The 113696-nt window shown below is 45.4% G+C and overlaps 2 protein-coding genes across 2 annotated transcripts; both read right to left on the bottom strand.

Moving 5' to 3' along the window:
* Window positions 1-4187: 4187 nt before the first annotated feature.
* LOC137562021 (extracellular calcium-sensing receptor-like) lies at window positions 4188-31292 on the bottom strand. Its single transcript, XM_068273364.1, has 6 exons — window positions 31026-31292; window positions 26525-27334; window positions 26259-26444; window positions 11787-11910; window positions 10824-11710; window positions 4188-4295 (listed from the first exon to the last, which is right to left on the bottom strand). Exons 1-6 carry the CDS (start codon window positions 31290-31292, stop codon window positions 4188-4190), a joined length of 2382 nt encoding a protein of 793 aa, XP_068129465.1.
* Window positions 31293-44745: 13453 nt separating this feature from the next.
* On the bottom strand, window positions 44746-79674 carry LOC137562022 (extracellular calcium-sensing receptor-like). The gene is made up of 6 exons (XM_068273365.1): window positions 79642-79674; window positions 77793-78084; window positions 66768-67595; window positions 63482-63709; window positions 47580-47703; window positions 44746-45656 (listed from the first exon to the last, which is right to left on the bottom strand). Coding segments are annotated over exons 1-6 (2385 nt in total). The 5' UTR covers window positions 79644-79674.
* Window positions 79675-113696: the final 34022 nt, after the last annotated feature.

Consider the following 113696-nt stretch of genomic DNA (forward strand, 5'->3'; position numbering starts at 1 on the left):
ATATGAGACGACAAATACCAAAATTGAGGACAAAGTATGCAAGATACAAGACGAGATAAAGGCAAGAAAATTAAAAAAGTTCTTTAGGGACAAAGATGATTTCGACAGATGAAGAATATTCAATTGGGGCCCTCAACCTTTCATGAAGAATCCTAAGAGCAAGGGCTACTGGACCACGGACTCGGGTTCGGATAGTGATAACGAGCAACCCACTAATGAGAAGGAAGAATATTCCTAAAAAGAGACCGCAGAAAAAACAACACCCCAAAGATCCGGCAAATGGGGGTAACAAGGAGGAAAACAGCCGGGACGGTGATGTATCAAGAAAAGGAGCATCCGGCCCTTTAGACGAAGGGTTAGACGAGGACGAGGACGTAGGCACAGAAATAAAATCAAAAAGTGTGCATTGGCAAGGGAAGGGGGATCAGAAACCCAACAGCAAGAAACGGAAGGGGATGTGAATGTAGACAATTTGCAGGTTATGAACATTTTGGGGATGGAGATACCTCCGGCATGCCTCTCACTTCTATCCAAGGGCCTGAACTTCTGTCCAACAAGAAGTTTTGATATAGTGGCTTTCACAATAGACCTGTATAAATCCATGAGGAAAATCGTGATATGTCAGAGGTTTAACAAGGAGCCCAATTGTTTCAACACTGCCGAGAATAAAACCCCAGTGACAGGAGGTCAAGGTACTGGTGAGCAGAGGTGCTTGCCTGAAGCCACCAGTGGACCCAAGGAGGGGTTTTCTCAAATTTTACTTTCAGTACAATCTCCTCAAATGACACAGGGGAATGACGCTGGTGCCTTGGGCTTCAGCCCGCTGGTCCAGTGGGACCCCACGGATGAGGAGCTTTGGGCAGAGGGGGGTCATCAGGCATGGACAGAATTTGTGGAAGCAGAGGTCCTAACCTTGGGCAGCAATAGTGACTTTAGAGCCTGCAAATCTATACAGCCATTCCCGGTCTCCCCAGGATCAAGCATAGATCATTTTTTTTGATAGGGTGATGAAAGACATAAAGGCTGAGATATACCAAACTATGGTGCCCAACTTGGACGGCGAGGAAAAGAAAGCCCTAAAATGGCTAAAGCAGAACAAGGAGTTGGTGATAAGGGGAGCGGACAAGGGTGGTAACTTGGTTATCATGTCACCCACCCAGTACCAAAATGAAGCCGAGAGGCAACTGGGTGACAGATCCACCTATTGTCCGCTCCAGGTAGACCCAACCCTTAAATACCAAACAAACCTACGTTCTCTGCTTCGCAGAGGCGTAGAGAGGGGCTTCCTTCTACAAAAATTAGCCCGTGATCTGCTTCCTTCTCACCCTCGCCGTCCGGTGTGGTACCATATACCCAAAATGCACAAGTCCGTGACGTCCCATAGTTTCTGGCTGTGGGTCTCTCACAGAGAGGCTGTCCAGGTACCTCGACCATCTCCTGCGCCCCCTCCTTAAGGGGGTGCCCTCATATTTGAGGGATACGTTGGAGGTTCTGCAAATGGTGGAGCGTGCCACGTGGGTCCCCGGTGACAGACTGGCCACCATTGATGTGGTCAGTCTGTACAGCCGTATCCCCCAGGATCTGGGGATTGAAGCTGTCAAACATTTTTTGAAACGTACTGACAGAGATGAGGAATATATGGACTTCGTCTGTGAATGTTTGGATTTTGTATTAAGGCATAATGCCTTTATGTTTGATGGACAATGGTACCATCAGATAGCGGGTACGGCCATGGGGACCCCCGTGGCATGCTCCTTTGCTAACCTCTTTCTGGGGGCGTGGGAGGAGTCTGCTGTGCTCTCGGACAAGAATCCATTCCGTCGGCACATCTGACAATGGTCGAGGTACGTGGACGATGTCCTGGTGGTGTGGTCAGGTACGGACATACAATTTGAGGGCTTTCTGTGCTACATTAACAACAACACAATTAATATGGAGTTCACCGCCGAAATGAGTGATGTAGCGGTGACTTTCCTCGATCTAAGAATTATGGTTAAGAACAATGTTTTGTGTTGCGAAGGATACAGAAAGCCAACGGCAACGAATTTCCTCCTTCACGCTAAAAGTTTTCATCCCCAGCACGTTGTTAAGGCCATTCCATATGGCCAATATTTGAGACTGCGGAGAAATAATGCCGATGATAAAGAATTTGAAATGCAGGCAGCTGATTTAACTAAACGTCTGTCCAGTAGGGGTTATGAGGCCACATTGTTGGAGGAGGCATATCATAGGGCTAAATGTCAGTCCAGACAGAGCCTTCTGACACCCAAACAAAGGTCAAGACCGTTGCAGGACCGGATAACCTTTACTTTTGATTATACACCCATAGCCAATCTAGTCAGGAAAGCCATTTTTACTAATTGGCCCTTGATAGAGAGAGAGGATACTTTAAGGCAGGCCTTGGGTGGTCCCCCGAGGGTGGCATTTAGGAGGGCACCCACGCTTGGGGATATGCTCACTAACAGTGAGTTCATCTCCCCCAGGAAAGGAAACTGGCTGGATAGAGGCATACCAAAAGGAAATCACCGATGTGGGCATTGTAAGTTCTGCCCCCGTATGATTCCCCAGAAACACATACAGGTAGGAAAAGAATGTCTAGTGGTTAACACCTTAATCACTTGCCAAACTAAGTATGTTGTATATGTCCTCTTCTGCCCCTGTGAACGGTTTTATATAGGGCAAACCACTCGTCCCTTAAAGGAACGAGTGGGAGAACATGTGGGGTCGGTGAAGAGTGGGAAAGGTTGCGCCCGCTTTATTGCTCATATGAGAGATGAACATGAAGGAGATGTGAAGGGATTAAAATTTGCAGGTTTAGAGAGGATAGATAAGGAGAGGCGGGGTGGGGATAGAGAAAGGAAGTTGTTGAGAAGAGAAACCTGGCTAATTTTACAGACTGAAGCCCTGGGTCCTGAAAGGCCTCAATAATAAGGTCGAACTTTCCAGTATGTTAGACCCATGATCTATGATGTGTATCTAAGTAAATGAATATATGTGCATTTGGGGGACTGAAGGTACATGATGAATATAACCGCTGGTTGTCCCTTTAAGTGATGAAGTCCTCTCCCCTTTTCCCCTCCCCCCTCCCTTTCCCCCCCCCCCTTAATCCTCCCCCACCCCTCCCCTACCCCTCCCCCTCCCCTCCCCCCCTTCCTTCCCTATCGTTTTTGTTGCGGGTTCCATATGGGATCAGTGAATGATCTAGGAACTATGTAACAGCTTATGAATATATAGAATGAATATATAATGTTTCTGCTCCTCAGCCCCAGTATCCAATTTTAATGTTGAAACACTTCTTCACACTAACACAGTTTCTTCACTTAATTGTAATTCACCAGTGGATGAGCTTGTGATGTTTGATTGATGGCCACTTAAAATTATAGGCCTGATGATAGATGGACAGCCACGGATATACCTGACGAGCGTCCCATATGCTTTATTGAGTACGACGCACCCTGCCGGCGATTTCGGAACCGGCATGTGGTCCCCTGTAACACCAAGGTGAAATATATCCGGGTGTGAAGGATGGATCAAGTTGTTTGCGCTGCACGTGACGCGTGTTTATGCGACCAATGGGCCGCATGACACGCTTCTCGCCGGTCCAGTGATTGGATAGTGCGAGACGTGTCAGACATGACGCACGTCGATGCGGCAAGTTGGAACGCATGAAATGGTATCCGCTGGCCACCATCTACACCATGACGCATCACGGGCTCCCCCATTGGAGGAATTTTTGAGCTCCAATCGACGCCGGCGTTGTGACGCCACAGGGGAGGCGGATCCTCCCATATGTAAACTGTGGCCATGCGTCGCCGGCGCATAGTGGAGCGCAGCGTGACCAAGCGTCCAGGAGGACGCGAAACGGCCGTCGCTAGGCCCATCTCACTCCCACACTCCCACCTCCATTACTGACGGACTACATACGGGAATACAGATAAGTCTGCCAATTACGAAATACGCACAAAACATGTAACACAGATGAATTATGTTATGCACCATACTGTATCTGCACTGGTCTTTGCTCATACGCAATAAATGTACAAGTCTGGACAGATGATGCACGCTCTCTGCCCTTCATTTTATATAGCTAGTGCTACAATGCCATGCCTCTAAGCTGTAACACACCTGCTATAGCTGTGTCTTGTCTTGATGGTCAGAATGGAAGGTTAGTGTTACAACCACTCCTACTACCCCCAGAAAAGGGGGATGAGTAGCGCAGGGGCGTAACTAGAGAGGACCAGCCCCTGTGATTGCAGGGGGCCCAGAACTGTACTGGGCCGACTACTAACCCTCCCTTCCTCCAGGGGACTATACTCCAGATCAGGAATTTTGTGGCTACACTTGTTATGGGTGTGAAAATCATGATGGCCACATTGGTCTTATGATGACATGGGCCCCCAGGCCAAGAAGGGCACAAAGGGGAGGTGTACAGATTGCGGAATTATCTCCGAGGTCAGCGCACAAGATGTGCGCTGACACTGCGAAAGTCCTCCACAAGCGTATAAAACGACAGAACCCAGCTTTGGTGCAATGCACCTGTAGAGAGAAAGTGAGCACAGAGACAGAATGTATGTGTGTCCACCAATCTAGTCGCCACCCAGTGACGGTGAACACACAACAGCGGAAACCAAGTGGGAAGCAAGAATCGCGATTGAAAATAGCGACACAAGACCAAGCAAGACAGAGCACAAGTGTAGCAAGAAAGACACAGTAAATAACAATAATCAGAACGCCAAGGAAAATAACAAACGCACTCGCTAAGCGGGGTCGCCGCGCGAAAAGCGCAACATCGACAAAGCATGCTAATGGCGCGGTCTCCGCACGAAAAGTGCAACAGAGACAAAGCACGCCAACCCTAACTAACCAATGAAACACGAAAATGAATAGAGAACGCGAACGCTTGATAAACGGTTGCCTCACCAAGCCTACAGCAAGACAGAAGGAACCACCGCCACTACTGCTAGGGCGAATGCGATCCCAACAGACAGTACGATTTCCTGATGACCGCTGCTGGCGACAAGACAATCGCAACAGATAGACAGTACAAGGCAAAACAAGGCAAAACAGATAATACAATCTGACTACGCTAGAAGGAATGCCTAGTGCACTCCCAAGGAATTACTCTAAGATAATCTTAGCAAACGATTAGCAAAGGCTGCCACTCCAGGTAAGTAAGCAGAAACAAAGCAGTATGACCAGCAGGGAATTCTGGGAAGAAATGGTATTTATACTGCAAGCCATCAAAGGAAGCAGCTAAGCAATTTGCATGACAAGTGTATGCAAATTCCTCCCCAGAACAGCAGCTCTGCAACTTGCAGAGTGAAGACAGGTCTCTGTTCCAGTGACCTGCAGCACTCAGACCTAAAAAATGGTCAAACAGCTGTCTGCCAGTGCAGACAGCAGCGCAGATCATTACAGGAGGCAAGGGAAGTGGTGTGAACATTCGTGGCCCCATCAAAGTTTTTTGCTGGAGGACTCCATGAAAACAAAAACAAAAACCAAAAACACTCACCATTTGAGAATCTCCTTTATGGAGAGGCTCATTTGATTTCTTGACTTTTTTTTTTAACCTAGGAGCACCCAGGGGCTCAGTTAGCTTTGAAACTTCTCTTCAGGATAATGGTTTAGCTGTGTACTCACTGTACTTGCTGGTGCAGAGATAAGAGTAAGGGCGGCTGAGAGGCTGGCTTTGTGGGTGAGGAGACACACACAACCGGAAGGAGCATATTAGCATATACCCTCTGACGAAGGGTGGTACCGAAACAGCGCGCTGTCAGGGTATATCCCCATTATGGAGTCTTTGTATTAATCTGCATTTTCTTATAGCTTCATGGCTTATGCCGCTTCCATGCTGAGTGCTGTTTAGCTTTAGGCCCGGTTCACATCGCTGTCCGGATTCGCCTGATCGGATCCAGACCGTATACTGTACAAACGGAACGGACGTTCCGCATAGCAATGCAAAGTCTATGCGGCCGTTCACACACGTCCGTTCCGTACGGAACGGAGCCGGATCGGATCCAGACTCCGGACACTTTTCCAACATGCTCTATTTTTGGGTCCGGATCATCCGGCCGACGCACCCGGACCGGAGCCTGACTGCACCATCCATGCATAGAAACCAATGGGAAACGGAAAACACAGAACACACTGGCTATAAAAACCTGACGTTCTACCCCACTTCCTATGCTTTTTCTAGCGGCCATTTTGGATGGGGACACATGGGCCCAGCATTTCTGGCGTGGAGCAGCAGTGACTAACGTGCTGGAGCTGTTTGGCAGTATGTCGGACGTGGAGGTGAGGCCCTACACAGCGGAGGACCTGATTCTACAGGTGCAGCTTCTGCTGACCTCCCAGACCCCAACAATATTTATATAGTTTGTATCTCTTTTACTAAATGGAACCGGATCGCAGCCGTATCAATACGTATGCAAACGGACCGGATCCGGATCGGAACCGTATGGTTCTGATACGGATTGGATCCGGTCCGGTCATCTGGTCCGTTCTTTACAGAAACGCAAGTGTGAACGGGGCCTTATTATTGCTTTGTCTGCAACATATTTGTTCATTGCATAAGATGCATAGCCTTGTTTGTGCTGCACATTGACTCCATAAGAGTTTTATTGTAATTGTCACTTTCTGTGATGTTGTGCCCCATGTAACCAGTTGTTTAATAATCACTGTGATACTTTTTGTACTTAATACATACATTTTTGCATTGACTTTCTGCATGGTGTGCGAGTTATTTTTATCAATACTGAGGAGACACATCTCCCATGATGCAGTGTGGCAGAGTTCTGCTTATAGAAGAGGTGTAAGCTTGAAGGCAGGATGGAAACAGTTACTTTCAAACAATATAGCATACTTATACAGCATACTTTCTAATATCAGTTTACAATAGGCATTAACTGCTCACAGCCTCTAGTAACTTGCCTTCTTCTGGCTGTGATGTTGATGGAACCAGAATCCTCTTTATTCGCCGAAATATGCCATTGACGTAGCCGGAATTGGTTGTGGTACACATGGCAGTAGCAGGAGCACATGAGACAGGCAAAGCATTGAGAAATATACATTGATACAGGCCAGGGGAGCATGCAATTGTAGCAAAGGGGGGCAACAAGAACTCAGGAAAGAGGAGCAAGTACTGCCAAAGAGGGCTAGGAAGTTCAGAGTGGGCACCTGGTAAACGATGCTGTCCCAGACAGGCTGTCAGTGCTCGTCTGATTGGGAAGGGGGGGGGGGGGGGGGATCCTAGTGGCCCTCAATTTTTTTCTGGCAGTGTGAAGAAGGTCAAGCGGAGGGAGGGGTGCTCCAATCACCTTTTTCGCAGTGCTGCTAGGGCTTGATTCACAAAGCGGTGCTAACCTACTTAGCACGTCTAAAGTCTTAAGGCGCGCTAACCAGGGTGCTAAGTAGGTTAGCACCGGATTTCTCAATTGAGAAAACCAGTGCTAACCTACTTAGCACCCTGGTTAGCGCGCCTTAACACTTTAGACGTGCTAAGTAGGTTAGCACCGCTTTGTGAATCAAGCGCATTGTCTGCATAACAGCCAATGATGGAAGAGAAAAGGATGGACTCAATGGTAGCGGTTTAAAAACTGGTGCACAGGTTTGTTGAGTATTTTCTTGCTTGCTGGTGACTTAAAATGCATTTTATTTATATACTGTGGGTAAAATATCACTTAGGAAAACATTTTGAAGAAAAAATGTGAATTGGATCAGGCCCAATATATGTCCTCTTCTTTTTAAAACAGATTTTTAGCACTTTACAATTTAAAAAGTATCAAAAAGTAGGTGGAAAAGCGATATAAAAAAATTGTGAATATTCTTTAACCACCCTGGCATTCTATTAAGATCGCCAGGGTGGCTGCGTAGCAGTATTTTTTGATTTTTTTTTTAAAATCATGTAGCTAGCCTAGCGCCAGCTACATGATACCCCCCCCTGCCGAATCCCTCTCACCCTTCCGATCGCCGCCGGCGATCAAGCCCATCAGGAAATCCCGTTTTAAACGGGATTTCTTTTAGGGCTTCCCCGTCGCCATGGCGATAAACAGAATGACATCATCTGCGTCATCGACGTCGTGACGTCTGAGGGAGTCCCGATCCACCCCATAGTGCAGCCTGGTGGTGTTTGGCCAGGTTGCGTAAGGGGTCTGCGTATCGGCGGCGAGCGGCGGCTATCGCATAAGACACGCAGCTAGCAAAGTGCTAGCTGCGTGTATAAAAAAAAAATTGTGAAAATCGGCCCACCAGGGTCTGAGCAGTCCACCACGGCGGTAATAGACGAGCTGAGCTCGTCATTACCGCCGAGGTGGTTAATGACAAGGAAAATATTATCTAGGGAAAAACTCAGAGGAAAAAGTTACCGTATTTTTTGGACCATAAGACGCACTTTTTCTCCCCATAAAGTGTGGGGGGGGGGGGGGAAAGTAAGTGCGTCTTATAGTCCAAATGTAACATGGGGAGGGTCAGAAGTGCCCAGCTTTACCATGAAAACAGGTGCCGTCATCAGCAAACAATGCTGAACCTGGAGCTGGCATTGTAGGGGGCATAATTGCCTAACTACAGGAAAGGACATCTGCGGCGATTCAGCGCATCCCTGCGCTATGAGGAAGAGTGGGTGATTTTAAAATGCTTTCATTTGACTGGCCGATGGACTCTGGGGCAGGATGACAGCTCTGTCATTGGGCCAATCACTGTACAGTCACTGCACAGTGATTGGCCCAATGACAGAGCCATGGTCCTGCCTCCGAGACCATCACGTCCAGTAAAATAAAAGCATTTTAAAATCACCAGCTCTTCCTTACAGCGCGGGGATGCGCTGAATCGCCTGTCACGACCGCCACTTCTACTGTGAGAGAGGAGGCAGGGAAACGTGCAAAGGCTGCGGGCAGAGCACACAGGATTTATGACAACAGACTAAGTGATCCTCACAGCCGTCTCAGCTGAAGAGCGTCTGCTGCTTTGCAGGGAGACTGGATCACTATCTCCCCGGCTGGTCACAAGTATCAGAGGGCTGTTTGAAGCAGCCAAGGGCTTCAGGTCACTCACCCCTGTCACGCTACTTGCCTCTGCTTTATGTCTGGTCACGCTTCACTTCCCTTCCGATGTATATACAGAAGCACGTGACATCACTGACGCTGATTCCTAATAGCAGAACAGTGACGCTGCTTCTGTATATACATCGGAGGGCAGGGGAGTGGAGCGTGACCAGACATAAAGCAGAGACGAGCAGTGGGACAGAGGTGAGTGACATGCAGCTCCTCTGATGCTTGTGTCCCTGCCATAGAGAACGAGAGGGTTACGTTATGATCCAGGATCCCTGCAAAGTGACAGACACAATGCAGCTGGGTCAGCTCTGGATCTGCTCTATGCCCACAGCCTTTGAGCAGTGTTACATTTCCCTGCTTCCTCTCTCAATCTTGCAGGGGAATAGAAATGCCACAGAACTACTGCATGAGCCTGCTGCACATGCTCTATACTTTAAAGGCTCAGATGCAAAGTACAGTAACCTGTACAAACTTAATTTGGGCAGATCTTATCAGACCTCCAAGGCTCCAACTATACATGTATGTCATTAAAGAGAGTCTGAAGCGAGAATAAATCTCGCTTCAGACCTCAGAGTTAGCAGGGGCATGTGTGCCCCTGCTAAACCGCCGCTATCCTGCGGCTTAACGGGGGTCTCTGATCCCCCAAATCCCCTCCGTAATGCGGGGCAGCGCTTCCTGGTTGGGGCAGGGCTAACCGCCGCAGCCCTGCCCCACGCGCGTCTGTCAGCGCGTATCTCCGCCTCTCCCCCGCCCCTCTCAGTCTTCCTTCACTGAGAGGGGCGGAGGAGAGGCGGCGATGCGCCGCTGACAGACGCGACTGGAGGCAGGGCTGCAGCCGTTAGCCTTGCCTCCAGGAGCGACCAAGTCTGCGACCAAGTGTCGCAGTGGGGGGTTTGGGGGTCAAGGGACCCCCGTTTAGCGGCGCTATTGCGGCGGTTAAGCAGGGGCACACGTGCCCCTGCTAACTATGAGCTCTGAAGCGAGATTTATTCTCGCTTCAGAGTCTTTTTAAAGAGACAGCAGTTGCATTAGAAAAACTGCATTCATTTATTTATGACCACTTCACAAATATGCCTTGAATCAAAAAGGGTTTTTTTGAGTAAAGAAGTATGTTTTTTTTTTATCTCATCAATGCATCAGTAATTAAAACACATTTTTAAACTTAACCTACAATCATACATGTAAATCCTAAAAACCCAGTCAATGAGCTTAGAGATCTGCTGGCCCATCACACACACACACACACACACACACACACACACACACACACACACACACACACACACACACACACACACACACACACACACACACACACACACACACACACACACACACACACACACACACACACACACACACACACACACACACACACACACACACACACACACACACACACACACACACACACACACACACACACACACACACACACACACACACACACACACACACACACACACACACACACACACACACACACACACACACACACACACACACACACACACACACAGCTTGGGGGGAAAAGTTCTACAAGATGCCCCTGTACCATGGACACACCAGGTTCAGGTTTTTTTTTTTTCCTGGTTTTTCTCCTCTAATTCCAGGTGCGTCTTATGGTCCGGAGCGTCTTATAGTCCGAAAAATACGGTAATTAATAAGAGCCTACATGTCGCTAACTGGCATCTTGCCTATAAAATGCATAATACATATTACTACATGTCTCTGAATAAATGTCTACATTTTTGGATTTCATCCATGGTTGTTTTTCATCAGATGGTCTTTGATGTTGAGTTGTGGTCGAAACAATATAATGAAACATTTGGGCAGGAAGATGCAAACCACTACAGACCAGCTAGAAGATAAGATGGCAAAGATCTCTGTGGCCACAATGTACTTCCCCCGTGAGCTGAGAGAGGCCGGAATGTAGGCTATCCACACACTGAGGAAGGCCAACATACTGAAGGTGATAAACTTGGCCTCATTGAAACTGGCGGGCAATCTTCTGGCCAAGAAAGCCACAATGAAACTAATCGTGGCCAAGAGTCCGAGATATCCCAGCATGCCCCAGAATGCAAAATGAGAACCCTCATTACAAATTAATATGATCGCTTTAGATTGGGTGTAAGTATCATACTCTGGGAATGGAGGAGTCGAAGAAAGCCACATCACACAGATGAAAACTTGAATTAGTACACAAAGAACAATGACTGAGTAGGACACTCTTCCTCCTGCAAACCGTCTCAACTTGGTGCCAGGCTTAGTGGCTTTGAAGGCAATAATAACAGTAATAGTTTTAGCTAGAACACAAGAGATACACAAAGAAAAGGCCAAACCAAAAGCCACCTGGCGCAAAAGACAATTTTCTGAATGCGGGTAACCAATAAAGGCCAACGAGCAAAGGAAACAGAGACACAATGATATGAGTAGAAGACAACTGAGGGACCAGTTATTGGCTCGCACTAATGGTGTAGTCCTGTAATAGATGAAAGCTCCCAGAATTCCAAGCGGGACAATGGATGAGAAAATTGCAATGGTTGCCAAGTTAATGCCCATTGCTTCATTATAGGAAAGAAACTCTATTGTCCTCGGCACACATGCATCTTGTTGTAGATTAGGCCATGTATCCCAGGAGCAAGGGTAGCACTTAACAGCATCTGAAGAAAATAGTCACGGTAAGTAAAATATTGAGTACAGATTTAGAAACTTTAACAATGAATACCCCAAGAGCACCTGTTTCATTGGACATTTCACCCTGAGGACACGGCACACACTCGAAACAACAGATGGGTTTACCAGGAATGGTCACTTTTCTAAACCCAGAGGAACAACTGGAACTACAGTTTGATTGTGGAATCTTTAAAGAAAGAAATAGAACAAACATATGTGATGTGTCAAGCATAAATGTCCCAGATTATTTTGTTTAAAGGACCTCGATCGCGAGAAATTGTAAAATTGTATTTATGCCTTTATATGAAGCAAAGCCGGGACAAGGTCCCACAGCACCAAAGGCTAAGACACCAAAGTGCGCCCCTCCATCCCTCTCACCCCAGCCGTCACACACTGATTGCTATTACACTAAGAGGCCCCTCCCCCATCCCTCCCACCCCAGCCGTCACACACTGATTGCTGTTAGACTAAGAGGCGCCCCAGGGCCCCCAACACATAGTTACATAGTTACATAGTTATTTTGGTTGAAAAAAGACATACATCCATCGAGTTCAACCAGTACAAAGTACAACTCCAGCCCGTCCCCCACATACCCCTGTTGATCCAGAGGAAGGCGAAAAAACCCCCACCAGGCATGGTCCAATTAGCCCCAAATGGGAAAAATTCCTTCCTGACTCCAGATGGCAATCAGATAAAATCCCTGGATCAACATCATTAGGCATAACCTAGTAATTGTAGCCATGGATGTCTTTCAACGCAAGGAAAGCATCTAAGCCCCCTTTAAATGCAGGTATAGAGTTTGCCATAACGACTTCCTGTGGCAATGCATTCCACATCTTAACCACTCTTACTGTAAAGAACCCTTTCCTAAATAAATGGCTAAAACGTTTTTCCTCCATGCGCAGCTCATGTCCTCTAGTCCTTTGAGAAGGCCTAGGGACAAAAAGCTCATCCGCCAAGCTATTATATTGCCCTCTAATGTATTTATACATGTTAATTAGATCTCCTCTAAGGCGTCTTTTCTCTAGACTAAATAAACCCAGTTTATCTAACCTTTCTTGGTAAGCGAGACCTTCCATCCCACGTATCAATTTTGTAGCTCGTCTCTGCACCTGCTCTAAAACTGCAATATCTTTTTTGTAATGTGGTGCCCAGAACTGAATTCCATATTCCAGATGTGGCCTTACTAGAGAGTTAAACAGGGGCAATATTATGCTAGCATCTCGAGTTTTTATTTCCCTTTTAATGCATCCCAAAATTTTGTTCGCTTTAGCTGCAGCGGCTTGGCATTGAGTACGATTAAGTCCTAAGTCCTTCTCCAAGTTTGATGTTCCCAACTGTATCCCATTTATTTTGTATGGTGCTAGACCATTGGTATGACCAAAATGCATGACTTTACATTTGTCAACATTGAATTTCATCTGCCATGTATGTGCCCATATAGCCATCCTATCCAGATCCTGTTGCAATATGACACTATCTTCCTGAGAGTTGATGATTCTGCACAATTTTGTATCATCTGCAAAAATAGCAACATTGCTCACTACTGCATCTACTAGGTCATTAATAAATAAATTGAAGAGCACTGGACCCAATACAGACCCCTGTGGGACCCCACTGCTAACAGTCTCCCATTTTGAGTACGATCCATTGACCACAACTCTTTGTTTTCTGTCCATTAGCCAGTTCCCTATCCATGCACACAAACTCTTCCCCAGTCCTTGCATCCTCAACGTTTGCACCAGACTTCTGTGGGGAACAGTGTCGAAGGCCTTTGCAAAGTCCAAGTATATCACATCTACAGCATTCCCAATATCCATATTAGCATTCACTACCTCATAAAAGCTGAGCATGTTAGTCAAACAGGACCTGTCTTTAGTAAACCCATGTTGATGCTGAGAAATAAGATTATTTTCTACTATGAAGTCATGTATAGTATCTCTTAGTAACCCCTCAAATAGTTTGCATACAACTGATGTTAAGCTTACAGGTCTATAATTTCCTGGATCAGATTTTTTGCCCTTCTTAAATAATGGGAAAACGTGGGCTGTACGCCAATCCACTGGGACTCTGCTAGTTGCAAGAGAGTCACAAAAGATAAGATAAAGGGGCTTAGCTATAACTGAACTTAATTCTCTTAGGACCCGAGGATGCATGCCATCCGGGCCAGGTGCCTTGTCTATTTTTAATTTATTTAGTCTTGCCTTTACTTCTTCCTGCGTTAAGTATCTAATATTACAGTTAGAAGATTGAGACTCTTCTGCCTCTGTAATTTGCAACAGTGCTGTTTCCTTTGTGAAGACAGAAGCAAAGAAAGCATTTAATAACTCTGCCTTACCTTGGTCATCCACCATTGAGTTCCCACCCTCATCCTTTAGGATTCCTATACAGTCAACCTTTCTTTTTTTAGAGTTGATGTACTTGTAAAACTTTTTTGGGTTAGATTTGATATCCCTAGCGATTTGATTTTCAGCTTCGATCTTTGCCAGCCTAATTTCTTTTTTACAATTTTTATTGCACTCCTTATAATTGCTTAGTGCAGCCTCAGTCCCCTCCTGTTTTAGGACCTTATAGGCATTCTTCTTCCTCTTCATTTTATCCCTAACCTTTCTATTCATCCATAGAGGCCTTTTTTTATTCCTAGACATTTTGTTTCCATATGGGATATACATACTACAATATTGATTGAGAATACGTTTAAAAGCTTGCCATTTCCCTTCAGTGTCGTCCCCTTGTAGTACATTATCCCAGTTCACCAAACTTAGTGCCTGCCTAATTTGATTGAACTTTGCTTTTCTAAAATTCATAGTTTTAGTGGTCCCGCTGCCCCGTGGCCTATCAGTCACCAGATCAAACGTTATCATGTTGTGATCACTATTTCCCAAATATTCTTGAACCTGCACATTTGATACATTATCTGGTCTATTAGAAATGATCAGATCCAGTAACGCATTCCCCCTAGTTGGTTCCGTTACCATTTGAGTCAAGTAATTGTCCTGTAGTGCTGCCAGAAATCTGCTGCTTTTACCAGAATGAGTAGCCTCAATACCCCAGTCAATGTCTGGAAAGTTGAAGTCGCCCATAATTATGACCTCGTTTTTACTTGCAGCTTTTTCAATCTGCTGTAGTAATCGCAGTTCTGCAGCTTCATTAATAAGAGGTGGTCTGTAGCATACCCCAATAAGCAATTGGCAACTTTTATTTCCACCATGAATATTTACCCAAACGGACTCCACATCTTCGCAATCTTCCTCCATCTCATCGTTGAGGACAGCTGTAAAAGAATTCTTAACAAAGAGACAAACCCCTCCACCTTTTTTCCCTGTTCTATCCCTCCTAAACACATTGTATCCTTTTAAATTAGCTATCCAGTCATGGCTTTTATCCATCCATGTCTCGGTTATTCCCACAATGTCATAGCCTTTGTCATTCAGAATGAACTCTAGTTCGTCTATTTTATTTGCAAGGCTCCGAGCATTGGTTACCATGCACTTTATATTTATACCTTAATCTCTAGTTATCTGGCTTGCAGTCACTGCCATGTATCCCCTTTTGTATTTATCTCAGCTTCAAACACAATAGGGGAATGATAGCTGAGTGAGTTGTGCGCCCCTCTTACACTGTGCCCTGAGGCTGGAGCCTCTCTTGCCTCTGCCTCGGCCCGGTCCTGATATGAAGTACATTTCCTCCAGAATAAAATGCCCTATAAATGTATTTTCTCCTATGTTGTTGTCACTTACAGTCAATAAGCAGTAAAAATCTGACAGATCTCAGGCGCATGCACAACGTCACGGAGATGGCAGCCTAGGATCTGAGCTCCGGCCCACAGCTCTCTGAGAAGAGCCACTATCCGCATCCCTAAGCCTCAGAACCGCACGGCTCTAACCGGATCAGATGCTCTAAGACTCCCTCCACCTGATGGCCGCAAAGGGATCCCTCAAATCGCCGCAGACTCCGGGCACAATGGATCGCTTCCTCCGCCCCGCGCACACCCAAGATGGCGCCGATCAGCCAGACCACGCTGACAACACCCCACAGGCCAGTATAACGCCAGACACTGCACCGGTCACTGCAGCTTTCCTAGAATCTACACTAGACAGGCACTGTAAAGCCATGCATGACTCCCTACAGAATCTATTCTTATCTGCCATAAAAGACATGAAGGCAGACATAATAAGCCTGGGGGAACGCACTAGCGCCCTGCAGGACAAAGCCATCACTCTCTCTCAGAAGCAGTCAGCCATAGAGGATGAACAATCTATAATACAGTCAGACCTCAAAGCAATCCGCATTACACAGGAAGACTTTGAAAATAGGGAAAGGAGACAGAATCTGAGGGTGAAAGGGGTCTCCATGTCAGTCAAGCCTGACCAAATTAAGCCACACTTGCTGGAGCTATTCAAATCGATTCTACCTGACTTTACAGATGAGCTATGGCGCATGGACAGAGCCCACAGGTCCTTAGGGGAACGTCAGCCCCACAGCCAAAGGCCTAAAGACATCATAGTCCGGATGCACTACTATGAAGCTAAAGAAGCCCTGTTACAGGCATTACGCAAAGTTCCATCTCTTACTTTTAAAGGAGACGAAATCCATGTTTACAATGATCTATCCCTCATCACCCTGGCAAAGCGCAGGTCCCTGAAACCAGTTACACAACTTCTGCGTGATGCAGCTATCCCCTACAAGTGGGGTTTCCCTTTTCGTCTAACTGTTAACCGCCAAGGACTGACCTTTACCTTAACGGATATTGATGATGCTCCCCTCTTTCTGAAGCAAATGGGACTCAAACTCCCACCTCTACAACTCACCCAGAACCCCAGATCTCCCTCTACGTCTTCGCCCCCCAGGAAAGTATGCCATATCTCAGATTGGACTCGAGCCCCTGTTCGGAGCCTCACATACACCCAGATCCAAGATGATATGGAAACCTTACCTAGCTGAACTCTAAACTGCACTCCTTTATCTCCCTTACAGAGGGATCCCACACTTTTGATACTTACTTTGGAGGCCCTAACATGATGGTTTGGACTCACCATTACCTACACTACAACATCATCTCTGTTTCCGGTTTTTAACAATCTAGACAATGGGACTCTGGTCCCTGGACTGCTACCCCCCGGTACTTCCACATGCACCTCAGGAGGTCCCCTTATGGGCTTATCTGGCTCTTTTGGAGTCTGGTACCCCCAAAGGCTTCCTCGCCCAGGCAGCTCTTTTTGGTTGCCATTACCTACGGCCACTTACTTTATAGTGGCATAAGCTTCTTACCTCTATATCAACCAACATTTGTTTCTACTGATGTGTTTTTCTGTCCGATATGGAAGTATGTCTCATTAAGGTTTATAGCTTGTTTGTTTTATGTTTACTATGGGTCGCGATGGTCGGATCTTACCGCATACACCTCAAACGTGCTCCGCTTTACCACGGATTATGGTTAAACTGATCACGTTAAATGCGAAGGGCCTAAATATACCTCAGAAAAGACTTTCCCTATTAAAAGACCTCAAAAGGCTGGACATAGACATTGCTATGCTCCAGGAAACCCATCTCAGACGACAAGACCCTATTAGACTGGGAAACAAGCATTACTCTAAGGTATATTTGGCCTCCGCCTCGACTAAACGAGCAGGTGTTGCTATTTTGTTCAAATCAAATCTCCCCCTACAGATCACTAAATCTATATGCGATTCTGATGGCCACTACCTCATACTTACTGGATCCCTGGCGGGCAAACCCATCACCCTGGCCAATGTTTATATCCCAAACAAAGATCAAACCTCTTATTTATCCTCCTTTCTGGATAAACTCCAAAAATTAAAACACGGCACTTTAATCTTAGGGGGAGATTTCAATTTGGCATTCTCAGCTATCCACGATAGAAGCTATGTTAAAAATCCCTCCTCAAAAGGTACTCACGACCGTAACTCCCGTAAGTTCAGGGCGCTTATGAGAAAACATACTTTGCTTGATTTATGGAGAATCTCCAATCCCAAATCTATTGAATACACTTTTTTCTCCCCTCCTCATGCATCTCACTCTCGCTTAGACTATTTTTTCGCCAACCCCACCCTACTACCTCTATTGGACAAATCAGAAATTTTACCAATGGCTTGGTCCGACCACCAGAGTGTTGTCTTACACCTAAACTGGCTGCGTAGACCCCATAAGCCCTTAAACTGGAGACTCAATGAATCCCTCATACGGGATAAAACTTTTGCCAAAGAACTTAGTGAGGAGCTGCGGTCATTCTTCAACACAAATACTAATACTGTATCCTCTTATGGCACTCTATGGGAGGCCCATAAAGCATTTGTGCGGGGACTGTTCATTGCTGAAGGTTCCAGGAGAAAAAAACTCTCCTCTCAAAAATTTCTGTCCCTCCATGCCACCCTAGTTAAGGCTCAGTCAACTTATAAAAAATCACCTACGCAAGAACACTTTAGCATAGTACAAAATTTAAAGCAAGAAATCCGCTCCCTACAGACTCTCCAACTTGAGAAAAGCCTGAGGTGGTCGAGGCAACTCTTCTTCGAAAGGGGCAACAAACCCCACACCATACTAGCCTGAAAACTGAATCCTAAATCCGCCCAGCAACTGATCTATTCCATGAAAGATACAGAGGGCACAATACACTACGATCCTCAGAAAATTGCCCATATCTTCTCTGACTACTACTCACAATTATATAACTTACCAGCCCTATCTAAGAAGCCCACCTTCCTCCCTAAGTTAGACTCATTCCTCTCCAAACTCAATCTCCCAACCCTCACAGAGGCTCAATTAACCCTACTTAACTCCCCAATATCAGACACTGAGATTCTTGAGGTTCTTAAACTTCTCCCTTCCTCCAAAAGCCCTGGTCCAGACGGTCTCCCCTACTCATACTACAAGACATTTAAATCAGAACTAGTTCCACACCTAATCAAACTGGCAAACAAAATACTCCAAAGAGACTCTCCCCCCTCATCCATGCTAGCTTCCTTACTCACAGTAATACCCAAGGAAGGGAAGGACCCTCAACTCCCTCAAAGTTACCGACCTATTTCTCTCCTAAACTCAGACCTGAAAATTATAACAAAAGTCATGGCCAATCGTCTTAACCCTATTCTAACCACGCTTATTAATAATGACCAAGTAGGTTTTATCCTAGGACGCCAAGCTGGGGATAACACCAGGAAAGCAATAAATCTTATCTCACTTATGAGTCAGAGTGGCAGGCCTTCTCTGCTCCTGAGTTTGGATGCAGAGAAGGCCTTCGACAGACTATCCTGGCCCTATCTATTCCGAGTACTAGAACATCAAGGCTTCAAAGGGCCCTTCCTCTCTTTACTTAAGTATTTATACTCCACACCATCCACTTCCATTAAGCTTCCTTTTGCCCCTACACAACCCTTACGAATACAAAATGGCACTCGCCAGGGATGTCCCCTTTCCCCCTTATTGTTCGCCATAAGCATCGAACCTCTAGCCTCAGCTATTAGACTGAACCCGAATATACATGGGGTTCGACAAGGCAAACATGATCATAAGATATCTTTATTTGCGGATGATCCAAACTCAATCTCCCAACCCTCACAGAGGCTCAATTAACCCTACTTAACTCCCCAATATCAGACACTGAGATTCTTGAGGTTCTTAAACTTCTCCCTTCCTCCAAAAGCCCTGGTCCAGACGGTCTCCCCTACTCATACTACAAGACATTTAAATCAGAACTAGTTCCACACCTAATCAAACTGGCAAACAAAATACTCCAAGGAGACTCTCCCCCCTCATCCATGCTAGCTTCCTTACTCACAGTAATACCCAAGGAAGGGAAGGACCCTCAACTCCCTCAAAGTTACCGACCTATTTCTCTCCTAAACTCAGACCTGAAAATTATAACAAAAGTCATGGCCAATCGTCTTAACCCTATTCTAACCACGCTTATTAATAATGACCAAGTAGGTTTTATCCTAGGACGCCAAGCTGGGGATAACACCAGGAAAGCAATAAATCTTATCTCACTTATGAGTCAGAGTGGCAGGCCTTCTCTGCTCCTGAGTTTGGATGCAGAGAAGGCCTTCGACAGACTATCCTGGCCCTATCTATTCCGAGTACTAGAACATCAAGGCTTCAAAGCGCCCTTCCTCTCTTTACTTAAGTATTTATACTCCACACCATCCACTTCCATTAAGCTTCCTTTTGCCCCTACACAACCCTTACGAATACAAAATGGCACTCGCCAGGGATGTCCCCTTTCCCCCTTATTGTTCGCCATAAGCATCGAACCTCTAGCCTCAGCTATTAGACTGAACCCGAATATACATGGGGTTCGACAAGGCAAACATGATCATAAGATATCTTTATTTGCGGATGATGTCCTGCTCACAATCACACAACCCCTTATCTCTCTCCCGACATTGCACTCCACCATAAAAGAATATGAATCCCTCTCAGGTTTCAAATTAAACCAAGATAAGACAGAAGCTCTCCCTATCAAAATACCCCCCACCCTACTGTCCTCCCTTAAAGCTCACTACCCTTATAGATGGAAAATACACGCCCTCAAATACTTAGGAATAAACCTCACACCTACATATTCCACACTATATAAACAAAACTACCCTACACTCATCCAGACCATTCTTAAGGACCTACACAAGTGGACAGCATATAAAATTTCTTGGATGGGGAGAATATACTCTCTAAAAATAAACATCCTCCCACGCCTCTTATACCTATTCGAAACACTGCCAGTCCAAGTCCCTTCAACCCAACTCTCCAAACTACAAACTGAGTTTTTCAAATTCATCTGGAACCACAAACACCCGAGAGTCCACAAAAATATACTCCTTTCCCCACGAGAATCAGGAGGTTTGGCAGTCCCCCACCTGAAGCTTTACTATCAGGCCACCCACCTTAGACAACTTACCGAATGGACTAGCCCAAGAGTTTTTACTAAATGGGCCCTAATAGAGGCTACAAGCATCCTACCAACCACTTTAGCTTCACTTATCTGGTCACCAACTCCTCCAAAACTCCCCCCCACTACTACACTACCTACTATATCCTTCTCAGCTCGCATATGGAGGAACACTATGTCTACTGCCAAGCTTAGGTCCACTCCCTCCCCGCTATTCCCAATACTTGGATATCAGTCTTTTCCCCCTGGAATCTCAAAACAATTTATGGCCCGCTGGTTCAATCTGGGCTTTTTTAACCTTAGAGACTGGATTAATCCATTAACGGGTAAAATTTGGGATAGAACAACATTAGAAGAAAAGACCCAGTTCTCCCCTCAGATGTACCTAGAGTACTACCAGATCAAACACTTTCTCCAAAAAACCACCAAGGGGGCAAACGTAATCCCTTCCTGGACACATTTTGAGCGTGTATGTAACTTTAGAGGACACCAAAAAGGACTGATATCACAAATTTACTCTCTTCTTCATACTAAATCAAATTCCCTCACCCCCTCTCACCCTTACATGGCTAAATGGGAGTCCGCTCTCTCTACTTCTATCACGTTGGAGGACTGGACAGACATCTGGGAAAATGCTAAACATAGCTCCATCTGCACACAAATAAAAGAAAACATATACAAGATCCTCTTCCATTGGTATCTCACCCCAGATAGACTCTCCAGAATATACAATGGACCCTCTGATTTATGCTGGAGAGGATGTGGAAATAAAGGCACCCTAGCACATATATTCTGGTTCTGTCCTCTCATTGATACATTATGGAGAGACATCCAATCTCTGATTCAACATGTCACTGACACTTTTATCCCTCACGATCCCCTTTATATGCTACTGGGTAAAACCATACCTGGTGTCCCTACACATTCTATGCGTCTAATTACCCACATCCTGACAGCCACCAGACTCTCCATAGCAGCCGCATGGAAACAAATAGCCCCACCCACAACCTTAGAGATAAAAATTAAAATTACCTGGTATAAAACTATGGAGAAAATGACAGCCTCTCTGAGAGACTCCGAAGACAGATTCCATAAGATCTGGGACCCATGGACTTTTAACTCCTCAGATTACATACCCCCTTAAAATAAAAAAAAAAAAAAAAAAAGGGGACCCTGACCACCCACCCTTCCCTAAAATGAGCCGGTACCCTATTTACCCTGGGGTTTGCCAGGAAGCTGATAGGGGACCCAAACCTTGAGTCTCTAGCCATGCCTCCCCATACCCCACCCGAAGTCGATATGGATCCTGCCTTGGCAACACCACATAAACATGATATATAGGTTGCCCCAGACCACAGCACTGCCAGATGAAGATAACGATCTGTAAGATGAATGAAGCTTGAGCCCAGAGTCAGAAGTCTAGTTTTATAGGCAACTGTCCTGTGATGTCAATGGTGCAGCGTGTTTGCCACTTTTATTATCTAGCTGAGTAGAACATATGCTTAAATCTTTTTGGGATGCTAAAGGAGACGAATGGGCTTTGGAGTGAATGTGGTAGTTGAGGGAAAAACAAATCCCCATATCACCCCCTCTTTATCCAATACAAGGACTCTATACAACCCTCTCTATTAGGCCCTTCCTCCCCTCTATCTCTAAATAGAACTAACCTCATCTGAGGTAACTATCAAAACTGATATGCGGGATATCTGACCATCGTGACCCACTTGGACCTGTTGTCCATCAGTTCTTTATTTTCAATTGTTGCTATCTGCTGATTATTTAGCTGGTTGACCTTTAATAATAATTAAACTCCTCCCTCCCTTATCCCTATTACACTACCCCCCCCCTAATCCCTCCCCCCCCCCTCATACCCCTCCCTCCCTCCCCCCTCCCATATACAAGGCTGTCTACTTCTTTAAAGAAATAGGTGTATTATTAAAATCCATCTCAGAGAAGTAAACAAATCTACGAGCCACATGAAGACTGGCTGAAGAACTTTTCACCCTAAGACTCTTACATCACTGACTCTTAAATTTTATATGATTTGTAAGTTAACTTCCAATCTTCTAACGGTCTTTGTGTATTATCCAATCTGCTTAATAAAAATCAGTGTTACCAAAAAAAAATCTGACAGATCTGACAGACTTGTCCATTAGTCTAATTTGTTATTTCTTTTTTTTTTTTCTATATTATTTCCTGGAAAGGATCTACATAACGATACCAGACAACCTCTCTACTCGCTTGCACACTATTTTGGCAGCTGAACTTACCAACAGTTCCGGAAATGCTTTTGAAAATAAAAAAAATCCTGAGAATCCCCCAATAGGAGCTTGAATAGCTCAAAACCTCTGAGATCTGTCAGAATTTTACAACCTATTGCAAGTGACAGCAAGACTAAAGTCTTGTGCAAGACTTAGGGCCCTTTTCCACTACAGCGTTTGCGATTGCTTAATCGCAAAACCGCAAACCGCTAGTGATTTGTCAAATCGCTACAGTTTGCTTTTAGCATAGGAATCGCGGTAGGTCATTTCCACTACCGCGATTCGTTTTTGACCGGATCGCGATCGCGCGGCGGAGCGATTATTGCCGCGATTTTGCTATGCAGTGCATAGCATAGCAAAATCGCGGCCGCGAACGTCGGGGAATCGCCGGTAATTGCGATTCAGCAATCGCTAGCGTTCAGCGTGAACGCTAGCGATTGCTAGTGGAAAAGGGCCCTAAATGTACTTTTTATATATGCACATGCACATGCATTTTACATTTTACAATTGTTTGCAATAGTTGACCTTTAAGAGAACGTTGCACTCTCATACATATTGAACTTGAAGAGGTTCTGCAGTGAAATAAAGTAGAATGTTGTAAATTATTCAGGATAGCAACTTTTGTTAATGAATATGGTGTCAGCATCGAAAACACTCCTATATCTATAAATTGCTGTATTTTGGTAGGCGGCCCCGCCCTCTCAGTGCTGTCACAGCCTAGGCTATTTAGCTATGCAGTATTCTCATTACCAAAGCATTCTAGGAGACCAGGAATTATTTCTACTGGCTCGGAACACACGAACATTCTGCAGAGCTGCACCTGACGACAGTAAAAATGTCACCATCTGTGATAAATTTCAGAACTCCGCTCCTCTAATGTAATATAGTGGCTGGATAGTGTAATGGTTAAGGGCTCTGCCTCTGACACAGGAGACCTGGGTTTGAATCTTGGCTCTGCCTGTTCAGTAAGCCAGCACCTATTCAGTAGGAGACCTTGGGCAATACTCCCTAACACTGCTACTGCCTATAGAGTGCGTCCTAGTGGCTCCAGCTCTGGCGCTTTGAGTCTGCCAGGAAAAAAAGTGCGATATAAATGTTCTGTGTTTGTTTGATGAACTTAGCCTGACAGCCACCCGCATCATCCAGTCCCATGCACGCCTCCAGGACTTTTCAAGAGCTGCTCCAACACTATGGAACTCCTACCTATGCCCAATAGGGTTTCCCCCTTCTTCAACATCTTCAAGAAGGCCCTCAAAACTCACTTTTTCACTCCCGCCTACCGCCCCCACTGGTGCACTAAACCTGCAGCTGACTGCCTTTCTTGTCCCTACCTCTGTCTCTAGATTGTGTAAGCCTTTGGGCAGGGTCCTCCTCCCAATGTCTCCTACATGTTCATGCATCTCCATTATTTGTAAACCCATCCTATGGATCTGAGTGAACTCTTGAGTGAACTGGACTTGCCTAATCTCCATCCAGTGACTAAGCATTAACTTGTACTCATACTGTGCTGCGTGATCTGGTTTTCTTGTGTTCCTGTATTGTCATTTTGCTGTATGTCACCCCTTAATATTGTCTGTAACCTTAACTAATGTTCAGCGCTGCGTAATATGTTGGCACTTTATAAATACAATAAATAAATAAAATAAATACATTTAGTTAAAAAGCACAAGTGAGGAAGGATGCAGTTCATCTTAATGCTTTCACTGTTTTGTTGGCATGCTGAGATTATTTGGTGCCTAGAAAAACGGTACAGGACTTGAATTTGCATTCTGCTATTGCAATGGAGACAACTCATGCTTTAAAAACTGACATGTCTGAACGAATCCTATTGGCAACATTGAGTCAGTTGACATGTCTGATTATGTACTGATTTCTCCTTTGATCTTGCTTTTGTGTGTGTTGTGAACCAAGCCTAATGCTGGGAATACACGTTTCATTTTTGCCTTCGTTTAAACCTTCGTTTCGATTGTGCCTTTTGTCCTTTTCGATCCCAAAATAATCGATCTTACGGTTAATATCACCACCCACGGTTTCGGGTTTTTTTTCGATTCTGATGGTTTCGTTTTTCCAATGATCGAAGGCTGCAAAGAAACGAAACGTAGTACAGGGACGGACGACATAAACGAATATATAATCGATCTGAACAGCCATCAAGCCTACCAATGGCTCGATTAGATGGATAAAGAGAGATAATATCAAACATGTTCGATCACTAGTCGTTCGTTTTTGGGGTCTATTAATCGAAACTATAATGAGATTATGACTATTTTCACATACGTTTTTAACACTCGATTCGTTTACTGAACGAATCGAAGGCTAAAACGAAGGCAAAAACGAAACGTGTATTCCCAGCATAAGTACATGTTCAAACAATGTTGCATTCAGTTGCGTGGAGCAGTTAACGGGAGGTTGGCAAGGGTCCGTCAAATGCTTTACATATGCCTTCTGTGATTGCTTGGAGGTGTTAAGCTTTTTTCCCTTCAAACAAACGCCTGTTGATCACGTTGCAACTGTGTTTGTACAACGTTCACTTGGCGTTGCCATGCAAGTCCATTGCAAAGGGTCAAAAGCTTAATCAAGTTATAGACACTGCATGCAGCACTGTATTGTACTGTACTGTAAACTACTGCCACAGCTGCCAATCCAGTTGAAATTGCGAATGCTTACAGAGGAATGCAAGGGGTGGCAGAGGATCAGTGGCTATGCAGGTATAAACTGCTGGGGAATTGTGCCACAACCGCCAGAAAATCATCTCTGTGAACTGGTCCTGGGTACATCTCAGTTATAGTGATCAAGTGACTGACTTTCAAGCTTGCTGACAACAAAACCATAAGTTCCTCTGAGGAGGGCATGAATATATAGTTTGTCTTGGACCAGTGGCATAATTACAATTCATGCCCCCTCCGCAGCAAAATTGTAATGGGCTGAGCTCCCCCAATATTCACCCCCCTTCCCTTGTCTCTCCTTGGTGCCCCTCATGGCCTTAGCCTTGGGGCTCATCTTACAAGGGTCATAAAACAAGCATGGCCATCATGATCTTCATACTAATAACAAGTGTAGCCACAAAAACTCCTGATCTGAAGTATTGCCCCCTGTATGAGGAAGGGAAAGTTAGTAGTGGAGGTTCCCCACAGCTCTGTGCCCCCTGAAATCGCAGGAGGCTGCTCCCCTCTAGTTATGCCCCTGTCTTGGGCTTAGATGAAGCGATTTATTTCATTTTCAGTTCTGTCTGATGTCATCGTGATATGCAGTAAACATGGAAATAAACTGTAAAATATTTAAAAGACAATGCTCTGCAGATTGTGTTGTTATGTAGGGCAGCCACACCTGTGTACTATTGTTAACCCAGGAAATAGCATTGCTATTCACACTTAAAGGTTTCCCGTCTTTGGAGCTGGAGTCATAACTTCCTACTATACTCTGCTCTATGGAGCCCATCATGCTCATCTTCCAGTTCACAACATCGTAGAAGGCTGGAGGATCCCCATTGTCGTCAAAAAATATATGTCTCTTGTCTTTGGCCTGAAAATTCACACTTTTAATATAATGGAGAAGCTGTTGAAGAAAACAGAGAAATGGCTGATTTAAAATGATTAAAAGATTAAAACAAGTCAGAGTCAAGTACTATAACTTACTTGCCAAGGGTAAAATGACAGAGTGTCTGCACATCTATTATGGAATGGTCCCATCCCTGGTTTGCATTGAAACAAACTGTGGAAAGCCCATGCAAAGGTATAGACTGAGGTGTAGACGTTGAAGGCTATTCCAAGATCTACTTCAATTGAGGAGTTCTCCATGCCTTCTTGCCCAGTACATTTATTTACTGCCTTGTTACTCATTACATGATCTGAATTTTGTTGATTGTCCCACTTGCAAGAAAATATTTTCTCCCAATACTCCTTTAAAAAAGAGTCATTTAATGACAATAATGGTTGTAAGCTGTTGAGGTACTGTACAAACTCTGGCATCTGTCCACCATGGACTGCAAACCCAATGGTGCCCTCCAAGACTCGATGGTCAGAAAAAAGAGCAGAGGTTGACCAGGACTCGGTGGCAATCCATACTCTACTGGTCACATTCTGCCTCGTCAACTCTTCTACAACCGGCAGAAAATCAGAATTGGAAGACAACACCACCACAACTTTGGCTGAGGAATTTTTAATTACTTTGACAATGTGTGGAGCATTCCTATTAGACTGACCAGTCATAATTGTCTCAGTAAAGGCCACACAGGCACCTGCTCTGAGTATTTCCTGTCTGACCACCTGAAGACCCATCTGGCCATAGTCATTATCAGCAGCGATGAATCCCACCCACAACCAACCAAAGTAGAAAATCAACTGGGCAAGTCCTCGTGACTGGAATGCATCACTGGGTATGGTTCTGAAAAATGATGGAAACATTTTTCTGTTGCTGAGAGATGGGCTGGTTGAGAAGTAGCTTATCTGTGGACAAAGATAAAGATTTATGAGGCAGCCATTATTATTGAATATTCAAAATATTACATAGTTACATGGTTAGTTTAATTGTAAAAAGAGATTTGTCTATCGAGGGCAAACAAAAAATATTGTACAAACTAGCCTGAACCCTTACATATGCCAGTTGATACAGAAAAAGTCAAAGATCCCTTTATAAGGCTTGGACCAACTAAATGGGGAAACCATCCTTCCCTCCCGACTCCAGATGGCAATTAGATAAAATCCTAGGATCAACATCGTTGAGAATTATCTAGTAATTACTGGCATGGATGTCCTTCATTGCATTGAAAGCATCCAAGCTTCCTTTAAACGCAGATATCTGTACTTTTACTGTAAAGAACTTTTTTTATAATTAGATGGCAAAATGTTTTTCCTCCAAAAGCAGATCATGTCCGCTACTCCTTTGCACAAGCCTGGGGACAAAAATCGCATCTGCCAAGCTTGTAAATTGTCCTTTGATGCATTTATAGTTATACATGGTGTCTTTTCTCCAGACTAAATAAGCCCAGTTTATTTAAGCTCGTTACACACCAAAAGCGTGCAGGAGAACGGCTCCTGCACGCATTGCGGCGTGTCGTCGGGAAACTCCGGTGCGACGCTGAGTAGCGGCGGTGGTAGTTAATTACCCCGAAGGGGAAGCGCCGATTCCCGATGATAAAATGTGCCGGGACGTGTCGTACCGCAACGTATCGAAACGCAGCGTCGGGTGTGAAAGGTAAAAGGAAAGTCTATGGACTTTCCTTCTACCTTGGTTAACGCAAAGTATAGACTTTGCGTTAAAACGCCAGAAGTGGGCTCTGGTGTGAAAGAGCCCTTAACCTTTCTTGGTAAGCGCGACCATCCATCCCTCTGATCAATGCTGTGTCTTGTCTCTGCACTTTCTTTAAATCTCCAAGGTCCCACCTTAAAGGGACCCTGAGCAGTCAATAAAAATAAAATTGGTACTTACCTGGGGCTTCTTCCAACCCACCATAGGCCGCGAGGTCCCCTGGTGTCCTCCTGGCTCCTCTCCCGGTTACACTGGTGGCTCAGTTACTGGCAATTTTCGGGCTGAAGGTTGGTGGTATACTTCCTGGTTGGGGACACTCCACATCATCACGTCGGCCGCTGTGCATCATCATGCCAGATTTGGTTTCTATTGATTGTTGCAGCTCTTCCAGATTTTCAGTACAACATTCCAGCTATAAATACCTGAAATGTACATAAACCGTACATTTACATAGCAATTATAGGAAGGGTTTATTATGTGGGTTGCACAAGTTCAGGTTGTTGTGGTGTACCCGGCCTGGTAATAATCTATCTATATATATATATAATAGACTATGTGCCTCAACCTTCAAGCAAGAAGAAGAAGTAGCGCCCTGCCCCCAGGGCCGGTCCAAGCAAGAAGAAGGGGCTGGTCCAAGCAAGAAGAAGTAGCGCCCTGCCCCCAGGGGCGGTCCTAGGCTTTCCCCCGAAGCTGGAGGGGTCCGCCAAGCTGGAGGGGGTAGCGGGCAGGAAGGGGGTATTGGGCACAGCGGTGGGGAAGGGGGGTCTGACCCCTCCCTCACCTGGGTCCCCCATCTGCGCTCCCCCTCTAGCTTAAGTTTAGCAGCAGCCGCCGCTATTAGTGAGAGGCAGCGGGTGGGGATGGCTCACCTCTTCCGCGTTCCTGCGTGCGTTCCACTGTCGTCAATTCCTGCAATGCTGTCCACTTACAATACAGTGGGCGGCATTGCAGGAAGTGACGACAGTGGAACGCACGCTGGTACCCGGAAGAGGTGAGTCATTCCCGCCCGCTGCCTCTTACTAATAGCGGCGGCTGTTGCTGAACTTCAGCTAGAGGGGGAGCGCAGATGGGGGACCCAGGAGAGGGAGGGGGGGTCCGACCCCCCTCTCCGCCGCTGTGCCCAATACCCCCCTTCCTGCCCGCTACCCCCTTATGCGGTGTATGCTACGCCGTGGGTCGGCTAGTTGGTAATATTCTTTTTAGTTTAATTTTAAGAAGTAACATCATTTCTGTACATAACCTATCAGTACTTATTGGTGCCTATAAAAAATCTTAGTGTAGGCCACAATTGACCTATTCCCAAGATCAGGGGAGGCAAAGGGTGCTTGCCGGTAGCACCAAAATGTCCAAAAATGGCCCTGGCAAGCAGGTAAAGCATATCAAGCTGAAGAATCCTAGTGCTGGGGAAATGTAACAAACTTCTGGTGGAAAGAGAGAAGTATGGCTCATGATATACAAATATTACAATCTAGAACATTCATCAATGTGGTACAATCATTACAGCCATGAGTTTAATATACTTCTCAATGGTTGCCAACAAATACACATGATGGTTTATTTGAGCTCATTAAAAATCTATACATCACAAGCCAATGGTAGAGCAACATATAAGATTCATGGCTTGGAACATCACACTTGGAGAAGTACTTGGGATTGGAATACTGGGTGTATTCAATGCCAAGCAGCAGCAGCTAAAGCAAATACAGTTCTGGGATGCATAAAACTGTAAATCATGAATTGCAACTATACAACTCCCTATGTATAAATCGTTTGTGAGTCCATATCTGGAGCATGGGAAGCAGTTTTGTGCACCACACTATAGGAAGAACATTAACACACTAGAACAGGGTCAAAGACAGGTAACTCAATTAATATAATCTAAATCTAATTAAACGAATCAGAGAGATGAGACCTCTCACTTACCAAGAAAAGTTGGACACAGTAGGTTTATTTAGCTTGGAATAAAGAGGGCTAAGGGGTAACCTGATTAACATGTATAAATACATCAGAGGACAAAAAAAAACGCTTGACAAGTCCGCTTTTTGTCCATTTGGATGAGTTCCTTGCTTTGAAGGACATCGGCTATAATTACTAGTTAATTCCCAGAAGAGTTGATCCAAGAATTTTATCTGACTGCCACCTGTAGTCTGAAAGGATATTTTATCCCCCTTAAAGTGAATAGGAACCGCATTTAAAAAAATGAGACAGATACTTACTCAGGGAGAGGGAAGGTTTTGGGTCGTATAGAGCCTTCCCGCTCCTCTCCTGGTCCCCTCGTTCCGGTGCTGGCTCGCCCGGTAGCAGTATTTGACGAAATTAGTCAAATACTGCTTTACTCGACTGAAGGAGGCTTCAAAAGTCTTCAGGGAGCCCGAGTGCTCCTGAAGAAGGGCGGCCCTGTACTGCACCTGCACAAGCACGCTATCTTGCATGCTCATGCCTGTGCAGTATGGAGCCGCACGTCTTCGGGAGGACACGGTTCCCGAAGACTTCCAAATACCCTTTTAAGGGGGGATTGAAACGGGGGGGGGGGGGGGACCAGCACAGGATAGAGAGTACCGAGAGAGGAGACAGAAGGCTCTATATGACCCAGAACCTTCCCTCTCCTTAGGTAAGTATTTGCTTCATTTTTTTTGAAATGCGGTTCCCATTCACTTTAAAGATTAGTTGTCCCCAGCCTTGTAATGGTTATTTGCCTTCTCCTGGATCAACTGGGATATGTGAGGTTGCAGGAGAGAAAGGTACCTAATGTTTACTTTTTTTTCTGTTTGGACTTGATAAACAAATGTCTTTTATTAACCAAACCAACTACAGTATGTACAGGTAACTATGATGGTGCACAGATGAGACAAGTATTCCTTTACTTTTTTGTACAACACATCATTTTACCTGTGGATATCTATAAAGACCCAAGATCTGGGCCATGAGGATGGACCGTGTAGACCCAGAATCACCAACAATACCAGCAAAAGTTCCTTGTTTCCCACACCGATAATTTGGAACAGTTTCTTGTCCTCCAGACAACATCCACAGGGTTCCTTCTGCTGCTCGTCTCAGCACTGTACATGTGTCAAAGATCTGGAACCCGAGGGTGATATTGGGAAGAAGATCAGGACTATCATTAATCTCCTGGATGGCAAATATCATAGCTTGCATGCTCTGGTAATTTTGAAATTCCAGTCTAAACGTGTTAAAAATTAAAATAAGCAAAAGAAAAACACAAAATTTTTAGATAAATCCTTAATAATGATGAAAATTGCGCACATTATTTCTTATTTTGCTCGATCATCCATTTATACCCATACACTTTTTAAAGGATCTCTAAAGGTAAGTAAAAAAATATTTTAACTTATCTGGGGCTTCTTGCAGCCCCATGGAGCCATCATCGTTCCAGCAGTGGAAACCCCCTCAAAGCTGGCCGGATGCGGACAGTTGGAGGTCACTGCACATGCGCGGTCCCGAGTCATGTGCCCCCTGATCACGCTCCTGTTGCCGGGAGCTCACATTCGCAGTAGCAATTTATATGTACTGCACATGCGCAGAATGCTCCTGGCAATGGGGATGAGGAGAGCAGGTGCATGGCTGGTCAGCCTTTCGAGGGTCACGCTGGAGGGTGTTGGTAGGACGATTTAGGCACAGCATGACTCCAGGGGCTGCAGGAAGCCCCAGGTAGGGAGTCCCAGAGCGGTAAGGCAGTTCAAACTACTACTTTATGCCCTCTGATAAATGGGTGCATCCTTCAGATCAGATGTTTTTGTGGCTACGCTTGTTATGGGTGTGAAAATCATGTTGGCCAAACTTGTTTTATGACTCTTGCAAGATGGACCTCTAGGCTGTGAGGGTCGAAAGAGGTTGGCAAGTGAAAGGGTGTAAACATTGGGGGGCCCCATCAAAATTTTTCTGAGGGGCCCAATGATTTATAGTTACACCCTGATTCTCACTATGTTCTGATAAGACATAGAGAGGTTTAAAAACATTGGACATTTACTAATTTTTTTATTTTTTAAAGGAAAGAGTCCAGGTTTGCTGGTTTACTTGGGTTCTTCATTGTTCTCCTGACTATTAAGTCAATTCCTTGTTATGCTGTGATGGTTATATAATGTAGCCTGATACTTCAAGCACCATTCCATTTGTCTTCGTTAGAGAAATAGAACATAGAAGAAGAAGAAGTTGTTCTGGATTTTCTCTAGTATCTGTATATGACGTGCATTTAGCTTACTGTAAAAGTTAATGTAGTGTTTCCAGACCAGTTTACATATAAGTTCCTGAATGCTATCTGAAAATACACTGCATAATCAGAGGATACCTTTAGAGGCAAGTCTATTTTTTGTTCTACGCCTAGGCATATTACAAGGAAGTCCTTTAGTTTTATGAGGAAGTCCCAAACTTTAGTATTCAACAAAATAATAGACTATGCAAGCCTCCCTTCCTAGTGGTCCTTTAAAAAGATGGGTGACTTCAATGGCAAACAGGAAATATCCAGAGCTAAACTCACTTTACACTCTGATTACCTTACATTTTGCTCCAAACTCTGGAACTTCTAAAAGCGTAGATGTATTTTTCACTACGTGTAACCAACGATTGCCTAGTCTATATTGTCCAAGTGCACACGTTAAGGAATATGAATTTATGAGGTGCACTATGTGGACCCTGTGCAGGCAAACTCTGGACACAGTGGGCCCGCTCTGATTCACTTTTTCTCCTAAGTTTTTTTCAAGGTGATATTTTCACATCTTACCACACTGCGTGCAATCACCACTCTTTTATCAATGTTCTCATGTCTTCCTCTCTGGTCACATCTTCTCACTCACACTTACAAAACTTATCTCGATCTTCTCCCCTCCTCTGTAACACCCTCCCTCAACACATCTGCCACTCACCCACACTTAACCTTTTTAGGCATAACCTAAAAACTCACCTCTTCAGGCAAGCGTACTCTCTCTCTTAGGACACCCTGGCAGCTGACCACTATTTTACCATCTTATACACAGCTTCCATTAACCTATTATCCTATCCTTTAACGTTGTAGACTTTAAGGCTGTTTGGCCAGGGGTCTCCTTCCCTTTTGTCTCTTAATTCTGTGGAATGTGTGTACATACCTTCTGCCATTATGTAAAAAACTGTGATTGATTTATTCACTGCATAAGCTCTAAACCACCATTGTCCTTTACATTACTGTATTGTTTATACTGTATTGTTTATATGACCCCTTCATATTACAGAACTCCAGTGATATATGCCCTTCCCAAAATTCATAAAGACATTTCCCACCCCCTAAAAAGACCCATAATCAGTGGGATTGGATCTATCACCGCCAGGTTGGGAGAATTTCTAAATTGTTTTTTTACAACCTTTTGTAATTAATGTTCCCTCGTATTTGAAAGATTCGAGAGAACTTATTAAGATTTTTGAAAAGGAACTTTTCTGGTGACTGCTGATGTGACATCATTATATACTGTCATAGATCAGGAGAAAGGGTGTGCAGCGGTGAAATATTTTCTAGAAAATTCTGGCAGTTACAGTAGGCCACAAGTAGAATTCCTTATGGAATGTTTAAAATTTGCCATGAGCAGAAATTACTTCTGGTATCATAATCAATTTTTTGTACAGAGGATCGGTGTAGCAATGGGGGCTAAGTATGCCCCTAGTCTGGCGAATCTATACGTTGCCAAGTGGGAGGAGGAGTATATAGATACTAGCAAATATTCTGCATTGCGATTCTGGAAAAGGTACATTGATGATGTGGTCTTTGTGTGGGAGGGAGATGAAGCCTCTCTATTACTGTTTATAGATCACATTAATAACAACAATGAAAATTTGAAATTCACTTGTAATTGCAGTAGGGATCACGTGGAGTACCTTGATTTGATCATCCATAATAATAATGGCAGTGTTAAGACAATAAGACTCAAATGTTTTTTAAAACTACCGACCATAACAGTTACATCCCAAAAGGAAGTTGTCATCATGAGATGTGATTGAGGTCAGTCCCTAAAAGTGAACTCCTGAGGGTGTATAGAAACTGCACTAATCTGGAGGATTTTCCTAAAGAGGCTGATATACTAACCGCTAGATTTATCGAGAAAGGTTATACAAAAGAGGAGATTGACCAAATCTGAGTGGAAATAGAAAAGAAAGACAGGAGAGAAATTATTTATAAACAACCAATGGAGAGAGGTAGTGACCAGAGATTATCGATGATTACAGACTATAGTATACAACACAGGGAAATAAGAAATATTCTAAAAAGACATTGACATGTTTTAATGGCAGATCCGGAATTGGCAAACATTTTACCAGACAACCCCACTGTAACATATAGGAGGGCACCTAACCTGAAAGATATCATCACTAAAAGTGCAATAGACGTTCCGACACAAGCTTCAGGATGCCTGGGGAATTTTACTGGTTTCTATAAGTGTGGCAGCTGCTATGCGTGCAGACATTGTACTAAGGTGGCACGAAAAACCACCTCTTTTAAGAATAATAGATGTGGAGAAAAATTTGGGATTAAGTCCTTCCTGAACTGTGAATCCAAAATGGTGGTGTATCTCCTTGAGTGCCCTTGTGGCCTACAGTATGTGGGTTTGACCACGAGGGCACTCAGGGAGAGACTGTACGAACATGTAAACAATATTAGGAATGGATATATGGACCACTCTGTGTCTGCGCATTTTATGGAACAGCATAACTGTAACCCCAAAGGTCTTGTGTATTCTGCTATTGATCAAGTTACAAGGAATTGGAGGGGTAACAATCAAGATAGGGATCTAGCAAAGTTAGAGATGAACTGGATTATAAAATTAAACTGTTTGTATCCAACTGGTCTTAATATCAATTTTAACCTTAATTGTTTTTTAGCCAATTCTTGAAATGTATGTGAAAATCCGATATGAAATGTGGAAGGTAGGATCTATCTTATATTTCTTTTATTAATATTGTTTTTTTTTATAAATTATAAGTTATAATTCATTATTATATATGTGGTGTTGGATTATGGGACAGTGTGCAATAATATCTCTGCAATCTTTTTGTAAATGCAACAGATTATTGATTGCGAGCATGTACCTCACAGAACTCTAGGTGTAAATATGGTTACATGCAATTCTTTGGGATAGGGTGCAATAATAAATATGGACACTAGATGGCATGCAAGCCTTTGTTGAAAGCATGGACATTTGTTTTTTGTTGATTGCTGCTTATTCCAGAAGAAAAAATGATGTTTTTATTTTCATACTTATATTTACATTTATTTTATTTTATGGTAGGAAATTATTGATTATAATGTTTTTTATGTACAAGAGCAAAGTTATGATCATGGTTACCATGCTGCTGTCACCCGTATGATACTATGCATTAAGCGTCGGTCTACGTATAGCATGCAACTAGTGTTGGGCGAACAGTGTTCGCCACTGTTCGGGTTCTGCAGAACATCACCCTGTTCGGGTGATGTTCGAGTTCGGCCGAACACCTGATGGTGTTCGGCCTTTTTAGTTCGGGTTCAATGACCTCACGTCCTCTACGTGATGACGCATATGAGGGTACGCGTAACGCGTACCCTCGTATGCGTCATCACGTAGAGGACGTGAGGTCAGAGAAAGGGCGGAAGTACCACAAGGGTACTACCGCTGAACCGCCCGCTGCCCGGCCTCAACGCGTCACTCTCCTAGGCGGACTCCTCCTCCTCACTCACACCACTGCCAGCAGCCAGCCACCGGTACTAGTATTAACTTTCAACAAACTTTTGTTATAGGGAAGCGGGCAGAGGGGGGAGCGCTAGCGGAGGGGGGAATTTCCGCCCCCCCCCCGCGATCGGGGCATGCTCCCCCCTTATGCCTGCAACCCCATAGGGGGGCCGTATTGCGGCATGTTCGGGTCCCCATTGACTTCCATTGAGTTCGGGGTTCGGGCCGAACATGCCAAACATCTGGCCCATGTTCGGCCTGTTCGGCCCGAACCCGAACATCCAGGTGTTCGCCCAACACTACATGCAACGTCTTTTCCACATTGTTCACTGTCTGTATGTGTGTAACGCATATGCGCTCCAGTGACGCAACCGGATGGATTATGGCCGCCGACCGGAAGTGACTTCCAGTGTGTTCGAGCGCTCCGGGCGGTGACAGAAGCTAGACATTGGAAAGGGAACTATGCTCCTATTCCTATATATATGCCCCAGCCTGCTTGCTCTCGTATCCCCTGATGACGACGGAAGGCCGAAACTAGTCGGGATGAGAGCGGGCTGGGCATCACTGACCGTTTTTCTATGTTCTATAGTACCACAAGGGTGGGAAGCGAATAGTCCGGAGGGGGTCCTATACTGGCATAGGACCCTCCTGATGTAAGTGATTCTGTTATCTTCATTTGATGTGCCTTGTATGGAAGAATAAAAGTTTTATTCATATCCACTGAGAGATTCAAAATTCTCTATTTTGGTGCATTGAGTCACACAGGAGGAATGCAGATCTAAAAGTGCTATCTCTGGAGGTGGATTGAATTGGATTGCCTGTTTGCTTGAGACAACATAATTCCTGGCGCTGTGACATTGTATGACTGGCTATTGAAAGGTGAAGAGGATCTATCCTGGTCACTGCAGCGGAGGTGGTTGCCAAGGAGCGTTCTATCAGCAATCCTGTGGAGCACCTCTACCTCTAACTTTTTTGTACATATCTTCTGCCATTATGTTAAAATATGTGATTGATTTATTCACTGCATAAGCTCTAATCCACCATTGTCTGTTACATTACTGTATTGTTTATACTGTATTGTTATACCTTGTACTTTGTTGAACAGCACCACTGAAGATGCTGACGCTATATAAATCAATCATAATATTAAAATTATAATTTCATCAATACAATGTTTTTTTTACGAAAATAGTTTAGACAGTACTTTTTCACCTACTTTTTTAATTGCAAAGTGCTAAAAAGCTATTTTAAACAAGATAAAAAAATGACCTCCTATTAGACAAAAAGGGAATTGGATAAGGGCCAGTAACTCTTACGAGTGACAATTCTTTCTTCTGGAGGTTTTAGACTTGCCTAGTCAAACGAAGGTCAGTTTGGAAGGAGTACAGAGGGAAAACCTTTAGCTTACCTGGTTTGTGACATTTCCAAATGTCTTATTTACTGAGATAAAGGGGTGGTCATTTGGCTTCTGCAGCACTGAAATGTCCGCATTTACGATCCGAAATCAGCATTTTTGATCGGAACTCGAAAAATGGAAATCAGATTTCTGTGGTTATCCGATGTACGGCAACTCAGTAATTTTAGCCCACTCACAGAACATGGAAGCATTGGACCAATCAGAGAATGCAGATTTGTTCCCCGAAAATCAGATTAACCCAGTAATTTTGGACCAATCACAAGATTCTCATATTACTGAGTATACCTGAGTGTTGTCATTGGCCTAAAATTTCCATGGCATTCCGATTACCGCAGTAAAATTCCCCATTCTCTGATTGGTCCTACACTTCAGAGTCAATTTGGAAGTATTTGGCCAATCAGAGAATGCAATAAATGACAAAAAAGACTCCTCGAAAATCGGAGCTCGGAAAATTGGAAATCTGCTGAATCGGTAATCGGCATTGACAGGAATCAGATTTTCTGCAAAATCGGAAATTGGCATTCCCAACTATTCCTACTGAGATAACACTTTTTTGTTTATTGGATATGTTAGTCTGATTATCTGTCTACATTTTGAGCTTTCATAATCTATGGTATATCTGTTGTAGAACCACTTCCTTTAACACTGATTGCTAAGTTGTAGACATTCCTAACAGACTTACAGCTGGCATTTCAGGTCTTCTGGTTTGCTGTTAAAAGTGGTCTCAGTATAGATTCTGTCCACGTGAACTGGGAAGGTTCCTCCAATCACCAAGTCTCCAGGTTGACTGAGGTAACCATTAATAGACAAACTGGGCAGGAGGCAACCTCTCGTAGCTTCCAGACACGTACAAACACCCTCAAACAATAATTTCAATATACAAATCTCGCACACCAGTGAACCAATTTTTCTGTACCGTTGATTTGTGTTGTATCTAGGAGACATTTCTTTCTTCGTACTTGGTCATGAAAGACATGAGGTGTCTCATCATTAGTCTTTTTAAGAGCAGATAGTTCTGCAATCTATCAGTGGCCAACACAAAAGACCACCACCATTCTAAATTGCCATGAAACCAATTGTGTTTATCCATGAACTATTTCCATTAGTAAGATAGTACTGTAGATTTGATGTAAGAGATGCACCATAAAAAGTCAAAGTTAATTGGTTTATTGGTTTTGTCCATCTTTTTGGCAAAAATCAACAGGTACCAGAGAGGACTTTCTGGCGTCATGTATACACCACACACACCACACACACCTGCACACAGAAACCTCCACCAGTACTGATAGAGGCTCCGGTACAGAACATTTATACAGTGAAAAGATAATTGGACTTAAGAGAATTGAAAGCTGAATATGGCTGTAGGATGTAAATAATTTATATATTAATAAACATCTCTCCCTGGATGATATGATTATTCCCATCACATTTCTCCTGTGCTCTATGACAGCTGTCAGCTACATAACATAATTTAACAAACACACTGTTTAGTCTTATTAAATAAAAGTGTTATGCATCCTACCCAGTCCAGAATCAGATTCAAGATACTGGCCTCGATTCATCAACACTTTTAACAACAGTTTGGTAAAATACCGAATTTGTTAACTTCATTTCAGGATTCATCAAAGTTATCTACAGCTGTTAGCGAACATTCGTTAACGATTCGCTAAAACGGAAGAAAGTGCAATTCATGAAAAAGAAAGTGGGCGTGGTTTAGCGTTACATTTAGGATTAGTTATCTCCTTCACTGCTCTGTCGTTATTCCTGTCAGATCATTGCTGACAGAGAAGGTGGAGCCATTTGAAGTGGTTATGTATCAGCTGAGAGTGATTCAAAGGCGCAGAAGGGCAAGAATAAGGTCTGCAACCATATAAATTTGTAAGAGAATAGATTTATTTGCTATAACACGACATCTGCATTTCTCTTGAATCATCTTGTAAGAGAACACAGGCAGTGCCAGGGTTAACTAATTTTGCTAGCTGCACTATAATTTTTTAGAAAAGGCTCCTATCAAATTGTGGGATTGTCCCAACCACTTCCAGAATCCTGGTCCAGGTGTTAAGCCCTATTCAGAATGTTGCTACGTAGTGCTCAAAGGACTGCCTTTTACCCACAATTCCATGGGAATCTTATGGCCTTGTGTTAAATTACCGTTGTAAAATGGAAATATCGACACGTTACCGAATGTTTACCGAATTGTTATCGAATTCACACCGAATGCCGGAAAACCTTGATGAATACAACTAGAAATCGCTAAACTTCGAATTCGGTAATTTAACAAACTGGAAAAAGTTATCTCAAAGACAATGATGAATCGAGGCCACTGTGTCTGACCTACAAATCTGTCCACAAAACCTGTCCAACCTACATTTCCGATCTTACTCAGAGGTACACACCTAGCCGCTCACTCCGCTCTTCCAATGAACTTCGCCTAACCGCCCCCCGCATCACCCAGTCCCATGCACGCCTCCAGGACTTCTCAAGAGCTGCTCCAACACTATGGAACTCCCTACCTCCACCCATTAGGGCAGCCTCCTCCTTCAACATCTTCAAGAAAGCCCTCAAAACTCACCATTTCACTCTGGCCTACTACCCCTCACAAGTGCTCTAAACCCACAGCTGAACTCTGGTCCCCTACCTTCCGTGTCCTTACCTCTCCCTCTAGATTGTAAGCCTTTTGGCAGGGTCCTCCTCCTTTTGTGTCCAACCTGATCATGCACCTACATTACTGTGCACCCATGCTATGCATCTGAGTGAACCTAACTTGCCTAATCTCCATGTTCCCATCCAGTGACTGACTAAGCATTACCTTGTACTCATACTGTGCTGCATGATCTGATCTTCTTGTATTCAGGTATTGTCATTTTGCTGTATGACACCCCTAAATATTGTATGTATCCCTATTTATTGTCCAGCGCTGCGTAATATGTTGGCACTTTATAAGTACAATAAATAAATAAATAAATAAATAAAATAAATGCAGAACAAAAGCTAGCCTTGTTAAAACAGAAAGCATTTGTGATAATTCAGGTTAGAGTGAGCTCTGAGGTGTCCCACAATGCATCACTGCTGAATATGCAAATCCTCACTTTGTTGTCCCTCTAAGCTTGCCACACCTCCAGAACCCCTGGAATGCAATGATGTGTCATCTTGTTAATATTACAGAGCCAAACTAATGCAACATGCATACAGACATGTTTAGGATTAGATTATTCTCATCTGTGTATGACATGGATTAATGTGGCTCTATGAAGTAGGACTTGCAACACCCAGAGTTACAGACTACCCAGCAAGCTCAGGGTGAACCAGAACTTCCAGGAGTGTGTGAGAGACTACAAAGGACCAAAACGCCTCCTTACTAAAATCCTATGCAAAACAGATGTTTGCCTTCTTAAAACATAGCATTTTAGTAAGAAGGCTTTTTGGTCTCTTTCAGCCTCCCTGTACACTCCTGGGAGTTCTGGTTCACCCTGAGCTTGCTGGGTAATCTGTAACTCTAAATAAAAGTATATGAACAAATTTCCACACTTTTATACCTCTCCTTCACACACGTTTCTTTCTATGCTACTGAGTTTGGTGCAAGTGGCAGGCCATAGTATTAATATCGGTAATTTGATTTGGCCGGCTGGATAGTGTACTGGTTAAGGGGTCTGTCTTTCAGGGCCGGTTCTCTCATGAAGCAAGGTGAAACATTTGCATCAAGCACAGAGATTTCAGGGGCAGTATTTTTGTACTGTGTGTACCTTCCTGAGGAGGAATGGAGTGGCTGAGGGTGAGCAGGTAGTCTCAGACTCACAGACAGCCAGTGTGTTATTGTGTTCAGCTGCAGCACAACACGTGAGAACATTAAATGAAGCAGAGTAATTTGTCGGGTGCTGTGTGATCATTCCAAATCAGGAAGGGGGGAAGGGCACCCTCACAAGTTTGCAGCAAAAAGTCTACAACCAGCCCTGCTGCCTTTGCCTATAGCCAGTGGCGTACCTAGGGAATTTGACACCCGGTGCTGATTACTTACAGGCACCTCTCCCTCCCCCCCCCAACCAATTTTTTTGATGGGAGAGCTGAGGGGTTGGTCCACCAAAGATGAAAGCGGCTGGGCACATCCAATAAAAAGACCGTTATTCAAAAATAGATTAAAAATGGATACATGCACGAGGGCAGCAGTCAGCTAAGGAGAGAGAGGGTCAAGCATGTAATAGAACGTCAACAAAGGTGTCAGCTGAGGAAGCGCCCCTTTGTAGGGTGCGAAACGGCTGTTGACGTTCTATTACATGCTTGACCCTCTCTCTCCTTAGCTGACTGCTGCCCTCGTGCATCTATCCATTTTTAATCTATTTTTGAATAAAGGTCTTTTTATTGGATGTGCCCAGCCGCTTTCATCTTTGGTGGATTAACTTTATGGAACTGCTGTTTGGGCTTTGAGCACTCCGGAGTGACCTGACTGGCGGCCCTGTGCACCTCCTCCTCTATTTGTGAGCTGAGGGGTTGGGGCCAAGCGTGTCGCTGCAAATTTTTGGGGAAAAGGAGTCATCAGGATGTGGACAAAGTTAACTGTTATTAAACTCTGTACTCCATACAGTGCTCTAGAAGATGTCAGTGCTATATAAATACACAATAATAAGGTAAGACATTAGACTATGATTATGGTACAATTAGATTGTGAGCTTCTCTGAGAGAGTAAGAAAAGGGGGACATACAAAAGAGGGTGATGCATGGGGGGGGGGGGGGGGGGTGTAAAGAGGTAGAGGCACAGGACAGAGAACCTGGTGGGAGAGGAGAAATGGCAGGGAGACCTCTCACCAGGACTGCAGACATCATCAGTGCTGTTTGGCAGGGACATGTTGTTAAAAGACGCCACTAAAATCTGAAAAGAGGAAAGGGTCATGGGGGAAGACAGCAGGGTGGGAGGGGGAGCTGGTAAAAGAGATAAGATTACCTGCAATCAAGCTAATCTAAATTGCCTGGAGCTTGCTTCTCTGCTCACCACAGAAGTCGGCTGTCAGCACTTATATCACTGGCTTCTGCAACAGCAGACTGCCCTGCCTTATTAATTTATTACTCTGATCAGGATAAATAATAGTCCAGGGCACTCTGGTATTACCGCAGCCAGTACACATGGCTACTAATGACAGGCAACCTCTGAAGCACTAAACACATCCTGCCACCTCTCCCTGCTAACGTCCCCGCTGCAGCACAGCAATCATTCTCTCTACTCACCCTGCTGCTCTGCACATTCACTCACTGCAGGCTGTGTGTAGAGAGCAACGGGACACATTGCCCATGGGACAGGAAGGGGGAGGGGTGCTACATCTAGTGCAGGAAGTAGTACAGTCCCTGCACTGCCTGCTGTTATTTTCCCAAATGTTGCCCAAACTATGAGAAAAGGTCCCAGGTGGAGGAACACAGTGACTGAGCACCATAGTGGCACCCCTAGCCATGGCTACACCCGGTGCTATGAGCCTATAGCCATATTTAGTGTAATGGTTAAAGGGAACCTGAAGTGAGAAGGATATGGAGGCTGACATATTTATACATATTACACACCCATATTATAATTTTCTGTAACCTTATTTATTGTACAGTCCTGCGTAATATGCTGGCACTATATAAATCCAATAAATAATAATATTGCTAATAATAATACACAGTGCCTGGCTGTCCTGCTGATCCTCTGCCACCAATACATTTAGCCATAGACCCTGCACAAGCAAGAAGATCAGGTGTTTTTGACAAAAAATTGACAAGATTAGCTGCATGCTTATGTCAGGAGTGTTTTTTAGACGCTACTGACCCCAGTAAAATCAGCAGGAAAGCCAGGGAACTGGTATTATTTATAAGGAAATACATATGGTAGCCTCCATATCCTTCTCACTTCAGGTTCCCTTTAAGAACATCACCTTTGACGAAGGAAACCAGGTTTTGAATTCTGGCTGGAGTTAGCACCTAACCAGTAAGGTATTTTTAGACAAGGCTTACTACGACTCCAGGGTGGCCTACTTGAATGCGTCTTTAGTGGCTGCAGCTCTCAAACACTTTGAGTCCGGTCGGAGAAAAGCACTATACAAATGTTATTATTTCATTTAATTTTATTTATTTTTCTGTGTATTTAACATGTGCTGTCTTTTAGCCACATCTCTTATATCCCACTTCTTTGTGGCAGCACACAGTTTGCTCTGCATATTCTTGTCTTCATAGTTTAACCCTCTTTTTTTAGCTTCAGTTGTTGAGTATTTACCCTTGCTGTTAACATCCTACCATGAGCGTCCGCACATAGGGGTCCCCCCCCCCCCGGCCGTCCCTACTTCCTGTAATGTAATGGGCAGAGTGCCAGCAGCCAGCGCCAGACCTCCGATCAGCCAGTGAGTGCGGGCGCTAGGACCACTGGACACCGCACTGATCACGTCCGCATAAGCAAGGTGTCCACGAGGGTACCGTGTGCCCGCTCTTACTAGTTGCCGGCTGATTCTGATGTCTGATACTGGCTGCTGGGATGACTGATGGTGAGTGGGGGTCCCTGTCACTAAACATGGGGGGGCACCTATCACTACCTACACTGGGGGGCACCTGTCACTACCTGAACTCGGGGGGGGGGCACTTGTCACTACCTAAACTAGGGGGCACCTCTCACTACCTAAACTAGGGGTTTCCTCTCACTACCTAAACTAGGGGGCACCTGTCACTACCTAAACTGGGAGCACCTGTCATCAGCTAAGCTAGGGAGATACCTGTCACTAAACATGGGGGGTCCCTGTCACTACACATGGGGGTCTTTGCCACTACCTAAACTGGGGGCACCTGTATCGGAGGCGCTCACAATCCCTACCATAGTGCTAGTCTAATGTCCCACCATTGCTAAGTTCATGTAAATTTGGCTCCACCCATGACCACACCCACTTTCTGGTCCATGGTCAGGCCCATTTTTTGGAGCGGAGCGCATACCTTTACCCCCATTTTTCACCGCGCTGCACAACTTCCCCCCATTTTTTGTTACGCCGCGCTACATGCGCCGCATGGCTTTCCCCCCCTTCCTTGGAACATTTTCTGCAGACAGCCCTTGTCCACACAGCACATCGAATAGTGATGGATGGAGTTCTATATTTACAGGTAAGGTATAGTTATATTTGGAATATTTCTTGTTAAAATAATAAAAGTTGCTTTGGGTAATACTTTCAATGCCCAACTTAATTTGAATAGTTAGTGTGATCTTCCAAAAAAGTGTTCCAATACTTCTTGAGATGCTAATAAAGAAAATAAAGTTCTCCTAATTCTATTGTATCTCAAGGTGGCTCCATTCTAAACATCTCTCCAACTAACATGCAGGCATTACATGGAATTCAGATGTTTGGCTGCTGATACATTATAAATGTTATTTTTATTTAATTTTCCATCTAAGGACTCTTTGTAAAAAATGTTATTTTAACTTTCGTTCAAAGTTAAAAATAATAAAGTTTTGGTAGTCTGGTTACCAGGCCCATGTAAGTTTCATGAACCATATTAATGAAATAACCTATTTCCGATTTCTGTCTTTTGCCATGAGATGTTCTTTGGAATTAATCTCTGGTCGGAACAAGATGATAAAACATTTAGGTGCAAACATGCAGATCACTAAAGCCCAGCTTGAGGACTGGATTGCAAAGATCTCCATGGCCACAGTGTATTTTCCTTTGGAGCTGAGGGAGGCTGGAATGTAGGATATCCAGACACTGAGGAAGGCCAACATGCTGAAGGTGATGAACTTGGCTTCGTTGAAGCTGTCAGGAAGTCTTCTGGCCAAGAATGCAACTACAAAACTGATAGAGGCCAAGACACTTAGATATCCTAGCATGCTCCAAAAGGCTATGGGTGAGTTCTCATTGCATTCAACAACCACAATTCCAGGTTGAGTTTCAATGTTATTTTGAGGGAAAGGTGGTGCAGTGACCATCCAGGCAAGGCACAAGAGAAACTGAAGAAGAGAAGAGATGATAATGATCATATAAGAAATGTGAGGACTGGTCCATCTTCTTAGACTGCTGCCTGGCTTGGTGGCCATGAAAGCAAAAACCACCATGATGGTTTTGGCCAAGATACAAGAGACACAAAGAGCAAAGACCATGCCAAAGGCAGCCTGTCGCAACAGACATTTCTCTGACTCAGGGTAACCAATAAATGTCAAAGAACAGAGAAAGCAAAATGACAAAGACACCAGCAAGATGCAACTCACTAAGTAGTTGTTAGCTCTGACAATTGGCGTAGTCTTGTAACGTAGGAAAAGTTTGAAGATGGAAACTGGGATCATAGAAGAGGAAATGCTGGTAGCCACCAGAGTCATGCCCAAGGGCTCAGTGTACGAAAGATACTCAATGGGCTTTGTAAGGCACTGATCTTTTTCTGCATTGGGCCACATATCCCATGGACACCTGGAGCAATCAATGGCATCTGAAACACAAATAGGGATAGTAAAAATGATTGTCTTGCCAAAACAACTCAGATTTTACAAACTTGAAGCTAATGAGTTTTCAGGTCATGGTTTATCATCTAAAGGAAAATAAGAAAGTGTTCTAGTGAAACTGTCTTATTTGCCTCTCATAATTTACAATCTAGTTAAATGCTGAATTGTAATAGTCATTAATAGCCCCCATGACTCTGGGGGCATGGCCATGGGATGGGGAACCTAGCTATGGAAAGCTGAGTAGGTGGTTATTGGAATTATAGTAGTTTGTGGAAAGAAGTGCGACCCTTGGATTATACAGAGAGAGTGCATGCAGGGGCATAGGTCGTGTGGCCCTTCTTAGTATAGGGGTTAGGTGGTTTGCGACTTTGCAAATTTGTTTTCCCTGGGCATGGGCTTCAAGTTCATGTTTACACTGACAGTTTTGCAAGCATCTGGAGAACCATCTATAGTGGCTTTCAATGGTTATGAGTCAGCTATACCAGGCATTGAACTTCTCTTATAAGAATAAAATCATAGTTCAATGCATGATTGTGGCTTAGAAAGCAAAAACTTAGGGTAATTGCCAAAAACCAGATGCTGCAAGTGGTGTTCTTTTAAATGTCCTCAACTGTGCCTCACCCTAACCATGCACATGTCCACAAACCTTATGGTACAGCACAACAGTTTACCACCGTCCAAAGCTTTCAATGAGACTGAGCCCCAAAGGATAAGCCTAACAAGTAGTGATAGAAACGCTATATTGGTAGAGGTCTCCCCACCTTAATCAATTGGCTTTCTTTTGTCTGACATAATAGCCACCACATGAAATTAGACCACACTGGCTTGTTCAGGGTATAGATGAAAGAGGGATCAAGGTAGCAGTTTTCAATGGATATTTTTCACTGGAGTAGAACGCCAGCGGCAGATGGATAGACATTTTTAAGAAAAGTTATTCTTTAAAACTAATAATTTTAACGATCTGCTAGTGTATGAGGGCACTAGCAGACAACAAACAATACTATATTCACAAACAGTGAAAGTAGGAGGTGATACTGTCACTGGTACAGAGAAGAATGGTCAACAGGCAGGGTCGTTAACGGATCTGACAGACAAGGTACAAAATCATAAGGCAAATCAGAATGTTTATTCAGGCAGAGGTCAGCAACAGATCAGATAGGCAAAGGTATAGAATCATTAGGCAGAAGAATAGTAAGTAATCAGGCTGAGGTCGGCAGCAGATCAGATAGGCAAAGGTACAGAATCATTAGGCAGAAGAATAGTAAGTAATCAGGCTGAGGTCGGCAGCAGATCAGATAGGCAAAGGTACAGAATCATTAGGCAGAAGAATAGTAAGTAATCAGGCTGAGGTCGGCAGCAGATCAGATAGGCAAAGGTACAGAATCATTAGGCAGAAGAATAGTAAGAGGCAAGGCAGAGGTCAATAATATAATCACAATAATATGTTATTCCTGAGCTAAGTGTGAATCCCCGGGGTCCTGCCGGTTCAAGCACACACGGATCTAACTAAGGTCTGAAGCCTCCACTGCGAAGTGTTAGCTACGACAGACAATTTGGGACTGACAACGCAGGGCTTAAGAAGCCCGAGATGACAGGGAAGCCACGGCCCCAAACGCCCCGCAATCAGGAGCTGGAATGCAGTCCGGCTTGTCAGCTGACCGGCTGTCAGCTGACACGCTTCCTGAGACCATAAGAGGTGTGACGCGCACAGCGAGCGTGTCCACCCTCTATCTGCCGCTGCGATGAGCTGCTGACGTCATCGCTGATGGTGCTCCCAGGCGACCCGGAGGTCGCTGTTGCTGTGTTGATCGCCGCGGCAGAGGTAAGCTCTGCACGCCTGACAATAATAATCTTATTTTCACTCTGTTTTACATTACTGCTTCACATCCCAATCTTTGTTCGCTACATACCTGTTTCATTAGAAATCTCGCCTTGTGGACAAGGGACACATTCAAAGCAGCAGATGGGTTCCCCTTTGCGGGGCGACTTCCTGTATCCTGGTGGACAGCTTTCACTGCAGATGGAGGAAGGGACCTGGGAGACCAGTTACACCGTATCAGAGGAAAGTTGTTTAATGTGTGTAAATACGGTAACTTTAAAGGGAAGAAAGAATATAAGGCACAAAAATAATTTACATTGTTTTTTGAAAATCAGTTCAAATTTGTAGGGAGTTATAGAACTCTAGGACATTTCAGGGTATTGATTGGTAATATTTGCAATTTTCACTTTTAAATCATTTCATAATTGGGAGTTCTATCCTGGCTTTATTCTACACAAAATTATCCACCATAGCGCATAGCTATAACTTTTTGAAAAAGTGGGACAGGGGTCTGAATATGTTCCCAGAACTTGAGCAATGGTGCAATTTCTATGAAATATTATCATAATCAGTGCTGCTCATCCAGCACCCCGGATATCTGACTACTTTTCAGCTATCCGTTTCGGATTCAGATACCGGATTTTCACCGAAATCCGGATAGCTATCTGCAGATAGTTGGCTGGCAATGCGGATGTCCGCGGATATCCGTAGAAATCTGACTATTGAGATACTGTATGCCGTCCAGGACGTCATTGAGCCAATCAGAGGGTTCCCAGCAGAAGCCCTAGCAATCAATCACAGAGGGGAACAATGGCCAACCCCACCTGACCTCATTGAGCCAATCAGAGGGCTCTCAGCCTAAGCCCTGGCACCCAATCACAGAAAGGAACACTGGCCAGCCCCCCTGTGGGTGCAATGATAAGAAATATCATCCTGTGTGACTGCTCAGTCACTGAGAGACATGCTGGCTGCAGTGCTGCTGGCCTAACAGTGATAAACCTAAAGCTGTTCAGTGATTAACCCCTTCAATATCACTACACTCTTGTTGTAATGTTAATGAGCTTGATTTCATTGTGTGACAGTCAGAGTGTGTGCTGTGCTGCAGGGCTGCTGCAGCTGCTATGTGTCTGTGTGTGTGCTGTGCACAGACCAGGCCAGCTGCTGCCTGCTGGCCAGCTATTAGCCTTAGCTAGCTACAGTATAGGTTAGGTTAGGGATTAGGGAATAGGATTACTGTGTTATTGTGTAGTTAGTACTGTAGTACTGCAGTCAGTGCTAGTAGTTGTTAGAGTAGTAGTACTACTGTGTTAGCTTACTACAGAACTGCTGTGCTGCTGAGCAGTGCCAGTGTGACAGTTAGTGTCTTCTCCTCTGCTGTCTGACTGTCACTCGGCATGTGGCACTTGGCACGTGGCACTTGCCACGTGCAAAGTGCGAAGTGCCACGTGCCAATTGAAAAGTGCCATGTGCAAAGCGCAAAGCGCCACGTGCAAAGTGCAAAGTGCAAAGTGCCACGTGCAAAGTGCAAAGTGCCACGTGCAAAGTGCCATGTGCAAAGTGCCACGTTCAAAGTGCAAAGTGCAATGTGCAAAGTGCAAAGTGCCACTTGCAAAGTGCAAAGTGCTACGTGCTACGTGCAAAGTGCCACGTGCCAAATGCCACGTGCCAAGTGCAAAGTGCCATGTGCCAAGTGCAAAGTGCCACGTGCCAAGTGCCACATGCCAAGTGCCACTGCCAAGTCCGGCATTCTCCTGGCAGACGTTACACCTGCTGCTGCTGCATTTCCCTGCTCCTGCTGCCTGTGCTGCTCACACTACCAGGCCAGGGTGCCACAGGCCACTGCTGCTGTGCTGATACCACCTATATTTAACCCAAAACACAATTGCTGCGTAATTTTTTGGATGTGTCTTGGATGAAAACTGCCATGTCCCAGTTGTGCGGTTGGACTTTGGACACAATGTGGGCTGCACGACCGCTGTCTGGAACCTAGTCATGATGTTAATTGCCAGCCATTTTTCTTTGGGGGGGGGGGGGGGATTTTAAGTCCCCACATCATCAATTAGTGTTTCCCTTTAAAAAATAATGATGCTACATGCCTCATTTACCCTAAAAAACTTTGTAAAAGCAATTTGAAGGCCACTTCTGGTTTTTCTATCCAGATATCCGAATTTGCCCGGATACCCCGGATACTGGGTCGGATATCCGATTCGGATTGGAAAATTTTGAACTAGGATATCCGACCTGGATCGGATATCTGGGTATCCGGATCCAATCCGGATTTTGAAACGTGGTATCCGAGCAGCACTAATCATAATGTAATTTTAAGGCTTATCACATGGAGGTTTCTTTAACAGTGTTGTTTCACCTTATGCATCCGAACAACTGTCACCTCCCATTCATTTGCCAATAACTTTATCACTACTTATCACACTTAATTGATCTATATCTTGTTTTTTCTGCCACCACTTAGGAATTCTTTAGGTGTTACATTTTGCTAAAAATTATTTTTTTTAAATGCATTTAACGGGAATATGATGAAAAAAATTGAAAAAAAATCATTATTTCTCATTATTACACCATGTAAATTATGTCTCTATAACAATGTATGGCGTCAATATTTTATTTGGAAATAAAGGAGCTTTTTTTGAATTTGCGTCCATCACTATTTACAAGCTTATAATTTAAATAAATTATAGGAATATACTCGCATGACATGCATATTAAAAAAGTTCAGACCCTTAGGTAACTATTTATGTTGTTTTTTATTGTAATTTTTTTATCTTATTTTTTTTTCTAAAAAATTTATTTGCAGTTTTTTGGAGTGGGGAGGTAAACAGGTAATTTTAAATGTAATTTATTGTGTATATTTAAAAAAAAAATGTATGTAGATGTAGTTTTACTATTTGGCCACAAGATGGCCATAGTGACTTTTGATTTTTAATCCTGTAAGCGAGTGATCTCACTTACAGGAACTGAAGGGGTGACGTGGGTTATAGAAAAATCACGGTTTTTCAGAGAAAGCCGTCAGTTTTTCTTAGGGGGACATAGATCAATGAATGGGATCTGTATTGCCATTCACTGATCTCAGGGGCAGCGGAAGGCGGTGGGAGCGCGCGCCGTGCTGCAGCAGCAGTGCAGGCTATTTTGACGGATATATCCGTCCAGATAGACCTAAGTGTTTAAGACTGTTAAATGGAATTTATATGGTTCCTCGTAAGCTACACAGGTTGGAAAAAGGTAAACTCTCCACTCTACTTTAGGAGCTGTTCATCCATCCTAATTCATATTTGGTGGACATGTCCTGTAGTGGACAAAATTTGGTGGACGATATGCACACTAATCTCAGATGTACTTCAATTTAATGTATTAGGTTATAATTTAAACAGAGGCACCAGATCAGAGTAAAATATTTAAGAACAGTTTAAAAAGGGAGATAGTGGTGAACTTACCTCCCCAAGCAGACTCAAAATTATCAGCTTTCAGTAGAAATATTATTTTATTCGTAACTCCAAATATATACCCGCTTCATCAGGCTATGATTGGAGCAACTGTTAAATAAGTCTGAGCCAGCAAAGCACCATCACCATTACCTCCTCTTTTAAACTGTTCTTAAATATTTTACTTGAATATGGCACCTCTGAGGTATTTTCCCGACTAATGCTTTTTTCACCTCGCACAGCTACCAGAATTGAGCCCAATGAGATATAATATCCCATTGGGCTCAATTCTGGTAGCTGCGCAAGGTGAAAAAAGCATTAGTCGGGAAAATACCTCATTCTTTTTTTTTTTTTAATTCTTGTACATTTTCCCGCCTGTTGCTTATATCCGTTAAATTAGCGACACAGGGGGGAAACATGTTTTACCGAGTGCTTTTCACTCGGTAAACAATGAGGTATTTTCCCGACATGATGCTTGTGGGAGTGGTAATTGATTAGGAGGGGATTTTCCCCCGACCCCCCTCCCGAGCCCAGGCTCTCGTAATCTTCCCAACCCCTCCCGAGCCCAGGCTCTCGTAATCCCCCCGACCCCCGCCTCTCCTAATGCTCCCCAACCCCCCTCCCGACCCTGGCCTCTCGTAATCTCCCCAACCCCTCCCGAGCCCGGCCTCTCCTAATCTCCCCGACCACCTCCCGAGCCCGGCCTCTCCTAATCTCCCCGGCCTCTCTTAATCTCTCCCCCCCCACGGCACCCAGAGGGACAATCAATATGCATCCCCTTGCAGCGCTAAGAAGCAGCATAGGTGCTACTACTCACCATTAACCTTCCTGGCGGTATAAATGGTGCGGCTGCGCGGCCGTGGGAGGGTTTTTCTCACTTTTTTTTTTTTTTGGCATGCAGCTAGCCTAGTGCTAGCTACATGCTTCCCCCCTCCCTGCGGCATCCGCCCGTCCCCTCCGATCGCCGCCGGCGCCGCTTGCCCATAAGGAAATCCCGTTCTGAACGGGATTTCCTTGAGGGCTTCCCCCGTCGCCATGGCGACGAACGGAGTGACATCATCGATGTCGCCGACGTCGTGACGTCACAGGGAATCCCGATCCACCCCATAGCGCAGCCTGGCGCCGATTGGCCAGGCTGCGCAAGGGGTATGTGGAGGGGGGGGGGGCCATGTATCACGGCGGGTAGCGGTGCATCGGCGGTGGGCGGCGGCGATCGCAACAAACACGCAGCTAGCAAAGTGCTAGCTGCGTGTTTGAAAAAAAAATGATGCAAATCGGCCCAGCAGGGCCTGAGCGGCACCCTCCGGCGGCTTACCCCGTGTCCAGCACGGGGTTACCGCTAAGGAGGTTAAGGCACGCTCCTGCGTTCACCGGGCATCCTCCTTCTCCTCCTCCGTACTGCTCCGGCTGTTTACCGTACCGGGGAGACGCGGCTTAATGACGTCATCAAGCCGTGTCCCGGGTACAGCTGGAGCAGTACGGGGGAGGAGAAGGCGGATGCCCGGTGAACGCAGGAGCGTGCCTTAATGGCAAGTAGTAGCACCTATGCTTCTTAGTGCTGCAAGGGGATGCATATTGATTGTCACTCCGGCTGCCGTGGGGGGGGGGGGGGGGGGGGGGTCGGATGAGAGGGGTCGGGGCACTATACTAGCTATATACTGGGGCGCTGTACTAGCTATATACTGGGGTACTATACTAGCTATATACTGGGGTACTATACTAGCTATATACTGGGGCACTATACTAGCTATATACTGGGCACTATTCTAGCTATATACTGGGGCACTAGACTAGCTATATACTGGGGCACTATACTAGCTATATACTGGGCACTATACTAGCTATATACTGGGCACTATACTAGCTATATACTGGGGACTATACTAGCTATATACTGGGGACTATACTAGCTATATACTGGGCACTATACAAGCTATATACTGGGCACTATTCTAGCTATATACTGGGGCACTAGACTAGCTATATACTGGGGCACTATACTAGCTATATACTGGGCACTATACTAGCTATATACTGGGCACTATACTAGCTATATACTGGGGCACTATACTAGCTATATACTGGGCACTATTCTAGCTATATACTGGGGCACTATACTAGCTATATACTGGGGCACTAGACTAGCTATATACTGGGCACTATACAAGCTATATACTGGGCACTATACTAGCTATATACTGGGCACTATACTAGCTATATACTGGGGACTATACTAGCTATATACTGGGCACTATACTAGCTATATACTGGGGCACTATACTAGCTATATACTGGGCACTATACTAGCTATATACTGGGGCACTATACTAGCTATATACTGGGCACTATTCTAGCTATATACTGGGGCACTATACTAGCTATATACTGGGGCACTAGACTAGCTATATACTGGGCACTATACAAGCTATATACTGGGCACTATACTAGCTATATACTGGGCACTATACTAGCTATATACTGGGGACTATACTAGCTATATACTGGGCACTATACTAGCTATATACTGGGACACTATACTAGCTATACTGGGGCACTATACTAGCTATACTGGGGCAACTAAACTCCCTATACTGGGGCAACTATGCTAGCTATGCCGCCGCACCCCAGCCCCCCTCCCCCCGTAACTCACTGCGCACGACACTGTCCACTAGGTCGTGCAAAACACCCAGGCCCCAACCCCCCCCCCCCCCCCAGGTCCCCGTAGAAAAATTTGGTCAGAAAGTGGTCCCCGGGGCGGAAAAGGTTGGGGACCCCTGCCTTATGTGCTGTGGGATGGGCATCCGCAAGACTACTCACCGTCATGGCTTTTCAGCGTTGATCGCGCACCCTCCTACTCCACTGTTCAGCTCCGGGCTACTGTTTACCGCACCAGGGATGCGGCTTGATGACGTCATTAAGCGGCTTCCCCCGGTATTGTGAACAGCAGCCCGGAGCTGATCAGCAGAGGAGGAGATGGGGTTCCGAGATCATCGCTGGATTTAGAGATAGCCACGAGAGTAATACTACTGCTCATTTCTATCAGAGGTGTCGGGGCTTTCAGAGGGGGGCAACGGGTGGAAGCGGGAAGGTTTAAGAACGGAGGGGGGTGCACTTATATGTCTCAGCGGGGGATATAGAGGGGCAACCGGAGGTAGCTGGACTGGGGGGGGGGGGGGGGGGTCGGGGATGAGATTGGCAGCAGATTTCCCCACAAATGCAATGAGATTGGCAGCAGAATTCCCCCAGCCTCTCATGGTGCTGCGACCCCCCCTCCCGACCCCCAGCCTCTCATGGTGCTGCGATACCCCTCCCGACTCCCAGCCTCTTTTCCACTACAAAGTGATGCAAATGCGGCTACCTAGCCGCATCGCATCACTTCTGCCGCATCACTTCCGCATCTCCCGATGCGGAAGTCAATGGAGGAGATGGGACGCGGCTGTGGGCAGATGCGGTCGTGCGAGAATCTGCAGCATGCTGCAGATTCTCAGATCGCTCCGCACAACATGCATGCAGTGGAAACTCTTCCAGTGTTTCAGGACACCGACGGTGCGATGCAGCTACACCGCGGTGCGATGCGGCTATGTAGCCGCATCGCACCGCTCCTAGTGGAAACGGGCCCTTAGAGGCTGGGGTAGGAGCACTTTTATTTTTAGAGACGGGGTCGGGAGGGGGGGGGGCGGGATGTCGGAGCACAGAACAAGCTGAAGAGGCTCCATGTTATGTGACAGATATCACAATTCTGTCACAGCACTACATTTATCATGTGGTAGAGGTAGGTCTAATTATGTGAGGTAAAAGACATGCAAACGCACACCTTATTTCACTTCAGAATTTAAGTGTGAGGTATTTTACTACTAAATACCAAACATTTTTAGTAGAAAATTACCACCTGAATTACCTCATGAAATTACAATGACTTAAAACTTTACTTAAACTACCAGAACTCAAAAGTAGATTTCCCTCATAAGGTAAACCCAATTCCATGAGGTAATTATTTACTAAACGCTACCAGAATTGAGCCCATTATCTCAAGTCCAACCTTGGTGGAGTAGTGTCATCCCCTGTGTTTTTTCCTGTCTACAGAAGGTGACTTCTCAACCCGAGTGGGGTTGGGTCTAATCTCCCCATTTGCCATTACAGTGGTTGCCTCAGGGGTAACCCGCCTTTGTGAGTACCTTTCTTACGCTATTTATGAGACACATTATCTGGTGCTAACATACTACACTAGCCTTCGATTATCTCTCACTTTGTGTTTTTTTATTTAAACTGGCTAAAGACCTTGAAGTACTTTTGCTGGGACATAAGCCTCATTCTTTAAAATATGCTCCCCACAAATTGATTCAATTTATTGCAGTGGTGGCAAAGAAGTCAGTGAAAAAATAATTGCCACTTTGCCTTTTCGATAGTGTGCTCCACTTTACAAGAGTTTGGGCCCCATGGATTGAGAAGATGGGAGGTTAAAATGTCCAATCTGTTTTTTAATTCATAAAATGGATGAAATGTATAAGAGAGGCTTCCTCCAAAGTTAAATTGTTTCGCTGTGACCAAAGACTATGCTGTCATTTGCTCTACTTTATTCCCCCAACACATTGTTGTTATAAACTGTTCTTATCACCTTGCTTCGACACCATCGTCTCACAGACTGTGAGATCACTTGACTCTCCACACAGCAAACAGGAGATAGACTTTCTTAGGCTTCTTCAATGTTTACGTTATTTATTCAAGTCACAGAAAGACAGATAGATACAGTCATCATATCCTAGCTATGCCAATCTTCATGTTGCGTTACAAGCTCGTGATGAGACTCCCTGCTGAAGTCTATCAGGTACCTTCTTCCTAACTACGTTACACTAAACTACCTATGTACAGCATACATTATATCAGATTACAGAAAGGAAGAACGTGCTTAGAAGTCGTCCCAGTCAGCCTTGCTAGCTAGTGCGGAAGGAAGAAGCAGAAGTGAGCTCTCGTAGCTCCCTCAGCCTTTAATACTGACTAGGAAAGAGTTAAATATGACATCATCTTCGCCACCCCCTAAACCAGATTATTGGTGGACCCACTCGTGGTGTCATCATACACACCTACTTGATTAATAATCAATGAGGCATTTGACCCATATGCAGGAACGTGGATGTTTAGTAAATATGGCCAATATTTTCTGTTCCTGTGGTGTAGTGTTAAGGTCAGAGTAGTCCGATGGCCTTCTTTTAGGAACATGTTCTCAGTATCTGCGTGTATCCTCTGCTACACGCAGACCCTGAGATGCCTCTGCCTGCATCACAAAACCTCTATTTATTTTAAAGGCATACACTGCGGACAAGCCTTTTACATAAAACTCAGGCCAAGTAACTGAGGCCTACTTAAATTATAACAATCCCCCCTAAAACGGCTTGACCCGCAGATCCCAGCATCTGAACCTCCCAGTACCTGGTTTCTTTTCTTTTATGTTTCACTTTTCGATGTTCGTGCCCACACAACTTCTCTGCTCTAGGCGATTACCCCTGGAAGAGAGAGAGCAAGACCTCTTGGTCTTCCTGTAACCAGGCTCTCTGGGGAGGCCCTACTTCTAAGTCCCTCTATACCACATGCTCAGCATTTGCGTCACTTACGTATCACTCACAAACTTGCATGACCACAGAAAAGTGAAACTCGTTTGGTTGTTACAAAACGGAGCAGTGCCAGGTGCCTTCTAAAAGAGCGCCTTTATACAATCAGCTCCATCACAGGTACTACTAAACCTATACCCGTAACCCTGTATATCCCTTAATTTAAACTATTGGTTCAGGAGATTGTTTATGAGGCACCAATCTCTGGACCAGGTTCATTTGTTTTACGTAATTTTAACACGCAACCTCACCTGGATAATGATGCCTAACGTTGTCATCCCCATCCAGACGACCAGTGGGTGTAGAAAGAACTTTGGAACTGCAGAGGCCCAGTCCGAGTGTCCCTGGAACATCACCGGAACCTTTGTCCACCAGGTCAGACTGGAACTCACCTGCTCATTTTTGTGTTCTACCTCGTGAAGATCACCTGTATCATGGTGAAATCTTACCTCTAACTTAGTGTACTGTTTGTTTAACCTTTGTAACAAAATGTGGTCGTCTTGGATCAAAACCTGTTCCCCTTTGTCCCATGTCGTGTTCTCTTTCAGGACGGGAACTACCCGTGAAACTTTGAACTTTAGATTTTTCTTACCAATTTGAAACACAACGTCATCCAACCTGGATGACAGGATCCATATGGGATCTCCACTCACCCAATATGTTCCCCTTGGAAACTCCCCCTTATCGGAACAGTTATGAGAATATACCTTGAATGTATCATTAGAACTTATGTTAAAAAACCAAACCTTTCCTTCAGCCACCGGAACTATCGGTTGGGCTTCAGGGTGGATCTTTTGAATGGTAGCCTCGCATTCTGCGTTATTGAGCCTGCAGGCTTCTTCACTAAATTTGACTTGCCCCGGCCAACGCAGGTACTTCTGCAAGAATTGCCCGCATGAGGACAACTCTACTTGCTTCACCTCCCCGTCTAGCACCAAAAAAGGTTGACCTCTCAGGTCCTGGTGTAAGACACGGGTTGAGGTGGGAACTAAGGAAGTAGCGGTGCCTAAAGGAATGTTGCACCGTTTCCATTTGTTCACCCAAACATCTCGAAGCTGCCATGCAAAAGATCCTTCTCCAGAAAAATTAATATACCTCCCCTTGTCCAATCTCTCGCTGACAAAATATGTCCCCAGCTGTCCTGATTGGACCTCTTCGCCCCTTATGTCCTGAGGCACACTATGTACCTGAGGTCGGGAAGACTGTACTCTCTGCAAATGTTCGATTAAGAGTACCTCTTCACTTACCCAACTATCATGAGGATAAGCTGTTGCATATGGACTGTGTAATATCGTCCCCTGTTGTGACCCGTGTGGTGTGAATGGGGTTCCCTGTGTGGGCTTTCCCTCCCCCGGGACCGCTCTCCCCACCCTCTTTGTCACCTGGAAATGTGACTTGATCTCGATTTTTACTTCTTGTTTCGAGAACCACCCACCCTCGGCTTTCCAGCCTTTACGTGTGTATAGTTGTTTCAGAGGCACTCTCTGTTGGTAGCTCCAGAGTGTGATGTTGTCCCCTGCGTCTCTCTGGTAAGAGAATTGACGCCTCCTGCTCGTTCCTCTCCAATCTGGAACCATCTCACTCTGCATAACCAAGACAAGGTACCCCTGAATCACACACTCCACCTTTTGCATGTACCCATTGTACTGCAATGTACCTTTTAACAAACCTTTGGATCGGTGCATCGATTCTGGGAGTGTGGTATTAAATAGCAGATTTACACTGCCATTTAATCCCCACTGCCCGCACACCTGACCCTTCAGACCTTTCACCCACATTGTGCCATGAAATTTGTCTTCTCCTGGCACAAGTGCTCTTTCCCTCCATCCCCGCTTGGTCCATCTGTGCCAAGCGGAGGGAGGTGTGAAAGGATTAGTACCTTTGTCACCCAACATTAACATGCTTGGGCCTTGCATTCTCATTAACCCCTTATTATACATGAGAATGTCCTCTCTTCGTTCTCCTAGGACGGAATGGCAACCTAGGATCACCATCAGCACGATACTCTTCATTTGTAAAAGCACCACCTTGGGAAAGAAAAACATTAGCACTTTGCATTATGCTTTGCTCAGACAGTTTTGTTAGTCTCTTTCCGATCTCCGAAATCTCGTGTTTTAGTCTCTTTCCAATTTCAGGAATCTCGTGTTTTAGTCTCTTTCCAATTTCAGGAATCTCGTGTTTTAGTCTCTTTCCAATTTCAGGAATCTCGTGTTTTAGTCTCTTTCCGATTTCAGGAATCTCGTGTTCCTCCAAGCTTAGATTGGCATCTGGAACCTTTCGCTTATCCGACTGACATCTCCATCTTTGCTGCCAGCACTGCAGCTGTCTCAATTTCATATTGCCAAACACCTGAAATCGAAATACAAACAAATCAATTCTTATTAATGATTTGGGATTCGCCCTGCGGCTTGTACTCTTTACCCTTTAAAATGATCGATATATACCGTAATTGATCTCGTTGTTTTATGGTTCTCATGAACTCTGTTTACTCTTATTGGTAGATTGGAGTTAAACTTCACCCCCCTACCTCAGTACTATCCTCAGTACTTACCTGTTTAAAATATGCTCCCGCGGACTTCACCTTTGGAAGCTCGCTTCACCTTTGGAAGCTCTCACCCCATTGCAGCTCACTCCACCTCCCCCCTTATCTGTCCATGCGCGGCCGTCGCATGCACAGATTACGGATGCCACACCTGATGCTGCTTTGCAGGTGAGCCTGCAATGCTCTTACTCATTATCGCATTTACTTATCTAGAACTTCATCGCGATACCAGCTCTGCTAGGAGTTCTGTGTGTTGTACCCTCTGATCAATGTTTGCCGTGCCACCACCTAGACTACCCAAAAAAAAAATGGCTGCCTCCCTGTAGGAAGGGGCACTTTACACTTAAACTACACAGGGTGCAGGGCTAAGCATACCAGCGTCACATGCCTGTATGCAGATCCCTGAATGCCCACTTGGCAGGTAGTCACATGGCAAACACCGTACTGATACACTGTCACTCTGTACATGGCAATTCTATCATCTGTATAATTGCCCCATGAACTGCGGTCAGTTGTTGTTCTTTGTGCTACAATTGATAGGAGCTGGAAAAAACATATTTGACCAATCAGTGGACGAAAAAAAAACACACAAAAAAACCGCCCCAGCCCAGCATAGACCTCTCAGTCAAGCTCTGGCCCTGTCCACGACAAAAAACGGAAAAAAACGTTACCGCTCTGCAGCAGCGGCGACGCCCTTTTTTCCACCTCCGGCACCCCCCTGATGCACTGTCCCCCCCTATACTCTATTGGGAACTCATGCTGCACCACCCATTACGGTGCCCCACTTACAGGAATAATCCCGTAAGCAACTCAGTACAGACATTTTCTTGACCTGCACTGCTACGTGTGTCCCTGCACCTAGCTGGGACACTTTTCCTATCCGTGCTCCTGCTAATCTTACAGTAATAGCTTGGCGCACGTATCCTGGCATTCCTTTCCATGGACTCAGGGAAAAGCCTCTGGGGAAATACTTCGAGAACCGAGACACTCAGTAGACTGTCTCTGTATTTCTACCCCCCTCCCTTTCAGCTGCTCTGCCCGGAGCCGCGAGCACAGCCTGACGTGACGTGGATCCCCCAGCCCCTCCTCCCTTCTGCCATGACGTGTGGGGGCCATGACTCTCGGGGGCGGGCTCTCTCCACTGCCGCCATTTTGAGTCCTGGACTGCCAGCTAAGATGGCTGCTCCCATAGCAGCCTCTCGTTTCCTATATCTTAGGAGAGAAAACAAAATACACACAGAACAAACATTTTTATGCATAGTTACACACAGCATCGATACATTTTACCGAGAGTCAGCCTTCCGCTACCTATACTCTCTGGGATGCTTGCCAAACTTGAGACCAACCGCGTCACAGCTGCAATGCTAAATATATTACCTCTTAGCATCACCCAGGAACGTAGAAACCTCTCTCTCCTCACAAATCATCTGCAGTTTATCTCTGCCATAACTCAAACCTACTCAAGCGCGCAGCGTAACTCTAAACCATATTAACAGCTAGTACTGCTGAAACGCACAACAGACAAACTGGCTAAACAACATAACAGATACAGATATTTACAAGCATGTTAGCAGCTCTGACTGGAAACTAGATAAGCTTGCACCTCTCACTACACTTTTCCATTACGCTCCTCTCTATCCCCTCTCCCTCCCATCCAGCCCCAACAGACTGAAGCACCGCTGGCTTATCTCCTGCTGCGGGGGACCCCCCCTGCTCTATCTGGACATTTTTCCCAGCCTCTGTAGAGACGGGGCGAGAAGAGAAGAGAAAGAAAAAAAAAAAGGAACCTCTGCAACACAGGAACTTTGAATCCTAAGAAAAAATCAAAACACATAAACTCTGAAAACAGCACTATGCATTTACAAGATGAGAAGCCCGCAGCCTCCACGCTGCAATTAACACAGAATATAACAACATAAATCAAACTTGCCTGAGCAGCAGATTCTTGGCAATACATCAGCATTCCCGCAACTTCACCTGCGAAACTTCCATGGACTCCGGAACTTTCTGAGTGTTTAATCACCATCATCTCCGTCCCCACACTGGACTGGCTCAGTGGATCGACATCTCCCACAGCGAGTTGCAAGCTGGCCCCGGAGTGTCCCGTCCGACCCATATTTCGGCTGGTGACTACAGTGCACAATGCAGTCACAGTGTAACGTCCAAGAGTTTCGCCGCTGATCCTCGAATTGCAGCCCGTGTGCTCGGCTCCCGCACACTCAGCTTATCAGTATCAGCTTGATAAGCTTAACAGTCCGCGTCCGTCTATTCCGCTTGTTTTGCTGTGGAATATCTTGAAAACTTCTTCGGCCCCGGCCCCGTCTGCCTGTTTTGCTAGGCAGGGAAGGGTTTCAGCGCCACTGTTATACACTGTTCTTATCACCTTGCTTCGACACCATCGTCTCACAGACTGTGAGATCACTTGACTCTCCACACAGCAAACAGGAGATAGACTTTCTCAGGCTTCTTCAATGTTTACGTTATTTATTCAAGTCACAGAAAGACAGATAGATACAGTCATCATATCCTAGCTATGCCAATCTTCATGTTGCGTTACAAGCTCGTGATGAGACTCCCTGCTGAAGTCTATCAGGTACCTTCTTCCTAACTACGTTACACTAAACTACCTATGTACAGCATACATTATATCAGATTACAGAAAGGAAGAACATGCTTAAAAGTCGTCCCAGTCAGCCTTGCTAGCTAGTGCGGAAGGAAGAAGCAGAAGTGAGCTCTCGTAGCTCCCTCAGCCTTTAATACTGACTAGGAAAGAGTTAAATATGACATCATCTTCGCCACCCCCTAAACCAGATTATTGGTGGACCCACTCGTGGTGTCATCATACACACCTACTTGATTAATAATCAATGAGGCATTTGACCCATATGCAGGAACGTGGATGTTTAGTAAATATGGCCAATATTTTCTGTTCCTGTGGTGTAGTGTTAAGGTCAGAGTAGTCCGATGGCCTTCTTTAGGAACATGTTCTCAGTATCTGCGTGTATCTTCTGCTACACGCAGACCCTGAGATGCCTCTGCCTGCATCACAAAACCTCTATTTATTTTAAAGGCATACACTGCGGACAAGCCTTTTACATAAAACTCAGGCCAAGTAACTGAGGCCTACTTAAATTATAACAATTGTTATTGCTGATGTTTGCTTTTTGATTATGCGCTCTAATGTTCAGAGCTCTAGTTGGGCCTATTCAGGCTTGCAACTTGGCTTAAAATCACATAAAAACCTTTGAAACTGAATTATTAAGTAACTCACATTTATCGGTTTTAAAATGTTTGACATTGTCAAAAATGTCTCTGCGTTCAGTTTTACGATTTCCTAACAATCTAATGCTTTTAGATGCCATGTCAGAAGGGAATCAGTAGACAGCCAGGAAAAAGGTGAAAAGCAGGGGAAGCAGTTAGAAGAGCTCAATACAGCTAGCCTAGGTAAAACATCCTGCAAAAAATACATAGAATATAACATGGATGTATGATTGTCAGCCTCGATTACTTTTTTCATACTCGTTTTGCTAATAAGAAATTTAAAGAGACTCTGTAACAAATTTTTCAGCCTTAGTTCTTCTATCCTATAAGTTCCTATGCCTGTTCTAATGTGCTCTGGCTTACTGCAGCCTTTCCTAATTGCACTGTCTCTGTAATAAATCTTATCTCCTTTCCTCTGTCGTGTCTGTAGGGCTAAGGCTTGAATGTGTGGAATGTGCAGGGCTGCTTGTGATTGGATAGAAGCGATACACACCCTCTGCAGGCCCCTTGCACACTCTGTATGACTCACACACTCTGTTTATGAGAGCCTATCACAAGCTGGTTAGTTTGTTTGTAAACACTGCCAAAAACTGTTAATTACAAGCCAGGATTGCAGCAGAGAGTGGCAGAAACAGCACAGAGGGGCACAGGAGAAAATAAGGAATAGAATGGTATGCTTTTTAGTGTAAGAATATTAGAGTACAGATTCTCTTTAAAGCAAACCTGTGAGGAAAAAGAGGTTAAAAGTGGTCCAGAGACTTCTCAGAACCTTCTTGAACACGCCTCTGCTGCCCAGGACTCTTTCTTTCTTGTGGCCATGCTCCTATCCGAGTGCAAAATTCTCCAAATTGGGCATGCACAAGTAAGGTCCTACTGAAGTGCTCATGCATGGAGGAAAATGAGTAGTTTCATTCTATTGAGCATGCATAGCCCTTACTTGTGCATGTCCAGTATGGAAAAGCTCATAGTCAGGAGCGTGGCCACAAAAAGCATATCCCAGCACTAGAACTGTGGGCTGTAGGAGGTTAATGGAAGGCTCTGGACCATTCATAAACTTCCCCCTTCTGAGCTAAGAATCTATTTTTTTATTCCAATCTTTGCTTCAGGTACACTTTAAAAAATGACCAGAAATCATCTTCTGACTTACTTCTTGTTGTCCATTTGGCCACCACACTAAACTTGCGTTGATGGAAAACATGTTCCCAGGTGAGGCTACAGTATCATAGATTCCAACCTTCACCTGGTTAATGGTACCGTTTGAATTTCTTTGCCAGTTAACAACATTGTAGGTGGCTGGTGGGTCCCCATTCTTATCGAAGAAAACTTCTTCTTGGTCATTTAATCGTATTCGCACTTTCTTGAAGTAATGTAAAAGCTGCAAAGATAGAAACAAGGAAGCCAAATACTGTACTTGAACCTTGATAGGGTCTTGGAAAAACGAAGGATGTGCATTCCTCCTCATTATTGCGAGTCCCTAGTCAATTTACAAAGGAGTTTTCAGGTCAGGAAGCTTTAGCTTGGATCTATTTACAGACCAAAGTGCTCTCCATTACCTGCCAGTTTCTGAAGAATATGAGAAAATGCATTGGCCTGCATGGTGTTGGTGCACAGAAGACTTATGAAGCTTCCAAGAGAGAGCTGCTGGCCAAAGTGTTTGGGGTACAGTTAAAAATGGCGCAGGTGCAAAAAATGGTGCACAGTAAAATAAAACATAAATATCATAAAACGCTCTTTACTGTTATAATGTAAATACATTGCTTAATACATTAAAATGGTAAATATCGTTTTATGATACATTTATCGGAGGAACAGTGTGCCATTTTCAAATACTGTTATTTAGGCAATGGGGGTTGGGGGGGGGGGGGGTCAGGCAGCGGGGGTGGAGGGACGATGTGTGCGTAAGCATACATTACCTTGTCCCGGCCGGCGATCACTCCTTCACTTCATCAGTTAGTTTGCTGTAGTCCTGCATCCAGCCAATCACCATGACCCCGCATGGTGATTGGCTGGATGCAGGACTACAGCAAACTAACTGAGGATGTGAAGGAGTGATCGCCGGCCAGGACAAGGTAATGTATACATATGCAAACATCCTCCCTCCACCCCTGCTGCCTAACACCAGTTGCCATTGTCTCTGACCACAGCCCCCTCTGCCTTACCACCAGTGTCCCGCTGCCTCTCCCCCTGACCCCCGCTGCCTTAACTCTAGCCCGCTGCATGCACCATTTTTTAGCCCTTATAACACTATTTAGCATTATAAGTGTAAGTCACTCTGCATGCGCCATTTTTTTAGCCCTTATAACACTATTTAGCATTATACTGTAAGTGTAAGTCACCCTGCATGCGCCATTTTTTAACACTTATAATGCTAAATAGTGTTATATAATATAAGTCAATGCAGCACCATTTTTACACTCTCGGCACTAAGTATGCACCATTTTTACCTGTCCTGAAGTGTTTGTGCCTACTGATCCAGGTTCCCACAGCTGCCTACAGCCAGCTACGCTCTTGTGTAAGGACTGGTGCATGGTTCACTGTGATGTTTTTTTTTTTAATGCAATAAATGGAGTTGTCAAAAGGAAATAGACAACAACTCCATTGAATATATAAGAATATTCAAGGAAAAAGTTTGTGATTTTGAGGGCCAATGTGAATTGTTGCAATAGATGTCACTTTCAAAGACGCTGCTTTTAGCTTCTGCAAGCTGTCTGAAGTCTCAAATGATTTAGCAAAATTCAATCTACTTTTTAAAGAGACACTGAAGTCTCGTTTTTTACCTTATTTTCTTTTTCAGCCTTCTTCAGCATTAAATTCTAAGCTAAATCGCCGCATTCCTGCGGCAGAACGAGTTATTTATAGCCCTGAAAATGACCTGCAAAGTTCCAAGACTTTGCAAGTTGTAGATTTTGCTGCCTGGTAGAGGCAGAGCTTTGCCCAGTAGCTCTGCCTCTTATCCAGTCAATATCCGCCGATCTCCACCTCTCGGAGATTGACTAGAGCAGAGGCAGAGTTACTGCGCACAGCTCTGCCTCTACCAGGAAGCAGAATGATGCCAGTCCTGGAACTTATTAGGTCAATGTTAGGGCTATAAATAACTCGTCCTGCTGTGGGGATGCGGCAACTCAGCTTAGAATTTAATGCTGAAGAAGAAAATATGGTAAAAAAAGGAGACTTCAGTGTCTCTTTAAATTAACTGCTTTGATGGGCATTTTTAGCAACCTTTGAAGGCATATAAATGCCTTCAAAGATTGGCCCTTTTATCTGTTGAGTTAGCAAGTAAAATTACAAATACTGTATGTAGGCATACCATCAAAAAGTTCTAACATTCTCTGTATACTTTTTAGAGTAAAGTCAAGCCTTAGATAGCATTTTTCACATATGCAGAACAAAGCAATTTATACTTCTTCTTAAGGGCAATAGCAATTTCATCTATCGGCATTCAGCACACTTCCTTTGCAGCACTGAATTACCAGGTCCAAATCCTGCCCAGCAAAATATCTGCATGGAGTGTGTAATATGGGACTTCTCTAGGACCACCACGATTATAGCCTTAAAGTGGACCCAAACTAAAAATACAAAATTTCAGAAATAAAATCTATTTTCTAAATTATAATAATAAATAGCAGCCTTGCATAATAGGTGCGGATTGGGAGGAGGTTAAAGGTTATGTGACACTGAGGGGGGTGGCGGGCTGTAGGATTAGGCATCAGTAGTGGAGGGTTCTGTGTAAAGGTAGGGTTAGGTGTAGCCATAGTAAAATATCGGTAAAGATTATCAATATTTTACTATCGAAATCAAGTAGTAGAATATTGCTAAGATTAGCACCATACCCCAGTATAGGTAGCCAAGTATAGTTGCTCCCAGTTTAGGTAGCCAGGTATAGGTGCTCCCAGCATAGATAGCCAGGTATAGGTGCCCCTAGTATAGATAGCCTGGGCTAGTTGCCTCCAGTATAGCTTAGCCAGGTAGATGCCCCTAGTAGGTAGCCAGCCTGTACCCCCCTCCATCCCCGGCCACTGCTCTTCACCTTTTCCTCCACCATAGTATTGGATCCTCCTTGCTAGACCTCAGATCAGCGGTGACCTGCAGGCTGCAGTGAAAAGAAAAGAGAACAGTTCCCCTGGTAATGGCGCAAATATAGGAAGTAAGTACTTCATGTGTACGCACTGCTATGGGAACTGCTCTTCTGTCTCTTCACTGCAGCCTGTGGATCACCGCTGATCTGAGGTCTAAGGAGGGGCATCCAATACTGCGGTAGAGAATGGGGCCACCCGGCTCCAGAAGGTAAAGAGCGGTGGCCGGAGAGGATGGAGAACAGGGGGTTTTGCTGCCCCTTGGAAGATGCCCTTGATGCACGTCATTCAGTTGGCGTCCGCCTCTGCAAGGACATTTCATCACCATATTGACTTTTATACTCATAAATGCCCTTTTACCTGCCATGGTTTAAACGTCCAAATATCTGCACATTTTTCTCCCCAAAATGGTCCTTCCTGGTCGTTGCAAAGTCTGAGGTCATCTAGAGCTTTAGCAATAGAATAAACAGCGGTGTAAACATTATAAGATGCTCTCAAACTTGATACGTCATTATAGAGGTTGTGGATGCTTAACAAATCCTCATATCCAGAACATATATTCAGTAGCTTCACTGAATCATTGACCATGTTTTGTTCCCGAAATGTGCACCCGAAAGCTTCTTCCCAGAATATTTTGGCCCAGAATGCACCAGGAGTATTGTATGGATCGATGCTATTGAGATACTGTTTAAAGTTTTGGATCTTTGAGCTATGAAAAGCAAAACCAACAGTTCCCGATAGGATGGAAGAATATTTGTCTATTGACAGTACGTTTGAGATAGACCAAGCCTCACTGGCCACAAAGATTTTCCCAGTTATTTTAAGTCTTAGCAATCCATCAAACAATGGAATAAGGTAAATGTCCGTGGAGAAAATCACTACTACTTTGGCTGTTGACATCTTGATAACGTTAGTAATATCCTGTATGTTTTTGTAGGACAGTTGGCTAAGTATGTATTTTGTGAAGGCCACACAAGCTCCAGATCTTGAGATCTCCTGTTGAATTATCTTGATGCCCTCTCGGCCATAATCATTATCGGTGGCAACAAGACCTATCCAAGTCCATCCAAAGTGTTTTACCATCTGTGCTAGTCCTTGAGACTGGAAAGCATCACTTGGGACAGTCCTAAAGAAGGAAGGAAACTGTGTTCTATCACTCAGGAGAGAGCTGGTTGAGAAATAGCTGATCTGTTGGGCAAAAGGTGGTAAGTATATTATGGTTAGTAAAAATGTATGCATTCTATTGTAGTGATGATCATGTCAAGAAGAACTCTGATTTGCTGTGATTACATCCTGCTGTAGCATACATATGATCTTGACAACTAACTGCAAACTTACATATCTATCAATTGACCAAACTTCATATCTATCACTTGACCAAGCTGATCTCGTGCCTCTCCATGAGTTCTCCTCGACATGACCATCTCTATTCTGCTGTCTGTACTGATTCCAATATAATGCACAAAGTACAAGCATCTGCAGGGGTTTCTTTCTTGTGGAATGAAGTAGTGTTGGGCGAACACCTAGATGTTCGGGTTCGCGAACGTTCGCCGAACATCGCCGCGATGTTCGGGTGTTCGCGCCGAACTCCGAACATAATGGAAGTCAATGGGGACCCGAACTTTCGTGCTTTGTAAAGCTTCCTTACATGCTACATACCCCAAATTTGCAGGGTATGTGCACCTTGGGAGTGGGTACAAGAGGAAAAAAAATATTTGAAAAAGAGCTTATAGTTTTTGAGAAAATTGATTGTAAAGTTTCAAAGGAAAAACTGTCTTTCAAATGTGGAAAATGCCATGTTTCTTTGCACAGGTAACATGCTTTTTGTCGCCATGCAGTCATAAATGTAATACAGAGAAGAGGTTCCAGGAAAAGGGACCGGAAACGCGAACCCAGCAGCAGCAGCAGCACACGTGAGGGAACAGGAGGAGCCGCAGGAGGAGAAGGCCACGCTTTTTGAGACACAACATCCCAGGCCTTGCATGAGGACAAATAGCGTGCGGATATAGCAATGCTTTTTGCCGCCATGCAGTCATAAATGTAATAAAGATGAGAGGTTCAATAAACAGGGACCGGAAACGCTAACCCATCACAGATGGTCATTGTTCATGTTACTTGGTTGGGGTCTAGGAGTGTTGCGTAGTTGTTTCCAATCCAGGATTGATTCATTTTAATTTGAGTCAGACGGTCTGCATTTTCTGTGGAGAGGCGGATACGCCGATCTGTGACGATGCCTCCGGCAGCACTGAAACAGCGTTCCGACATAACGCTGGCTGCCGGGCAAGCCAGCACCTCTATTGCGTACATTGCCAGTTCGTGCCAGGTGTCTAGCTTCGATACCCAATAATTGAAGGGTGCAGATGGATTGTTCAACACAGCTATGCCATCTGACATGTAGTCCTTGACCATCTTCTCCAGGCGATCGGTGTTGGAGGTGGATCTGCACGCTTGCTGTTCTGTGGGCTGCTGCTGCATGGGTGTCATAAAATTTTATGAGAACCAAGAAAGTAATTGACTATTGGGTGCATGTAGAGCTATCAATAGAAAACTTTAATAAACATTAATATAAACATCCATTACATAAATCCTAAAATCCAAGGTTGACAAACACATAGGAAAAGAGGGGGGAGAAGGGGTTTCTAACCTACTGGACATATATAGCTAGCTTGGCACCAGAGAGAAAAAGATGGGGCTGCAGTCCCCCGGCTCTGAATGTTCTTAATTCAAAAACCCTGACCAACAGTCTTGTGAAAACGACCCCAATCAGCAAGGCCACTCAAAAATATAGCGACTCCTCTTTCTTGTGTACCACTGGGCAACAACAATCCACAGACCTTCCCACTCGCAGAAGATGTGGTGACATTTGTAAGTTCACTGACGATATAAGTGAGCCAAGCAAAGCATCCACTAATCATTCCTCCCGGCAACTGCCGTGGTTACTGCAAGCCATCCAAGCAATGGTTGAGCATAAGCAACATGCATCATGAGTTAAAGACAGTTCAATGGATTCCTCCATAAGGTTTGCACAGGTTAATATGAAGCATAAAGGCTGTTAGTAATGGCTGCATGCATCAATGGAATGAAACAGTTCAAAAGATTCCTCCACATAGTGGATAACGCCTGCATATATTGTTACCAGTCCATGGTAGGCCGCTATAGATGAAGGCTACTTGACATCGGTTCAAATTCTTCAAGAATTTGGAGGATGCCAATTCCTGATGAGGCCGAGGATTTATATCGGCGAAACATGTTGAATAACTGGCACCATCCTTGCTAAGCATCTGTCACCAGAGAGTTGCCTGACCCAACGACCGATGTCAAGTAGCCTTCATCTATAGCGGCCTACCATGGACTGGTAACAATATATGCAGGCGTTATCCACTATGTGGAGGAATCTTTTGAACTGTTTCATTCCATTGATGCATGCAGCCATTACTAACAGCCTTTATGCTTCATATTAACCTGTGCAAACCTTATGGAGGAATCCATTGAACTGTCTTTAACTCATGATGCATGTTGCTTATGCTCAACCATTGCTTGGATGGCTTGCAGTAACCACGGCAGTTGCCGGGAGGAATGATTAGTGGATGCTTTGCTTGGCTCACTTATATCGTCAGTGAACTTACAAATGTCACCACATCTTCTGCGAGTGGGAAGGTCTGTGGATTGTTGTTGCCCAGTGGTACACAAGAAAGAGGAGTCGCTATATTTTTGAGTGGCCTTGCTGATTGGGGTCGTTTTCACAAGACTGTTGGTCAAGGTTTTTGAATTAAGAACATTCAGAGCCGGGGGACTGCAGCCCCATCTTTTTCTCTCTGGTGCCAAGCTAGCTATATATGTCCAGTAGGTTAGAAACCCCTTCTCCCCCCTCTTTTCCTATGTGTTTGTCAACCTTGGATTTTAGGATTTATGTAATGGATGTTTATATTAATGTTTATTAAAGTTTTCTATTGATAGCTCTACATGCACCCAATAGTCAATTACTTTCTTGGTTCTCATTATATTGTCTTTTGTTGACTTGGTGCATGTGGAGCAATTCTTATATGATAATTTTGGTATAATTAATTAAATCAATATAGTCCGTCAGGGCATCAGTCCGTCTTTTAGGACATTACAATAATGTCATAAAATTTTCCCACTCCAAGGACACTGCCGATACCATTCCCTTTTGGGCACTAGCTGCGGCTTGTGTTGTTTGCTGCCCTCCTGGTCGTCCTGGGTTTGCGGAAGTCAGTCTGTCAGAGTACAACTGGCTAGAGGAGGGGGAGGATGTCAATCTCCTCTCTAAAGTTTCCACAAGGGCCTGCTGGTATTCTTCCATTTTGACCTGTCTGACTCTTTCTTCAAGCAGTTTTGGAACATTGTGTTTGTACCGTGGATCCAGAAGGGTATAAACCCAGTAATTGGTGTTGTCCAGAATGCGCACAATGCGTGGGTCGCGTTCAATGCAGTCTAGCATGAATTGAGCCATGTGTGCCAGAGTCCTGCCAGAATCCTCATCATCCTCTTGTGAGCGTTGTGATAGTTGTTGTGATGCATCATAGTCGTCACCTTCTTCCTGGTCTGCTTCTGCTGACCATTCGCGCTGAATTGTGGAAGTCCAACGTGCACCGCTCTGGCCCTCGTCAGTGGTGGCAGGAAATTCCTGCTCCAACTCCAGCTGTTCCTCCTCCTCTTCTTCGTCATAGCTGCTGGGGCCAGTGTTTCCTGAGGCGGATGGCCTGATGTTGGTACCATCACGCTGATCGTTTTCTCCCTCAGATTCCCCCAGTTGCATCATGACAGCTGTTTCCTTGATTTTCAACATCGACCTCTTCAGTAAACACAGCAGTGGTATGGTAATGCTGACTGAAGAGTTGTCACTGCTCACAAGCAACGTGGATTGCTCAAAATTTTGGAGGACTTGGCAGAGGTCCAACATGTTGGCCCAATCGGATCCACAGAAGCTTGGCAGCTGTCCGGATGCGCCTCGGTACTGCGCCGTCATGTACTGGACCACTGCACTCTTCTGCTCGCAAAAGCGGGCTAGCATGTGCAGCGTAGAATTCCAGCGCGTAGGGACATCACACAGCAAGCGATGGTGGGGGAGATTGAAGCGCTCCTGCACCTTGGCGAGTGCCCCCGAAGCAGTACTGGAATTTCTGCAATGTTTGACCACTCGTCGCACCTTCAACAGAAGATCGGCCACGCCTGGGTATGTCCTCAGGAACCGCTGAACTGCTAGGTTCATCACGTGCGCCAGGCAAGGGATGTGTGTCAGCTTAGCCAACCTTAAAGCGCGAATGAGATTACTCCCATTATCACACACAACCATGCCTGGTTTCAGGTCCAGCGGTGCCAGCCACAAATCCGTCTGTTCCTTTATTCCCCTCCAAATTTCCTCCCCTGTGTGCTGCTTATCCCCAAGGCAGATCAGCTTCAGCAACGCTTGCTGACGCATGCCAACAGCTGTGCTGCACTGCTTCCACGATCCTACTGCTGTTGGGTTAGCGTTTCCGGATGAGGTACAGCTTTGAGATGCGTTGGAGGAGAAGGAGTCAGAGAGGTAGGTGCTGCTGTTGTTATCCAGTGGGAGGGACGGCGGTGCAGCTGTTTGCGGCGTGGGCAACACCCGCGCCGTAGCAGGTGAGGAATCGCTGCCAGGCTCCACAAGGTTCACCCAGTGCGCGGTAAGGGAGATGTATCGACCCTGGCCGAACGCACTCGTCCAGGTGTCAGTGGTGAGGTGAACCTTGCAGGCAACGGCATTCTTCAAGCTTCGGGTTATTTTGCTGACCACGTGCTCATGCAACTCAGGCACTGCAGAGCGCGCAAAGTGGTAGCGGCTGGGAACCACGTAACGTGGGATGGCCACTGACATCATGCCCTTGAAGCTGTTTGTCTCCACCACTCGATATGGCAGCATTTCGCAGGCCAGAAGCTTGGCTATGCTGGCTGTTACTGCCACGGCCCGGGGGTCATTTGCTGGCAATTTCCTCTTGCGCTCAAACATCTCCGACACAGACAACTGAACCGTAGCGCTGCACACGGAAGGGCTGTTGGTTGTTGTGTTTGATGAACACTGGGAGACCTCAAGAGCACTACTCCGGAAAGTGACAGTGTCAGCGTCGTCTGATGTTTGTGAATGTTGTGAACCACGCAATGGCTGGGCTACTGCTGCTGCTGAGGCGGGTCTGGTGGTGAGTCTGGTGAACCCAAGGGAGGCAGTGTTGCTGGTACCCTGACCTGCCGCATTTGCCCACAGAGTGGGATGTTTGGATAGCATGTGGCGGCTCATGCTGGTGGTGGAGAGGTTGTTAATACTTTTCCCCCTGCTCAGGCGGGTCTTGCACACCTTGCAAATCGCCATGGTAACATCCTCAGTGCAGTCTTCAAAGAAAGCCCAGACTTTGGAGCACCTGCCTTGCTGGCGATTTCTGTTTGCTCCTCTTTTGCCTCTCACTTGAACTTCCACGCTTGTGGTGCCTGAAAATGCGCGCCGCCTACCTTGTGGCACAAGGCGAACTCGTGCAGCAGTGGGTTCTTCAACAGACTCATCTGTGCTGCTGCTACGACGGCGATGTTCTCGTTCACAAACAAAATCTGTGTCTCTGTCCACATTGTCCATACCCTCCTCTTCCATCTCCTGAAACTCGTCATATGTCATTGTGGGGGGCCGCCGCCGTGGAGTAGAGCTCCCCAGAACAACCTCTGCGCAGCTCACTCCAACGTCGTCTTCCAGATCTTGTCGGCCGACCTCCTGCAATTGCAACCCCTCCTGCCCAACTTGCTCTGGGATTTGGGTTTCCGAGTCCTCCTCGGACTCGCCTTGTATTTCAGTGCGCGGTGCATTTCCCACAGTTAATGGTTGTGAATCCGGGCACAACATTTCTGGCTGTTCCTCCATTGACCTTTGAAAGGTGGAAGTTTGTTGGGCTGGGAATAGCTCCTGTGAATACCCCATTGTGTCCTGAGGTAATTCATCGGACTGGTTATCTGGCAGTTGTGTGCGTGGTGTCGCTGCCGGTTGTGTCAGCTTTGTGCCCACTGGCTCCTTGTAACTGGCTGAGGACTCGGACCTCGTGTGTGATGTGCTGGTGCTGCTTAACCCACTGCTGGACGCTTGAGAGGTCATCCAAGTAATTATCTGGTCCTGTTCTTTTGGATTTGTGAGGGTTGTTGTCCTGGACAACATGGGCGGTATTGAGTGGGTTTTCTTGGGTGCTCCCCTGTGGCCTGTACGTGAACCGTCAGGGGAAACACCTCTTCCCTTGGCCCTCCCTCTTTCACTGGATTTCTTCCTCATTTCACTTATCCTTAAAGTACACGCTGACTGGCAGCAGTACAGTGGCAGTACAGAAATGCTATACAGTGGCGGGTGAGCGGTGTACCACTATTCCCAGCAGTGACACAGAGCACAATGCTATACAGTGGCGGGTGAGCAGTGTACCACTATTCCCAGCAGCGACACAGAGCACAATGCTATACAGTGGCGGGTGAGCGGTGTACTACTATTCCCAGCAGACACAGAGTGGCAGTAAACAGAATGCTATATAGTGTGGCTGAGCGAGGTACACAGAGTGGCAGTAAACAGAATGCTATATAGTGTGGCTGAGCGAGCGGTGTACTACTATTCCCAGCAGACACAGAACAGTAAACAGAATGCTATATAGTGTGGCTGAGCGGTGTACCACTATTCCCAGCAGCGACACAGAGCACAATGCTATACAGTGGCGGGTGAGCGGTGTACCACTATTCCCAGCAGCGACACAGAGCACAATGCTATACAGTGGCGGGTGAGCGGTGTACCACTATTTCCAGCAGCGACACAGAGCACAATGCTATACAGTGGCGGGTGAGCGGTGTACCACTATTCCCAGCAGCGACACAGAGCACAATGCTATACAGTGGCGGGTGAGCGCTGTACCACTATTCCCAGCAGCGACACAGAGCACAATGCTATACAGTGGCGGGTGAGCGGTGTACCACTATTCCCAGCAGCGACACAGAGCACAATGCTATACAGTGGCGGGTGAGCGGTGTACTACTATTCCCAGCAGACACAGAGTGGCAGTAAACAGAATGCTATATAGTGTGGCTGAGCGGTGTACCACTATTCCCAGCAGCGACACAGAGCACAATGCTATACAGTGGCGGGTGAGCGGTGTACCACTATTCCCAGCAGCGACACAGAGCACAATGCTATACAGTGGCGGGTGAGCGGTGTACCACTATTCCCAGCAGCGACACAGAGCACAATGCTATACAGTGGCGGGTGAGCGGTGTACCACTATTCCCAGCAGCGACACAGAGCACAATGCTATACAGTGGCGGGTGAGCGGTGTACCACTATTCCCAGCAGCGACACAGAGCACAATGCTATACAGTGGCGGGTGAGCGGTGTACCACTATTCCCAGCAGCGACACAGAGCACAATGCTATACAGTGGCGGGTGAGCGGTGTACTACTATTCCCAGCAGACACAGAGTGGCAGTAAACAGAATGCTATATAGTGTGGCTGAGCGAGGTACACAGAGTGGCAGTAAACAGAATGCTATATAGTGTGGCTGAGCGAGCGGTGTACTACTATTCCCAGCAGACACAGAACAGTAAACAGAATGCTATATAGTGTGGCTGAGCGAGGTACACAGAGTGGCAGTAAACAGAATGCTATATAGTGTGGCTGAGCGAGCGGTGTACTACTATACCCAGCAGACACAGAACAGTAAACAGAATGCTATATAGTGTGGCTGAGCGAGGTACACAGAGTGGCAGTAAACAGAATGCTATATAGTGTGGCTGAGCGAGCGGTGTACTACTATTCCCAGCAGACACAGAACAGTAAACAGAATGCTATATAGTGTGGCTGAGCGAGGTACACAGAGTGGCAGTAAACAGAATGCTGAGCGAGCGGTGTACTACTATTCCCAGCAGCGACACACAATGACTGGGGGGGACCCTGGCTAGCGTGGCTGGAGAGCGAACTACCCTGCCTGCCTACCCAAAGCTAAACCCACAGACAAATGGCGGAAATATGACGTGGTTCGGGTATTTATTTACCGGAACCACGTGACAGTTCGGCCAATCAGAGCGCGTTCGGGTCCGAACCACGTGACCCATTCGGCCAATCACAGCGCTAGCCGAACGTTCGGGGAACGTTCGGCCATGCGCTCTTAGTTCGGCCATGTGGCCGAACGGTTTGGCCGAACACCATCAGGTGTTCGGCCGAACTCGAACATCACCCGAACAGGGTGATGTTCTGCAGAACCCGAACAGTGGCGAACACTGTTCGCCCAACACTAGAATGAAGGAGGGGGAGGGTAATCAAAGGTCTTATCATTTCCTATCAGATAATATATAAAAACAGTCATAGCTAAGAAGTCAGCAAGTTAGATCTTGGCATGGCAATTTGGGTACCGGCAAAAACAGAAGTCAAGTATATCACTATTATCACTGCAATTGAATCCTACCCTACAGTTAAAGTGAACCTAAAGTCACTTAAAAAAACCGAGATTAACTCACCTGGGGCTTCCCTCAGCCCCCTGCAGACGATCGGTGCCCTCGCAGCTCCACTCCGATGTCCCAGGACCCGCCGGCGAGCACTTCCGGTTTGGCCGTCACCGGCCGACAGGGATGGGAACGCGAGTGATTGTTCGCGTTCCCAGCCTGTATATCGCCCCCTATGCTGCTATTGCGACCTCCTGGCCGCAATAGCAGCATAGGGGGCGATATACAGGCTGGGAACGCGAACAATCACTCGCGTTCCCATCCCTGTCGGCCGGTGACGGCCAAACCGGAAGTGTTCGCCGGCGGGTCCTGGGACATCGGAGCGGAGCTGCGAGGGCACCGATCGTCTGCAGGGGGCTGAGGGAAGCCCCAGGTGAGTTAATCTCGTTTTTTTTAAGTGACTTTAGGTTCACTTTAAGGTGGCTACACAACATACAATTAAAAGATCCAATTTTTCACCAACTCAATAATTTCGGTTGGTTGTCCCTAAAAATCGAGAGCTTTTCTTTGTTTTTGATCAATAAATCCGATCGAATTTCCAGTTTTTTTCTGATTTTTGGACATTGGACATGCTGGAAATTTCAGACCAACTTTATCAAGAATTGTATGGTGTGTGGTGGATGGTCAATTACTTGATGTACAGTTCCAATGAATTTTTTTCTGAGCTTTCAATTATTTTATTCATAATTGGGGAAAAATTGAGCATAGGTGTGTGGTGCATTGGTCATATTTTTTAATTGTTACAATCAGTCAAAAAAATTGATTGCTATTCTTGAATTGAACAGATATTTTTAAAAAATGCACGGTGTGTGGCCACCTTTAGGATCCATAACAAATTTTGATGTAATGAATTGTATGTGTAGTACAGATCATGAATAGAACACTAGTAGAAAAGAGAGTCTCTTGTTTTTTTATTTAAAGTTATATAGTTTTTTTTTTTAATAACATTGGATCATACTGTCAAAGTTGCATTTTAAAACCACAGAAATAATGACCATTTGAACGTTCCTGCAGTAAAACCTTATCTCAAGCTGTCTCTCACTGTTTCTTGGCTGTCTAAGTGCTATAGAAATCAGGACTGTATTTGACCCATTGGGTCGAATAGCTCAGAGAAGCTCTTTTGCATAGATAACAACTGAAGTTTTTTAACTCTTTCAGTACTAGAAACAACATGAAACATTTTCTTTGCTACTAATGTTCTATTTCTTAGCTGTGCTACACATACAATTCATTATCTCATAGGTATAATTGTGGCTGCAGATATACCCTGAAGGTGTTTGATGTTTGCCTGCCATTAAAGTCAATGGGGCTCTCAGCAAATTTCCAGTTTGCACATTTTTGCTGTAAAATTTGCAAACGTGTTCATGAAATCGTGATGTTCGGCCACGCCTACTGATCACCAGGCCCGGATTTACATCACAGGAGCCTATAGGCACAGCTGTCCTGATGCCTTAGACTCCGCCCTCCATGAACTTACAAAGCCCCGCTGAACCGCACTGCAAGTGTGCTGGCTCGTCCAGCCCAGCTGTCACGTCTCCCTTACTTCCCTTGCCTGTCATGGGTAGCTACAGGTGCCCCTTAGTATTAGGTAGCCAGAAGTACTCGAAGTAGGTAAAGGTGCCCCTGACTGAAGGGAAATATCATAAGTGGGCTGCCGAGGGCTGGGTGAGTAACCTCTCATTTACAGCCTGCTAGGGACTCTGCATAGGGAAGGAGGGAGGGAGGCACTCGGTGAGGGGATTGAGGCGCTTGGGGAGGGGAGTGAGGCGCTCGGGGAGGGGAGTGAGCCGCCTTTCCATCATCAGGCGCCTGTAGGCACATGCCTACAGTGCCTTATGGTAAATCCAGCCCTGCTGATCACACTGTCCTTTTTAATCTCTGGTGCTCTACAAAACTTACCTGTGGGTATCTGTACAATCCCAGAATATGAGCCATAAGGATGGAGAATGAGGAAGCTGAGTGGCCAATGACAGCAGCCAGAGCTGGACTGTCCAGGCAGCAGTAATTGGGTATGGCCCTGTCCATACCGGTCAACATCCATAGAGTGCCCTCTAACTCCCCCTGCAGTACTGCGCAGGAGTCATAGGCATAAAAACCCATGGTGATATTGGGGAGAAGATTAGGACTTTGGTTGATCTCATCAATGGCAAACCTCAGAGCCTGAAACTGCTGGTAATGCTCGAAGCGGAACCTGAGAAGAAAGAGTGATGAAAATGAACAAACTAACTGTATAGTAAAGATATAATAATCACATAGTAAAAAACAAAACAGGACTTAAGTGGACACAAAGAATACCAAAACATTAAATGTCCTCTAGGTTAAGCAGCAGTCACGATTGCTTTTCTAATAAACGTTCTCCTTCTGCAATGCTTTCTGCTTGTATATGGCAGACATCAGGGTAGTAGCAATACCCATAGCATCCACAGCTCCAAAGATCAGTAATGGTGGTTGTGATGGTGTGGGGGACAATTTGCCCTTTATCTGTTTACTAGTGTGTGTAATACTTTTGTGCTTCTTTTTCAACCTTGTGACAGCCAAAGACTTCTGCTTGAGATGGAACTCTGGGATAGTAGGGACAATGTACATATAGTTTGGAAACTGAGGACATACGTGGGTACACACAGATGAACAGAGCCTCTGTGAGATGGCCTTCATCACTCAAGTGTGTGCCCCAACCAAAAATGTGTTATATGGCCGCAGCATCCATCTGAAAATGGCGCCTGTGAATAATGGCGCACAGTGTTGTCGCTAATCCGTTTGCCGCTTATCGCTATTTAACGTTAAAGCCTTATCGTTATTTAGTGTTAACACACAGAACCCTCTCTGTACCTATCCCTAACCCCTAAACCCCCCCGGTGGTGCCTAACCCTAACCACCCCCCTGGTGGTGCCTAACCCTAAGACCCCCCCTGGTGGTTCCTAACCCTGAGACCCCCTGGTGGTGTATATTGTACTGTAACTATACCTAACCCTACTCTCACACAGAAACCTCCCTGTACCTAACCCTAACCACCCCCTTGGTAGTGCCTAACCCTAAGACCCCCTGGTGGTGCCTAACCCTAAGACCCCCCCCCCCCCCCAGTGGTGCCTAACCCTAACCTTGACAGTGTTACATGAAATCCATTCACCGTTTTGCAGTTAAATAACGTCTGCAGTTTGGCTTATGTAGGGCGCTATTGATAAATAACGTTAGTGTGTGCCACTATTGATAAATAACGTTAGTGTGTGCCGTTTTTCTTCTTTTTTCCCTGCGCGCCATTATTATGCAGTACTAACGATAAATAGCGATAAGCGTATCTTTTTAATGCAGCGCCATTCTTATGCATAGGCGCTGTGCTCCATTATTCACTGATCCCATGGCCGCATGGTTGGTAGATACCAATATGGCAGGTGCCAATTCCCATAGTCAAATAGTAGGCACTCATGTGCTGTTGCTTTGGGAGGCATGTATGCTAAGACTTTTTGGACAAGCATATGAAGGGTTGGGGCAATAGCGGTATTTTAGGCTTAACCTGTCTGACTTAATTTACACCTTACCGGGAGTTACAGAAACAGGAGCCATTATGGGTCTACTGCTAAACAACATTGGGAGACAATCTTAGCTTGTTTTTTACATAATTGGCAGCTCCAGTATGAACTCTGGTGACCTGTAACGATCCTTTACAGGCATTCTGGAAAGCTGTGTGTCTATTACCGATACACTGAACATGAATGGTTGCCTAGGCGGGGCGCTTTCTATGAAGTCTTACATTGTGCAGACGTCAGCTGGTGGCTTCTCCCGGAAGGTAATCTCTGGGTAAAGTTTGTCGATGTGCAGAGGAATCACAGCCCCGATGAGGACATCTCCAGCAACCATTATCCCACCATCACCCATGCCGGTTGGCTTACCATCTGAGTAGGAAACGGGGACATTGTACATCACAGCAAGGTGCCAGAGTGTTTGGTACAAGTGGGACATCAACCTGAAACACAGGTGGACACTCTGAATGTAATGCTAATGCTTAAAGAAGAATTCTACAAAATGGCATTTAAATTGTGTTTTGGAGGTAACAATATATAAGTTAAACTTTCATATAATTTTTGTCCTTTATGCAGAGATGGATTAAAGGGAATCTGACATGAAATTAAACTTATGATATAATGATTTGTATGTGTAGTACAGCTAAGAAATAAAACATTATTAGTACAGATATGAGTCTCATATTGTTTTCCAGTACAGGAAGAGTTAAAAAAAACTTCAATTGTTATCTATGAAAAAGAGCTTCTGTGAGCTCTGGGACTTTATAAAGTTGTGGACAGCCCTGTTTTTTGAAGCTCTTATCTCAACGGTCTCTCATTGTTTCTTCTTTGTTTTTTTTCTGCAGAGAAAAGTTCAAAGGGTCACTAGCCTGCTCTGTGAAATCATTTAACCTCTAGCTGACCTCTTCACGCCGATGGGCGTGGCGGCAGCCCCTGGACCGCCTAACGCCGATCGGCGTAAGGTCCTGGGGCTCTGTTTTGCAGGAGATCGATTTCAGGCTGCGTGCGCATCTCCTGCTTAGTCGGCGATAATCTCACCAGGGGGATGCAGAGCCTCCGTGGACAGAAAGTGGAATGGCCGCCAGCTTCTGGATCGCCCGGGAGGTGAGTGAGAACGCCTGCTGTGCGCAATGCTCTGCATGGACCTCCCAGTGGCTACCATGAGTGTAGGTCGGGGTTGCTGCTCTGAGCTGCGGTTTTCCACCCCAAATGTAGCTCGTGGTTACCACTAAGGAGGTTAAAGAGGCCCTGTGGTGACATATAGTAAAATGCAGTAAATTATTCAGGGTACCCACTTTTACAGTAATTTTCCTGGTTTCAGCATCAGAAACATTTCATATATCTATATTTTGCTGTATATTAAATGTAGCACCTCCCTCCCAGTGATGCTTAGCTTAGGCGCTTTAGATATACAGAATTATCTCCCGCAGAGCATTCTGGGAGACCATGTATATTTTTTACTGGTTTTGGAACTCTCAGTAAACAAAACCTTCTGCAGAGATCACCTGACAAGATTAAAGATGGGGCAAACACTGCCAAGGCATTTCAAAGGTTTGGGAAAGCATGACGGGATGCTCTGATTCCAAAGGTTTTTAGTTGGGGGTGGTCAAATTATTAGATCCTGTTGATCTGAGATTGTCGGAGTTGTGATGCAGTTTCAACAAATCCAGGTATCTGGGGCCTAAATAGTGAAGAGATTTTTTTGTTAGCATGCCAATTTGGAATAGGATTCTCCATTTTATGGATAGCCAGTGGAGTGAGAAAATGCAGTTAGTTCAAGCATTCCTTTGAAAATTACTCTAAAATGTTTTTTTTTTCAATACCAGAAGTCTCTGTCCCCTTAAGGACCAGAGACTTCTGGGTAAAAAAAATGGGGCTCACCCACATCACACCGCATGGATCCGTCTCTCTCGCCATTTGCACTGCGCTCCTGCCGCTGCAGCCCGCTCACTCTGCTGTCAGTAAGACAGCAGAGCTCCATGAGCGGGTCAGGAGCTCATTTCATTGGCTGCGGACCCTGTGATCACTGTGAGCCAATGAAATTGGCTTCTGACCAGCTCACGGAGCTCTACTGTCTTACCGACAGCAGAGTGAGCAGGCTGCAGCGGTGGGAGAGCAGCGTGATCGCCGGTAGTGGCGGTAGCGTGCGGTGGGGCAAATGAAATCTACTCCCTGGAAGGGATAACAGATCCCAAACAGGGTGTCGATTTTAATTAACCCTTTCTGGAAGCAGTTAAAAGAAAGCAGATTGGGGCACTAGAAAGTAGAATCAGCAGCCATCAGCATAAAAATCTGCATGAAAACTATACAAATGAAATCGCTTCCACCTGGATTTTTTTTTGTACTATAAAATGTTAGCAGCTGTGTCTGGATGGACCTATGGGAAATGGAGACATACTGGCAACTGCCTATTCTAGCACTGAATATATCACCTACCTCATCCTCTCCCTGTTCCCTGCACTCTATATTAGCGTGCATCCTTTATATAGCATTCAAACAGGTAAACATGCCTCACAATCTCCTCCTTCTCCTAATTAAAGTCCACAGTGGTTACCACCATCCCTGATTGCTAACAAGGCCCAAGTGCATTTTACATCTGAGGACGCATAATGATACCCCAACCGAGATGGTGTATGGGAATATATATCATATAAAGAAATATATCTACACTGTATGTAAACCAATGCTTCATTACATTCGTGGTTGCCTATTTACAGTGGGTTGCAAAAGTATTCGGCCCCCTTGAAGTTTTCCACATTTTGTCATATTACTGCCACAAACATGAATCAATTGTATTGGAATTCCACGTGAAAGACCAACACAAAGTGCTGTACACGTGAGAAGTGGAGCGAAAATCACACAGGATTTCAAACATTTTTTACAAATCAATAACTGCAAAGTGGGGTGTGCGGAATTATTCAGCCCCCTTTGGTCTGAGTGCAGCCAGTTGCCCATAGACATTGCCTGATGAGTGCTAATGACTGAATGGAGTGCACCTGTGTGTAATCTAATGTCAGTACAAATACAGCTGCTCTGTGATGGCCTCAGAGGTTGTCTAAGAGAATCTTGGGAGCAACTGTAAAATGCAACACTGAAGCCTGCCAGTTATCATTGCGGGGGTGTGCATTCTGACTGCCAATCTACATTACGATGCTGAATATGGAATTCAATAGCTGGCAGGATTAACAATCTGAGATATGCCGATGATACCACGATTATGGCTGAAACTGAGGAAGAATTGATGCCTAGTCACGAATGTCAAACAAGAAAGTGCCAAAGCCTGTCTATGGCTTAACATCAAAAAAAGTAAAGTCATGTCATTTGCTCCAATGAACCATCTGCAAATAGATGGGGGAAAAGTAGAAGTTGTAACAGATTTACGGTAATCATCCTGGGTTGAAAGATCTCTGCCAATGGTGACTGCAGCCATGAGATTAAGAGATTCTTGTTGCTTAGGAGGAAAGCTATTGCAAATTTGGAAAAAATACTACAGGATAGAGATGTCAGTTTACCAACAAAGATCAGGATAATTAAAGCTATGGTCTTCCCAGTAGTAACATAAGGCTGCGAAAATTGGACTTATGATTAAGGTCTTGCGTAGAAAAATGCTTTTGAATTGTGGGTGTAGAGAAAGCTACTTAGCGTTCCCTAGAAGATCAAACCAGTCAATATGTATAGAAATAAGGCAGGGGAGCCTCTAGCCATTTTTTCACTCCAGGCGAGAAAACCCGTGGCGCACCCACCCCATGGCACCCCCGCCATGAAAATAATCATGGCAGCGTTTTACTAGAAAATAATTGTAATACAGCAGCGTTCCACCAGAATATAATGCGGCTATATTTCACCAGAAAATAATCGTAATGGGGCAGTGTTTCACCAGAAATTACACTTATTGTGGCAGCGTTTCACCAGAAAATACATGCAAGTGCAGCAGCTTTTCACCATAAAGTATGCAATGAGGGCAGCGGTTCACCAGAAAATACACATAGGCAGGGCTCCTCTCTCGTCCCCCCCCCCTTCCCATTAGTTTCCCTAATAGCCTTCATACACAAGAAGACAGAAGGAGGCACAAAGGGGAAAAGAAGGATGCACAGAGGTGGCAGCTGCCTGCAACTTATGCTAAGTAGATGCAGAAAAAGCAAGTAATAGAACACCCATGGGGCGGGGCTTAGTCTGGGGCTTAATTTGGGGGCGTGGTTTAATCCAGCAACATGGCACCCCCCAGGACCAATAGCACTCCAGGCAATGGCCTGTACTGTCTATGCCTAGAGGCTCCCCTGAAATAAGGCCAGAGTTTTCACTAGAAGGGTTGATACTACTATTAAAAATAAAATACTTTGATCACTTAATGAGACAAACGGATTCTTTGGAGAATCCACTGATGCTTGGAAAAATTGAGGGCAAGGGAAGAAAAGGACAACAGAGGCTATGATGGATAGACAGTATATGTGACGCTATGAACATGCCTGTGCAACAACTGAAAGAAACAGTGATTGACAGATACATCTGGCATACAGAAGTAAATAAGATCACAAGGAGTTGGAGTTAACTAAACAAATGAGGTGGAGATGGAAATCTTACTGCCAATCTTTTTTTTGGTGTGTTTTGTGAGTGCCCTGCAGATATCTGCATAGAGTGACTGAATATTGGCTCCCTCTAACAACTAGAACTGTAAACGGTCAGTTCACAAAAAAATGTGAAATACTTTAAAGGATGGTCTGTTAAAATGGAGGTTAATCAGATGTGTGGGCGTGAGTGTTGAGGCTTACGGCTCCTCCTGATTGTTCCCATGTCATTCTGTTCTGCTGCAAAAGGCCGAACCTTTAACCCAGACATACTAGGCTGCGCATGTGCAGTACGTGCGATCCACCCCCACTTGTACTGCCGTCCAGATGGGAGTGCGCATGCCCGATGTGCAGGAGCTGCAGAGAATGGTCATAAATGGGTTAATATGCAAGGATACAGAGGCGCCAGTAGGATAAAACAAGATAAAAGGTTTAAAACGGTTTAGGTGGCGGTGGTGGACCGTCCACACACAAACAGACAAAAAATCGCTGTTGATTGTAGAAAAAAAAAAATTTCACAATTTATTCACATACTCCTACATAAAAGTGCAACGCGTTTCACGGGCAAACATCCCGCTTCATCAGGCAATAAACGAACGGAGCATCTCACAGCTCTGAGTATATTGATAGCTTGGCACCTCTGTGAACACACAGAGGTGCCAAGCTATCAATATACTCAGAGCTGTGAGATACTCCGTTCGTTTATTGCCTGATGAAGCGGGATGTTTGCCCGTGAAACGCGTTGCACTTTTATGTAGGAGTATGTGAATAAATTGTGAATTTTTTTTTTCTACAATCAACAGCGATTTTTTGTCTGTTTGTGTGTGGACGGTCCACCACCGCCACCTAAACCGTTTTAAACCTTTTATCTTGTTTTATCCTACTGGCGCCTCTGTATCCTTGCATATTAAGTTGTCCACCCTTGGTGGAAGGGTGATATACCCTCTTTTCCTATCTACAGAGAGCGACATCTTAGTCCTGAGTGGGGTCAGGCTTAATCTCCCCACCTGCGTATACAGTGGTTGCCTGAGAGCAACCCAGGTTTGTAAGTATAATACTTACTTTTAACATTTTTCTCTATTTATACAACATACTACACTATATTGGGCTCTCGGTCTCCCTTTTCTCATAAATGGGTTAAAGATTGGCGACTTGGCCATGTTGTACTTACAAATCGTGCATTTTGCAGTAGAGCGATATGAAACACAATTGGGTTAGGTAAAGCTGCCAGAAATGATACCAGTGGGAATTACCACTGTATCCAGATTTGTCATTTTTATAGTCTGCAGCTGATGTGTTAACTTCTTGCTTATGTGAAGATTAATACTTACAGTAAGTACCTTATTATTATTATTATTTATTTAGTCTTGTCGCTTAACTATCCCTCAGAGGGACTCACACACTTATCCCTACCATACTCATATGTCCATAATAGTCTAAGGGCAATTTTTAGGGGGAAGCCAATTAACTTATCTGTATATTTTTGGGATGTCGAAGGTAACTGGTGTGCCTGGGGGCAGAGCCGGGACAAGGTCCTCCAGCACCCAAGGCTGAGACACCTAAGTGTACCCCCCATCCCTTCCACCCCAGCCGTCACACACTGATTGCTATTAGACTAAGAGGCGCCCCCTGTCCCCCAACACCTTAATATCTAGTTATCTGGCTTGCAGTCACTGCCATGTATCCCCTTTTCTTATTTCTTTCTGCTTCAAACACAATTAGGAATGACAGCTGAATGAATTCGGCGCCCCCTCCTACACTGCGCCCTGAGGCTGGAGCCTCTCCAGCCTATGCCTCGGGCTGGCCCTGCCTGGGGGATAGAGCCCTGGCTGGGATTTGAACCAGGGACCCAGCGCTGCAAGGCAAGAATATTATCCACTACGCCCCCTGGGGTATCTGATGTTTTAGGAAGGTGGAATTGTTCTTGTCATAGATTATTTAGCAGGGCTGGATTTCTACTTTCCGACACCCAAGGCTGCTCTCACCAACCGCCCCCCCTTCCCTCAACAACATTCTGACCAACACCCCAAATAATCACTGGTTTGAATGGGCACCCTTCCGTTGTGCTGCTTTGCTCCCTGCAGTGCATGCTCTGTGTACTCGCGCTTCCTGAAATCTCGCGCTCCTGCCCAGAGTGTTTAGAGCAGCCAATAGCGTTCTGGGCATGCATACTTGAGCATACTGTAGAACAGAGACTGCTGCTGCAATAAATTTCTCTAGAAAATAAAGCGATACATTTAATAAGAACCCGAGGTGGGGTTCTGAGAACGTAATCACCATACAGAGACTGGGTCTGCCTATAGAGCCCAGCCTCTGTTGCTAGTTAGATTCCCCCTAAGCCCCCCTGCACTCTGCGAGACCCCATTAATCACAGCCGCGCTGTCGACATGCAGCGTGTCGCAGCGGGCTGTGTTTACCTCTCTAATGTCAGTCCCGCTGCTCCCCCGCCTCCTGCATCGCTCTGGTCCCCGCCCACGTCCCTTCCCTCGCCGCTGATTGGAGGGAAGGGACGCGGGCGGGGACCGGAGCGATGCAGGAGGCGGGGGAGCATGGAGACTGACATTAGAGAGGTAAACACAGCCCGCACAGCGCGGCTGTGATTAATGGGGTCTCGCTGAGCGCAGGGGGCAGAACAAAGCAGGGTGGCTGCAAACCAGGAGAGATGATTTGCTTTGACATGTGGCCTCTTATCTCTCCTAAGTCCTGCTGCCCTTCTGATTTTTCCGCCCAAGGCCATGGCTTTTGCTGGCCCTCCCAAAAATCCAGTCCTATCATTTAGTAGTTGTAGGAGCTAAAAGGGAAACATTGAAAGCCTACTATGGTGTAGTATGTTGTGATCTAATTGGGGTAAATGAGATTCAATAAAGAAGTAATACTCACAATACCGCACCCATCCACCAAGGATGGACAGCAAACTGCAGAAATGTGTAAAACAGAGGTGCCAGCAAGAATTAAAAAAAAACACTAAAATCAGGTAGAGAGGTAGTTGTCGGCTTACCTCCCAATTGATGACTTGAATCTTCAGGAATGTTCAAAACAACATTTTTTATAGGAACATATTCCACTTTTGTGACACTGTTTGTTAGTAGAGGAGCTTTTTAGCTCTTTTTCGCCTGCTACAAAATTATTAAAGTGTACCTGAGAGGTTTAATACCGTAGGATTTATCCAGCCCCATGTAGGCTGTTGGCTCCCTTGCTGCCCTTGCAGGCCACTCTGTTGTCCTGTGGTCACAACTACTGGCCAATTTACCGGAGGAGACCTAGGGACAACAGAGCGGCCTGGGAGAACATTGAGAGAGCTCACAGCTGGAGTAAGCCCCAGGTAAGTGTCCACTGTGTATCCAAGTATTCCACTGAGGGGTTCTCCTGCATATATAAAAAAAACAAAAACTGACACTTACCTGGGGCTTCTATCTCCCCCCTGCAGCTGTCATGTCCCGCGCCATCATCCTGCGATCTTCTCTTCTAATTATTCATCTAACTAGATGAATAGAACTGCGGCTGCGTGGCCTTGGCCGCGTGTGTCATCAGGAGCTTACTGCCCAGGCGCAGTATGAAGGTGAGCACGTGCACGGCCATGGCCACACAGCCGGAGTTCTATTCCTCTAGTTAGACGAATAATTAGACCAGTGGTGGCGGCGGGGAACGGAGCATCGGAGGAGGATGGTGCAGGACATTCCAGCTGCAGGGGGCCAATAGAAGCCCCAGGTAAGTGTCAGTTTTTGTTTTTTTATATATGCAAGAGAACCCCTTTAAACACTCTCAGGTTTCCTTTAATGGTTTTAAATCTCCATGTCTTGAATGGTTGATATCGCTCCCTCACAGATTCTATAATCCAGTGTACTTGGTTTTTCAGGGACATAAATGATTGATTTACACGATTCTTCATAAAAGGACTTGATAAATCATTTTTTTTAATCAAAACTCAGTGACCACAGTTTTCTACCTCTCAAATACTCCCTTTTGCTAGGTAGGTGCTCTTTTTTTCTGGGTAGTCTCGGAGAAAACCCCCATAAATTTAGCAGTCTACAATGGCAAGAAGGGGGATTTCCAATGAGGAGGTATACAGGTACATGGACCAGTCAGATGAGAGCGTTTGGGAAGACTCAGCCGACGAATCATCCGGGTCCGAATTTGAACCTGTGGAAAGCAGTGGTTCTCTGAGCGAAAGTGATGATGAGGTTTTGGTCCCGGCTAGAGCCAGGCGTATCAGACCCCAAGTCGTTAGACCGCAGGTGGCGCAGGATCCGCCTCAAGGGCAGCAGGGTGGTGCTAGCGCTGATGAGAGTTTTCTTGGTGAGGCAGGCACCAGCAGAGCAGCATCTCCTGGACTTAGTACCAGTACTTCCTTAGACCCTGGTGAAGTGGTGAGCGCCAGCATGGAAGTTGAAACTGGTAAGGTGGCACGTGCAGTAGTACCCCCGTCGCAGCCACCAAGAAGAAGACGGGCCCGTAGTACCCGTAGACTCCCAGAGGTGCTGGCAAATCCAGATTGGCAATCCTCTGATTCCGCCGCACCCGTAGTGCCCCCTTTCACCGCCCAGTCTGGAGTCCAGGTGGCGACAGCTCATCTAGGAACAGCCCTAGACTTTTTGCAGCTGTTCATCACCCAGGTTCTCTTGGACTTAATTGTGGTTGAGACCAACCGTAAAGCCACACAATTCATCACCGAGAACCCGGATAGCAGCTATGCCCAGCCTTTCCGGTGGAAACCAGTCCAAGTTTCCGAACTTAAAATCTTTTTTGCCCTTATCCTTCACTTGGGACTAATGAAAAAGAATGTATTGCGGTCGTATTGGTCTACGAACCCAGTACATCATGTTCCCTTGTACCCTGCTGCCATGTCCAGGACACGATTTGAGTCCATCCTGCGCTTTCTGCACTTCAATGATGACAAAACCTGTCATAAAAAGGACCACCCTGCTTATGACCGGCTCCACAAAATTCGGCCCCTCATAGACCACCTATCATCAACATTTGCAGATGCTTATACCCCTGAACAGAACATCTGCGTAGACGAGCCCTCTTACGCTTTACCGGGCGCCTTGGCATCAAACAGTACATCCCAAGCAAGTGCGCCCGGTATGGGGTGAAAATGTATAAGCTCTGTGAAAAGGCCACAGGCTATACATGTCGTTTTAGGGTCTATGAGGGAAAAGACTCAAAATTGGAGCCGGTCGGATGCCCTGACTACCTGGGGAGCAGTGGAAAGGTTGTGTGGGACTTGGTGTCACCCTTGTTCCAGAAGGGGTACCATCTTTATGTGGACAACTATTACACAAGTGTGGCCCTCTATCAGCACTTAAAGTTAGAAGGAATCCGTTGGTGTGGCACTGCGCGTCCTAGTCGCCAGGGCTTCGCCCAACGGCTCATTACCACCAGACTTGAACGGGGGCAGAGAGCCGCCTTGCGTACTGAAGACCTGCTCACGGTGAAATGGAGGGACAAGAGGGACGTTTACTTTCTGTCCACCATTCACACAGACACGTCAGTCCAAATTCAACGGGCAACTGAGGTCATTGAAAAGTCCCTTGTCGTCCACGAATATAATGTCAACATGGGAGGGGTGGACTTCAATGACCAGTGGTTAGCGCCCTATTTAATTTCCCGGAAAACAAGATGCTGGTATAAGAAAGTGTCTTTTTATCTGATTCAATTGGCAGTTTACAACAGCTTTGTTCTCTACAGTAGGGCTGGGAGAATTGGATCTTTCCTTCAATTTCAGGAACAGATCGTTCTGGACCTCCTGTATCTAGGAGGTGCCAGGCCCCCCCCTCCCCCAAATGCAACTAGCCGACTTCATGGAAGGCATTATGCCTATCAGCTTCCGAGTACCGAAGGTCAACGCATCTGAAGAAAACGTTGTCATGTCTGCAGCAGTGCTAGAAGAAGGACTGACACCAGTTTTTATTGTTCCAAATGTCCTGACCAGCCTGGCCTATGCCTAGGGGAGTGTTTTGAGAGGTACCACGAGCAGGTACACTATTAGAAGCTAGGGAACTCCAGACCCAGGAGTAGGCACACACTCAGTGGTATTTCGCACATTGTCCCAGGGGGAGGAGAGGTAAGCTTGAAAACCAAACAGACAGGTAAGCATAAAAGTCGGAAGAAGGATCGGTTTCCATGCTTGATATTGCTGATCTGTGCTGGGTTGGCGATATAAGACGGCATGTTTGAATTTCCCTTGAGTGTGGACACTCCCGCTTTATATGTGATTTACTTTAGGCCTATGATGATACTTTAATGCCACACAGAGTCATCTATATTGGCAGGCATATTGCTGTATACTACAGGCATAATGCTGTATACTAAAGTTCTGAGGCCCAGTCACATAAGTTGGTGGCTCACCCTGAGTGCAGGGTGGCATGGTGTGTCTCTCTCCTGAGGTTATCACTGCCATTGATGTGGAGGAAGATCTGCCATTGATGTGGAGCAAGGTATGTTTGCCGTTAATTTTTCCCAGGTCATTTTGCGGCATTTGATTTCCAGACTACTCCTCACGGTTTAGAGCCCCTAAAATGCCAGGGCAGTATAGGAACCCCACAAATGACCTCATTTTAGAAAGAAGTCACCCCAAGGTATTGTGATAGGACTATGGTGAGTTCATAGAAGATTTTATTTTTTGTCACAAGTTAGCAGAAAGTGACACTTTGTGAAAAAAAAAACAATAAAAATCAATTTCCACTAACTTGTGACAAAAAATAAAATCTTCTATGAACTCACCGTACTCCTAACAGAATACCTTGGGGTGTCTTCTTTCTAAAATGGGGTCATTTGTGGGGTTCCTATACTGCCCTGGCATTTTAGGGGCCCTAAACTGTGAGGAGTAGTCTGGAAACCAAATGCCGCAAAATGACCCTTGAAATCCTAAAGGTACTCATTGGACTTTGGGCCCCTTAGCGCAGTTAGGGTGCAAAAAGGTGCCCCACATGTGGTATTGACGTACTCAGGAGAAGTAGTATAATGTATTTTGGGGTGTATTTTTACACATACCCATCCTGGGTGGGAGAAATCTCTCTGTAAATGGACAATTGTGTGTAAACAAAATCAAAAAATTGTCATTTACAGAGATATTTCTCCCACCCAGCATGGGTATGTGTAAAAATACACCACAAAACACATTATACTACTTCTCCTGAGTACGGCAATACCACATGTGTGGCACTTTTTTGCAGCCTAACTGCGCTAAGGGGCCCAAAGTCCAATGAGCACCTTTAGGCTTTACAGTGGTGCTTACAAATTAGCAACCCCCAAAATGCGAGGACAGTAAACACACCCCACAAATGACCCCATTTTGGAAAGTAGACACTTCAATGTATTCAGAGAGGGGCATGGTGAGTCCATGGCAGATTTCATTTTTTTTGTCACAAGTTAGCAGAAATGGAAACTTTTTTTTTTCTTGTCACAAACTGTCATTTTCCGCTAACTTGTGACAAAAAATAATATCTTCTATGAACTCACTATGCCTCTCAGTGAATACTTTGGGATGTCTTCTTCCAAAATGGGGTCATTTGGGGGGTATTTATACTATCCTGGAATTCTAGCCCCTCATGAAACATGACAGGTGGTCAGAAAAGTCAGAGATGCTTCAAAATGGGAAAATTCACTTTGTGCACCATAGTTTGTAAATGCTATAACTTTTACCCAAACCAATAAATATAGGCTGAATGGGTTTTTTTTAATCAAAAACTTGTTTGTGCACATTTTTCGTGCTGCATGTATACAGAAATTTTACTTTATTTGAAAAATGTCAGCACAGAAAGTTAAAAAAATCATTTTTTTGACAAAATTCATGTCTTTTTTGATGAATATAATAAAAAGTAAAAATCACAGCAGCAATCAAATAGCACCAAAAGAAAGCTGTATTAGTGGCAAGAAAAGGAGGGAAAATTCATTTAGGTGGTAGGTTGTATGAGCGAGCAATAAACCGTGAAAGCTGCAGTGGTCTGAATGGAAAAAAAGGTTCTGGTCCTTAAGGGGGGTAAAGCCTGCAGTCCTCAAGTGGTTAAAGTTCTGTGACCCTTTTTCTGATTGCAATTTAAATGAATTGATCTGTTCTTTTAATAAGTACAAATCTTTTTTTTTCTCTCCCTTGTGTTGAAAAAGCTGTGCTGTCTCTCTCCAGCGCCTTTCTAATTATTTGTCTTGTTAGACAAATATTGTGCTGCAGGAAGAGGCAGACTAACAGCAGCTGTTTCTCACTGTCTCCTCTGCTGTCTGGAGTGTGCACAAAGGACAATGATGACTCATGATGACTTGAGGGAGAGGGAAAGGCAGGCAGGAGCTGAGCTGAGGACTCATGATGAGGTGACAGCAGGGGGAGGGAAAAGCAGGGAGGAACAGCTGCTGTTAGTCTGCCTCTTCCTGCAGCATAATATTCCTCTAACAAGTAGAGATGGGAAGTTCGGATCTTTTCAATGATCCGGATGATTCGAATCGGATCATTGAAAAGATCCGGATCTTTGATCCGAATCTCGGATCATTTGACTACGGAAGCATTTCGGGGGTGAAATGACTAGCAGGACAGGAGAAGGGGAGGGGGGTGGACACGCAGAGAAGGGGAGAAGATGGACAGAGGGCAGGGAGTGGACAGAGAAGGGAGGAGGGACGAGCAGAGAGCAGAAATGTTTGCTTGGACACAATACCCACATGCTGCAATCATATGCTTTACATATATTTCACCTATATGTTCATCTGTGTACTTTGTATGCAAACGTCGCACAGTGAAAGAAAGCATTCCCCAAAGTAAAGTGCAGCTGTTTAGGAGGATCATATTGCACAGCAATCACAGTGCCTGCAAAGTCACTGAGCTGAGCTGAGCCAAAGCTTCCAATGTGATCACTGTGCAGCATTACGGAACAGACAGCCTATAAAGAGCAGCACATTATAGCCAGTATGTGTGCTCTACACATATCTGGCAGTGGCACCGATGTCCCCTCTCTCTCATCTACCTGTCTCCCTGCAAGGCTGCCTCCCATCCAACAGAGCGATCCATCTCTGCTCTGCTTCCAGGACCCCGCTGCACGCTAAGAGGGGGCGTGTCGCAACTGGCCCCGCCCCTTTTGCGATCCGAATCACTCATTTTGATGATTCGGATGATTCGACTCACAAAATAGATTCGGATCAAAGATCCGAATCGTTCATGATCCGGACAACACTACTAACAAGACAAATAATTAGAAAGGAGCGGGAGAGTCCAGTGCTGTGCTTCCACCTGTCTGCTCACCTTCGCCGTAGTGCCCAGCATCTCCTACTGCATGTAGCGTGATTACACGGTACATGAGGAGAGCCAGCACTAGAGGGAGCAGAAAAAAGGCAGGATGGTCGCACAGGCACCGTACTGGACTCTGATGGGAAGGTGCGAGCACAACTTTTGGTTAAACACGGTTTAAAATGGTGACTGCTATTTCCTATAGAGAGGCATGTGTACAGCTACGGAGAGGCACACCAGGAAGTCCTTCTGTGCTAAGAAGCTCTTGAGAATTCCGTTGTTGGAACTCCTCCTCTAGTGCCTGAGAATATCTCTGCTCACATTCTCCACAGGACTGAATGAATTGCTGCGTCCCTACAGATAAAACATTTATAAATAATGACTGAGGTGTTAATTTGGGAGTTGCAGACAGCATCTGCAGTTATTGTCTCCCTATATAAAGCCTTTTCACACAGACACACTCTGAAAGATCCGAGCCGAAGATGAGGAAAACATGAGGTAACCTTGTTCTGGGCTACAGGAAAATGACGGATATTTTAAAGGGAACCTAAACTGAGAAGGATATGGATTTTTCCTATTAAAATAATACCAGTTGCCTGACTCTCCTGCTAATCCTGTGTTTCTAATACTTTTAGCCACAGCCCCTCAACAAGCATGCAGATCAGGTGCTCTGACTGAAGTCAGACTGGACTTGCTGCTGCATGTTAAAGGTGTGAGATCCAGACACTACTGCAGCAAATTGATCAGCAGGAGCGTCAGGCAACTGGTGCTGTTTAAAAGAATTAATATCCCTCTCAGTTTAGGTTCCCTTTAAGCATGGGGGATCAGATGATCAGAGGGCAGAAGGGCACACGAAGAGGAGGCTAGGAAAGAGCAGTGCATATTTATGTAAAGGGGGGGGGGGGGGGGCAGCACACACAGACTCACATCAGGCAAGCAGAGGCGTAGCTAGTTTTTTTAGTTTTCAGTGCCTGGGGACAAAGACAATTTTTGTGCCCCCCCCCCCCCGATGAAATGGGCGTGGCCATGCATCAGAACATGGTCGTGCTCATGGGTGAAGTCAAATGTAGGAATGCTGTTTAGATAGCCAAATGTGCCCCCTTACCCTGTTCAGATAGCTTGATGTGCCACCCTTCAAATAGCCAAATGTGCCCCCCTTTAGATAGCCAGGTGTGCCCCCCTATAGATAGCCAGATCTGCCCCCTTCTCCCATTTAGATACTGAGGTGTGCCTCCCTATAAATAGCCAGATGTGCCCCCCTTTAGATAGCCAGATCTGCCCCGCTGTTTCTGCTGCTGTTAATGCTTCTGCACTCCTCTGCAGAGGGAGGGAGAGAAGCAGGGGCACTTGGGGCATCCAGCGAGCCACTTCTCATGCATGTGGAGATGCAGCGGCCATGCTGAGCCCCCTTACAGTGCTATGCCCAGGGACATGTGTCTCCCCTTGCCCACCCATAGCTACTCCTCTACAGGCAAGCTCTGAGCCCACTAACGCAGTTGAGTCTGCTTCTGTCTGCTTTTCAGCATCTGTGACATTGATATGTTGCTGAAAATCAGACACTACTGCATAAGGGCTCGTTCACACTACAGGCAGCGGTACAAGGCTAAAACGCTGCATTTTGGCTGCAGGCGTTTTGAAGGCGTTTTGAAGGCATTTTAACTGCAACACATTACTATCAAGTGTAAGAGAAATGCCGTGGTCAGCCCTAAGGGCCCTTTCACACTAGAGGGCTTTTTCGGCGTTTTAACGCCAAAGCCGAAGTTGGCGTTTTCCAAGGTAAAATGAAAGTCCATAGTCTTTCATTTTACCTTTCACATCTAATGCTGCGTTTTGGAACGTTGCGTTTCAACGCCCCAGGAGCTTTTTTTAGCGCTGACCACGGTGTTTCTCTTACACTTGATAGTAATGTGTTATAGTTAAAATGCCTTGAAAATGCCTGCAGCCAAAACGCAGCGTTTTAGCCTTTAGTGTGAAAGAGCCCTAAAAAAGCTCCTGGGAGCGTTGAAACGCAACGTTCCAAAACGCAGCGTTAGATGTGAAAGGTAAAATGAAAGTCTATGGACTTTCATTTTACCTTGGAAAACGCCAACTTCGGCTTTGGCGTTAAAACGCCGAAAAAGCCCTCTAGTGTGAAAGGGCCCTTAGTGGTCTCAGACCCTGAGTCTGACAGAAACAGCAGAGCAGAAGGGGAGACTGAAAACAAGATGAGAGGAATGTAGAGCAGATGCTGCCCCCTACAATCTGCTGCCCTAAATCATGTAGTTCAGATGGCTTCATGGTAGGGGTGCCCCTTATAATGGTGTGCGCTATTGTAATGCATTGCATGCAGCGCAAAACATGTGTTATTAGTAAATGTGAAGCATGATTGTCATTGACTGTATACAATGCAAAATGCGGGCAGGGCCGGATTTTTACTCTTTACCGCCCAAGGCCACTGTCAGCAGCCGCCTCTCTTCAGAATAGGTAACCAGATGATCCCCCCTCCCAGAATAGGTAGCCAGAGAACCCTTCTCCCTCCGGTATAAGTAGCCAGATAACCCTTCCCCCCCTCCTCTACTTTAAATAGCCTGATGACCCCCCTCCCCTCCAGTATAGATAGCCTGATGACTCCTTACCTCACCCCACGCCCCTCTAGTATAAGAAGCCCCCCTTCTTCTGTATAGCTAGTCTGATGTCCCCTCTCCCTCCAGTATAGGTAGCCAAGTGACCCTCCCCTTAGTATAACCTGCTGCCCACCCGCCCTTAATTCTGTGGTGCCCTAGGCCATGGCCTATGTGGCCTTGGCTTAAATCCGGCCCTGCATGCGGGTAATGTGCAGTGCTGCTTTCCTGTTTCTGCATTACAGGGAATGCAGTGCCACAGCCACATTGGATAGTGTACTGGTTAAGGGCTCTGCCTCTGACACAGGAGACCTGGATTCATGTCTTGGCTCTTCCTTTTCGGGAAGCCAGCACCTATTCAGTAAAGAGTCCTTTGGCAAGACTCCCTAACACTGCAGAGTCGACTATTGAGTGTGCCCTTAGTAGCTGCAGTTCTCAAGTGCTTTAAATCCAACAGGAAGAAAAGAGCTATACAAAGGTTCAGGACCGGTTCTAGTAACAATACGTCCCCCGTGAAAAATAAATCTGGGGGACCCCCCTGACAGACACCCCCAAACCAGAAAGTGTCATGAGAGGCCCTTTGTTGCAGGCAAATTTCCCCCTAGGGCCCAAGGTGACTGCTGCTCCCCCCCTCTCCCAATCTTAACTGTTACTCCCTGAGACCTTGCAGAGTCTTTGGCAGAGTAGTGTCTCACCTGTGCAGGTGGGCACTCTCCTCTGTCAGTCCATGGCTCCGTGCACTCCCTGATATCACCCTCACAGGGGTGCCTCTTCTCTATGACGCAGCATATAGTATTACATAATATCATGCTGCCAGGCAGTCACAGAGAAATGCAGCCAGTGGTGGATGGAGACCGCAATGCACGGAGCCACAGAGTTGTTCGTCTGCTGGGACAGGTGAGGCGCTGCTCTGTCGAAGACTCTACAGGGGCACAAGAAAGCAACTACTAAGCTGGGGAGGGGGGCACCTTGTGGGGCCTTTACAGGCTCTGGGGCCCTGGGGCAATCGCCCCCTTTGCCTGTATGGTAGCGCCGGCCCTGCAAAGGTTACACACACAGAAGAAACTAACCAGCTCATGTTCTCCTGCAGGCTGAGATGTCACTTTTACTTCTGCTTTTGGCACCTTCTCCTCTCCTACCTCGTTCTGGTCTCCTATGGCGGTGACAAGGGTTGCCGGCTGAGTAGCTCCAGTCTCTCTGGAATCCCAGGTACTGGGGACATCCTAATTGGGGCTTTGCTACCTTTCCATCTTGATAGCCTGTTCCAGAAGTTCATGTTTACTGAGGCCCCAAGACAAGGCGACTGTTCCACGTAAGTTGCATTCAGTAACATGAGTCATAAAACAAGCAATGCTCAGTTGTGCAACACTACTAATATCCAGGTTGTTTAAAAATAAACACTATTCAATAATATTACTGCATTTTCTATATCAACCTCTATATAGGTCGAACAATACTACCAAGTAGTGCAATGGACACCAAACATGCATAGGGCTTTATTCACTAAACCGTGATAACTCATATCACGGACGTTTTTGCGCGTATTTTTGAGTTTGCGCATGATCTTCTGTGTCCTCACCACACTTGCACATTATTATTTGTAACAGAAAACAGATGCAAGGCACTGACCAAAAATGTGGTTTTAATAGGATCCTGGTTCCAAAGAAATCACACACCATTCTACAGAAGGCTAGTAAATGAGGTGTGGTGGGTAGGAAGTGGGTGCTATGGCGCAAAGTAGGCTGGTCTACTTTGCCACCCTTCCCACCACACCACATTTATTACCCTTCTGTGGAACAATGTGTTGTGTGATTTCACTGGAACCAGGATCCTAATACAACTATGATTTGGGGCCCAGCATTCATCTTCTTTTACAAGTTTCACTACTGATCTCACTCACTACTGTGAGCACTTCTTAACCTTCTTGGCGGTAAGCCGCCGGAGGGTGCCGCTCAGGCCCTGCTGGGCCGATTTGTTTAATTTTTTTTTTGCTGGACGCAGCTAGCACTTTGCTAGCTGCGCCAGCACCCTGATCGCCGCCGCCGCGCGCCCGATCGCCGCTATACGGTGCGACGCGCACCCCCCCCCAGACCCCGTGCGCTGCCTGGCCAATCAGTGCCAGGCAGCGCCGAGGGGTGGCCCGGGACTCCCAATGACGACCCGACGTCAGTGACGTCGGTGACGTCATTCCGCCCCGTCGCCATGGCGACGGGGGAATCCCTCCAGGAAATCCCGTTCTTTGAACGGGATTTCCTGATCGGAGATCGCCGAAGGCGATCGAAGAGGGCGGGGGGATGCCGCTGAGCAGCGGCTATCATGTAGCGAGCCCTGGGCTCGCTACATGATATAGAAAAAAAACAAAAAAAAAAAAAACTGCCGCGCTGCCTCCTGGCGTATTTTTTTATACCGCCAGGAGGGTTAAACAGCTGGGCCCGTATGCAATTAACTTTTTCTCCTGAGTTTTCTCCTAGGTGGTATTTTTAAGCTTGTCAATAAAATGCCCTTTAAAGGGAAGGTTCAAGCAAAAAAAAAAAATGAGATTCACTTACCTGGGGCTTCTACCAGCCCCATGCAGCCATCCTGTGCCCTTGTAGTCACTCACTGCTGCTCCAGTCCCCCGCTGGCAGCTTTCTGACCTCGGAGGTCAGGGCCACATTGCATACATTTTCACGCATTCCAGCTAGTGCAGGAACAAAAATTTACGCATTTCACCACTAACGCGTAAAAATGTATGTGTTAATGATCCTGCACTAGCGGGAATGTGTAAAAATGTACGCAATTTGGCCCTGACCTCCGAGGTCAGAAAGCTGCCAGCGGGGGACTGGAGCAGCAGTGAGTGACTACGAGGGCACAGGATGGCTGCATGGGGCTGGTAGAAGCCCCAGGTAAGTGAATCTCATTTTTTTTTTTGCTTGGACCTTCCCTTTAAGCCACCAGAAAGCAAGAACATACTTAAAATAATTTTGATAGTACTTTATTTTTTGGTACTTTTTTAGTTGAAAAGTACTGTAAAGTGATTTTAAATAGAAGATGAAAAATTATCTCCTAGGAGAAAACTCAGGGGAAAAAGTGAATTGCATATGGCCCCTGGTGTCCAGATCCACTGTTGGTGTGTTGAGCGTGTATAAAAACTTCAAGTCTTATCCTATTTTGTGCTGAATTCGGAGTCCTCTCTCTCCTTAACACGAACTATTCAAAGTGAATTGGGCATGTCAAGCTAAACACTGGGATCGGGACATTCCCTGCCCTTCTCAATGGTACTGTTGTACCTAAAGTGTAACTTCAATTAATATTCAATTAAAATATTTAATATTGGGCTATAACAAAAAAACCACCACCCAACTCACATGAGGGATAGATTAACAATGGCGTTGCTTAGCAATAAAATTATATCTAGCCTCCACAGCAATAGATCGCTTGGTCACAGGGACATATGCAGTCTGACCCTCATTATAGGGGAATAATCCTGGACAGTGAGCTATCTAGCATAAGCAGTGGTCGATTCGAACACTAAGCAAAAATTAGGCTGTTCGAATCAAGTGCTAGATTTGCACTCTGGTTCCCCCATGTATGTCTACAGCCAAATATGCATAGGACCCTCACAGTAACACATAACAATTAGAGATGGCCCAAACGGTTGGCTGGCGAACGGTTCCAGGCGAACGTCCGGTGGTTCGCGTTCGCCATGCAAGGCGAACTTTCTCGGAAGTTCGGTTTACCCCAATAGTGCACTATTAGGGTCAACTTTGATTCTCTACATCACAGTCAGCAGGCACATTGTAGCCAATCAGGCTACACTCCCTCGTGGAGCCACTCCCCCTCTTGTAAAAGGCAGGCTCCACCGGCCATTACACTCACTCGTGTGCCTGCATTAATTAGAGATGGGACAGCTGCATCAGACTCTCATAGGGAAAGATTAGTTAGGCTGTTGTAGGCTTGTTAGCTTGCTCCTTGCTGATTCTTATTGCTAAAATAGCACCCCACAACAGCTCTTTTGAGAGCTAATCTTGTTCTTGTGATCTATTTTTTTTTCTGTGTGTGTCCCACTGACACTTGTGTTGCATAGACAGCCTTGCTAATTCATACTGTGTGTGTGCCACTGCCAGGCCCAGCACATTCAGTGACTACCTGTGTGTGCAGAGGCGTATCTAGAGGGGTGCAGGCATGGCTTGTGCCACGGGCGCCACAACACCATGGGCTCCATGCCTGCCCCTGTGCTGCACCGGCCTGCCTGTCTCCATGCCTCTCTGTCGTCCAGACCTCAGATCAGATTAATGCTGTTATTCAGGGAACATGGCTACTTAACTTATGCATGTATGGCGCACTTTGCTTAGTGTTAGAACAGAGGACAGAGAGTGAATAACAAGAGCCATTTCCAAAAAAGTAAACTCAGCAATATCCTGAGCCAAAACACACAAGCAACCATGACACATGTACATGAGAAAGGATGTTGTTTAGAGGGGAAGGGGGCTCTGACTGAGGGGTGGGGGGCGCAATTTCATTGTTTGCCATAGGCGCTATATTATCCAGATACGCCCCTGTGTGTGTGTGACAGGTGCACATTGTAATACCCAGTACTGCATATACCTACCTGTTGTGTTCAGTGAACCCACCTCATTACTGCATATACCTACCTGTTGTGTTCAGTGAACCCATCTCATCACTGCATATACCTACCTGTTGTGTTCAGTGAACCCACCTCATTACTGCATATACCTACCTGTTGTGTTCAGTGAACCCATCTCATCACTGCATATACCTACCTGTTGTGTTCAGTGAACCCACCTCATCACTGCATATACCTACCTGTTGTGTTCAGTGAACCCACCTCATCACTGCATATACCTACCTGTTGTGTTCAGTGAACCCACCTCATCACTGCATATACCTACCTGTTGTGTTCAGTGAACCCACCTCATCACTGCATATACCTACCTGTTGTGTTCAGTGGTAGAGATGGGCCGAACCTCCGATTTTAGGTTCGCGAACCGGGTTCGCGAACTTTCGCGTAACGTTCGGTTCGCGTTAAAGTTCGCGAACCGCAATAGGTTCAATGGGGATGCGAACTTTGAAAAAAAAAATAATTATGCTGGCCACAAAACTGATGGAAAAGATGTTTCAAGGGGTCTAACACCTGGAGGGGGGCATGGCGGAGTGGGATACATGCCAAAAGTCCCGGGGAAAAATCTGGATTTGACGCAAAGCAGCGTTTTAAGGGCAGAAATCACATTGAATGCTAAATGACAGGCCTAAAGTGCTTTAAAACATCTTGCATGTGTATACATCAATCAGGTAGTGTAATTAAGGTACTGCTTCACACTGACACACCAAACTCACTGTGTAACGCACCGCAAACAGCTGTTTGTGTAGTGATGGCCGTGCTGGACTGGTGCGCACCATGGCGAGAGTGCAGGTTTTGGTGGCTTTACAGCCCATATGGTCGCCTGGCTGATGTAGCTGAATGACAGAACAGTGACTGTCCAGCTGATCAAATTTGGTCTGACCACAATGAAGCAATGACCTTATTATCTTTTGTGTGCCCCCCGAGACACTCATCTAGGCGCCGGTCATTGCTTCATTGTGATACGCAAGCCCCTTCACCATGGCAAGGTAATGATCACGAAGGGGAATGGGCGCATGTACATGCCTTTTCTTTTGTTGTTGCAGCTGCCCGCAATGCAGCCAGAAAAATTAGGCAGTCATGTACACGCACCAGAAAAATTAATACAGCGGCCGCTGCTAGCAGCGGCCTAAAAAATTCAGCAATCCGCCTGGAGTCCCGGACCCTGTTGGTGGTGGCGGAGAAGGTAGTCAAGCGGCCTGCAGGCAGACATGCTATGTGGAGGGACTGGGAGCGACTTAGTCTTCTTGGGGCAGCCCAGGCAGCCAGTCACACGGCGTGCAGGCAGAGATGCTGTGTGTGCGGGGACTGACTTAGTCTTGGGGCGGGCAGCAGCCCTCCGGGATCCATGCCTCATTCATTTTGATGCAACAGGTATGCAGTGGTGGGTTCACTGAACAGGTATGCAGTGGTGGGTTCACAGAACAGGTATGCAGTGGTGGGTTCACAGAACAGGTATGCAGTGGTGGGTTCACAGCACAGGTATGCAGTGGTGGGTTCACAGAACAGGTATGCAGTGGTGGGTTCACAGCACAGGTATGCAGTGGCAGGTTCACTGAACTGGTATGCAGTGGTGGGTTCACAGAACAGGTATGCAGTGGTGGGTTCACAGCACAGGTATGCAGTGGCAGGTTCACTGAACAGGTATGCAGTGATGGGTTCACAGAACAGGTATGCAGTGGCAGGTTCACTGAACAGGTATGCAGTGGTGGGTTCACAGTACAGGTATGCAGTGGTGGGTTCACAGAACAGGTATGCAGCCAGCCAGGAACAAGTTAAGCCTAACTAATCTTTCCCTGAGAGACAGTCTGCAGCAGCTCGCCCTACTCTCACTAACGCAGGCAGCACACGAGTGACCGTAATGGCCGCCGCTGCCTGCCTTATATAAGGGGGGGGTGGGGCTCCAGGGGCTAGTGTAGCCTAATTGGCTACACTGGGCCTGCTGACTGTGATGTAGAGGGTCAAAGTTGACCCTCAAGGTGCATTATGGGGCGAACCAAACTTCCGCAAAGGTTCGCCAGCGGGACGCGAACGCGAACCACTGAAGTTCGCGTGGAACCGTTCGCCGGCGAACCGTTCGGCCCATCTCTATTCAGTGGCACGCTTCGCGGACATTCAGCGGAGAAACAACTTGCCGGTGAGACGCTTGATATGTGATAGCCCGACTCGCTGGAATTCGACCCTGGTCATGTTCTCTCACCTGCTAGAACAGGAGAAAGCCATCACCCAGTACCTCTACAATTTCAGTAGAAGGGCACAATCTGGGGAGATGAGGATGTTGTGGCCCATCAACTGGACACTGATGCGAAATGCATGCAGGCTCATGCGGCTGTTTGAGGAGGTGACCAACCTGGTGAGTCGCAGTGAAGGCACCATCAGACTTGCCCTCCATAACAGATTCTCGTTAAAGGATTTAAAATTGATTAATTTCCCATATACAGCAGGGCCTCGAAAGTCCTCCAGTATTGTTATTTTTGGTCACTACCTCGGGACGTGCATGCCTGCCTGCTGCCTTCCTTGGATGTGCGGGGGTGGTAGCCATTACTTAGGCTCCCACTCCAGACCGGAATCGAACCAGGATTCCCCGGCCATTACCCATGGTCACTCGCAATGGCAGACTTGCCCTCCATAAGATTCTCGTTGCAGGTACTGAACAGCAAGCAGAACAAGTATTTAAAAAAATAGACGTAAGCTATAACAATGGTAGAGAAAGAACCATTGAAAGTTGATAAGGCAGTCAGACATTACCTGACATCACTGAGTGAGGAAGAGCAATCTTGCCACGGTGCGCACCAGTCCAGCACGGCCGTCACTACGCAAACAGCTGTTTGCGGTGCGTTACACAGTGAGTTTGGTGTGTCAGTGTGAAGCAGTACTCTAATTACACTCCCTGATTGATGTATACACATGCAAGATGTTTTAAAGCACTTTAGGCCTGCAATTTAGAATTCATATGTGATTTCTGCACTTAAAATGTTGCTTTGTGTCAAATCCAGATTTTTCCCCGGGACTTTTGGCGTCTATCCCACTCATCCATGCAAAAACTCAGATGTTAGACCACTTGAAACATCTTTTCCACCACTTTTGTGGCCAACATAAGTGTTTCTAGTTTTCAAAGTTTGCCTCCCCATTGAAGTCTATTGCGTTCACGAAAGTTTGCACGAACCGAACCTTCCGCGGAAGTTCGTGAACCTGGTTCGCGAACCGAAAATCGGAGGATCGGGGCGGGCCATCTCTAATAACAATAAACCCCTTCATAAATCCAACATGTTTCACCTAAAAATGATAAGGTTTCGTCAGGAAAATAGTTGATAGCCCAAGTCTTAGCCAGCCCGATACTGCCTTCTCCTGCACCACCTCTCTTTTGCTCCCTACTCCTCTCCAGTGAACACATTCCTCTTCTGTCCTCCCTTCCTCTGTCCTGTTTCCCTCACTTCCATCACCTCTACCCTCTTTTCCTTCCCACATCTCTCCTCTCCTTTTCTACTTCTCCATTTCCTTTTCTTTTTTCCTTGTCACTTCTTTGCTTCTGGTTCCACACTTTTAATAGACATTGTGGCTTTATAATTTTGCCTTGCAGGTTCTTATTAGAAGTGTTCCAGCAATTCCATGCCATGAGGTTCGCTTTACAGGAGATCAATGGAAATCCAGACATTCTCCCCAATGTCACTTTGGGGTTCATTGCCTTAGACTCTTGTGCTGCTCTGCGGAAAGAACTGGACGGAACTATGTGGATGTTAACAGGTCAGAGTCAGTCGATACCTAATTACTCCTGTCGTCAATATCCCCACCTGGCTGCTGTCCTTGGTAATGCAATGTCCTCCTCCTCTATTCTTACAGCTCATTTATTAGGACTTCGCAGGTTCCCACAGGTAGGGAGTGATGAAAGTCCATGCTATATGGTGTTAAATTTGTGGTAGATAGGTATCTTGGGAAATGTTCTTCTAGGATCTTCTATTAATGTTAACCAGAATTAATGTTGGAGATATTTAATCAAATTTATGAAAATAGAAGAAAGTCGTTTTTGACTTGTTATCACTGATAGATCCAGGACAAGGTCCTCCGGCACCCAAGGCTGAGACCACAAAGTGCGCCCCTCCATCCCTCCCACCCCAGCCGTCACACACTGATTGCTATTAGACTAAGAGGCCCCCCAGGGCTCCCAACCCCTTAATCTCTATTTATCTGGCTTGCAGTCACTGCTATGTTTCCCATTTTCTTATTTTTCTCTGCTTCAAACACAATACAGGAATGATAGCTGAGTGAGTTGTGCACCCCTCCTACACTGCACCCTGAGGCTGGAGCCTCTCCAGCCTATGCCTCGGCCTGGCCCTGCTGATAGTTACACTGAATATCTGGGCGCTGGGGCTATCAGTCAAAATTTGACTGCTGCTGTGAGAGAACAATGTCCTAAGTTCAGATAGGTATTGTCAAAGGTAAAACAGCACAGGTCTCCACAATCATAAATGAATTACGAATGACGTCAAATTACCAAACGGGGTCTAAAGTTTTCTTTCTTAAATTAAAATAAAATAAAATAGACTAAAAAACAAACACTTACATAGGGGGCCCATGCATAGGGAACTCCGGTAATAAAATCATTTTTTGTGAGTTAACCAGACGATGGAAAATAGGTGCCACCCGTCTTTTTCCCCAAGGTTGTTTGTTTTTAGTCTGTTATTTTACTTTAGTGATTGTTATATCACTGTTTGGGAGACACAAGCAGTCTGCATTTAGCAATTACTTTGTTGTCTTTCACACGCCAAGCCGAGAGCAAGGAAAGGTGATGCAGGACGCTGCAGTCCACCCGACCCAGAGATGGTGATATAAACGCTGTTTATATGTTTTTTTCATGCATGGGCAATACTGATTTTAAATGGTTTTACTTAAATTGCGGTTGCACACATGTTTGGCCCTTGTCTGAGTTCCCTAGATCAGTCTTAAGTTTAACTCTGGTGATAATGTTGAATGAAGCATAATCAGTGAAGCTGATGGGCTACTGAGAAGCTCCATTGACAATTGTTTCTGGTGAGCAGGGAGGGTTGAGTTCCTGAGTTAGGAGGTGGTGGGCCTAACCCCCTCTTATTTGTACACTGCTCTGAAGGTGAATGTGATTACAGAAGAGGGTGCTAATCTTTTTTTATTGGAAGCTGGTTGCACTACATGTCTTTTGTCCATAAAGGTGTATCTTTGGATGGCTGGTGGGTTCTTATTTGAGGTGTGCTGAAGTTGAGCGCAACTGGATACAGGATTGGATTGTCTTTCGTACGTTGCTTGTTACCACCTGTGAAATTTCCTAAGCGTAACGCTTTGATGTACCTTTAATGATTACCACCACCACGGGAGGTGTCTTGAGCCTATATGCAACCTTATATAGTGTTGGTTGTTGGCATCTGGTAAGCCTCATTTCCTTTATTGGTATGTTGAACACATTTTAAGAAAACTTTGCACACTGTTTGGTGATTTGACATCATTCATAATCTTTTAATGATTGTGTAGACCTGCGCTGTTTTATGCTGGATACACACCATGCGTTTCCGCGTTCGATGCGTCCGTCGATACGCATCGATTCGATTATTTCCGACATGTCCGATTCAAGCTTCGATGGATCGTTAGGTCGATTTGCCATACTTTACATGGCAATCGACCTAAAAATCATCGAAATGCGTTCGGAAATGCTCGAGAATAATTGAATCGTCGCGTATCGACGGACGCATTCGACGCAGAAATGCATGGTGTGTATCCAGCATTACCTTTGACAAGTCTCACACTTTCACTCACTTTATTTGTTTTTCAGATAAGCCATTTCTCAACTAGCTCCACACTGAGTAATCATATCCAGTTCCCGTCTTTCTTCAGGACAGTCCCTAGTGATAGCTTTCAATCAAAGGGTCTAGCCAAGCTCATTCTACATTTTGCATGGACTTGGGTTGGTTTGGTTGCTTTTGGAAATGACTATGGCCAGCAAGGTATTCAAGTCATCAAACAGGAGCTCCTCAAAGCTGGTGCTTGTGTGGCCTTCACAGAGTTCATTGTGGCTGCTGGGGAAGGGAGAAATACTTTTCGCATCAGTAAGAGAATAAAGGAGTCAACTGCTAAAGTAGTGGTTGTCTTTGCTAATGACCTCTATGTTGCGCTACTTTTGGAAGACATGTTAAAGGAGAAAATTACTGGGAAGATTTTTGTGGCCAGCGAGGCTTGGTCTACCTCTACCATTTTAGGAGTAGACAAATATTCATCACTGCTCTTGGGTTCAGTTGGCTTTGCCTTCTACAGTTCAACGATTCTTGGGTTGAAGGAATTTGTTACCAAAGTCCACCCTTCTCTGAACAGCTCAGTGAAAAGCCTGAATGAAATGTTTTGGGAAAAGACTTTTGGATGTAAAATCTTGGATCAAGCGATCCTTTCACAGTCCTGGGACAATTCCACACAATTATGTACAGGATCTGAAGATCTCACTACCGTAGACAATGTTTACACAGATGTATCTACTTTAAGAGGCTCTCTAAGCATCTACACTTCTGTTCAGGTTATTGGCCAAGCTCTTCATGATATGTACATCGGCAAGGACAGGAGAGGGCCTCTCTGTAATGGGAAATTTGTTGACCTTTGGAACTTTGAGTCATGGCAGGTGAGAATAATAACACAGGTGAATTTTCTTAAAGAGACTCTGTAACTTTAAAAAGATCCCCTGGGGGGTACTCACCTCGGGTGGGGGAAGCCTCCGGATCCTAATGAGGCTTCCCACGCCTTCCTGCGTCCCACGGGGGTCTCGCTGCAGCCCTCTGAACAGCCGGCGACAGGCCCGACTGTAATTTCAATATTTACCTTTGCTGGCTCCAGCGGGGGTGCTGTGGCTGCATTCGGCTCGGAAATAAATATCCGATCTCCGTCGGGTCCGCTCTACTGCGCAGGCGCCGGAGACTTAGAGCGGACCCAATGGCGATCGGGTATTTCCGCCTACTTCGGAGCCGACAGCCATCAGAGCGCCTGCGCAGGAGCCAGGAAGGTAAATATTACGTCACGGCTGTACGGAGGGCTACAGCGAGACCCCCGAGGGACGCAGGACGGTGTGGGAAGCCTCATTAGGATCCGAAGGCTTCCCCCACCCGAGGTGAGTACCCCCCAGGGGACGTTTTGCCGTTACAGTTCCTCTTTAAGACTAATGCTTTTTTATGTCCAATGTTATGATAGTAAATGGGTTTGGGGTGGAAGGGACACTTCTACTGTGTATGAAAACAATAACAACTCCCCCCAAAAAACAAAACAAAAAACAAAAGCAAAACTACTTGTAATCGCTTTTTCCTCAAACAAGGTTGGTGCAATAGATCAGGGGAGTCATCAACAGACAGACAATCCACTTCTGAAGTGATCTTTTATCAATACTCTGTAAATCATCTAAAGTGGAAGTAATATTGGCATAGCAGTGTTGATAGGCTACAGTAGTTTACTTAACCATTCATTTAAGTACCCCTGAACTGGGGAGAAAAATAATAAATGAAGCCCACGGTGGGCTACAGTCAGAGCAGGGACAAGGTTCTTCAGATCCCAAGGCTGAGACACCAAAGTGCGCCCCTCCATCCCTCCCACCCCAGCCGTCACAAATTGATTGCTATTAGACTAAGCGGGCCACAGGGCCCACAACCTCCCCAACACCTTAATATCTAGTTATCTGGCTTGCAGTCACTGCTATGTATCCCATTTTCTTATTTCTTTCTGCTTCATACACAATTAGGGATGACAGCTGAATGAATTGTGCACCCCCTCCTACACTGCGCCCTGAGGCTGGAGCCTCTCCAGCCTATGCCTCGGCCCGGCCCTGGCTACAGTACCTTTTCAGACGTGCCCTGACGCTGCTTATTGTCTTCAAAGTGTCTAAGTCTAAGGTGCCAGGACATCTGTGCCTTTAGGCTCCTGTGAGGTAAATCTGGGCCTGGGCCTGCGATCATTCCCTGCCACTCCATGATCAGCCTGCTAGCTGCAATCACGGCTAGCAGACTGTTTAGAGCCGAAAGGGACAGCGCTGCGCTGTACGAGGGACTCTCGTCTGTCCCTTAGAGTGGCTTGTAATGCGTGACCTCGCATAGGCTGATGCCGGGAACAGTGCCGATCGCCGTGCTATGGCGATTTAGGAGGACACAGGGGGAGGGAGGGAGAGGAAGGAAGGAAGGAAGGAAAAGCCTCCCTTTTTTCAATAATAATTATAAAAAAATTGCAGCAGCGATCAGATACCTCCTACAGAGTGTCCTATTAAGGATATTAAAAAGAAGTTAAATTAATTTGTGTGCTGAGTTGTACAGCTGTGCAGCACTGTGACAAAGCTGCACAGCCCTATGTTATGAAAAATGGACTGGTCACTAGGGGGGTGTAAGCCTGAAGCCCTGAAGTGGTTAAGTGGAATATTGGGTACAAGTCAAAAAAATAATTTTTAAACAAGACATTGTAGTTTTTGAGAAAATTGATTTAAATATGAAAAGACAAATATTTTTAAACTGGAATTTTTTAGCTTAAAAACCATTTTTTTTTGCATTTTTAAAATCGATTTTCTCAAAAATTAAAGGCCTTTTTGGAAAGTTTTTTTTTACTCATACCCACTATTCTGCTTAACATATGTATGGGGGCTTTGCTATTCACTGCCAAAGTCGGCACAAAATTATGTGAAAATTACGTGAAATTTTAGGCAAAATTACAAATCACTATATGAAATCAATTAATTTTACAAATCGTATTAGCGTAAATGCGAACATTTACGAGAAATTTTGTGTAATCATAATTAGCTAATTATGCTCATCACTGACCATCACACTAAACTACTCCCCCTTTCCTTATAACTAACCCGAGCCTAACAGCTCATTTAATTTCACGGGGACCTCTTGTCTCTTAACCACTTCAGCCTTCAGTCGTTTTTCACCTTATGCATCCAAGCAATTTTCACCTCCTATTCATTTGCCCATAACTTTATCACTAATTATCACAATGATTTGATCTATAGCTTGTTTTTTCCACCACCAATTAGGCTTTCTTTGGGTGGTACATTTTGCTAAGAATTATTTTTTTCTAAATGCATTTTAAACGGGAATATTAAGAAAAAATGGAAAAAAATCATTATATCTCAGTTTTCGGCCATTATAGCTCTACAATAATACATGCTACCATAATTAAAACCTATGTATGTTATTTGTTCATTTGGCTCAGTTATTACACCATTTAAATTATGTCCCTATCCCAATGTATGGCGTAAAGGTGCATTTTTTTCAGTTTTGAGTCCGTCACTATTTACAAGCTTATAATTTAAAAAATGTTTGTAATATACCCTCTTCACATGCATATTAAAAAATTCAGACCCTTAGGTAACTATTTCTTCTTTTTTTTAATTGTAATTTTTTTTCATTAAAAATTTTATTTGGGTAATTTTTGGGGAAGCGGGAAAAAAGGGCGCAGGCCGCTACTGGACAAAAAGGGCGCCGCCATTCACTCTCATAATAAATAACGTTTAATGGGCGCCGAGCAGGAAAAAAGGGCGCAGGACATAAATAACGTTTACAAACGGCGCCAGGAGATTTTTAATGATTTATAAGTGTGCTTGTGGTGATTTACGTTTATAAAATGCACCCGTGCCGAATAACGTTTAGAAAAATACTAAACATATTTATCTTATTTAACTAATTAAAACATTATTTAAAGTTTTATCCCTTACTGTTTCGAAAACATTATTATTCACAAAATAAAGCGATCAGTACGTAACGTAAATTGCTAAATATTTTTTGCATCCACAATTAGTAAAACATTATTATCCACATAATAAAGGGGGGTCTTAGGTTTAGGCACCACCAGGGGGGTCTTAGGTTTAGGCACCAACACCCCCTGTTGGTGCCTAAACCTAAGACCCCCCGTCTTAGGTTTAGGCACCAACAGGGGGGTCTTAGGTTTAGGCACCAACAGGGGGGTCTAGGGGTTAGGGATAGGTACAGGTAGGGTTCTGTGTGAGAGTAGGCTTAGGTATAGTTTTAGTAAAATTTTAGTAATAATTACTAATGTTTTACAACACTTATTACGAACGTAGTTATATTTATATCATCGTTATAAAGAATATTTTCAGATTTTATTATAAGAACAAACCATAAATGAAGGTTATTCACAATAATATACAATTATAACAATTAAACATATATTATTGTTTTTTTAATAAACGTAATTATAAGTTTAACTTTTGAAACAGGGAAGATTAACGTTTTCACAATTTCCGATTTCATAAAAATTATTTAATGATTTATACATTTGTTAAACATTATTTGTAAACGAAATATAGCACACTATTTTTATAAACGCTATTAAAAATGAATTGTTAATTAGCGTTTACACCCCGCGCCCTTTTTGTCCAGGCGCCCTTTTTGTACGTACGCAATTTTTGGACACTGGCCTCAGCACTAATACACAATAAAATCTATTCTACAACTTATCATGGATAAAATAATGCTGCATATCTCTCAGTTGATGGCTGGTGAAAATGGTTAAAGAGGAACTGTCGCGATAATCTTAAAAATTTAAAACACATACACATAAGAAGTCCATTTCTTCCAGAGTAAAATGAGCCATAAATTACTTTTCTCCTATGCTGCTGTCACTTACAGTAGGTAGTAGAAATCTGAGGGATGGTGCAAACGGACGCTTGCGGAGCGTTTACCGCAAGCGTTCGGAACGTCGCGGTAAACGCTCCCATTCAAACGCTTGAATGGGAGCGTTTACACCGAGCTTTTGCGCGCTTTTACCCGAACGCGGCGTTCGGGTCCTGATTTTCGCGAGCGTTCGAGCTGCCCCTGGAAGCGACATGTCGCTTCCAGGGAGCGGCCAACCGCGACGGCTAATGTTCCCCTAGGGGAAAAATAAAACGCAACCGCATCAGAACGCGACCGAAGGCTACTGAAAGCCTGACCGCGCATCCGCCGCAACGTCCCCAGACGCGACGCTATGCAGACGTCCGTCTGAACCAGCCCTGATTTGGGCTAGTCCATCTCTTTATGGGGGATTCTCAACATGGCCTTTATTCTTTATAAAGACATTCCCTGAAAAAGATTTATACAAAGATGCTGGCCAGCCTCCCTGCTCACTGCACACTATTTTGGCAGTTGAACAGAGCAACTACCATTCACTAAGTGCTTTTCTAAATAAAGAAAACCCTGAGAACTCCCCATGAGAAGATGGGCTAGTCCAAAACCTGTTGGTAATGTCAGATTTCTACTACTTACTGTAAGGGACAGCAACAAAGGAGAAAAGTCATTTATGGCTCATTTTACTCTGGAAGAAACATGCTTCTTATTTGTATATGTTCACATGTAATTTACATTTTTAAGATTTCCAGATAATTACCTTTTGTTTTTGTTTTTTTAAAGAGGAACTTTAGTAAATGTAACAGAATGATTATTTATATAGTCAATGTATGTCTATTGTAAAATCTTTCCTCACCCTGATTTCCATTCTTACATTTGTAACCGGTGGTAACATCTTTACTGCTGGCAAGGTACCGCACTGTGAAATGTTTGTTTATTGTGTGTTCCGAAGTGAGCAGAAACAACACCTGGTCTTCCAAAATGCTCTGCAGCACATGGCCATGTGACGTCATAGCCTAGGCTAAACATTACTGGGAGGGCAGTGTTACATACCAATTCAGCAATATGTAGATATAGGGAATATTTCTGATGCTGAAACCAGGATAATTATCACAAAATTTAGTATCCTACATAATGTATTACATTCTACTATATGTTGATACGGTGACTCTTTACATTATGTTTCAGGATCCAAATTGCCTTCAATTAAATTCCACTGGTCTATATGTTGGTTGCCGTATTGACTTGACAATGCCAAAACTAGTGTTGGGCGAACAGTGTTCGCCACTGATCGGGTTCTGCAGAACATCACCCTGTTCGGGTGATGTTCGAGTTCGGCCGAACACCTGGTGGTGTTCGGCCAAACTGTTCGGCCATATGGCCGAACTAAGAGCGCATGGCCGAACGTTACCCGAACGTTCGGCTAGTGCTGTGATTGGCCGAATGGGTCACGTGGTTCGGGTAAATAAATACCCGATCCACGTCATTTCTCCGCCATTTGTCTGTGGGTTTAGCTTTGGGTAGGCAGGCAGGGTAGTTCTCTCTCCAGCCAGGCTAGCCAGGGTCCCCCGGTCATTGTGTCGCTGCTGGGAATAGTAGTACACCGCTCACCCACACTATATAGCATTGTGTTTACTGCCACTCTGTGTCTCTCTGCTGGGAACAGTAGTACACCGCTCACCCTGTATAGCATTGTGCTCTGTGTCGCTGTTGGGAACAGTAGTACACCGCTCACCCACACTATATAGCATTGTGTTTACTGCCACCCTGTGTGTCTGCTGGGAACAGTAGTACACCGCTCACCCTGTATAGCATTGTGCTATGTGTCGCTGCTGGGAACAGTAGTACACCGCTCACCCACCCGCCACTGTATAGCATTGTGCTCTGTGTCGCTGCTGGGAACAGTAGTACACCGCTCACCCACCACTGTATAGCATTGTGCTCTGTGTCGCTGCTGGGAACAGTAGTACACCGCTCACCCACCCACCACTGTATAGCATTGTGCTCTGTGTCGCTGCTGGGAACAGTAGTACACCGCTCAGCCACCACTGTATAGCATTGTGTTTACTGCCACTCTGTATCTCTGCTGGGAACAGTAGTACACCGCTCACCCACCACTGTATAGCATTGTGCTCTATGTCGCTGCTGGGAACAGTAGTACACCGCTCACCCACACTATATAGCATTGTGTTTACTGCCACTCTGTGTCTTTGCTGGGAACAGTAGTACACCGCTCACCCACCACTGTATAGCATTGTGCTCTGTATCGCTGCTGGGAACAGTAGTACACCACTCACCCACCACTGTATAGCCTGTATATGGAACCTCTTATCTTTATTACATTTATGCATGGCGGCAAAATGCATGCTATCCGCACGCTTCTTGTCCTCATGCAAGGCCTGGGTTGTTGTGTCTGAAAGCGTGGCCTTCTCCTCCTGCGCCTCCTCCTGTTCCATCACGTGTGCTGCTGCTGGGTTAGCGTTGCCGGTCCCTGTTTATGGAACCTCTTATCTTTATTACATTTATGACTACATGGCGGCAAAATGCATGCTACCTGTGCAAAGAAAACAGACATTTCCCACATTTAAAAGACAGTTTTCCCTTTGAAACTTTAAAATCGATTTTCTCAAAAACTATAAGCTCTTTTTGCTAATTTTTTTTCCTCTTGTACCCAGTCTCAA

Source organism: Hyperolius riggenbachi, chromosome 3 (genome assembly GCF_040937935.1).
Source record: "Hyperolius riggenbachi isolate aHypRig1 chromosome 3, aHypRig1.pri, whole genome shotgun sequence".
Taxonomy (NCBI): domain Eukaryota; kingdom Metazoa; phylum Chordata; class Amphibia; order Anura; family Hyperoliidae; genus Hyperolius; species Hyperolius riggenbachi.

What these genes read in the sequence shown, in the direction of transcription:
- LOC137562021 (XM_068273364.1), bottom strand. Translation starts at nt 31,292, where the DNA reads ATGCAAGCTATGATATTTGCCATCCAGGAGATTAATGATAGTCCTGAT. An exon ending in GTCTTTATAGATATCCACAG is followed by an intron (nt 27,335 to 31,025) that starts GTAAAATGATGT and finishes CTTTGTCCACAG; the next exon opens with ATAAGCTACTTCTCAACCAG. An exon ending in TGAAATGTCCAATGAAACAG is followed by an intron (nt 11,711 to 11,786) that starts GTGCTCTTGGGG and finishes TATTTTCTTCAG; the next exon opens with ATGCTGTTAAGTGCTACCCT.
- LOC137562022 (XM_068273365.1), bottom strand. An exon ending in GGACGTTTAAACCATGGCAG is followed by an intron (nt 63,710 to 66,767) that starts GTAAAAGGGCAT and finishes CTATCTTTGCAG; the next exon opens with CTTTTACATTACTTCAAGAA. An exon ending in CGAGATTTCTAATGAAACAG is followed by an intron (nt 45,657 to 47,579) that starts GTATGTAGCGAA and finishes TTTGTGTTTCAG; the next exon opens with ATGCCATTGATTGCTCCAGG.